The sequence below is a fragment of the Ambystoma mexicanum genome, chromosome 6q (assembly GCF_040938575.1).
Source record: "Ambystoma mexicanum isolate Mex_15411 chromosome 6q, UKY_AmexF1_1, whole genome shotgun sequence".
Taxonomy (NCBI): domain Eukaryota; kingdom Metazoa; phylum Chordata; class Amphibia; order Caudata; family Ambystomatidae; genus Ambystoma; species Ambystoma mexicanum.
Genome location: NC_090937.1, coordinates 353,222,220 through 353,366,398, shown reverse-complemented (window position 1 = coordinate 353,366,398; position 144,179 = coordinate 353,222,220).

Genomic DNA, 144,179 nt, shown 5'->3' with positions numbered 1-144,179 from the left:
AAATGGGTATTTGCTGATTTATAAAACTAGGAGTGTGTATTTGTGTGTTGCTTTATATTGCTCCCTTCTGAAGAAGCCGTATTCAAACTGACTGTTAAATAAATTAATAATTGTTTAAGCAAGAAACTGTGTGTGTAAGAGTTATTTTGAATACTTGTCACTGTGAATCTCTGTGTAACTCCCCTACAGCTCACATTGACCCCTCTTGAGATAAGCCTGGCTGCTCAGCCACACTACCAACCTGTGTAGTACAGACTTATACCAAAGGTTGGGTTCCTATTGCCAGGAGGGCAGTGTTGTTGTAGTGCACCCAATGGGTACTGCATGCAATCTTGCCTAACAGAAACTTTACAAAATCTTTTTATTGAATATCTGAAATTGGTTGCTATTAGATGTTCTTACTTTTTAAGATGTGTATATAGCTATGAGTCTACTTATTTGTTACATTTTTGGAAGCAGATTTTAAATGGTAATTATACATTGTTGACTACTGCTGCTCTAAAGTTTATAGCTGACATTTTAGATATGTAGATATTATGCTATTTATTTTTTGTTATTGGTGTCTTATCGTATTTCTTCTTCTCACATTATTGTATTCCTGACGGTTTTCTTCAATGTGAAAGGCTTTATTGATTTGTCAGATCCGCCAGAGCACCAGGGGACCAATCTGGTGGTGATAGTGCGTGGTATAAATATCCTTTAACTTTAACATTAAACCAAATCACAATAAAAGAAATAAATAAATACATTGAAAAAAACTATAGACAATTACAAACTGCTGGGGCGGAGTTGAAAGAAATATATGGGCCTCTGAAATTTCATACAAACTGTTATAGACAAAGCAGTGCTACTTTAACACCTGAAACAAAGCTTCAAGGTGCTTGGCTTATAAACTAAAATCACAAAAAGCTAAAAACTCCATTGACAAACTCCAAGATATGAGCGGTCACCTTTAAGAATCAGACACTGACAAACTCTGCATACTCACTCAATACTACATAAACCTCTTTATAGTCAACCAATTAGATGATCTATTGCAAGAGTTGTTTATTCAATTAGCCAATCTTCCGACCCTATCCTAATGGGACAGAGAATCTCTCGACACTCGAACCTCCCCAGAAGAAATTACTTCAGCAAAGAAAATCTCCCAGTCAACACAACTCCCGGGCCGATGGGGTTTTAGCCCTTTTCTACAAACAATTCTCCCACCTGTTCATACCTCACCTAACTACTCTCTTTAATAGCTTTCTAAAAACCAAAGCAACCATGCCATCAATGGGGTAATCTGTCTGCATCTTGATAGCCAAACCAAGTAAGAAAGTGACACAGTGTGAATCCTACAGGCCCATAGCAGTGTTAAATTAGGAAACCTTCCACCCATCACTTTTTTGGTTTCAGTTTGTCTCCCTATGTGAGAGAGGGTATGCCCAGACATGGGTCCCTTGCTCGCTGTGCCATAGAAAACCAAGCAGCACCTCACTGAGGAGGCCCAACAAGGCCGAAACATGTCTGGGGTTGCATGTGTTTCCGTGCAGAGGGGACCTGGCCTGGGAGTTCAGGCAGGGCTGCTCCCATTGGTGGCAGTAGCGGACTGATTTGCATATGGCTGGACCCCTTTTGCATTGGCGCAGACGGGCTAAAAAACGGTGGTATGGAAGGTTGCCCTGAGCAATGCCAGTGGTTTAGATTCATTCAAAACTTTCCATCCATCACTTTTTTGGTTTCAGTTTGTCTCCCTATGTGAGAGAGGGTATGCCCAGACATGGGTCCTTCGCTCGCTGCGCCATAGAAAACCAAGCTGCACCTCACTGAGGAGGCCCAACAAGGCCGAAACATGTCTGGGGTTGCTTGTGTTTCCGTGCAGAGGGGACCTGGCCTGGCAGTTCGGGCAGGGCTGCTCCCATTGGTGGCAGTACCTGACTGGTTTGCATATGGCTGGACTCCTTTTGCAATGGCGCAGACAGGCTAAAAAACTGTGGTATGGAAGGTTGCCCAGAGCAATGCCAGTGGCTTAGATTCATTCAAAACCTTCCACCCATCACTTTTTTGGTTTCAGTGTGTCTCCCTTTGTGAGAGAGGGTATGCCCAGACGTGGGTCCCTTGCTCGCTGTGCCATAGAAAACCAAGCTGCACCTCACTGAGGAGGCCCAACAAGGCCGAAACATGTCTGGGGTTGCTTGTGTTTCCGTGCAGAGGGGACCTGGCCTGGCAGTTCGGACAGGGCTGCTCCCATTGGTGGCAGTACCTGACTGATTTGCATATGGCTGGACCCCTTTTGCAATGGCGCAGACGGGCTAAAATACGGTGGTATGGAAGGTTGCCCAGAGCAATGCCAGTGGTTTAGATTCATTCAAAACCTTCCACCCATCACTTTTTTGGTTTCAGTTTGTCTCTCTATGTGAGAGAGGGTATGCCCAGACGTAGGTCCCTTGCTCGCTGCGCCATAGAAAACCAAGATGCACCTCACTGAGGAGGCCCAACAAGGCCGAAACATGTCTGGGGTTGCCAGAGGGGACCTGGCCTGGCAGTTCGGGCAGGGCTGCTCCCATTGGTGGCAGTACCTGACTGATTTGCATATGGCTGGACCCCTTTTGCAATGGCGCAGACGGGCTAAAAAACGGTGGTATGGAAGGTTGCCCAGAGCAATGCCTGTGGTTTAGATTCATTCAAAACCTTCCACCCATCACTTTTTTGGTTTCAGCGTGATAAATTAGGAAGCCAGGATATACTGTAACATACTGGCCAATCGACTGGCAACTGTCCTCTCCGTCTTTAACCACTCAGATCAAATGGGTTTTATCCCAGGCTACTAAGCCCATGATAATATCCGTAGGGCAACTGATATCATAGACTATAAGAATCAAAGCAGTAACCCTCTTGCAGTACTTTCGATCGATACTGAACAATCATTTGATCGCATTCATTGGTGATATTTACGGAGGGTTTAATAACACTTTGGCTTTGGTGGCAACTTCATCACATTAGCATTTGATAATTTTGCCCATCCCTTCACTAAAATTTAAATGAATGGATCTATATCTCACTTAATAACTCTATCACCTGGCACCTGTCAAGGTTGCCCCCTATCCCTGCTACAATATCTATTTCTATGCAACGTTTAGCCCAATGAGTCTGTTCAGATGGGTCCATTCAGGGAATAGGAAATCGCAACCTAATGTGGCCCTCCATGTTGATGATTTACTATTTTCTTTTTTTGTATAACTCTATTTCTATATTGCCTAATATAGTATCTCTCCTAGAATTATTCCGACTGGTTTCCGGTTTCAAGTTAAATTACACGAGTCATTTATCCACCTTAAAATCGAAATATAATTTCTTGTGGAGCCAAGAGATGCTTAAATAGGTCACCATTTACTTTACAGATCTAATGTTCCCCAAACATTATCAAACCTTAAATATGACCTTTTGCCTTGGGCTGCATCCAAAGTTTCCTTGCTGAGTAAAATTACAGCAGAAAAAATGAGCTGCTCCCTAAAATCTACATAAATCTACATATTTAGAAGTCAAAATGTGTTTGTGTGTTTATGACGAAGAGTTGTTCCTTATGCAATTCCACACTGTTCCACCAATCTGCACCAAAGTTACCTGTTAGGACCCTTTACTACATTACTGGCTACATGACATTTGGACACCCCACACCTTTCCCCTGTTTTCAACAAAAGTCAAAATGTGTTTGTGGGTTTGTGGCTTGGTGAAGTGTTGTTCCTTATTCAATTCCACACTGTTTCACCGATCTACACCAAATGTTGCATGGTTGCCTGTTTGACCCTCCGGACAGTACTGGCTACATGACATATGGACACCCCATCCTTTTCCCCTGATTTCATGAAAACTCCAAATCTATTGGTGGGTTTGTGGATTGGCGAAGCATTGTTCCTTATACAATTTCACACTATTTCACCAAATTGCACCACATTTTGCATAGTTACCTGTTAGGACCCTCCAGATATTACTTGCTACGTGACATTTGGACACCCCACCCCTTTCCCAAGATTTCAGCACTTTCACAGATGAGACGGTTGCCTGAAATCGGCAAAACATCAATGTGGTTGTAGAAGGCCCGGTCCCGACACGAGGAACAAAGCTCGAGGTTCAGGCCCTAGGATGCATGGTTTCCAAGATATTTGCAGCACAATGCACCCCAACGAACTGCACCACACCAGGGTGTGGCGACAGGTGGGGAGAGAGCACAGAAGGTCCCAGTATGCTGCAGCACACAACTTTCGCACCCCACCCAACATCTCCTCCGGGGTATGTCAGCCAGCTAGCTATACGTGCCCATTCTCAATGCCGTTTACTTCAGGTTGCAAAGCACTTCAAGCGATAAGCAAATCTAAATAGCGACTTACAGGATCATTGTTATCATGTCTGTCTACAGAACCCGCTTGGAGAATGGGTACTCCTGCTAGTATTATATACATTTCAAGCCTTTCTAATTGTGTTTCCGAAAGCAGCCCTTCAAGATATTCAATGTCACATGTTTAAATTTGTTTTGGCCAAAAAAAACACCCAGGATCTTTTGACACATTTATTTTGTTTATTTATTTGCATTTATAGAGCGCGCAGGCAGCCCTCAGGCATTGATGCTGTTACATAGGAGCTTAGTAACATTACATAAAAGCTTAGTTACATTTACCGATCGGTGCACATATAGGGTACATGGCTATGTGTTACATAGGGGCTATACAGTGACACAAGGTTACATAGTGTGTGGCCAATCGCATCAGAGCATGTCACAACAGTTGTTAAAATATGTATACACATAGTAGTTATGGAATCAGGGCAGTGCTAGGTTCAATGAGTAATTTAGGAGAATAGCCTGATTTTGATGGCATTGCAGAATACAAGGTGGGAGGTTTCAGTCTGAGCGAAAGTCGAAGGGTGTTCCATTGCCTGGCAGCGATGAAGGGGAAGCTGACACCACCCCCTTTGGCGCTCTTGACTCTAGGTACAGTCAGCAGGTTGGTGTAGGGTGTTCTAGTGGGTCTAGAGGGAGGGTATGTTAACTCTCATGGAAAGGTAGGGTGGAGCAGTGTGATCGATGCACTTATGGGTGAGGGCAAGTGTCTTGAAGAGTACACGTTCGCGGACAGGCAGCCAGCGGGCTTGTCGTCTAACTACAGTGATGTGCTCCCTCTGGGGATGCCTATGGTGGCACGTAGGGCATTATTTTGGACGGTTTGGAGATTGTCCAAGTTTTTGGCGCCAGTGCCCGTGAAGAGGACATTACAGTAGTCCAATCTGGACTCGACTAAGGCTCTAGCGATGGTCAGGCAGTTAGCGGTGGTGAGAAATGGCCTAGCCGTGTTGAGAAGTTTAGTATAGTAGGCTGCAGGTGAGGGAACAGCGTTAACTTGTCTGGACATGGATAGGCTGAAGTCTAAGTAGACTCCTAGTGTTTTTACTGCCTGGGAGACTGGGATAGCTGTGTTATCAATGTTGAAGGAGGAATAACGTGTGTCCATTTTTTTCAGAATGTCAATGGATCCTAGTAGAAGAAGTTCAATTGTTTCACCATTGAGGCATAGCCATTTTTCAGCCATCCAGGTGTGAATGGTGGTGTAGGTAGTGTCAAGTGTCATGGCATCCTCTTCATAATCGCCGGACGGAGGGAGGAGGATTTGAGTATCGTCGGCATAGTTAGTGTACATGATGCAGAGCCAGTCCAGAGTGCTTAAGAGAGACCTAGTGAAAATGTTATATAATGTGGGGGAGATGCAGGAGCCTTGTGGTACTCTGCATTGGATGATGGCTGGTTTCGCAGACGCTTGGTCAGAAAAGACACGCATAGCTCTACCTTGGAGGAAGGAAGAGATCCAAGCGATGGCAGTGGTGGAAAAAAAGTGTGCTGAGGATGCGAGGTGTTGACAGAGTAGCTTGTGGTCTACCAGATAAAATGTGGCTGATAGGTCAAGGAGGAGGAGAAGGGCAGGCTTGCCTGTGTCTCTGATGTCATCGATTTGGTTCTTAAGGTCAAGCAGGGCTATTTTGATTCCGTGACTAGGGCAGAAGCCGGATTGTCAAGAGTCTAGGACTTTGTTAGATTCTAGGAAGTGTTGGACTTGTAGGTATGCTGCTTTGTCCAAGATTCTTAGTAGGAAGGGAACAGTGGTTATGGGTCTGTAGTTATTGTGGTTGTTCGAGTCGAGGGATTTCTTTTTTAGGAGAGGGCAAACCCATGCTTCTTTAAGACAGGGTGGGACAGAACCTAAGGTGAAGGAGGCTCTAGGTTAAAGGTTCAACACCAAAAGGACCGAAAAAAAGGGTTGAATGTTTTTAAATTTTTTTTAAGGTGGGGGGTTCCTCTCCCAACCCCCTGTTTTCTCATTTAAAAAAACTTTTTTTTACATACCAAACAAAAACATATATAAATAAATAAATTTAAAAAAAATCAACCCTTTTATTTTCGATCCTTTTGGTTTCGATCAAAAGGGCATTCGACCCTTTTGATTCGAAACTTTGACCGGACACCGGTGAAGGAGGCGTTAATGAATGCCATGATGAAGGGTGCAAGTGTATTGCACATTCTTTGATAAAGGTGGCCGGGCAAACATCACCTTTACACATGGAGGGTTTGATATTCTTCATGAGCGAGAGAATGTCTGGTTTATTGATGTCCCTGAACCAGAGGCGTTGCTAGGGGGGGGCTAAGGGGGCTATAGCCCCTGATCTTTTGGTTGTAGCCCCGGATAGAATCTCAGGAGCTACAACCAAAAGTCTAGCTAGCCCCCAGTCCCAACAGTTCCGACATCAGCGTAGCCCCGGGTCTTTTCCAGACCTAGCAACACCCCTGCCCTGAACGAGAAGAGTGGTGTGGGGCGGGGGGTCCTCCAGGTTAGGTGTGGGCATGTCAGGTGGTTTGGGAGGGTTGGGGGCGTGTTGGTTGGCAATGATTATAGTGTGGCGGGTGTCTAGCTTGTTCAGCATCGCTGTTTGAATGCCTGAGCACCAGGTTTTGTCTCTGAAGATGACCTGGGGTGGGGGGGTTAGGGGGCAGGGGTTTCAAGTTCCCTGAAAATGGTGAATATTTCTTTGATGTCAGAATTGGCGTTGACAATTCTGGTATTGATAGAATTGGCTTTGGCCTGGATGATTGCTTTTTTGTATTCCTTAGAGAGTTGATTATACACCTGTTTGGCAGATTCCAAATGCTTGGATTGCCAGGTGGATAAGGCTGCCCATTTCTTGGTGCGCAGCTCTAGCAGTTCCGGGAAAGCCATGTGTTGGAGTGTTGGGTTTGGGCTTTTCGTGCAGCTAAGGGAGCGATGGCATGCAGTGCTTTAGATAAAATAGAGTTGAAAGTGAGAGCCAGTGTGTTAGGGTTGTTGGAGAACGGGGGGACATAGGGCTGGGACTCGAAGATGTGGGATGAGTCTGTCTTTGGTGAGTAGGCGTGCACTTCTGGCAAGAGAGGGGGAAGGGGCATGGTGGGCTGTTTCTGATGTTTGGAGCGGTAGAGAGTGAACTCGATAAGGTGGTGGTCAGTCCAGGGCAGGGAAGTGTTAACAATGATGACTGGCAGGCAGTTGTAGTGAGCTAGCCAATCTAGGGTCCGACCTTTGATGTGTTTAGGTTGCGAGATAGAGTGTTTGAATCCTAAAGTTTCCAGAGCCTTTGCTAGGGATTTGGATGGGGTGTCTTTGGGGTTGTGAAGCCCTATGTTCAAGTCACCTGCCAAGAGGATTTTGGTGGAGGTCTTTTAGTTGTCGGAGAGGAGGTGGGTGATAGGAGCATGGAAGTCTGCTAGAGGGCCAGGGGGGCGGTACACTATGTTGAGTGTGATAGAGCAGTTGTGGGAGATGTTTAAGGGCTAGGGCCTCACAGTTACTTAGGGTAGACTTTTTGACCTTTCTGATGGAGATGGAATCCTTGGCAATGAGTGCTACACCACCACCTTTAGATAGCGGCCGATCTTGTCGGAAGATTGTGTAGCCAGTGGGGAGAGCAAGCGCTAGGGTGGGTCCAGAAGCTTCATGCAGCCAGGTCTCCGTGATAGGAAGGAGATCGAGGTTATGGGTGGTAATTAGGTCATGGATCTCTACTGCGTGAGCTGGTAGGGAGCGTGCATTAATGAGTGCACAGCTGAGTATGGTTAGATGGGCAGAAGGAGGTTTTTGAGGTGTGTGGTGGCCTTAGGGTCATGGTGGGTGGTGGATGGAGGCTTAGTTGTGGCATCGGACAGCACTGAGGCAGTGGGGCATACATCAGCAGTTGCCTCCTCACAAGCAGGCAGGGTGGCAGCAAAGGGTACATCAGTGGTTACATTAAAAGGCATAAGCATGGTATCAGCAGCATAAAGCACAGGGGTGGTTGGGCGTACATAAGTGGGCATATCATCATTACACATATGCATGGTATTAGCCTCAAGCGACATGGTGGTAGAGTGGCATGCATTAATAAATACATCATTAGATATAGCCATGGTACCAGCAGCAGATAGCGTGGAAGCAGTGGAGCATACATTACTAGTCACAACACATGTGGGCAAGGTAGCAGCACACATCAGCTTGGAGGTATTTGGCAGTACATCCGTAGTCACATTATTAGGTACAGGCATGATAGCATGATTAGGTGACAGGGATGTAGTGGAGCATACATTATTAGTCCCATAACAGATGGGCAAGGTGGCAACAGCAAGCAGCATGGTGGTGTTAGGGCATACATTGATGTTGCTATCGTTTCATGTTGGCATGGTGGTAGGGTTAGGCGCCAAGGTTGTAGTGGGAGGAACAACAGTGGTGTCATTGTCTTGTATATTAAGGGTGGTGGCAGTGGGCGTTGAGGGACCGGTGTTGCAGGTCACTGTCCTAGCGGTGTAGTGCGTGTGCCGGAAGACAGCAGTAGTGGCCTGCACGTTGAGCATTGGAGTTACAGGCAGGTTGCGGGTGGAGGAGTTAGGTGTGCGGAGTGAGTTAGTACTGGGGGGTATTGCCCGGGCTGTAGATGATGGGGCAGAGCTGGGGCGCTGTGTTGGTTGTGCTTCTGATGGGATTGTGGGTTTCCAGTGGCGTCTGGCTTTGGGTGCCATATTGACATGGTGGGTTCTGTTACATAGCCTCTGGTTGTGGCTGGTAACAGTATTTCAGCAGCGAGTGGTGGGATGATGGGCAAGTGTGTGCGCAGAGGTGCGCAAGCCTAAGGAGGAGTTTGGGCCTGGGACTAGGCATCATTAGGCCGGTAGGGAGGAATACAGTGATAGGTCCCAGGTCACGGGTAGTCCTGGTTTGCTGGGCTCTGCCAGTGGAGCAGAGGTCTTACCTAGCGACAGGGCTAGGGGTGATGTGAGGTGATGGTCAGCAGGGAGGCGCCATTGGAGGTGGTGAGGGCCTAATCATCTCTGTTGCTGCGCTGTTTCATTAGCTGGCAATGTGTGTGCCGTAGAGTTGACATAAGAGGTGGAGCATGGGAAGGCTTGTGGGTGAGAGGGTCCTCTTGGCGTGAGGTCGATGGCTTGTGGATGGTCTGAGTGGCCCCTCTATGCTCCGACAGACTCAGACAGGAGTCTTGGATGTTGGGCCTTAGATGGGAGGGCCGGCTTTCGACTGCCGGTGCTCCTAATTGGCTGAAATGGGCTCGGGCAGCCAATCGGAAGGCAGTGGATGCAAGCAGCTGATCGGAGCTGCTAAAGATCATGCGGCGGCCAAATTTACAATAGAACAAACAAACGTGTTTGAATAACGTCTCAAAGGCAACAAGCCCTTAATCAAATCAATATTATAAATGCTCGATTTTGCAGATGCAGGGAGATTTTCACGTGTGCAGTGCCAGCGCCCGGCTAGTGTTGGGGTGAGCAGAAGATGGCCAGCAGATGAGGTTCAAATAGCCGGTCGGCTTACCTCGTGGTTGTGTGGCTATTATAAGGGTGCGCTGCTCCTGCAGCGCCCTGCAAAGTGGGGTCTTCTCCTCCTGGGTTAGATGCAGCAATTCTGCGGCAGACACACAATGCTCTCTTCTAAAATGAATGGAGGGTTGGGAGTTCCTGACTTAGAGAGTTATTTATATGCAACCCAATTAGCTCCATTCGTACACTGAAACCGAAGCTCAAAACAGAAACATTGGCTTGAACTAGAACAATCCATCTTTAAATATCCATTATTCAAATGCTTTTGGTTCCCCAAAATACCCGCCGTAAACTGGGAATCATGCTAGCACCTACAGGAACTTCCATATATTAAAGGGACTTAGCAATCAGGAAGTATAAAGCAACTTCCCTCCCCTCACCTCTCACTACAGCCCTGAGGAATCTTAACTGCCCTAGTATTGGGTTCACTAGGAACTCATCCAATACAGTTCTCAAATTGGCCCGCGGGAGGACTACCATGATTAGGGAATCTCTACAAAGAAGGAACCCACTTAGCGTTCAATAAGTGTAAACAATAATTTCTTCTTCCTAACACAGCCGGCTAAATATGCAAATATAAATCCCAAAATGAGATGCACAGCTGAGAGAGAAACAACAATATTTGAGGATTTATTCAAAGGGGACCCCTACTTCCGGGAAGATAACATTTCTATTTACAATCCTGAACACTAGTCGCTGTAAACCCGGTCATTCTTATATGGTGGATTGGGAAAAGGATTTAGGTTCTCTAATTGATGATTTAGCATGGGCAATATCTGGTCTAGTGTGGCTAAATCTTCAATTTGTGTTCAGCTTAAAGAAAATAGCTATAGGTTCACTTTGCGTTGGTACCTCATTCCCAAGATGATACACATGATGTTGCCATCACCATTCCCAATTGCTGGAGATGAGCTCAGACTCATGGGTCCTTATTTCATGTATGGTGTTCCTGTGACATAATCCAACCATTGTGGACAAAAATTCTGTCACGCATCAAAGAAATGACAAACGTAGTAATATTGTTATATCCCTTGATGGTTCTTTTGGGTAATGAAGACCCAGAAGACAATTACACCTTAAACAATAAACATTCCAAATTACTCACACACATCCTGGTAGCAGTCAGAATGATGATTTCCCACGATTGGAAATTTAGTAAAAACCCCTGACATTCGGGAATAGTGGGCTAGAATTTGGTTTACTGCAGCCGTGGTTAAAATTACTGACAGTAATGAGATGCCAAAATACCTGGACACATGGACTCTTTCATACAATTTGTACAAAGTAATAATTACCCAATGAGACATCCTTAAACGCATGATCTACATTCTTTTACAATAATATAATTCATGATCTTTCATTTTCAATATTTGTGCAGCAAAAATGTTGTTTTTTTATATCTGATTTTCTTTTTTTGTCCCGCTACAAGGACTCAGAGTGTAACATTTATGCCTCTAAAGTTTTTTCCTTACAAGCCTTATTAAGCGGCTACAGAATATCTTACAAAATACTCTATGTAATTTTTTCAACTACTTATGCACTGGAGCAATTAAGTTGTAATTTGTTATGAATTGTCTTATATTACTGTTATTGTACAATCAATAGCATATACATATGTAAAACAAACATGAAGAATGAGAAAATACTAATTCCACTGGAAATACTAGACATTTCAACAAATACTTTGAGAATGTTTTATCAAATGTTATCTTGTATGTTGATTGTCCTCAGCATTACGTTTTCATTGCCCAATAGGTGTCCAGGACATTCTTAATACACAGATTGAACCGTTCAGCATGTCATCAGGAATTCCATCTGGGGTAAAGAGGTTCATGATGTAGATCTTTGTCATCCAGCCCCTTTGTGAGATGTCACACCAAAGGAAATCTTCGATTAACTTTCTTGGTCATGTTGTTGTTATTCAGAATAAGATATTTAATTCAGATACATTTTGGTAGACATTATAAACAAATTATATGATGCACTTCTTTAGGTGAGTTGTGAGTTTTGCACAGATATCCGATCAAGTGCCAAGACCTGAAACATCGCCTTTATACCAATACTGTAGAACGATTGATAACAACTCAGAATTACTCCATGGTCGTTTTATGTTAACCAACTGTGATTAAAGTTGGTACAAATCTTCCTGCGGTTCACTGCACTGTGGTTCTACTGTAAATTAATAAAAGGCCACTTAGACCCTTCAATCTGAAAACACAGCCTTTTCATTGAAGCGTGCCCTTTGCCCCCCATGCTAATACTGTTACATGACACAGTAAATGACTGCTGAACAGTGCGCATCCGCTCAAGTCTTCCATTCCTTGAAGAGCATTTTGCCAAACCTCTAAAGTTAGGTATTTCAATGTGGTTTTCTTCGTTGTCTAAAAACCTACTTTACATATATGCCAATACAACGAAATCCCCAGATAAATCACAATGGCCTTTCTCAGCAGAGCAGGGCTCGGCTTCAGAAGAGTGGATGATAGTGTCTGAAGAGCATTCCATTATTTCCCTGTAGCTGGAATTTGATTCTGCCAGATTAAAGGAAGAAGTGGTGACATCCATGTGCGTGTCATGGTTGAATTCCCAATGGTGGAGATGATGGATATGATGACTATGATCATTGCAATGAAGGTCAAGGGGACCTGGCTCAACGTTCTCCCCATCTCCAAACCAATGGGCCAGCCTTACTCCTGGCGATGGTCTATTAAACTGAGCGTTCACTGTGGGAGCCGTGTTGCCCAAAGCAGGCTCGGTGGAGATCAATTGATGATCATCACTGCGCACCCGCAAACAGGTTTTAAAGCTAATCCAGACCACAGCTGCCAAGATCAATAGCACCACAATTACACCAACAACAACAAAAATCCAGTCATTCGGAAACATTCCAAAACCTCTTGATGACAATGATGAGACATAAAGAAAGGACGGCACGTTGATTTCAGGCACGCGGCGCGGGAAGGGTTTTAGTATATTGCCCATATTTCAAAGATCAGCTTATGGTGTTTGTCTGAAGCAGCTCTTCTTTTAAAGGTGCCCCTTCTTTCCTTGAACCTCAACGATTTTAGATTCCCATGCTATTCCTCAGACACACTAAAAAAGAAAAAAAGCACAATTAACCTTGACAGCTGTTGACATAAATGAATAACATCTTCGTCATTTTGCAAAACTATTGGGAAACTGTTTTTAATCTAACCCCGCCCTCACAGTTCATGAACCATTGCATCCTTTGAATTCGGTTAATGGTGGTAGATGCCCTGTGACCTGGCCCATTCACCTTCTTTATTAGCTGATGTTAAAACCAGGCTCGTGAGGCCTTTTGCTGAATTATTTCCCAAGCAACCACCTCATTACTGTTTCTAATATCTGATGCAAATATTTCTGTCATTTATTGGAATTCATAAGGTACATAAAAGAAGATGTCAATATTTATAACATGCAAATGTTCAACTGCATGCATTATTTGATCAATGTGTGCATTTGAGAAGAATGCCTAACATAACAATTCAACGTACAGCAGTCCTTGACTAACTACCTCAAGGTAAAACAATTCATGGTAAAATCGAACCACCCCAATTTAGATTAGTTTGAGGATCCACCAAACTTTTGTACTTATTGGCAAATCGCCTGAAAAAGTATAAGGTTTCAAACCAGCAGCAGGACCCTGCCAAAGATGGCGGGCTGCCATCCCACAGAGGGCCCTATCACATGGCAGCCCGGCTAGACACATTCTGTTTCCAGCGCATGCGGGCATGCTCAAATTGTAAAGATGATTGTTTTACATCTTCAGGCTTTCTGCCCTCCCCATGTTAGGAATAGAAAAATATATATATTTTCGGATGGTGGAACAGCCATGCACTGAAGGGTTTTTAGATGGTGGTAAGTGCCATCAGGGTGCTCAGTGGGTGTTCAAGGGAGCGAGACATGTGTTGGTTCAGCTGCTTCTTGAGTGACCAACAAATAACCCCAAACATATATGCTGATTTTGCATTTCGTGGGTCACTTGTGGGGTGTTTTGAGGCACACATATTACCATATATATGTACACTTTGGGGATGGGGGAAGGTTGAAGTGGTGAAAGGTGTAGATCTATTTTGGCAATCTACTCCTGACAAACAGATGTTCCAGATCCATAGGATCCTTTCCCAATGGTTGCAAAATAAAGTTAACTTCTCATATAATTTAAAAAATGCTTTCTAAAGTGCAGGTTATTCACTCTATAATTGCGATACTTAACATGCTATTATTTTAAAGGGACTATGTAGTGTGAGGAATTCGACCATCCGCATGAGGGGCGTGGGCTCGCCTGGGTACCCCAGAATTTGATTTGTCACATTGGTGTCAGTGTTGGGATCTAGCTGGAGCCTTGCACACAGCTTAGTCACCCAACAATAAAACAACTGTTGCAGGTATTTTGAAATAATCGTGGATTTTGGCATAGAGACTGCGAAAGGCATGAGCAAAGAGAGTTGACTTCCCCACAGCACCAGGATCAATAAACCTGACCTGCTGATCATCCTCCAAGCTTGGGTAGAAGCGAGGGCGACTGTGGAAGAGACCCCAGGGGACAGGCTAGGCCACATGTACCCGAATGGAGAAGACCTTCCAGAAGGAGTGGTGGAAAATTGGCGAGGAAGACAACCTCAGTAGGTAGTGTTTCTCAGCAGCTGTCCCTCCGGGAGGCAAGTGTGGTTTCTCAACACTCCAGAGTGTCAGCAAGGTCAGGGGCTAGTGCGGCATCCTGCAGGTCCCAGGCCATGGCACAGCCTCTAAGTGGCCCAGTAATTGTTCTAGCTGTAAGCGATGTAGCGGCTAGAGAGCTCCTGTTGGAGGAGAGCAGACTAGCGCTGGAGGAACAAAAACAGCGGGATAAGGTCAACATAGAGCTGTGCAAGCTAGCACTCGAAAGGAAGAAGGAGGGTGACGAATCCAGCTCTAGGGAGGGCAGCAGTAGTGGTTGAAACCAAGGTGTCTGGGACAAGCCCAGGCACCACATCCCAAAGATGTAGTACAGGCTTATGAAGTGGGGAAGGACATTATTGACTGGTTTGAAGTGCTCTTACTTGCTTTTCAGCTACAAGAGGTGGAGGAGGTACTGTGGGGTGCAGCCATGATGAATCGCTTACTGACACAGGGGACTGATGCTATTCTTCAGTTAACTCTAGTAGAAAGGGTCATTTATGAGAGCACAAAGGAGGCCCTTCTCATGAAGTTCTGTAAAACCCCAGAACAGTATCTCAAGTGCTTCAGAGAGCTCAGAAAGAAAAGTGGGCAGACATGTGAAATGTGCACACACTTGTGATTGAAATATCAGAGCGTGTGGTTTTCTGGTAACAAAGTTGACACATTTAAAGGGATGTGCAATTTGATTGTGTGTGAGTAGGTCTTGAAGAAGTGTGAGGTTGACCTACATCAGCATCTTGTGTACAAAACTATTACAGACCCTAGGGAGCTTTCCAAAGCTGCCAACAGGTTTATCAGTACTCGAGTTCAGAAAAAGGCTCAGGCAAGCACACCCAAACCAGAAGAGAAATCGGCAGACAAAAAAAGTAACAAGGATTGGGAGGACAAAGGTCCAACCCACTCCTCTTCAGGTCAGGTCCCCAAAAGCATGAAGGGAAATCCCAAAACTTTAGTTCAGCCGTGCACCCAGAAAAGAAGAGTGCAGGCACCCCTAACACTGGGACAGCTATGTTCTCACAACCCAAAGGTTGTTTCGTGTGTAAGGAGCTGGGCCACAGGAAAAGGCATCCTGCTTGCAGGGGCTTACCCAAGTACGCCATAGTGAATGTTGGACTCATGGAGGAGGCCATCATTAGTGTGGGTCACCTAGAGGTGGACTTCCCACTATGCCAAGGAGTGGCTGAATGTGGACTGATGGCACTGAGTAGGAGCGGTACCAGATTTTCATTAGAGGTCCCAGTTCCCAACAATACTCAACTGTTCTTAGAGCATGTGATTATCAATGGTGACAAAACTCCTGTGGTCAGAGACACCGCAGCTAGCATCACCGTTGTCACACAGCAGTGGGTACAGCCAGGACAGTATGTTGCTGGGCCTGATTGTAAAGTTAATAGGTTTGACGGATAGAGTAAGTGCCCCTTGGCGATAGTAGAGTTCATTAGGTGGGGTGAAACTATCCTGCGCCATGTAGCAGTGAAAGACTCACTCCCTGTCCCATGTCTTTTGGCTAATGATATTCCTGACCCCGGGATAGCCGCAAAAGTCACCAGATCGAAGGCCAAAGAGGCCGCCAGATTGAAGACTCTGAGAGCCTTAGGACCTGCAGTGCTTCCATAGGGCTTGTGTGATGAACCGTCGTGGCCGGTAGCACCTGGTCCAGTTTCACAGACTGCTGAGTTGCTTACTCTTGCGGGAGAGAGGCCAGTAGCCACTGAGAACCCTACCTTTGTAGCTGGGGACTCAGTGACTTCAGCATTGCCTGGCACAGCACAGGAACCTGAGGTAGAGGACCAGGTAAGCTCAGGCCTGAAGGGCCTGCCCAAGTTGGATGAGTTTACATCAGCTGGGGGCCCAGATCAGACTGAATTCTTTAAAGCCCAGAAAGGGTGTCCCAGTCTGGTGGGCCTGAAGGAGCAGGCAGAGGAGCAGACTAAGGGCGAGGCTCAGGTCTGTTCAAAGTGTCCTGGGAGGATGGAATCCTGTACAGTGGGCCAAAAGACTCTGAGGGTGAGGGCACCAGAAGGTTGGTAATTCCCCAATGCCAAAGAATGTTCCTTTTGAATTTGGCTCACCAGATTCCTTTACCGGGTCACTTGGGGGTGACTAAGACATCGGACCGGTTATCTGCACACTTTTGCTGGCCCCAGTTTGACATAAATGTTAAGGAATTTGTCCACTCCTGACTGACTTGTCAAGCTTCTGAAAAGTCAGGCGGTGCCACAAAGGCCCCGTTAATTGCCCTACACATGTTTGGGTGGCCTTTTGAGAGAATAGACATGGAAATGTTGGTTCCTTTCGATCCTCAAACCAGCTCAGGGAACAGGTATATCTTGGTGGTGGTAGACAACGCCACTTGATACCCTGAGGCAGTCCCTTCTGAGGAAAATCAAAGCCCCCGTGGTTGTGAAGGCTCTGGTTGGGATATTCTCCTGTGTTTGTTTCCCCAAAGAAGTAATTTCTGACAGTGGAACAAACTTCATATCAGCGTATATGAAGGCTATGTGGGAAGACTGTGGAGTCACCTACCAGTTCTCCATGGTATCCAGTGATTTTACCAAAATACATTACAGAGAATGCTTTTTTTTTTTTACCCAAAACAAGAACAACAAATAAATAGTGAAAAACTTGGTAAAAATGTATGCAGGGGTGGGGTAAAGGGGTAAAATGGGTACGGTTGGGGTGGGTTTAGGCTTATAGAAAAACAGGGGGCATTGAGGACCCTCCCCAAAACTGTCTTTTTTGTTGTTGTTTTGGGTTTGTTAAAAAAGCATTCTCTGTAATGGAATTAGTTAAAATCCCATAGATCTGTTCTCCACAGCTTTTCACCCACAATCCAATGGGCTTGTTGAGTGGTTCAACAAGACCCTGAAAGGCATGATAGGTGACTTGGAAGAGCACCTGAGGAGAAAATGGGATATTCTTCTGCCATGCCTGCTGTTCGCCTACAGAGAGGTGCCACAGAACGGAGTAGGGTTTAGCCCCTTTGAACTTCTGTTTGGATACCATGTAAAAGGTCCCCTCAGTCTAGTGAGAGAGGTATGGGAGGGCAACCCCTCATCCCCCACGCGTGATGTGGTGGACTTTGTATTTGGCTTTGGTCTAGAATGACAAAGTACATGGAACAGTCGACAAAGAATCTAAAGTCCAGTCAGGAGCTGATGATGTACTGGCATGACCAGGCAGCCACAGTGACAGTTTATTCTCCAGGCCAGTGGGTGTGGATTATGGAACCTGTCAAACCCAGTGCCCTTCACAAGTGAACTGACCCTTACTGCGTACTTGAAAAGGTCAGTGAGGTAAATTATCGAATTGATGTGAAAGGACCTAAACAGATGTGCAGGGTCTTTCATGTCAACTGGCTAAAACCCCATTATTGCCAAGATGACTTGGTCATGGCGTTAGTGACAGATGGAGAGACTGAGGAGGAGACAGATTCCCTCCCAGACCTCCTGCACACTGAAGCCACAGATGGGTCAGTTGAAGATGTCAACCTCTCAACTGACCTGTCAGAAAAGCAACTGACAGACTGTCACTGTTTACTCTGTTTTCGCCGACTCCAGGTTGCGCAGATTGGTGCACCCATGATGTGGACACTGGAGACAGTAAGCCGGTTAAAAGCAGAATTCACTGAATGTCTGATAAGGTAAGGGCCACCACCAAGGAGGAAGTTTCCAGGATGTTGGCCCTAGGCGTGAAAGAGCCATCCCACCGTCCCTGGGCTAGCCCAGTGGTACTGGTCCCTAAAAGCACCAGTGGCGAGAAGACTGAAGTCCACATTTTTTTTCGATTATAAGGGGCTCATTTAAGTCACAAATACAGATGCTCACCCCATCCCTCGGGCAGATGAGCTCATTGAGCATCTTGCCGCTGTCAGGTATGTGAGTACCTTTGACCGCATGGCAGGGTACTGGCAGGTCGGCTTGACCGGCAGAGCAAGTGAGAGGTCAGCATTTTCAACCCAAGAAGGACATTACCAGTTAACGGTTATGCCCTCTGGATTGAAGAATGCCCCTACCACTTTTCAGAAGATGGTCAACCAGGTTTTGTCTGGCCTGGAGAACTTCAGTGTCACTTATTTAGATGCCATTTCTGTCTTCAACCACACCTGGGAGGACCATCTATCCCACCTGAAACAAGTGCTTCAGGCACTGCAGAACGCAGGTCTACAAAGGGCCAGATAGCGAAGGGCACAGTGACTTACCTGGCCACCTGGTTGGTGGAGGTAAGAAACAACCTCTTGAAGCCAAAGAATAGGCTGTGAAGGATTGGGGTATCCCCACCACACAGACACAGGTGGGAGCCTAATGTGGTTTGCAGAAGCCAGAGAGTCTGGTCTCTCAGCACCTTCAAGGGATACTTTTTGCTTAAAAGGGAGCACACAGAGAGATCCATTAATAAGAGGGACATTTTGATCACAACAGACAGGAAAAAGGGTGGGGCTAAGTATTACAAGGGAGTGAGCTCAGTTCTCCTACTGTTGAGAGAAGGTTTCTGTCATATTGGTTCTGGGTCACCCCTTGTTCCTGTTTCACCCCTTTACCTTTTCCTGTTGCAAAGCACTCTGGCCATGCCTCACGCATTCCGAAGATTGTTGGTAGGGACCCCAGGATTGGTTCACTAAGGTAGGCTCAGGCTACATAAATCACTGTTGCCCACTTGGCTTTAAAAGGGAGCCGGAGCCCCTCTTTAGGCAGATCATCTGAAGACTTCACACGAAATAGCAAGAAGAACTCATCCTTGGACCCTGGCTGAAGGTAGAGTCTGCCTTATAGCTTCCGCCAGTGAAGGTAGACTAGGACATCCAAAGAGGGAAGCAAGATCCCTCTGCTTAACTTCTCCCAGAGAAAAGAGGGAGAAAAGAACTCAGAGGATTCTCCAGTCGCTCCAGAAATGGTACCCAGCCAGCACACAGTGGGTCCTACTAGGCTCTACAGCAAACTCCCTGGACAGGAAGTGCAAGAAGGTCTCTGAACCCGAAAACAAGGACAAGGCAGTTGCCCCCAACGCATTCCCTAGCTTTGGGCCGTCCGCCTTAAAGGATGACGGAAGCTCATTCAAGAATCTAGGAGAAGCACAACAACATGCACCTATCACTGTCTGCCTTAAAGGACACCTTTGAGCCAGTTGAGTTCCTCAATCCGCAACCGACTGCAACACTGACCGTTGTCAAGACGTAGTCGCTGAAAGAAACCCGAGATGTCTCGACCAGTGCTTCAGGAGCGCCAATTAGCACTGAGACAAAGATTCTTGACCCTGAGTCGCTGTGAAGGCCAGCCTGAATCTGTCCATCAAGCTTTGCTTGCTGAACCTTCTTGCTGCCTGATACCGGCCGCTAACTCCTGCCTCGAACTCACAGAATCCTGAAAACCACCCTGATGCTGACTCAACCCTGTCGAGTATCATGGATACCTACCGCAAAAGGTACATTGTGGTTCTGTCTGCCTGGTCCTTCCCAGAAGGCGCCTAAGATATTTTTAGACCCTTTTTCCCTTTTGTGAAGCCAAGAAACCTTTAAAAACTATTGTAGTTATTAACCATACAATCTACCATCCTGTTAGTATCTAGAGTGCATCCCTTTTCCTTCATATAAACTGTCCGTCCTCTACATACCTTTGCAGGGTGGGTTGTATTTAGTAGTGTTATTAGATTGTCTGTTATGATAATAATAAAGTAGATATTTGTATGCAACATTGCTGGACACTCCGTTTATCATTGGGTAATAATTGTATTTTTGCGGTGTTCCAAATAACCTACAATCCACAACCTTTGGAGGAGATAAGCCTGCCATTCCATCCATGTTAGCAAAATTGGACAAGGAGGTGTATTAGAGGTGTGGACTGAAACCGATATTCACCCCTGGACCACTGGTACCCCGGAATTCGATAGTGAATGATGCCACAATAACCAATCAGCTATCACTATTGCACCAATCACCCGTTCTGGGGGATTCTCCAGCTGGTAACATCCCGCGGACCACTGTGCTGTTATCGACCGGTGAAGTCCTCAGAACGGGTGATTAGTGCTAATAGCCACTCAATGCAAACCTGCAGGGTCCTAAAAACATTGACTTTGACAGAAAAAGTGGCCCGCCGCTAGTGTGGGACTGTTGTTTCTGTCAAATAAATCATCATCCAATATGGCCACCATGAAGGTGGAGAGCTGGCTTCCTGCATTGCCACTATTGCATTTCCATGGTGGCCAAGGCAGAAATCGAGGCCCTGTGTGGTGCAGGGGCACCATGACAGTGAAAGGTAAGTGGAGCGTAGGGGAGTGAGGGTGAAGGATGGAGCGGACTGGTGAAGCAGCAGGGAGAGGGAGGGAAGATGACCAGCGGGTGCATGAAGGTTGTGCCGTTCTCTGTACCTGGGCTTGGATTACGAGATTCAGCTCGGATTTGGAGCAACCTGATTGGCTGACACACCCAGCGAGGGTGCTAATAACAACATGCCATCCTTATTGTTGGTCATTGTTGATGATGTGTAAATAAAACTGAAATTGTTCCTTAAGGGAGTGAGTGAGGTGTGTGATAACACATTAAAAGGAGTTGATCTCAATCTCTGAGTGGCCTACAGAGGTGGGCCAGAGCCAGTCATACTCCTGTGGCTACTTAATAGATACCATTGCATTTGAAAATTGGCAGACTATTAACCATGGAAAGGCCGGAAAGGATGTGGTAGAACCTGTGACATCCAAGCATGTAGGATGCAGGTGCTTACCCTACTGGTGGTGCTTACATGAGCACAATTGAGGTTGGTCACATAATTTATAATGGGAATGTTCATGTCAGGCATTAACCTGTACAAAGGCCTGCTGACTGAGGCCCAACCAGTCACATGTTAAGTGTGTACGAAACAACATTTCATCATTAGGGAGAGTTCATGTCTGGCAGGCGACCAACTTGGAAAGGTCAGTACGATGGGTTTATAGTCAATAACTTGTCAGGCATTCATAATGCTGCTAGGCACCCTTCTGACGACACTTACATGAGTACCATTATATTACCAGTCACGTTATGGAATAATGTATGTGAAACATTTACCTGTACAAAGACCTGTCGGACTGAGACTTGTCTTTCACATTCCAGGCATGCACAACACAGACATTCACCCCTCTGACATCACTTAAAAGACCACCATTTCGATGTGTTATATTACAATGTTATTAGTTAATTATAGCCAGAATAAAACCAGTGAAACAACATTATCTGCAGTAGGTGTTTAAGGACTATTTATTGCTAACTGGAAACAAAAAGTAAAATTTGCTTTCTATAATAAACTGTCACGACATGCACAACCTATGGTCTCTGTAAGTGGACCCTCTACGGTACTGTTGGCATAGAGGGCTCTGACTTATTCACCCCACTGTTAACATTAATTAAAACTGTCCTGCACATTAAATAAACTTAACCCAGAAACCTTTTAAATGTTCAGGGCGCTCTTCTAACTCCAAATATTCAGATGATTCAGATTTCAGCCAAACCTTTTCGCCCACGCTTACCCAGAATAAACCGGAGGTGAAAAGTATGGAAGCGTTCAAATTGGGACAACTACAAGCCACATGAGAAGTGGGAACCATTGTCTACAAGACACGAGCAAAGCATAAAATGTACTCCCCACTGTCCATCCTGATCTTCACCAAACCCCAGGGATGAGAGGGCGAGAAGGAACAGCAAATTAACGCATTCTCTACAAACATAGAGCCGTGCCATCCAGCCCGACACATGGGCATCAGGGTCTCTTCAATATCATTGGTTACAAAAGAATTCTTGGGAGCGCAGAAATTGTCGTCATAACCTGTCTGCTGAAATTATCTCCCTGTTTTGTTTTCCCCAATAATGCTTTGGCCATTACTCATACTGTATTCCTGCGGAGCAGTAGTCATTTCATCACAGTATCTATATTCATACTTCTTCCTGGTTTAAAGCCCATTTCGGAAGATACCAGGTGATCAGATTATTCAACACATTTGTAATTTGCTTAGTTGCCGTCTGTTCAAGTTGCTTAGCTAAGAAGGGAAGATGAGAAATGGGCCGGTAACTGCAAGAATCCACTCGTTCCAGTCGCTGTTTCTTTCGGAGAGCTTGAATAATCGTGGTCCCTCTTTAACTGAGATCCCGAGAAGTCGCTCTGCCTTTTCAGAAAGTGTGACACTATAATAGCCCGCCTTTGTATCCCGGGAACATCTGTAGACTCTTTTGGGGGAGTTTGCATATGCTGACTGTTGGCCTAGGCCTCAGTTACGGTGGTATATGTTTGAATTAACACTACTCTTTGAAACATGGGAGCAAAATGTCTTAAGAGCTCTGAAGCCTCTTGCTAATTCCTTCCAATCTGGACACCGGAATGTTTTCTCCATGACTAATGCCCTGCCATTCCTGAGACTCTAGGGCTGCTCCCCATGGAATATCGATCACATCTGGAGAGACAATAATGGGACAAGGAAGATTCAAAAAGACTGCTTGCAAATATTGGAGGGGATCAGCCAAATCTGAGGATAACACCACAATATGTGAGTCACTGACAATATCACCTCAAATTTCCAAACCATTGTACCCAGCATATAGGTGAGAAATCAAAGAATGTAGTCGCAGATGAGCCCAAGGGAGCACGGAGACACAAGTTGACATGTGGCCCTGAACATGTAATGTTATGTAAACTGAAGTGATCTTGTATAGATGATCTTGGCCATTTTGGGGGCCTCAGCGCGAAAGGGGAAACCCTGTGGTTCTGATGCATACAGGCTGGAAGTACTGACGAGCTGAGTGTTGTAGGATTCTAAGTGGTTATTGGCAAAGACACGCAAGTGAGTGTTTCATCCAGAGGGAGAGTCCAGGAATGATCAGTCAGTGCTGGGAGGACTGTTTTAGCTGCTGGTATTGAGGGTGTGATAGTCTAGACAATTGAGCAGTGACATTGTGGTATGAAGGTAGGCAGTTTGCTGCCATTTGCAAGGGTTGATTGCGTGAGTAGTGTAAGGTGGTGAGAGAGGTAGTCAGTGAGGGAAGCTAGAGGGGGTTGGTTTAGTGATAATTAAACTTTTGATACAAGATTCTTGTTGAGGTCGCATTGAAATAACTAATTGCTGTCTGTGAGGATATGTGGGTATTCATATGAGTACACAGAACATTTTCCAACTGTTGATATTGCCAAGAATGGTTGAAGTTGGTCAGAGGTGGTTAGGTGGGGCCCGGAGTTCATGGGTGTCCTGCAGGTGTCACTTCTATAGCTGGATATTTAGGGATTTTTTGGAGTCTAGGTGGTTTTGCTCTGCATGCAGACCTCCGGCCATAGAATTGCAGAGGTTGTTATTGAGAATAGAAAAGGCTGATCTTCTGTGGCATTCCCTCATGGATTCCAGGCCCCTGAATAGAACACACAATGAACTATGCATAGCATTTCAAACTACATCCTTCATTTGAATATAAGCAAGTGGAGTGTTCTTAGGGCCGCAGCGATATGTTTATGTCTTTGAAGTCTCATATGAAGTCTTGCTCCTGCATTGTTTACCCTTTGTCCTCTGCAGAGTAAATAATAATGGAGGTCCAGATAGAGGCTCTTGGTGTAGTCTAGTCTTCAGACTATTAGTGCAATGACTGGTTTATCATGCAGGCACAAACTTGCTAATGCCTGCTGGGGTATACACAAAGCAGATATGTGCTTGCTGACATGATATACATGTTCTTCAAGAGTAATGATCCACTGTGGTGCAGAATGTGCCCCCCTTGTATTCATGACAAGAGGAGCAAGGGATCTGCTCCAGTTAAATAGGAACCAATTGTTTTGAAGTGATCAGCAAGCAACCTCTGGCTGGGTCATTCTCTATAATACCCCCATCTTCATGTGACTGGTTTCACATGGATATTGACCAACATGAGGTTCAGCATAGGTGGTCTATGGTGCTAGGAACAAAGTGGAATATCCTTCATTCTGTTGCTAAAGGCACAGAAAATAGGGCAGTCTAGGATTGGCGATCTTGACTACCATCCTTAAGGGGCAATTCAAAACGCTTAACCACTGAATCTCTAGGAGTGTCAACATCAACAGAAATCGCAGGGCAACCGGAAAGGCTAGAGAGCAAAGGATAAACTTGGAGTGTGTGCATATGATGGCTATTTAACCCACCTGCAGGAAAAGTTGAGCCATGAACTTGGTACATAACATCTAGAATCTTATATATATATCTCAACTCCAAGACAATTTCTTTTGTGTACATTTTGTATTAGAATTCAAAATCTTAATTCATCAAGAGATACAATACTGTATATAATCATAAAACATCAAATATATTCCATGAACACGTGCCATAAATTTGGCAACGTGTGCATTTTTTAAGAGCCATCTCAGCAAGGCAATCGCGTAGCCTAATAGTTTATGGGGACATAAACAGCAAACTCATTCAACACTCCAAGGAATTAATTGGTGGGTTCTAAGCCCACTACCCAAAACAAAGCTGTAAACTCTGATAAGCAAAAAGGCACATAGGAATATACACTATTGCATAGCGGTCTCGTTGTGATTTAAATGCTGAAACCAGAGGCTGAGAACTGAAATATCAAGAACAGGGAAATGGACCATAAACTTGTTGGAACACACAGCACGGAACCAACCATACATCGCCACAAGAGGAAAGGAAAGACAAGACAAACACATGCATCACAATATCGTGTGACCTGTTTGGGCAAAAGAACCAAGTTTCTATCTCGGCTATTGAGGTACTCATGCAACTTCAATAACTGATTCCTCACACAGATGAGCTCAGAGCTAGACAGGAATTCAGAAACATTCATTTCTTGGGGGTTTGCAAGAACCTGAATAGCCATTGGCTGATACAGTACGCGGGGCTTGGGGAGTGGCCTCAGTTAACTAGGTCTCAAAAGTCCATCATGTCACATGGGCAGGTATTCACTTTTCTTTGCTATTACATGGCCCAGCCTGTGGGCATCATATACAACATTCCAAGTGGCAAATGAAGCTTCTTCTGCTGCCTTCCATGACGTAATGATGACCTTGATTGTCTGCGTCACTGGCAAATCAAATTTTCCATCCCATATCAGTCCTCTATCTGCCAGGCCTACACCTCCGAATGACATGCTCCACTTTGAGAGGACATGAGATATCTTCAGTATATTGTTATACGTTCCCGCCCACATTCGTTTTCAGAACTGTCGTATTGGTGGACAAATCCATACCTTGTGTTTATAAGTGCCTGCACTATGTATACGTGACTAACAGCAAGCAGACTCATCCTTCCCGCAACCACACATTGAGGAAGTGGTGCGAATCACTCTTGTTTATAACATTTACAAAGTCTGTGTATCAGCCTCCTATGCAGATGTCCTTTGTACACCTCCAACCAAATCTTGTCCCAATCGTCATTAGCATGTGGAGCCTCACAGTCATCATTCCATTTGGCATGTATTTCCCTATTTACCGCCCCTCTGTGTCCTGTCAATGCTCTCATATAAAGCTAATACAGAAGACACAATCCCTTTGGAAGCCCTCTTTCACCATCACAACTTGCCTGACTAGGCCTTGGGCTGGTGTCTTAAGCCGATTGTAACCAAATGATTTCTTCCTTTTCACCCCACATTGGGCTTGTACTGCTTTAAAGGGTCAAAAGGCATTTTGTTTAAGCAATTGCTTCCTCTGGAGAATCCTCCTCCGTACCCAAGCTTTCTAGAAACAGGACGCTTCCACATGCAAATATTGTGATTCTAGCAGATTAGCCTAGTTGCCTCCTTACTATCTGTTAGACCACATTCCACTGCCCATTTTCTTTTCCCCAACATGTTTTTATTGGTTTTTATCTTTTGGAACAATTAAAATGGTACTTTACAAGTAACATCGCGTGCCAGAACATACAACATTGCTGCATTCTTCCCAGTAATCGATTTTCCCTCCCCCAAGAATATCCTATGCAATTTAACGTGTATTCTCCCATTTGTGCCATTTTTTCATAAACTTACAGGCACACCCTCGTGAGTTATAGATATGTTCCACCACTAACATGCAAACATCAACATCTGAACACCATTTTGTGGTACTCAGCCTTTCTCTGCTGCCCCATAACATAGCAATGTTACTTTAACAGTCATTATGACAGTGGATAAAAGGATTTTTTCATAGTACATAAAAGAAGGGTAAGGCCATAATTCAAGTAACAGTAGCTTGGGGTCGTGTGGTATGTCTCTACCCATAACTCTCAACTGTTTGTTGTGTTTTGATTGCCAGCATTTTTGTACAACAGGACACTGCCATAAAGTATGAAGAAAGGTGCCGTCAGCCATCTTACATTGTAAACATTGTGGATTTTGTGCGCCGCCACATCTAAACAGAAGTCTATGTGCATAATAGGTTCTATTAAGGCTTTTTAGCTGCATCAGTTTAATCGGGATGATATGCCCCCCTCATGAGGGAACATCAGCGCCTCTATCCGTTCCTTGGGGTCCAAAGGGGCTGTATCGGTTTCCCGCCTGGTTCGTAGATGTGTCAGTTCACGTGATGTAAATGACCTAATGACGTGATATAAAGTGGAGGTAACCTTACTCTCGATTTCTTTCTAGTATTAGGTTCATTTTTAACGTGAATGAGGAGGATTGTCTCGGAAGTCCCTAATGTGAGTCTGTATGGTGTGAATAAGTTGGTTATATCAGTGAAATTCGGTTGCTTATAAATTCTATTTAGTCCTGAGGTCTGGGAATGAGAGACGAGCATCTCCGCTCACCAAGTTCCCCTGTACAGCGATGTTTTTATGGCTCCAAGTTTAAAAGTGCCTAATTTTTTCAGGTAGATCCCTATTTTGCCTAATCGGACAGGTGGGTGTAATTTTCCCTGCTCAACCCACGCTCCTCGTGACTTCTCTCCTGATATCTACAACCTCTTGCGTGGCCACAGGAAGTTTGTTTTCCCTTTACCGCCATATAACACTTGTAGCGGCTTGAGATCATACTTCCATGCGCGTTCTGTCTTTATATGAGGTAAACATGGGTCGCCATGCAACCAGTTGTTTGTTGACGCCAGCTGTGTTGCCCAGTAATACTTCCTAACTTCCGGGAGCCCAATACTGCCCTCCCAGACTGAATTTTGTTACGTCTGTAGGGCAATCCAGGGTTGTGAACCTTGCCAAAGTAGGTCTCCCAAGATACTGGCAATCCTATCGAACTCCGTTCCGGTCATGGTAAACAGAGTATTTTTCAGAATATATGTGTACCTAGGGAGCATCAGCATTTCATATAGTGTGGCTCGTCCAAGCAGAGTTATCAACAGTGACTTCCATTATTTGGTATCACAGGAAAAGTGACTAGTTATCAGTTTCAGGTTATATTTAAGAAAGGAAATTCAATCTGTACAGATATTTTTTTGTTTTTGTATTTTAAATGTATTTATTTATTTTCAGTCACCCTGCAATTTGGAAAGTGCAAGTATGGGGTATTGCAAGTTTGTTTCCCTGTAATGGGAACAACGCCAACTTATGTCAGTTTACATTTAGACCGCTGATCTTCCTATATTTATCAAGTATTTGGGTCACCCTCAGCCCAGATCCCGCAGGGTTCCCCAGAAAGATTAAGAGGTTGTCTGCATAAAGTGCAACCCTGTCTTCATGACCCGTGGGCCAGCTGAAACCCATCCACTCAGGGTCGGATCTCTGCCATATTGCTAATGGATCGATGGCCAAATTGAATAGAAGCGGAAATAGAGGGCAACCTTGCCTTACCCCCTTCTCCAGCGGAAACGTTCGTGAGGACACCCTATTCAACCTGACCGATGCTACCTGTCGCTCGTAGAGCAGTTTAACCAAAATTAGGAATACTTCACTAAAGCCCATACATTTCATTACATCCCATAGGAAATGCCAAAATATGTAGTCAAAAGCTTTTTCAGAATTGACTGAGAGGACCGATAATGGGGCTAGTATGAGAGGGGCCCAGTCTATTGCAATGTGGAGCCATCTGATATTCATCCTGATTGATCTACTAGGCAGCAAGCTGTGGTTATCCGGGTAGATTATGGAGGGCGTAATCCATACCAGACAGTTGGTCAGGACTTTAGCTAGGACCTTGGCTTGGCAGTTGATGAGAAAAATGGGTTTGTATGAGGAGCAATTGGTAGGGGGTTTATCTCTCTTGGGTATAACCACTATCAATGCCCATCGCAGATCTTGAGGGCATTTACCTATATCTTTACATTTTGGCACTATATTTTTTCCAAAGATCTACGGAGGAAGCCTTTCGATTCAGGCTTTTTACCCTATTGAAAGGTCTGAGATCGCTGTGTTGATCTCTTCAGCCATGATATCTATTTCTAGCTGGTCAGTTATTTGTGGCAACGCAATATTATCTAACTTGTCGTGAGTATTCTTATCAGTGGGTGTGTGTGCGGTTAAATGGAGAGTGCCTCATCAAAAATTGCAAATTCTTTAGCTATCTCACTATCCCCAGTTATCACCCTACCTCTCCCATTCAGATACCCTTTTTCACCCCTTTGTGCATTTGTGCAAATTAGGGTGGATTTCTGCACATTTAAAAGTGCATCCCAAATTCACAAATAGTGATGTGCTTTTTAATTTTCTTTTTTTTGTTGTTTATTGGTTAAAATGTATTCAACCTTAACAATACAAATTCACACACAATAAATATTTAAAAAATCAAAACATTAACCGAATCAAAAAATAGAAATATCATATCTGACCATTTACAAATAAACAATTCTTCCAAATAATGAGAAAAATCCCAAACAATTACAGTTACAATAACTCAACCAAAATTCAAACATCTCTAAAATTCCTCAATAATTCACACATTTCATCAATAGATACCTACATAAAACTCATTTAAAACCTTTTTTTGTTTTCCTCCACTTCTAAATCTCCAATTGCAAATTAAAAAATAAAGTTTACTACCGAATTGGCCCTTGATACTGGGTGTCCAGATAAACATTTCATCCAGAAAGGATCACATTCAATATTTCCAGTTACATCAAGAAACTTTCTAAAGTGCATTAATCAATGTCATTTCAAGCTTTTGTTAATAAATGCTTAAGGGTTTCATACATTCCTCCTTGCTCACAAAATCTACATTTCGAATCTCGTGCCTGAATAAGCGTACGTTTAAGTAAGACCTCACGTGCAGGAAACTAATTCCATCTAAATAAATAAAATCCTTCTTAAACCTAGGACATGGAAACATTTTTAAACAAGAGGCTACGGTTCCCAACCATTTGTGTTCCTTTGATAAATGACTTAAGCTAACATAGCCATGGAACATGTCTACGGTTTTACATCAATCAAAGCTTAAACAACCCGTTTTGCATTAGTGGGGTCCTCCAGCAAATTCTTTTTTCGTTAGAACACATTCACTTAGTACCCTCATACACCTTTTGGTGTATGCCACACCAGAGTAGGAACAGAACCTTGTTCTAACACAATATCTATATCAGAGTATAATGTGTTGGTGGATGAACTTATAAATGTACGAAATAGGGATAATGTATACCACAATCTGATGATTTTCAAAGATCCGCTTTTAAATGTGCAGAAAACGAAGGTAACCCCATGCGCCTGTTTGGAATAGGCGAAGGGGGTGGGCATTGCATGACAGGATCTTTGCTCACCGTGTAATGCAAAACCTTTTTTAAGTGTGACTGCAGAGGTATGAACCACTGCTGTCTTACTTGCATTTCTATTCCTCAAACAGGGATAGAAATTGTTTTTTTTGTATCACTTTTTACAGTGATAGGCCCTTTAGGGGCCATCATAGTGAAATGCACTCCCAACACCTACTTGGATGCTGGAGGTCTGAGGACATTAGTGTTGGGAGAGCCCTCCTGACAGGTGTGCAGTCAAAATTTCGAAACAAAAATGTCAAAAGTCATAATATCGAGAAAAAAAAGTCAAAAAAAAGTCGAATTCCTTTTTTTAAATTATATATTTATTTTGGGGTCCGGGAATAAAAAAGAAATGGGCAAAACAAAAAAATAAATAAAAAAAGGGGGGTGGGGGGAACCCCCCATTTCGAATAATAAACGTAATTAAAAAAAAACGTCATTTTTTTTCGACATTTTTTTCTCGATATTTTGACTTTCAACCTTTTTGTTTTCGATTTTATCACTATAAACCCTCCTGACACTAATGTAGTCAAGGCGGATTGCCAGCTCATCATTTACGCTACAGCTGAGCTACCCTGGAAATACACAGGTCACCTCTGAGAAAAAGGTGACCTGCACATTTCCAAACAGGGCGCCTCTAAAAACAGCACATACTCTGCTCCATTTTTAGTTCCTCGATTTTCTGGAGGAACTGACCTAAAATAGGTAGCGATTGGCCGGAAAAAAGCAGCGAGTTGCAAATTCAGAACAAGGACGGTGGAAGAGTGCAATAGAATGGGAGAAAGGGTGCAAGATGCAGAAGGAACAAGAAAGAACAAATGACTGTAGACGGCAGGAGGAACTGGGTGGCAAGGTGTGAGTTAGGAACATGGTTGGGAGTGTGGCCGGGACTGGGGGGTGTGAGGTGTGACTTGGCCATGAGACAGATCATGTGAGTATGCACATGACTGGCAGAGTGAGAGATTTGGGAGTGTAAATTCCAATGGTGAATTGGTGAGTGTGAGGGACGTTGCGGAGTGGGTGCCTGCCAGATTGCAAAACACAGAGGAACAATAGTTTCATTACAATTGATAATGAGCAACAATGTAAATTAATGAACAGGCATTCACATTCAACGAAAAAAGTTGAGCAAACAAACACAGGGACATCTGGAACTCTTCCTATTACATTGATACAAAAGGTGCAAATAATGACAACCTGGCTCTCTTGAAGCTTCTCACAATGCCTCTTTCTTGCAACCTGTCAATCTGACACCTGGCAGTCAATAACAAATGTGCCACAAAAAATGCTGCAATAAATACAATTTAGTGCCGCAAAATGTGCTTCTTTATGCCACAAAATATTCTATTTCATGCCGCAAAATCCTGGAGGGTCTGATTAGCAACCTATGTGTTTCACTTTGTGAGAAATTCCTCTTCGAGCCTCATAACTTTAGTTTCAATTTATTCCAGGGTTTCCATTCAGATTTTGTTCCTGGTTGATAGCAAAGAAATGATTTCCCCACGCAGCACTGATTTATAGCCGTCTCATAACGTTGTTGGATCATCCATCAATTCCGAATTTAACTCACAATATTCTCCTGTTTTTGACCTTAGGTCGTCAGGAGCCGAAGTAATTTGAGTTAAGTTGTCATTCCCCCTTCAATCTAGGTTGGGAACCTCGTAGTTCGGTCAGCAGTGGTGAGTGGTCTGATATCCCCCCAGGCAGAATTTTAGCCATCACTACTCTATGCATTTCCCCTTGCAGAACAAAGAAGTAATCGAGCCCCGGCATGGAGACGTGAACCCCGAGTGAAATAAAAACCCTTGGTTTGTGGCTGTAGTGTTTGTAGTGGTGGAAATGTACTTTTTTTTACCTAGGGATCCCACCTACCATGAGGGTTAGCGGGAGGAGCTGGTACAGTGTGGCAGCGGTTATTTTAGTCACCCCATAAACATTTGCCTCTCAGCCCCTCAGAAGATGAATCATGAACACCTAGAAAATAGCCGATTTTCTTATAATGTTGTTAGCAAAAAACAAAATGTGCACACCATTAAAACCCCCTCAAAAAAGCACATCATTATTGCCTGTACAGTACAACATTGACATGGGATTTCAGAGCAACCTAACAATCATGGTTCAAATTCCTGCATCATTCAAAAGAAATGTAAAGTGCACATGGATTCCCCAGACTTTGGGAGCCAGATCTTAGATCCGGGGAGACATTTTTTGCCAGATCCGGAAAGATCCGGCCCAATGACAGCACTGAGTGCTAGCCAGTTATCCGACATTCCCATTGCTGATGTGAAGGTGCACAATTTGGTATGAGTGTCAAGGTTTCTGCCACCAAGGTGTGTACAGTCCCATGCATAGCCCCTTCAAAGTCCCCCACAAGATCCACACATCCGCCGGGTCTTGACCATTACATTTTGGACTTCATGAAGGATTTCTATGTTTAGTAGGGGGTGGAGCATGTAGGTTTACACCCAGATATCTCCTATTAACAGAAACAACTAAAGTGTCCATATTTTATGGACACTCCTGTTCCTTGCACACCTGTATTTACTGAAACAATATATCAGTCAACATTCAAAAATGTTTGTATACAATATTCATAATTTTCAGTTTAAGTTAAATGCTATTTCTCATCGAGAAGAATTCTGAGTATTCGTAATTTTTGGTTGATGGTTTAATCAGAATTTCTGATTCTAAACATCTATTTATAAAACAGTGTGTAATCAACATGCAATCATTTGGTGAGAAAACAATTTCTTACATAGTTTTGTTCAACATTTGTTCAATCGACAAAAACATTCTTAATACACATTTATTTTACAAAAGGAGCTCGACCCGTTTCGAAAATGAATTCTCTTCTTCAGGAGAAAAAAGTCTTTTGTCTTCAATCCACATATTGGAATCTCATTTCTATAACACAAATTTCCAAATTTTTTTTTTAATGTTAATCTGGACTCTCTTTATCTAATTGTTAATTGCCCATGCTCAATACTGAGTGATTGTAGTGGGTACTTCACCTCTACTGGTTCCTCTTTGGGATTGCTGACACAATTTTCGAATACTAATGATGATTGTTACTGTGGAGTAAACATATACAATGTATCACTTATTGAGATCTTGAATTCATCTATGGTTTTTGGATTTTTTATTTATGTATGTATGTACCTGTTACCTTGATACTATCCTCAGACTTTGTTGAGGGTGATGTCCCTTCTTCAGAGTATTTCCGTATTCTACAGATGGTAGAGTCTTCTATTGATAGTTTCCCGCTCCTGTGGTCTCCCATTGAGGAGGTTTGGCATTAGAGACTTGTAATATTGTAACTTTACAGTTAGAGGACTATATAAATGAAGTATATAGTTGATACTCACAAACATATTGTGGTGTCAGTATTCTCAATTACTGTGTGAATGTTGAGAGTAGAACAACCTCTTCTTCTCATTCAAATCTGTAAGTGCCTGTTAATGACATGCACGCATGGCGTTCTTAATAGTGTGTTCTGTTTTCTGTCATTGTTCCAAATTATAATTATTGTGAGTTATTAACAACTGCTATACGCTTATGGCATGTACATACTCACCCACAAGGTGGAGCGAGGATAGTAAAATTCTTCCATAGTAACCGCAACTCAGATTTCAGTCAGAGTATGTCGTGTCTCCATGGGGTAAACGCACGCGATATTTCTAGCCGAATGTTCGGCATCGTGAAATACACATATTGTAGTTGTGTTAGCCATCCTATGTGTAAGTGGTTTCTTACCTAGATTGTTGAGTGGTTGCACTGCATTCTTTGGAGCCGAAGCAGACTCGCTGCGGTAGCGTTCTGTTGTAAAACATTGCTAGGCAACGGTTTCCTTTTTTATTCGGCATGCACACGCATAGCGTTTGAACGTGCGAGTGATTAGGCCTTTTGGGATATGCAGTCTGCATATCTCTATAGCTATTCTCATCTGGGTAAAATTACTTTTACACTCTGGGCATTTTCTGCATTGGTTTTTATGCTGATCATTGTTAATGTTGGAATCCTAATTGTCCTTAGCAGTTCTATACTTCACATTTACGTTGTGTCGGTATAGTTATTTATTATAATTTTGAGTTTTCATTAATAAGATGTCTTTGGACCACAATTCAAAATGATGCTTGCAATATTGAGAACAGCGTTAGTGGGCTAGGTATCCTAGGCGGCTACATTGTTCCAAGGTATGCTGCCTGATCTTTGCAAAGAGAATCACGTTATGTATTCATATTAAACAGATATTTCTCACATTTAAATATCAAATCATTCATCAAAGCAATGTGTACAGATATTTTCAATAGGTTAAAGCATCTCACAATTATTTCAATTCTTCATGACCATCTGTTGGAGATCGATGGAATACATATCATAATTAAGACCATTCTTTCAGCTATTATTATTTCAACCATTGTTTCAACCACCTTTCAAATACCATGACATTTTACATGCTAGGCAATTCTCTTCTGAACCAGAGTACCAACAGCAACCCCAGACTGATATGTATTGGATATTTCTCATCTGCGAAAGATAGTGAGCTAAAGAATATGGGTGAGGCTCTCGTAGCCAGGACTAATTCATATGGTAGACTATGCAAATCAAAGCAGTAACCCTCTTGTAGTGCTTTCGATCGATGCTGATAAAGCATTTGATCGCATTAATTGGTGCATTGCCTATCGCTGTAAATAAGGTGTATTTGGAACAGGTCCCGTTTTTTGATTATCTGGGGGTGAAGTTTAGCAGGAATGGTGGTTGGTCTGCGCAGACCAAGAAATCATGTACTAACCTGGGGAAATACAGTGGGGCCACTAAATCCTTTTTTGCCAGGCATGGTAGTGGTGCGATTTCACCCGCTCTTGAGCTATATAAAAAAAACAGTCAATACCAGCATCAACATTTGGTGTTGAATTATGGGGTTATGATAATACACAGGCATTGGATTTCATAGAAAATACGATTTCGGAGCAGATGCTATTACTGCCCCTTAGCACACCTTCTGCCTGGGTCCAGTTGGAGCTCAACATACCTCCAGTGGGAGAGCTTGTTGCTCTGAAACTGCTTTTGTACTGGGTCTGGATGTGTCAGGCAGAGGGCCTCGATAAATATCGAGATGCCCCAAAACACCTCATGACGGTAGAAGGTGGCAACGGTGTCCAGTGGGTGAGGCCTGTAAAAGATCTTTCAACACACATTGCTTTCTTCTAAAATGAATGGAGGGTTGGGAGTTATTTATTGGATTGTACTTGTATTATACTTGTCATTTGTATAGCACAATTTTACCATTATTATAGTTTGAATGCATATGCAACCCAATTAGCTCCATTCTTAGGCTCAAAACATGTTGGCTTTAACTAGAAAAATCCATCCTTAAATATACTATATTCGAATGCTGTTGGTTACACCAAAATAGAATAGTATCAAATACAAAACCTCACAAGGAGAATATACAAATTAATGTCTGAAAGATTTAGGAAAAGAGGTTACCCTCCAGAAATCTTGGACAAAGCTATCACAAGAGTGGAGAACCAACCTGGAATGGAACTCTTACAAACCAAACCTAAGAGGGAGAACAAGAGGCTGATCCACACTTTAAAATGTTCTGCACAGATCCATCAAGTAGCACGGATCATCAAAAGGAATTGGAACTTCCTCAGATTCGATCCATTTCTCAACAGACTGTTCCCAGAACCGCCGATGTTAGTCGACAAGAGAGGGAAGAACCTTAGGGACTCACTCATAAAGGCAGAAAGGAATAAGAAACCAGCACAAATAGTATTGCATAGACAGAAATCGGGCACATTCCCGTTCATCAACTGCCAGCAATGTTCTAATATCATGAAGGATGATAACATTCATCATCCCCAAACAGGGAAACAGATCAAACTCCGACATTTTGCCACCTGCAATAATAAGAATGTGATTTACTCCCTCGAGTGTCATTGCAGCATATTCTATGTAGGGCAGACCATCAGACGAGCAATAGAACAATGGACAGAACACAAATCCAACATCAGAACAGCGAATCTCAAGTCACCTTTTTACACACATTTTAAGAAGGCCAGGCACACAGTGGTCCAGATGAAGTGCATGATCCTAAAAGTGATCCACCCCTACCAAGGGGAGGAGATCTCATGAAAAAACTTGCACAGAGGGAACTCTATTGGAACTATAATTTGGACTCCATCAATCCCCTAGGGATGAACGAGGAATATTATTTAGGTCCATACCTCTAGAATACCACCACAACCAAGTGGACCATACACTGAACGGTTACAATAAAGGCGTCAAATGTGGATTACAGGATACTCACACCTTATGACAACTGAGTACTATTTGTTGTATGTTAGACATTCACGATGTAACAGATACTGCCTAACATACTATGATATATACATACCTCCAGTAACAGTGGAATGTGAAGTTGTAAATAGGAACAGTACTGTAAGGTTTAGAGGGCATGTAAGTATATGCATTTATGTATTTTAATCATATGCAAGCTGAAATACCAATGGTCGTGTTTCACTGTGAACAGGACATGTCAGAATATGCCATAAATAGAGCATTTGAACTTCTCTGTAACATCCTAAAACGTGATCGATCCGCCTTTCACCAAAAGGACCCCATTTATTTATTCAGAGAGACTGCCCCCTGAGGTCCTTCCCATTTGGATACTTTTTTCTAATGTTTTATTCTTCATTCACAGATCCTCTACAGACAGCTTTTCCCGTAGAATAACTGTGTGGCATATCATTCACCACATCAGCTAGTTTCCACAGCATGCAGCGTAGTTCCCAGTAGCATGTCACAACGGTGTATTCCTCTAAAGACACGATATAGCATTATTAAAATACATAGTACCTATCAGCCCTAGCAACAGGCTAGCGGCTTTTACCTCATTGCCGTATCTGCACTAGACCAAGTCTCGGACTGTAAGTTATTGTTACCTTTACTGAACATTCGATACATAGCACATTCAAGTGCCATCCTAGTTAGCCTAATGCATACTCTCCTTGTATTTGACATATGCGCTACGATCACCGGCACCAGATATATGTTAGAAGCCTCTCTTCAACACACAACAGATGGCAGACAACACATACCGCGGTAAATCCCACCAGACTCTTACAGCCTTTGGTTCCTACCAAAGCCATTTCCACTACTTAAAACTCTCTTACGTATTTGTTACAGGGCAGATGCTTTTCATGATCGCGCATACAGAACACGTTTTCTACCTCACTCGATACTCTATCACCTGAATAGCAACACAAGGTTATATTATCCCCCCGGTTGGGGCTCCCATATTATGGCAGAATATTGTCATATTATTCACAGTAATGATACCCACTATTATTTACTGGGTCTTTTTCCAATTTTGTAGCTATCGTGACAAATCGGATCATGGTAATTTGACAATACAAGTTTGCATCACTCTATTACGGCACGTAGCCGACACCTCCTGATTTACAAGGTGATTTATCAGGCTTTGGATGACCAAAATTACTTTGTACATACGGCAAAACCACTGATGACTTGCAAATGTAATAATACAGTAAAATCAAGATTAACCCTATAAAATATTCATAGCCCTTTAAAACCCTTTTTCTTTTTCTGTTAAACCACAGTTCGCACTTTGTACATAAGAAAGCCTGATGAAGAGCGTTCCTGCTCAAAACGCGTTGGGTCCCTCGTTAAAAGAAAAACTGATTCGTAGAATTGATTTATAGCGCCTGGAAGCCCGTGGGCTATGGCGCTTAATAAATGAAATAACATAAGAACATAACAGAACAAAATAATGTATTGTATAAATCTGTCCATTTTTTACCTGTTTTTGTAAAATTGAAAAGTCACACCTACGATTTACCACTATATAAGCAGATTACGCTTGAGAAGTGAATTTATAACTTGATACTAAACAGTGTGGCTGGATACCGTCCAGAGACAGTGTGCAAGGGGACGGGAGTTCCCACATCTTGGGAACGTTCTTGTTTTGCTTCACCCCCAAAATATCCACCGGAATCTAGGAATCATGCTAGCACTTACAAGAACTTCAATATACTACAGGGACTTGGCAATCAGGCAGTATAAAGCAGCTTTCCTCCCCTCACCTTTCACTCCATTCCGGAGGAATCCTAACAGCCCTAGTATTGGGTTCACTAGGAATTCACCCAATACAGTTCTCAAATTGGTCCGTGGGAAGACTAGCATGGCTAGGGAAGCTCTGTAAGAGGAACCCCTTTATCGATCAATAACTGTAACAATAATTCTCCTTCCTAACCCAGCCAGTTAAATACACACATATACAACTTAGACATTGGATTAATGATACCAAAATGAGATGCACAGCTGGAAGAGAAACAATATTTGAGGTTTATTCAAAGGGGACACCCACTCCCAGAAGTTAACATTTCTAGTTCCAATTCTAAACACTAGTTGCTGTAAACCCCCTCATTCTTATATGGTGGAATGGGAAAAGGATTTGACGATTTAGCATGGACAATATCTGGTCTAGTGCGGCTAAATCTTCCATGTCTGTTCAGCTTAAAGGAAATAGCTATAGGTTTCCTTCTCGTTGCTGCCTCACTTCACTCCCAAGAGGCTACATATGCTGTTGCCATCACCATCCCCCAACTACTCGAGATGCTCTCAGGGTCATGGGTCCCTATTTCACAGATGGCGTTCCTGTGACATAAGGGAATTCTGTCACGCATCAAGGAAATGACAAATATAAGATTACTGTTAAATGGTTCCATGTAATAATTTCGCCACAAAAATCTCGCCATGCAAAAATATCGCCAAAAAATTGCCGTTTTTTGTGGCGACATTATTGCATGGAACATGCAGGGGACCCCCCCGCAACCCCCAAACTTTGTTTTTTTCTTTTATTTTATTGCCCCTGTCCCCATATATATGGTCACCCAAATAATATCGCCACAACATTTTCCTGGCGATATTATTTACGGCGACCATATATATGGCAACATTATTACCTGATAGCTGTTAAATCCCTTCATGGTTCTTTTAGGTAATGAAGACCAAGAAGACAATCAGAGCTTAAACAATAAGAATTCCAATTTACTCACACACCTTCTGGTAGCAGCCAGAATTATGATTTCCCACAACTGGAAATTTAGTAAAAACCCCTGACACTCGGGAATAGTGAGCTAGAATTTGGTTTAGAGCAGCTGTGTTTAAAATTACTGCCTGTAATGAGATGCCAAAATACTTAGACACCTGTAACTCTTTCATACAATTTGTATAAAGTAACTGATTATCCAATGAGACATCCTAAACCTCATGATCTACCTTAATTTGCAATAATATAATTAATGATCTTTCATTTTTTGCACAGATGATGCAGATCTTTATTTTTTTATATTTATTTATTGGTCATTTATGTAGCGCTTATACACTTAACAAGCATTTCAAAGCACTCCAACGCAGGGAGCGTGAGAACAAAGATGAACAGCATTGGTATATTCAGAATGGGCAAGTGCTATGCATTTGGAGGTACAACATAGGACAAGAGGAATACAAACTCTTACAACGTATGACAAAAGATATTGCACGTGACTGACGGTCATTACAATAAGGCAAGAGCTATACATGAAGAAAGGAGAGAGGGGAGGGGGTGTAGGGTAAGACGAACAGAGCAAATAAGTGCAAGAGACCCAAAGAAGGAAAAGGAAGGGGATGAGAAAGGGGACAAGGAGGAGGAACACTGTGCACAACCAAACGAAAAGTGACAGTAGATGTAAAAAAACGCCTAAATTTAGAGCCAGGTACACTAAACAGAGCAAAACCATAAGTGGCACTAGATGTAAAACACGCCTACATTCGATTTTTAAGCAGGCACACTAAACACAGCAAAGCCATAAATTTTAGTAGATATAAAAAAACGCCTAAATTCGATTTTTAGCAGGCACACTAAACACAACACAACACAACATAACCATAAATTGACAGTAGATGTAAAAAACGCCTACATTCGATTTTTAGCCAGGCACACTAAGCACAGCAAAACCATGAGTGGCAATACATGTACCGTACAGCACCCTTGTTAGTTGTCACACCAAGGTAAATCTTTGATTAACTTTCTTGGTCATGTTGTTGTTATTCAGAATAAGCCATTTAATTCAGATACATTTTGTTAGACATTCAAAACAAGTTACATGGTGCACTTCTTTAGGTAAGTTGTGATGAACACAGTGTTGCATAGACATCCTATCAAGTGCCAAGACCAGAAACATCTCCTTATACCAATACTTTAGAACGATTGATAACAACTCAGAATTACTCTATGGTCATTTTAAGTTAACCTACTGTTATTAAAGTTGGTACAAATCTTCCTGCGGTTCACCGCAATGCGGTTCTACTGTAAATTTGGCACTATAGTTTACTGCCTACCCTACTCTTATTTAGGTTTGGAGCTTGATGCTCGGACTAATTATGAGTTCATAATTACTCATGAAAAGAGGGGAGCCAAACTACCCTTCAAGCATGTTAATTTGCCTGGGGACATGCAGGCTATAGCATGGCTGGGATTGTTAAGCTTTACCAGCAATGCTTTGTCCCTGTTGTCCTATATGGCTTAAAGGCATTGGCCATTCAAGATCGAACTTGGCTGAATAAACTTGAAGGCCATTACTGGCGATGAGTGCTGGGATTGGGACCCGTTTGTTCTATGGAATTCCTTTGTTTAGAGTTCGGATTAACATCATTAACGGGCATGGCCCTGCGGGACAGGGGGTGTCTCTATTTAAAATCTTGTGCTGACCCTGTTTGTAAATTACTTGCACTGGTACGACACAGTTATGACTCTGAGAAGGTATTACGAGGTTCCAATTACAAAACCATGAATGAAATACTCTTCTCTGAGATTGATTGGTCTTTTGCTAATAAGAGAGACAGGCCGTGTGTGCACTTGAAGAAATCTTACAAATGTAATAGTTGGGACTAGTGCAAGAATTACACACATTTGGCAAAGTTAAAAGGGTATGAGGCAGTGTCGAATGCTGTGCACCAGTACCGTAAAATCCAGCCCTACTTACTTTTGTGCCCGCACCGGAAGTAAGACAGTTCCTTCTAGAATTGCGCATAAATCAACTGCCGGTAATGGCTATCTTGGGCCCTCGCTTAGGGTTGGCATTGGAAGGTAGGTTCTGCCGTATTTGTGGTATAGTAGGAGAAACAGATTTGACCAGACATGTCCTTATACAATGCGCCAGTTTGGGGCCCTCATACATATGTAGGTTAGGCAGTTTCATCTATAGCTATGAGGCAATCACTACAGATTTGTTCTGGGACTACTGTCTGAACTCTGATACCATCTCTGTACAGCTTGCTATATTTAGGATATGGCAGCATGTTAACATGACTAAGGCCCCCACCCCCTTTTCCCTGGGGTATTCTTGGTCCTTTGAATTTTGAGTCCCCTCTCCAGTCTTAAACATCATGATTTTTCCATTTGATAATCAGTCTGAGGCTGTGGATTTATAGGTATACTCCTCGCTATCTCCCCCATACTCCTCGCTATCTCCCCCATACTCCTCGCTATCTCCCCCATACTCCTCGCTATCTCCCCCATACTTATTTTATGCTGGTTTGATTATCTTATATTTTTCTGATGAATTGCCTGATGAACTCTGAATTGAATCGAAGCTATATGATCTTTTTATTATTATGTATCCTATTATCTTATGACGAATTATTGATTGTTTTAAACTATTCTGAAGAGTTGGAAATTCGAAAATTGATTTGATTCTAAACACACATAGATATTTGTAGTTAGATTAAATCCCATCAGGAAATATGTAATTAAGTAAGTATTGTACTGTACTGTATTGTATTTTATATGTTTTAATCATGTGTAAAGTCCAAATTATGGACTACATCACAATAAAATTATTATTATTAGTAAATCAAAAAAGCCACTTAGACGCTTCAATCTGAAAACAAGGCCTTTTTATTGAAGCACGCCCTTTGTCCCCCGTGCTAATACATGACACAGTAAATGACTGCTGAACTGTGGGCATCCGCTCAAGTCTTCCATTCCGTGAAGAGCATTTTGCTAAAAATCTAAAGGTAGGTTTTTAAACGTGGTGTTCTTTGTTGTAAAACAAACGACTTTACAAATATTTTAAAAACACTTAATCCCCAGACGCATCACAACAGCCAGACTCAGCAGAGCAAGGCCCAGCGGCCTCAGCAGAGCAAGGCCCGGCTTCAGAAGAGTTGATGATACTGCTTGAAGAGCTTCCCATTATTTCCCCGTAGCTGGGAGGTGCGTCTGCCAGATGAATGGAAGAAGTGGTGACATCACTTTACATGTCGCGGTTGAACTCCTGATGGTGGAGATGATGGATATGATGGCTGTTACCATCTCCAAAGCGATGGGTTGGCCTTGCTCCTAGCGATGGTCTGTTAAACTGAGGAGCATTCAGCGATGGTCTGTTAAACTGAGGAGCGTTCACGGTAGGAACTGTGTTGCCCAATGCAGGCCGGGTGTACATCAATTGATGATCATCACTGTGCACCCGCATACAGATTTTAAAGATATTCCAGAACAAAGATGCCAAGATCAATACCCCAACAATTACAAAAAGAAGAATAAACCACCCACTCGAAAACATTGCAGAACCTATTTCAGGAAAGGGAGGCTGGAAGAGTTTTATTCCATGGTCCATGTTTCGAAGATCGACGTCCGGTGTTTGTCTGAAGGAGCTATTTCTTTAAAGGTGCCCCCTCTTGACTTGAACCTTAAAGATGTTAGATTCCCATTCTATTCCTCGGACACACTAAAAAAGAAAAAAGCACAATTAACCTTGGCGGCTGTTGACATAAACTAATAATGGCTTGGTCATTTCGCAAAACTCTTGGAACACTGTTTTTAATCTAACCCCGCCCTCACGGTTCATGATCCATTGCATCCTTTGAATTCAATTTGTGGTGGTAGATGCCCTGTGACCTGGCCTGTTCACTTTGTTACTTAGCTGATGTTAAAACCTGTCTCACGAGGACTTTAGCTAAAATATTTCCCAAGCAACCACGTCATTACTGTTTCTAATGTCTGATACAAATATTTCTTTAATTTATTGGAATTTATAAGCTACATAAAAGAGGATGTCAATATTTATACATTGTAAATGTTCAAATGTTTGCATTATTTGATCAATTTGTACATTTGAGAAGAATGCGTAACAAAACAATTCACCATACAGTAGTCATTGGCTAATTACTCCAAGGTAAACTAATTCATGTTAGAATCGAACCACCCGAATTTAGATTAATGCCCGTACCCCTCAAACTTTTGTACTTCTTTGGAAAATTGCCTGAAAAAGTATAAGGTTTCAAACCAGCAGTAAAGCCATGCCGAAGATGGCAGGCTGTATCCCACAGAGGGCCCTAACACATGGCAGCCCAGCTAGACACATTCTGTTTCCACCGCATGCGGGCATGCTCAATTTGTAAAGATTATTGTTTTACATCTTCTGCCTCTCTGCCCTCCCTGCAGAGGTGTTGCTAGGTCTGGAAAAGACCCGGTGCTACGCTAATGTCGGAACTGTCGGGACTGGGGGCTAGCTAGTCTTTTGGTTGTAGCTCCTGAAATTCTATCCGGGGCTACAACCAAAAGACCAGGGGCTATAGCCCCCTTAGCCCCCCCCATAGCAACGCCTCTGCCTCCCTGGCAGACAAGGGCCGATGTTGTGAGCCAGGGGTCGTGGAAAAGGAAGTTGCTGTACCAGCTTTTGGCCACACCCCCTTGCTTTCAAGAACCCATTGCCCATTAGTAACTGTTTCCAGTGTCTTTCCTCGGGATCCCATCTGGTGGGGTGCCTGATAGATCCTTTGCTATCAGAGGGCCAGAGGGATTCGTAGAGCCCTGAAAAACAGAGAAACTTTGATATCCAAAGCTGGGAAAACCACAAGGGTTATGGGATCAGGAGAAACCCAAATAGAAACATAGCAGGCATATCAGCAGGCCAGAGGGCTTTGGAGAGTGCAGGGAATCTGAGAGACATTCATATTCAAGGCTGTAGAAGTGACAAAGCGTACAGGCGGCGGGAAAACTCGATCATGCAAGTGCTGTAGAGAAGGCCTGCTAAAACAAGCCTGATAGAGGGCCAGAGGAGGAGCCCTGAAAACAGAAAACCTAGTGAACAGCACTGGGAAGAGAGAGAACCGGGAGGGTTCAATTATTTGAAAACCAAATGAGGACACATTCAAGCCCCAAGTGGGAAATGGCGTGGTTGTGGTACGAAAACATTGTCTTTCCCGAGGAAAAGGAAACTGTATGAAATATATATCAAGACTTCAAAAAAGTGGCATACAGAACGCGGAGAGAGACTGAGAACTGTGCTACAAGAATTTGATGATTTTTGATGAACTTTTGTTTAATACCTTTGTTTGGAAAGAGAAGATGAACTTGACGAACATTACCTTCTGCTTGGAGAGAGACCCAAAACAGTGGGCTAGACAAACACCAAAGATAGAGGATATTGCTCCGCCTTCCTTCTTTCTGTTAGGTATTCCTAAGAGGTCTCCACTACCAACTGTACTTAACCCAAATTCTTTAGATACTTAGTGTGACAAGGGTGCAATCCCTTTTCTTTATAGCATTATATCTTTATATTATATTATATTATATCTTTAGCCAGAAAAAAGGCCACACTTGACCCAGCGCAACCCAACAACTACAGACCGATAATGACCGTCCCGTTCCTCCTAAAAATCCTGGACAAAGCAGCTCACATCCAGATCCAAACATACATAGAAGCTAACTCCATACTAGGCAAAAGACAATCTGGCTTCCGTGTCGGGCATGGAACAGAATCCGCCTTATTAGACCTAAAAAATCAAATCTCACAGATCATGGACAAAGGCAAACCTGCCTTGCTCCTCCTCCTCGATCTATCAGCTGCTTTTGACCTGGTAGATCATCAAACACTCACCACCCACCTCACCCATGCAGCCCATTTCTCTAATCAAGCAGCATCCTGGATCACTTCCTTCCTTGAAGGAAGAGCCTTGAAGGTCTACTCTGACACCGCTAACGCAGATCCTACCACTATAAACTGCTGTGTCCCCCAAGGATCTTGTACAGCCCCCACCCTCTATAACCTCTTCACAAAACCCCTCTTCAACCTACTCCATGGGTGTTGCATATACAAACTATGCAGACGACACTCAAGTACTTTTACCCCTATCTGGACTCCATCACCAAGATGCCACGGCCCTTCACAACATCTATGCCACTATCCAAGCTTGGATGGCAATCAGTGGCCTCTGTCTTAACGGGGAGAAGACTGAAATTCTCATCCTGGGCCAGACAAACACACTATCGAAACTAAGCCCCCAATACAACAACTTCAACATAGACTACTCAACCATCTCCGTATCATCCTCTGTCAAGACTCTAGGTGTTCACATTGATGTAAATCTATCGATGAACAAACAAGTCAGCGCCATAGCCTCTGCATCAGCGTTCAGCACCAAACTCATCAATACCATTAAACCCTACTTATCCACCCCCAACCGCTTGGCCATAGCTAGAGCAACTATAGGAGCGAAACTCGATTATTGCAACGCCCTTCTAGCTGGCACCTCCGCCAAAAACATTCACAGACTGCAAACCACACAAAATAATGCCCTCACAGCTGCCATGAGCATCCCTAGAAGAGACCACATATCCCACGCCAGACGTGAAGAACGGTGGCTCCAGGTCAAAGACCGCATTACTCTGAAAATCCTCACCATCACTCACAGGTGCATCAACAAAACTGCTCCAGCATACCTATCTGAAGCAATATCAAGGACCACATCCCCACCAGAGCTCAGTACACCAACCAGCTACAAATACCACGCATAAAGAGAGGCAAAGCGGGAGGTCTAGGCTTCTCCTATGTTGCACCGAATCTCTGGAACTCATTCCCTGCCACCCTTAGAGCTAAAACTTCCATCTCTGTCTTCCGCAACAACCTCAAGGCCACTCTCCTCAACTAGCAAGTGGAGGACTGCCTCCTCCACTTCTGCCATGTATATTGTAATATAACACAAATGTAATATGACTATATTGTAACCTGTATATATACTGCTAATGACTATGTGACTACATTGCAACCTGTATATATATTGCTAATGACCATTTAACTAAGTAACTAAGCTTTGTACTGTAACAAGTGCCACGATGTCCTCGGGCTGTTGTGCGCTATATAAATACTAATAAAACAAAACAAAAACAAAAAACAGACATGCAGTTGCGCCAGTAGTTTAGAACCTTATTATGTAGTGCACCTAATGCTTCCCGAATAAGGGCCTGCAAGTCTTTGACTGCTTTAAAAATATTTTCATATTTACTCTCTGTGTTACACTCTAAGGAAACTTACCATTCAACATAACTGAAAAATTCCTTTGAGTAATTTTCAAGGTTCTCTTTTCAATAAAACCCCTGTTCTAAAATTACATAATACAAGACCCCAACATGAGCTCTGTAGTGGATTTATTATAATGATTTACCCACACACTGCAATACCAAACCATTTAACCACCTTCACTATATGGAGTTATATTCAACAACACCATAACTACCCATGGATATTTCTCCTCTGTGAAAGATAGTGAGCTAAAGAATCTCGGTAAGTCTCTCGTAACCAAGAATAATGTCTGGCAGCTGGACTCCCAAGACCCCCCTTGTTAATTTTCACCCTTAAGTTAGTCTCTTTAAATGTACACAGCCTAAATTGTCCAGTAAAATGGTAAAGTGTTCTTAATAAGCTCATTAACCTGCAGAGGCTGCACTACTTCAGGAACTTCGTCTCAATAAGTCGGACCTGTCCCCAGTTGAAATCAAAATAGTTCCCTCCATCAATTCTTTGCTTTAACAACAGATAAGAAAGCAAGGGTAGCCATACTGTTTAATAAAACACTTTGTTTTGATGAAGGACAGCAAGGCAAGATTATTGGGTGTCCACTGAAGATATGAGGGAAGGATTTGTCTATATTTTCAATCTATGACCCTAGCCAAAAGAAAGACAATTTTTATTCAAGAATCTTTCCATGCATACCCCAAATTCGGAAGGGTGAATTGATCATAGGCGTAGACATTAATGTGATTTTTAACAAAGATTAAGATCAATCCAAGAAAATTACATCTGGTAAAGTATCCCTCCCACCCCCCACTTCCCACTCCAGGCTGCCAAGCCCATGATAATATCCAGAGGGCAATTCATATGACAGACTATGCAAATCAAAGCAGTAACCCTCTTGCAGTGCTTTCGATTGATGCTGAAAAAGCATTTGAGCGCATTACTTGGTGCATTGTCTATCGCTGTAAATAAGGCATTGGAACACATCCCGGTTTTTGATTATCTGGGGGTGAGGTTTAGCGAGAATAGTGGTTGGTCTGCGCAGACTGGGAAAACATGTACTAACTTGGGGAAATACAGTGGGGCCACTAAATATTTTTTACCAGGCATGGTAGTGGTGCAATTTTACCTGCTCTTGAGCTATACAGTCAATACCAGCATCAACGTTTGCCGCTGAATTATGGGGTTATGGTAATACGGTTCCATGTGTTAATATCCCCGCAAAAATATTGCCATACAAAAACATCACGATATTTTTGCGGCGATATTAAGCCATGGAACCTGCTGTGGACACCCTTCCAACCCCTATATGTTTTAAAAGGGAAAGGGGGACACCCCTGCAACCCTCGGTCCATTTACCCCATGAATTATCCCCACCAATAATATCGCCTATGGCCTTACCCCACCACCATATATATGGCGATATTATTGGTGGGTATAATATAATACAATCGTCCCGGGAGAATAGCTCAGCAGCAACGTGCTCGCCTTGGAAACAAGACGACACGAAGCAACACAGGTTCGAACCCCAGGTCCGCGCTTAGAAATCTCTGGGTGTTAAGCGCGTTATAAATACGCAACTAAGACGTATTCCTGTAACAATATGCAACTAAGACCTATTCCTGTAACAGTGCCTCAATGCCCCCGGGCTGTGTGAGTGCTTTAAAAATGAAATCAAATAAATAAATAAATATTACCTGATAGCGGTCATACACAGGCATTGGATTTCATAGAAAATACATTTTTGGAGCAGATATTATTACTGCTCTTTAGCACGCCTTCTGCCTTGGTTCACTTGGAGCTCGACATACCTCCAGTACGAGAGCTTGTTGATCTGAAACCGGTTTTGCACTGGGTGAAGTTGTGGCAGACGAGGGCCTGGATAAATATTGAGATGCCCCAAAATACCTCATGACACTAGAGGGTGGCAACAGTGTCCATTGGGTGAGGCATGTAAAAGAATTATTGTTGGCACTAAATGAGCCTGAGGTGTGGGAAAATCCCCACAGTGTGGACAGTGGGTAGAGCAAGGCGGGATGGGGTTGCCTTGATGCTGAAGCTGGCTTCCAACTACTTATGGTGCAAGGCCGGGGCCGGCTAAGAATCTTACCTAGACATGATTACACCGCCATATGAAAGATCGTTGAGAGGTCCAGGTTGGGGACCTTGCTATTAGCATCTTTCACGAAAACAAGAGCCTGATGGATCGGGGGCATGCCCCTAGGTGGGGCCGTTAATGAAACAGCAACACACACTGGGCCTCTTTATACGGTAGGCGGTAAGGGACTACCGGCACCGGTAAGGGTACCGGTGCCAGTAATCCGTTACTGCCCTACTACGAGGTCCCTTAGCGAGTCCCTTCCTTAATGCCAGGTCTGACCTGGTGTTAAGGATGGGACCTGTTAAGGGACTTCAGAGCTAATAACGGTACCGCAAATTGCGGTACCGTTATTAGCTACTTCCCCATTCCCATTGAGCCCTATAGGGGCTCAATGGGAATGGGGAATGGTTCCCGGAATGGGGACTTACCGGGTCCTCCAAGGTCGGAATGACCCGGTAAGTCCCTATTCTGGGAACACGGACCCGGAATGCGGTAAGGGGGTAGCCACGGCGCTAATAGCTACCGCCTACCGTGTAATGTGGCCCATTGTGTTGATCTGCAAGATACTACATTCTTTAAGGTGTTTATATTTAAGACCTGTTTTTTGCTTTCAATTTTTGATTTTACATTAGTCAAAAGATAGATGACAACAAAGTTACAGATATCCAACATAAAAGTAAAAACTAATTTAAAAAATCGGTAACCAAAGTTGAGCATAACAAAATGTATTGAACCTCAAAACTAAGGAAGAAAGGAAAGAAGAGCCAGGAAAAGAGGAGAGGAAGAAACCTAAAGACCTGTTTTTAAAGCTGTTGGGATCGCAAGTACAGGAGGTGCGTTGAAACTTTGTAAAAGCGCCCTTGAGTTCTATGTAATTTTTGCAACAGCACACTATATCCATAGTGCTTGATTACGCAGAGGGAAAATTATGAAACTGGTTGGCACAGAAGGCAATGTACTTGGATGATTATACAGCTCTTGTGGCAACCTAGCAAACGGCGTTGCTTGCTCTCCTTTTGCTGATTGGGCTTATGTTGTTTTATTATGTATTGTATTTATAGTGTATTTTAAGATGCTGTAATTATTAGGTAATCATTTTTATGCTCTGAGATTTTCTATCTCTGTATTTTTGTATGCGCTTGATGTTTTTTTTAATGCCGAATTAAAGCATGAAAAGTGAAGTGAGGTTAATTGGTGATATTTACGGAAGGTTTAACAACACTTTCGGCCTCATTATAAGTTTGCCGGTCCGGTAGGAACGGTGCCGGTACCGGCAAACTCCGAGTTGTGCTCGCAGGTGCCTTTCTGCCCGGCAGGTCTGACCTGACGGGCAGACCTGCACCCGTGAGCACAACTCATCGGATGCACCGGCACCATTCATGAATGGTGCCGGTGCATCCAACCTCCCCATTCCCATTGAGCCCTATCGGGCTGAAATGGGAATGGGGAGTAATGGGTACCGGCACCCAACCCAGAATACCCCGGTAATTGCCGGTATTTTCACGAGTTTGGCGGCCCATTGCCACCAAACTGGTAATGAGGCCCTTTGACTTTGGTGACACCTTCATCTCATTAGCATTTGCTAATTTTGCCCATCCCTCCACTAAAATTAAAATCTCACTTAATAACTCTATCACGTGGCACTTGTCACGGTTGACCCCTATACCTGCTATTATTTTCTATTTCTATGCAACCTTTAGCCCAATGAATCTGTTCAGATGGGTCCATTTAGGGAATAGGCAATCGCAACCTAAAGTGGCCCTCCATGTTGAGGATTTACTATTTTAATTTTATGTGTAACTCAATTTCTACATTGCCCAATATAGTATCTCTCCTAGAATTATTCCGACTGGGTTTCCGGTTTCAAGTTAAATTACACCACGTAATTTATCCACCTTAAAATCGAAATACAATTTCTCATGGAGCCGAGAAGCTTAAATAGCTCACCATTTACTTTATCAACATAATGTTCCCCAAACATTGTCAAACCTTTTGCGATGGGCCGCAACTTAAGTTTCCTGGCTGGATACAATTACAGCTGTAAAAATGAAGCTTCCTAAAATAGTATATATATTTCAAGTCCTTCTAATTGTGTTTTCCGAAAGCAGCCCTTCAAGATCTTCAATGTCACATATTCAAATTTATTTGGGCAAAGAAAAACACCTAGGATCTTTCGACACAGATTGCTCTCTTCTAAAAGGAATGGAGGGTTGGGAGTTTGTGACTTAGAGACTTATTTATTGTATTGTAATTGTATTGTACTTGTCATTTGTATAGCATAATTTTACCATTATTATGGTTTCAATGCTTATGCAATCCAATTAGCTCCATTCTTAGACTGAATCACAGGCTCAAAACAGAAACGTTGTCTTGAACTAGAACAATCCATATTTAAATATCCCTTATTCGAATGCTGTTGGTTACCCCAAAATACCCACCGGAATCTGGGAATCATGCTAGCACTTACAGGAACTTCCATATACTACAGGGACTTGGCAATCAGAAAGTATACAGCAGCTTCCCTGCCCTCAGGAATCCTAACTGCCCTAGTATTGGGTTCACTAGGAATTCACCCAATGCAGTTCTCAAATAGGTCCGCGGGAGGACTACCACGACTACGTAAGCTCTATAAGAGGAACCCCTTTATCGTTCAATAACTGTAAACAATCATTCTTCTTCCTAACACAGCCAGCTAAATACACACATATACAATTTAGGCATTGGATTAATGATCCCAAAATGAGATGCACAGCTGAGAGAGAAACAAGATTTGAGGATTTATTCAAAGGGGATACCCACTCCCAGAAGATACCATTTCTAATTACAATTGGAAACAACAGTTACTGTAGACACCCTCATTCTTATGTGGTGGAATGGGAAAAGGATTTATGTTCTCTAATTGATGATTTAGCATGGACAATAACTGGTCTAAATCATGGACAATATCTGGTCTAAATCGTCCATGTGTGTTCAGCTTAATGAAAATAGAGATAGGTTTCTTTCTCGTTGCTGCCTCACTTCACTCCCAAGAGGCTACATATGCTGTTGCCATCACCATCCCCCACCTACTGGAGATGCTCTAAGTGTCATGGGTCCTTATTTAATATATGGTATTCCTGTGACATAATTCAACCATTCTGGACGGGAATTCTGTCACGCATCAAAGAAATGACAAACATAGTAATACTGTTAAATCCCTTAGTGGTTCTTTTGAGTAATGAAGACCCAGAAGACATTCAGAGCTTAAACAATAGGAATTCTAATTTACTCACACACCTTCTGGTAGCAGCCAGAATTATGATTTCCCACAATTGGAAATTTGGTAAAAAGCCTTGACACTCGGGCATAGGGAGCTAGAATTTTGTTTACAGCAGCTGTGGTTAAAATTACTGCCTGTAATGAGATGCCAAAATACTTAGACACCTGGAACTCTTTCATACAATTTGTACAAAGTAATGATTCTCCAATGCGACATCCTAAACCTCATGATCTACCTTAATTTGCAATAATATAATTAATGAGCTTTCATTTTCAATATTTGCACAGATGATGCAGATCTTTATTTTTTTATATTTATTTATTGGTCATTTATGTAGCGCTTATACACTTAACAAGCATTTCAAAGCACTCCAACGCAGGGAGTGTGAGAACAAAGATGAACAGCATTGGTATATTCAGAATGGGCAAGTGCTATGCATTTGGAGGTACAACATAGGACAAGAGGAATACAAACTCTTACAACGTATGACAAAAGATATTGCACGTGACTGACGGTCGTTACATTAGGCAAGAGCTATACATGAAGAAAGGAGAGAGGGGAGGGGGTGTAGGGTAAGGCGAACAGAGCAAATAAGTGCAAGAGACCCAAAGAAGGAAAAGGAAGGGGATGAAAAGGGGGACAAGGAGGAGGAACACTGTGAACCAAACGAAAAGTGGCAGTAGATGTAAAAAAAACGCCTAAATTCGATTTAGAGCCAGGCACACTAAACAGAGCAACACCATAAGTGGCACTATATGTAAAACACGCCTACATTCGATGTTTAAGCAGGCACACTAAACACAGCAAAGCCATAAGTGGCAGTAGATGTCAAAAACGCCTAAATTAAAATAATTTTAAACAGGCACACTAAACGCAGCAAACGCATAAGTGGCAGTAGATGGAAAAAAGCCTAAATTCGATTTTTAAGCAAAGCACACTAAACGCAGCAAACCCATAAAGTGGCAGTAAATGGAAAAAACACCTACATTCGATTTATAGCCAGGCACACTAAACACAGCTAAACCATAAGTGGCAGTAGATGGAAAAAACACCTACATTCGATTTATAGCCAGACACACTAAACACAGCAAAACCATAAGTGGCAATAGATGTACTGCACAGCACCCTTGTGAGTTGTCACACCAAGGCAAATCTTTGATTAACTTTCTTGGTCATGTTGTTGTTATTCAGAATAAGCTATTTAATTCAGATACATTTTGTTAGACATTAAAAACAAGTTACATGGTGCACTTCTTTAGGTAAGACAGACATCCTAACAAGTGCCAAGACCTGAAACATCTCCTTTACACCAATACTTTAGAACAATTGATAACAACTCAGAATTACTCCATGGTCATTTTATGTTAACCTGCTGTGATTAAAGTTGGTACAAATCTTCCTGCAGTTCACTGCACTGTGGTTCTACTGTAAATAAAAAAAGGCCAAGTAGAACCTTCCATCTGAAAACAAAGCCTTTTTATTGAAGCGCGCCCTCTGTCCCCCGTGCTAATGCATGACACAGTAATTGACTGCCGAACTGTGCGCATCCGCTCAAGTCTTCCATTCCTTGAAGAGCATTTTGCCAAACATCTAAAGTTAGGTATTTAAATGTGGTGTTCTTTGTTGTCAAAAAGACGACTTTACAAATATTAAAAAAAACACTTAATCCCCAGATACATCATAACAGCCGGACTCGGAAGAGCAAGGCCCGGCTTTAGAAGAGTGAAGGATAGTGTCTGAAGAGCATCCCATTATTTCCCTGTAGCTGGGAGGTGCTTCTGCCAGATGAATGGAAGAAGTGGTGACATCACTGTGCGTGTCGCGGTTGAACTCCTGATGGTGGATATGGTGGCTGTTATCATTGAAATGAAGGTGAAGGGCACCTGGCTCAACGTTCTCACCATTTCCAAAGCGATGGGTTGGCCTTGCTCCTAGCGATGGTCTGTTAAACTGAGGAGCGCTCAGCAATGGTGTGTTTAACTGAGGAGTGTTCAGCGATGGTGTGTTTAACTGAGGAGTGTTCAGCGATGGTCTGTTAAACTGAGGAGCGTTCAGCGATGGTCTGTTAAACTGAGGAGTGTTCAGCGATGGTCTGGTAAACTGAGGAGCGTTCAGCGATGGTCTGGTAAACTGAGGAGCGTTCACTGTGGGAACTGTGTTGCCCAAAGCAGGCTGGGTGGAGATCAATTGATGATCATCACAGTGCATCCCCATACACGTTTTAAAGATCCAGACCACTGCTGCCAACATCCATGCCACCACAATTACAATAATCCACTCGTTCGGAAACGTTGCAGAAACTCTTTCAGGAAAGGGAGGCGGGAAGGGTCTTATTCCATGGTCCATATTTCAAAGATCGACTTCCAGTGTTTGTCTGAAGCAGCTATTTTTTTAAAGGTCCCTTCTTGCCTCGAACCTCAAAGATTTTAGATTGCTCTGCTATTCCTCGGACACACTAAAAAAACAAAAAGCACAATTAACCTTGGCAGCTGTTGACATAAATGAATAATGGCTTGGTCATTTCGCAAAACTGTTTTTAATCTAACGCCGCCCTCACAGTTCATGAACCATTGCATCCTTTGAATTCAATTTGTGGTGGTAGATGCCCTGTGACCTGGCCTGTTCACCATCTTACTGAGCTGATTTTAAAACCAGGCTCACAGGACTTTAGCTAAAACATTTCCCAAGCAACCACGTGTTTACTGTTTCTAATGTCTCATACAAATAGTTCCTTAATTTATTGGAATTTATAAGGTACATAAAAGAAGATGTCAATGCTTATAACATGCAAATGTTCCACTATATGCATTATTTGATCAATTTGTACATATGAGAAGATTGCGTAACAAAACAATTCACTGGACAGCAGTCATTGCCTAATAACTTCAAGGCAAACTAATTCATGGTAAAATCGAACCACCTGAATTTACATTAGTTCCTGTATGACTCAAACGTTTGTACTTCTTTGGCGAAGATGGTGGGCTGCCATCCCACAGAGGGCCCTATCACATGGCGCCCAGAAAGACACATTTTCTGTCTCCAGCGCATGCAGGCATGCTCAAATTGTAAAGATGATTGTTTTACATCTTCTGGCTCTCTGCCCTCCCTGGCAGACAAGGGGCGCTGGCAGACAAGGGGCGTGGAAGAGGAAGATTTTGTACCCGTTTTTGGCCACGCCCCCTTGCATTCAAGAACCCAGGCAGGGACCTGTAGTTCTGAAGCCCGGCAGTCAAGGGTGGCTGGTGTGAGCCCCGGGTTGTGGAAGAGGAATTTGCCATACCAGCTTTTGGCCGTGCCCCCTTACCTTCAATAACCCAGGCAGGAACCTGTAGCGGTGAAGCACGTCAGTCAAGGGTGGCTGTTTTGAGCCGTGGGCTGTTTGGAGCATCGGGCTCCCTCCTCAACTGCTGCCATACCGGTTGTGGCGCTGCCCGATGACTGGGTGCGCACGCGGCGGTGTGACGTTGCACGCCGCTGCGTGCAACATAAATAAACGGGGCGTTCCCGGCCGCGTCAGAGCGACCGGGAAGCCCGAACCGAGAGGACGTCTCCGACTGAGTCCTTTGGGGTCTGGGGGCTTACGGAAGGCACTGGGGGTCCCGACCAACCCCCAACAGTGGCGACGAGTGGGGGAAACAATGCCTGGGCCCGGCGGTGACTTGACCGGCAATTTTTTCATTATTGAAGCGAGGTCGCCTTGAGACTTCGATCCGGCCTGCAGGCCGTGCGTTACCCACGCGGCTGGTGGCCATTTTGTGAATCAGGCCGTGAAACTTCTCCGAGCTCCGGTTTGAGCTGAGAAGTGCATCCAGGCCTAATTTTTGGCAATCCTGTCAGCAGGCATTGATACCTGCATGTAACTATGCCCAGTTGGTGATTTTGCATTTTCCTGGGTCTCCTACGTCGAGTGCAAGCAAGAAGGAAGCCTACAATGGCTGGGCCTGCATAGCCCATTTTTCTTTCTTGTCCTAATTTTTGGAGCAGCTGGAAGCTGAGGCTTCTCTTCATCTCCTTCATCATCAGACTGGTGGCCCCACTGATTTTCATCCTCTTCATCATCACAGAGGTGTGGTGCAGCAGCTGTCTCTCCAATGGTGCAGGCTGGAGGTATTTGGACTTGGTGTTTGAGTTGCGGCCCCTGTCTTCCACGCTGTGCGCTCGAACTGATGAGTGATACTGAGGACCAGGACAGAGCGGCGGTGCAGCAGCCTCCACGTGCGCCAGCAGCACCTCAAGGTTTGCTGCCTCCAGTGCAGCCGGCACAGCAGCCTCCAGGTGGTCAGGGTCCTCTAGTTCCAGCACAGCCTGTGGCAGCACTTGTTGTTCAGCAGATTCCCCCCGTTATGGCTCGGGTACGTGCACAGGCGGCCCTGCAGCCCATCCCGGAGTTTGATGTATCGGGCCCCCCTTCCAGTTTGGGGCCCAGATGGAGGAGGTGGGTGGACCACCTGGACATGTACTTTCGGGCTGCCCAGGTGGTTGATGATGATACCCGGCTGGCAACTATGCTATACTTGGCAGGTCCATCTGGCCAAGAGACTTTTGAATCGCTTCCGCCAGGGGATGGATCCTATGATCAGGCGAAGGCCGCTCTGCAGGACTACTTTCTGCCTCTCGCCAATGCGGATTATGAACGCTTTGTCATGCTCTCTGCCAAACAGAAAGACGATGAGACTCTGGACACTTTCTATGGGCGCCTAAGGCGTCTCTCGCTGGCCTGTGCTTGGGGTGATGCTGAGGACATGATCAGGACGATGCTGATCCAGGCTTGTTCATCAGGCAAATTAAGGCGCCAGGTGCTAAGGGAGCCTGGAATTACGCTTCAGCGCATCCTTGAACTGGGGAGGTGCAATGAGGTGTCGGAGGCGAGGGCAGCTAGAATGGAGGCCGGGTCGCGCCCCATCAAGACCGAAGAGGTATGTGCGATGTGGCAAGGTGGCAGGGGCACCCAAAGGATCGAGCCAGGAGGGCAGGAGAAATCTGCCAAAAATGTGGGTATGACCTGCCCTACCCTACTGAATGCCCTGCGGCTGGAAAGACCTGTGGACGGTGTGGGCTACCGGATCACTTCTCGAGGGTATGCAAAGTAGCAATGCCGGTATTGGTACCGAGGGGCCCGGGGCGGTCCAGTCTTAATCACCAGGGTCGACCATCCAACGTCGCTCAAGTGGATCAGACTGAGGAGGATGCCCAGGTGGAGGAAGCGGAAGAAGAGGAGGAAGAGACCATCTTCTTTGTCTCGAGTGTGGGAATCCTGAAAAGTAAGAACAGGAGACAGCCAAGGTGCGTGGTCGAGGTGAACCGATCTCCAGTCCCCGTCCTCGTAGACACGGGGGCGTCGGTGAATGTAATGGCCCGTGGACACTATGATGCCATGGACCAGCCCCCCAAGCTGACTGCTCCCAAGGCCCGCATCTTTGCCTTCGGTGGTGTTGACCCCATCCCTCTGGACGGTGTGTTTGTGACAAAAGTAGAACATGAGGGCTCCCAAATCACAGCACGATTCTACGTGACACCAGTGAGCACCAATACATTGTTAAGTTGTGCTGCAGCAGAGGCCCTAGGCATCGTCAGCTTTGCATACTCTGTCTATTTAGAGGACATTAATGACTTGCTCGAGAAGTATGCCGCACTGTTCAAGGGGATCGGGCAGATGGCCGGTGACCCAGTGAGGTTACACATTGATGAGTCGGTGCAGCCCATTGCCCTGAAACATCAAAGGGTACCATTCCACCTCCGTGAACTGTTCGACAAGGAGCTAGACAATTTGGTCAATCTTGACATTATAGAAAAGGTTGAGGCCCCGACGCCCTGGGTGTCCCCGATAGTGGTGGCACGGAAGCCTAAACAACCTGATGCTGTTAGAATCTGCGTCGACATGAGGCTCCCGAACAAGGCCATTAAGAGAGAGAGACACCTCACCCCGACGATCAATGACATCATTGCGGAGGTACAGGGCGCTCGTTTATTTTTGAAACTGGACCTCCGAGAGAGCTATCACCAGGTTGTCCTGCACCCCGAGTCGAGGTACTTTACCACCTTCACGACACACTGAGGGCTATACCGCTATAAGAGACTGAGTTTTGGTGTGTCCTCGGCGGCGGAGGTGTTCCAGAACATTATTCGGAGCGCCCTGGCTGATCTACAAGGCGCTTTGAACATAAGAGACGACATCCTGGTGTTTGCAAGAACGGAGGTAGACCATCTGTGGCGGTTGGCGAAGACGTTCTGAAGACTACAGTCCTTGGGACTCACCCTCCACAAAGAGAAGTGTGAATTTCTCCGACCATCGATAGAATTCTTTGGTTTCGTATTCAAAGAGGGGGGGTCTCCTGATCCCCGGAAGGTGCAGGACATAAAGAGGGCGCAGCCTCCGGAGTCCATGTTTGGCCGTCCATGTTTGAGGTGCAAAGTTTCCTAGGCATGGTTACATACAGTGGACGATTCATTAAAAATCTGGCCTCCAGATCGGAACCGCTCGGGGCACTGACCAGGAAGGATGTCATCTGGAACTGGGGCCCGCTAGAACAGGCGGCTTTTGATGACATTAAGGGTGCCCTGGCAGCTGAAGACACCATGTTGTTTTTCGACCCGGCGTTACCATCACAGATCATCGTCGACGCCAGCCCATTCGGCCTGGGCGCTGTGCTAACACAGATTGACATTGGTGGGAGCGTCTGCCCGGTGGCATATGCCAGCAAGGCCCTGTCCGATGCGGAGCAGCGATACTCGCAGATCGAGCGTGAAGCGCTGGCAGTACTATGGGGATGCCGGCACTTCCGGCTTCACGTCCTTGGACGCCCGGTGACGGTGGTGAAAGATCACAAGCCGCTGTTTCCCATCCTAGCAGGGTCGTCGTCCAAGCCACCGGCACGCATCGAGAGGTGGATGCTCGCCCTTTTGGAGTATGGAGTCACCTTGGTATACCGGCCAGGGGTGAACAATACTGCAGACTATCTCTCCAGACACCCTGGGGCGTCCGCAGGTGAAGTCCAGGACGCCTGTGCTGAAGAAGCAGAAGAGCACGTCCGGGTGGTGGTGGAGGCAGCCACGACGAATTCCATGGCTCTCCAGGAGCTGGAGGCAGCTGCAGCGCAAGATGAGTGTTTCCAAATCCTAAGACACTCCATGCAACAGGGCTCCTGGAAGTCGGTGCTGGAGGCTCTGGCGGGGCGCATCCAGGAGGCCAGGACCGGACTTGAGCAACTATGGAAAGTCCGGGAGGATTTATCGTTCTCAACATCTGGCCTTCTGCTCCGCGGAGATCAGATTGTGGTGCCCCAATCGAAGGTGGACGAGGTGATCGCCTTGGCTCACCGTGGTCATTAGGGCACCGCCAAGACCAAGGCACGCCTACAGCTGAAGGTGTGGTTCCCTGAGCTGGAACGCAAGGTGGATGACTTCGTGGCAGCCTGTGTTTGGTGCCAGGCGGCATCTCCCCTGCAGCGGGAACCTGCCATAGAGACAATGCCTAGGGGGACGCGCCCTTGGGAAATTGTTCATGCGGACTTTGGGTCCACCACCATGGGCACCCACTTCCTGGTTGTGGGCGACGAGTACTCTAGGTACCCCGAGGTGGAGTTTGTGGAATCTGTGGCGTTTGAGCGCATTGTGGTGGCCATGGAAAAATTGTTTGCGGCCCATGGTTTCCCACGCAGGCTGTGCTCGGACAATGGGGCGCCCTTCCAGAGCGAACGCTTCTCGGAGCTGATGGAGAGCTATGGGGTGGTGCACAGGAAGATCATGCCCCTCTGGCCCCAGGCCAATGGTGAAGCAGAACGGCTCATGAGGACTCCAAATCAGACCTTTAGAATTGCTCAGGGGCAGGGGCAGTCGCTCCAAAGAGCCCTGTACAAGTTTCTGAGGGTGTACCGCACCATGCCACATGCATCCACTGGAGTGGCCCCGGCTGAGGCATTTTTCAAGCAGTGTCCTCAGGGTTTGCTACCGGAGGTAGGAGAGAAAGAACCTGGGGTGATCAATAACCAACAGGTCGAGATGGACCGGCGGCTGAGGATCGAACAAGAGAACGTTCGGAGGAGGCTTCGCCCGCAGCGGCTGGAGCCTGGTGATGAGGTCCTCATTCGAAATAGGCGTCCCCATGGAAAGCTCTCCCAACAGTATGAGCCGGAACCGCTGGATGTTGTGGCAGTCCGGGGATCCATGGTGACTGCATCCGACGGACGGTCTGCGGTAACTCGCAATGTGAGTTTCTTCAAGAAACTGCGGGATCCAAGAACTGATCCACCTCCTGATCCAGACCCAGGAGAGATCCCTGAGGACGAAGGGGAAACACCCTTTCTGCCTGAGTCCCCGGCCCGGGGCATGCCCGTGGACAGATGACCCGTGCCGGAGGTGAGCAGGAGGTACCCCCAGAGGGCTGGGCGAGGGAAACCTGCTCACCTCAGCGATTACGTGTTGGGTCACCTGGCTGCTTGTCCTAATGATGAGAACTGTTAAGTAAGGGGACCCGGGTGAATGTCAATAAAGGGTGGTTTTGAACATGGGGTTTCGTGAAATGTTAAGTATTCATTTTGGTTTGGTTTGCAGTGTCTAGTACTAGTATTGTTATTGTTCTCCCGGAAAAAGGAGGAGTGTGGCGCTGCCCGATGACTGGGCGCGCACGCGGCAGCGTGACGTTACACGCCGCCGCGTGCAACATAAATAAACGGGGCATTCCCGGCCGCGTCAGAGCGACCGGGAAGCCCGAACCGAGAGGACGTCTCCGACTCAGTCTTTTGGGTTCAAGGGGCTTACAGAAAGCGGTGGGGGTCCCGACCAACCCCCAACACCGGTAAGACCAATTAACAGCACGAAAATCTATGAAAAACTGTGACTAGCTGCAATCCCTCTCCGGCCTGCCATAGATGTGCTGGAGGTTTGTGTCCCAGCAAAAAACGTCTGTTGTCCATGTTGTCCTTGATGAATGCTCTGTTTGAACTATATGGAGGTGATTTATAACCTGCACGACAATGTTTGACAAACTTTGGAGTCGACGGCATCGCTCTTCCTCTAGGAGGCTATTGAATGTCCCAGGGGGGCTGTGTCGTCTGTATTTTCACACTCTCCGCTCCTTTGATTGCTGGTGTCGGGAGGGATGTATTCTGATTAAAGGGAACACATTAAGCCAGATGCTTCAAGTCTTTTGAGTCTTTTGGCACTTAGAGTTCGTATAGGATTCGTTCCCCTGCCCTACCGCGGTTGGTCATTGGAGAAGTGTCATCTGTCCCTCCCATTTATCGGACTGTATTTAAAAATGGTGAAAAGTAAGGCAGAGGGAGCAGCCCCTCCTGGGTTACCCAACGTAAAATTTCGAGTATCTTTAAGCCGATCAACGATGTAAATCTATTGATTTCCGAAATTAAGGGCCTACTGTCAGACATAGATGTGATCGGGTCAGAGGGTCATTTGGACACCCAGGAGAGCAAGTTACCCCAACCCCAAGGGAATGAATTACAGAGGATTTCTAAACCTAACTCTAATTGTGTAGCCCCGGAGGGTATTGTGTACCTGATTACATTTTGCGATGGCACTAAAGACCCAGCTGCCAACCATAACATCTCACGTAAAGGTACAAGTCCCCACATCTTGAAGGAAGACATCTTGGGGCCTTTTGAAACCGCCCAAAAACCTGGACAAATCAGTGGAAGACACTTTTCCTTTGGAAAGCCAAGCAACAGTCTGAAAAGTGGTCTGGCGGGTATAAACATTATTCAAATCCATCCACAGACTAAAGATGGCAAGGTTCAAAGTCCAGTCGTTTACCCGACTGAAGTGGCTGTGCCCCCTTCAGTTCCCTTAGCTAATGTAGTAACCACTAACGTGTCTTCTTCTTTTCAGGTTGACACCAGCCGGCTGCCCCAACCCCCTGCCGTTACCCCTCATTGTTCACCTGTGTCGCACCCTTTGCACATTAGTAACCAATTCCAATCTCTTTCCTCTGGATCCCATATGGTGGATTGCTTGATAGATCCTTTGCTTGAATTACTAGCTGAGTCCCAGTGGGAGACTGCGACACAGAAAAAAAGAGGCAAACTGGGTGGGTCACAGTTTGTGGGAAGGGGAGAACAGGCTGGAGTTCAACAAGGAGCCATTAAGTTATACCACAACGAGACTTGCATCAACGAGTACACTGATAGCAGCTTGCCCACTAAGAAGGTTGAATCGATTTTGGCCGACCTTAAAAACTCAACTGCAACGAGTATGGATAGATGGCAGAGGGATCTGATGGAAGAAATCAAATGAATACAGGAAAATGTTGACTGTTTGGCAGCCCACCCTCTATTCTCATCCTTGCCCAGTATGCATAAACCTGGCGTTGTAAGGACTAACCTGAGCTGTGCCCCCCCATAGGCCCAGGTCGACCCCTGAAAGTGTTGTTAAAAGCCCAGAGCTTATTGATAAAGGGGAAACTATAAAATCCAATTATAGACAGAATTCTGTTTCTAGTGGGCCAGTGGGGGCGAACAATTGGATAGTATACCGCCCCAAAGGTTGGGCCCCCCCTTGACAGGCCCTAACGCTCTCCCCTTATCAAGCTCTACTGCTGCCGCCAGCAGAAACATGAGCAAACTGGGCTCAGTATCAGTAGTGGTGTCCCCAGGCCATCTGTTATTATGACCAATGTACCTAGATTATTGCCCGTTCCATTGAGGAGCATGAGTCACTTGTAAATAAATGTATCCATTGAATACACCAGTCTAAACACTGCTTCTCTATAATCAGGAACGACATCATGCACTGTGTCATGGGGTCCATTCCAGGTACTGACGTCGACTATTTCAAGGTTTTTTTTGCATCTTGGTCTCCGGTGGAAGGCCTATTCAGTATTGATCGTAGGGCCTGTCCTTCAGGTTACACCAAGATCTTGATGATGTCGCCTGGCACCTTTTGTACAGCCTCAGTATCAAATGAGTTACCAGCTAACCATAGGAACTTGGCCTGCACTTTTTTGGGTCACAGGGCGAGGTTGTCGGGGGAAGGTCAACAACTGTTGGTAGAGGTTATAACTGTTCTGATCTGGAGGAAGTGGACTGACTGGATAGGGCAGCTGGCAGTATCATGGGTGCTCTCCCTGCACTTAAACTAGTATCCTGGAACATAACGAGAGTGAAAAGATTACCTGACAATCCCGATTGGTGCAATTATGTGGGTAACTTTCATAACATTGTGTTGCAAGAAACATGGGCAGTCGGTTCCCCTCACCTTCAGGGATATCAGACCTTCACCATCCCAGCCACCAAGGGCCCCAAGGGCAGGCCCAGTGGCAGTCATCTGATTTGGACCGATGTCTCCCTTGGTTGGAGGATAGAGTTGAGTCCTACAGGCCCTCTGGACCTTTTAGCACTCTTGATCTGGGTAGAGGTTAGTAAATCATTGTATCTGTACAATATCTATAATAGACCATTAGTTTCAAATGGACTAGCAACACTAGCCCTCATAGAGGAACACAGTAGCAGAACCCCACAAATGTCCTTTAATAATTGCATCCTTGTTGCTGGGTACATCAATCTTCAGATTGAACCACTTAAGGAGTTAATAAATCTATAGGATGACCAAGACCAGGCATGGGAAATCCCGCCCTCAATGGCTACTACCGCGAGGAGACCACATCGCTTGACATTAGAATCATCCTGCATTCTCTCCAACCTAACCCTGAGGGCATGTAATGGGCATTTCAGTAAAGATCAGCCGGCAAAACAAACCCTTAGGGTGCATAGTGCAAACTCCCTTATTGATTACATTTATGTCATATGGACGGACTGCGCGAAAGTTACTGACTTTGAAGTGGATGAGAGAATGGAAAGTGACCACTTCCCCCTTACCCTTAGGATGATGGGATCTAATGCGCAATTCTGGACGTCTTGTGCAAACATTAACCCCCAGTCACTGAAGGTTAGTGGCCATGTACGGAATTCGATTAATTGGTCTAACTCAATGAGGCCGACCCCAAGTCTTATCTCTACACATCTATCTTAGATAATCTGAAAGTCATTTGTGAGGGGGAAAACCAGTGCTGGTGATATCCTGGTAGAATATGTGTCGTTAACAAATAAACATATTCCCTTCATCTCAGTGCTTGTAACGGCAATTAAAGAACAACTTCTAAGTAAACCTGGCTGGCATGATCGAGAGTGACGTATGGCCAAGTATGTCAATGCACAAAATGTCCTGTGGGGGTGGACAGAGTGAAACCTCGTGACTATCGTTCACAATATACATACTTGATATCCACAAACAGAAGACAGTTTACTCAAGGGAAGTGGGATGCTCTTCAGAATGTTCTTCAATCTGGGGTCCATACACGTTTTTGGAAACTGGTTTCGGCCATGGGCTTGAATGGAGGCCAGTCATTGGTTTGTCACATTAATGAAGATTGTTGGAGGATACAAATTTCTAATTTGTATCAGTCCAATGCAGCTCACACATTGTTATCTGCTCCTGTTACTTCACCCCCCGCTGATGTTGCTCTCTCAGTATCTGTTGATGAGGTGGTGGTAGCCCTCAATTCACTTAAAAGTGGCAAAGCTGCCGACCCCGATCTGATCCCCGTTGACCTGCTAAAAGATGACGTGGATATATGGGCCCCAGTGCTTTGTAAGATATTTAATGCAATTCTGTGCAGGGGTGAAATATCGGCCTCTTGGAGGCAGGCTGTGATCTTACCAATTTATAAGAACAGCGGTAGGGACAATCCGGGAAATGACTGCCCGATTTCATCCCTAGATAGCACGGGAAAACTGTTTGGGAAAGTTATTTTAAAACACTTACAGGAATGGGTGGACAATGAATGCATAATTCACGACCTGCAGGCTGGTTTTAGGGAAAACAGAGGCACGATTGATCAGTGTTTTATGCTTTTTTTTATTAATTCACAAATATACAGTCTTTAAAAAGATGTGTTCATATGTGGCATTTGTGGATCTAAAGACCGAGTTTGATTCAGCATGTAGAGAGACTTTATGGCAGATACTCGCCTCACAGAACGTTCCTAGTGTTCTGATTCACATAATACGTCAGCTATACACTGCCAACAAGGCTAGCGTCAGTGACAGGTTGGGGGGAGAATTGACAGGACCCTTTGATGTTGATAAGGAGGTCAGACAGGGATGTGTCTTGGTCCCCCTTCTTTTTACTATCCATATACAAGAAATTATAGATGCGCTATTAAGAGAGTGCCAAGACAGTCCTAAAACCGGATCTGACAAGTACTCACCCCTGTTTTATGCAAATGACGCAATCCTAATCTCCACTACGCCCCAAGGTCTAAGGAAGTGCCTTTCCACATGTTTAAACAAATGTACTGAGTTACATCTGAGTCTGAACATTGATAAATCAGAGGTTATGGTGTTAGAAGCCCCAACCCTCAAAACGTAGATTAATTACGGTTGAAGTAGAGGGTTTTGAGCTTGAGCAGGTTGAACTGTTTGATTACCTAGGAGTGCGATTCCACGAAACTGGTAGCTGGGCGGCCCAGATCGTCCAGTCCACAACCATCTTGGAGAAAGTTAGCGGAGCAATTCTGTCATTTTACATGCAAAGATGGAAGAGGCGCAGTTTCTCCAGCTCTGGATTTATTTCAAAAGCAAGCGTTGCCAGCCGCTCTGTATGGATCTGAACTATGGGGCTACGCCAGCATTTCCAAGCTCTGTTCATTTGAGCACACATTTTTTTTGTAACTATTATTTCTGCCCCCAGTGCTCCAACTGCCCTGTTTTTTTTAGAGCTGGATTGCACCTCGGTTGCTGCCCAGATTCATTTTCTGGGCCAGACTATGGAAGCAACGCGCCCTTGAAAGTTATCGGGACGCAGCACTTCATCTTTTAGCAATGGAGGGTGGCAGAAGCTTGAAATGGTCAGTACATGTTAAATCCTCTCTCCAAGATTTGGATATGACTGATTTGTGGGTAAATCCCAATGTTTTGAACTCTGCTTTGGTAAAGAATCTCAAGAGAGCGGTCAAACTAAGAAGCAACAAATCCCTTAAGCTAGGCCTGGACTATCCTGAATGGAGGATCCACCCTAGCTCTAAATTATATCTGGATGAGATCACTCCAGCATATGAAAAGGCGTTGGACCTCATTACAACCCTGGCGGTAGCCACGGCTGCCGCCGGAGTTGCATTTTTTCCAGCGCCCAGAAATGGGCAATTACCAGATCATTACGGCCTTGCCGGACCCGGTATTTGCCCATTCCTGGGCACCGGAAAACATTCTTCCGCATTCCCATTGAGCCCCATTGGGTTCAATGGGAATGGGGAGGTCGGATGCCAGTGCATCCGACATGCTGTACTTGCGGGTGTCTTTCATTCCGCCAGGTCAGACCTGGCGGAATGAAAGGCACCCGTGAGCACAAATCAGAGTTGGTTGGTCCGGATACAACGGTACCGGCATGCTTACCAGTACCGTTGTATCCGGACCGGCAAGCTCATAATGAGGCCCATTGTATCTGCGCATTACATTGGCCATTCTTCCGTTGGGCACTTTTACACCGAACTGGCGTATCACTAATTTGAGATGGTGTCCGCTTTGTAAAGTGTGCAGCAAGACTGTTATGGACTTTCTGTTGTTTTGTGGGAGGACCATCCACCTGAGGAACATTTATTTGAAACCAATCTTGAAAGAGTCAAAGAGCTGCCAATCCATTTTGGCTGTGAGGTTTCTGAGTCAATGCTCAGATTTACATGTTGTTTGTGCATCCGCTCATTACATCCATAGCGCCTGGCTGCTTAGCGCGCAATCCCTTGCGAAATAGTGTGGTGCTAATTTTGAACAGACAAGTAGGTGAGGCTGCGAGAATTTTCTCTCCCCACCATAATACAGATATTTAATTTAATCTTTCTACTATGTACTTTTATAATTGAACAACAGGAATAAAGTTAAGTAAGAAAAGAAAACATTCATATTTTAGGATGGTGGCACAGCCATGAACTGAAGGGTTTTTATATGGTGGTAAGTGCCACGAGGTTGCTCAGTGGGTGTTCAAGGGTGCGAGATTTGTTTTGCTTCAACTGCTCCTTGAGTGACCTCCAAATAACCCCACACACATTTACTGATTGTGAATTTCGTGGGTCACTTGTGTGGTGTTTTGAGGCACACATATTACTACATATGTAGACTTTGGGGATGGGGTTGCGGGAAGGTTGTAGTTCTCAAAGGTGTAGACATATTTTGGCAATCTACTCCTTGTCTCGGGAGGATAGCTCTGGGGCAACACTCTCGACGCGGAGCAACACAGGTTCGATCCCAGGGTCCACGCTTAGAAACCTCTGGGTATTAAGCGCATCATAAATAACCAATTACAATTACTAACAGATGTTCCAGATCCACAGGATCCTTTCCCAAGTGTTGTAAAATAAAGTTAGCTGCTCAAATAATTTAAAAAATGCTTTCTTTGTGATTTTGTAAAGTCTATGTTATTTACTCTATGGTTGCGATACTCAACATTCTATCAAATTAACAAATGGAATGTCTTATAGGGACTATGTAGTGAATGATGTCACAATAACCAATCAGCTATCACTATAGCAATAATGATCCGTTCTGGGGGCTTCTCCAGCTGGTAACATCCTGGGACCCCTGCGCTGTTATCGGCCAGTGAATTCCCCATAACATGTGACTATTGCTATTAGCCGCCCGAGGCAAACATGCAGGGTGCTAAAAGCATTGAATTTGACAGAAAAGGTGGCATGTGACCCGTTGTTTCTATCAAATCCATCCTCACCCAACATGGTCACCATGAATGTGCAGTACAGGGGTAACATGACAGTAAAAGGTAAGTGGAGCTGAGTGAGGGATGGAGCAGACTGTTGAAGCAGCGGGGAGATGGAGGTAAGATGACCAGCAGGTGCATGGAGGTTGCGCCGTTCTCCGAGCCTGGGCTTGGATTACAAGATTCAGCTCGGATTTGGAGCAACCTGATTGGCTAATGCATCCACCGAGGGTGCTGATAACAAAATGGCATTCTGGAATCCTTATTGTTGCTCATTGTTGATGATGTGTAAAGAAAACGGAAATTGTTCCTTGTCGGAGTGAGTGAGGTGTGTTGATCTCCACCTCTGTACTCTATAGAGGTGGGGCAGAGTCAGTCACATGCTGAATGAGGGTGATGCAGTATTTCATTCTCCTGTTGCTGCTTAATGGACACCATTGTATTTGAAAATTGGAAGAGTGTTGACCATGGAAAGGACAGAAAGGCTGTGGCAGAATCTGTGACATCCCAAGCATGTAGGATGCAGGTGCTTATCCTTCTGGAGTAATTTACATGAACACAACTGAGGTTGGTCACATATTTTATAATGGGAATGTTTATGTCAGGCATTGACATGTCCAAAGGGCTGTCTGACTGAGGCTCAGCCAGTCACATGTTAAGTGTGCACGATTCAGGGGAGAGTTCATGTCTGGCAGGCAACCAGCTTGGAAAAGTCAGTACCCTGGGTATATAGTCAATAACCTGTCAGGCATGCATAAAGCAGCTATGCATCCTTCTGACGGCACTTACTAATGTTCCATTATATTACCAGCAACCAAAAAAGTGATGGGTGGAAGGATTTGAATCATTCTGAACCACTGGCATTACTCTGGGCAACCTTCCACACAAACATTTTTTAGCCTGTCTGCGTTATTGCAAAAGGGCTCCAGCCATATGCAAATCGGTCAGGTACTGCCATGGAAGCAGCCTTGCCCGAACTGCTAGGCCAGGTCCCCTCTGCACTGAAACACAAGCAACCCCAGATATGTTTTGGCCTTGTTGGGCCTTCTAATTGGGTGCAGCTTGGTTTCCTATAGTGCAGTGAGCAAGGGACCCACATCTGGGCATACCCTCTCTCCCATAGCAAAACAAACTGAAACCAAAAAAGTGATGGTTGGAAGGTTTTGAATCAATCTGAACCACTGGCATTACTCTGGGCAAACTTCCACATCACCGATTTTTAGCCCGTCTGTGCCATTGCAAAAGGGGTCCAGCCATATTCAAATCAGTCAGGTACTGCCACCAAGGGGAGCAGCCCTGCCTGAACTGCTAGGCCAGGTCCCCCTGCACGAAAACACAAGCAATCCCAGACAAGTTTCGGCCTTGTCGGGCCTCCTCATTGAGGTGCAGCTTGGTTTCCTATGGAGCAGCAAAGCAAGGGACCCACGTCTGGGCATACCCTCTCTCACATAGAAATGGGACCAGGCCTGATTTGCATATGGTCTTTCCCCTTCTGTAATGGCTTGGCAGGCAAAGAACGATTGTCTGGAGGGTTTTCCAGAGCAATGCCAGAGGTTAAGATTCATTCTAAACCTTCCAGTCATCATCTCTTTGTTTTTGCTTTGTCACCCCGAGTGGGACGGGTATGCCCAGATGTGGGTCCTGTGCCTGCTGGGCCAAGCTACTTCTCACTGGTGAGGCCCAACAAGGTCGAAACATGTCTGGGGATGCTTTTGGTCTCATGCCAAAGGGATGTGACCCAGCAGTTCGGGCTGGACTGCCCCTGCTGGGGTGGGGCCAAGCTTGATTTGCATATGGTATTTCCCCATCTGTACTGGCTTGGCAGGCGAAGAACGATGGTCTGGAGGGTTGCCCAGAGCAATGCCAGAGGTTCAGAGTCATTCTAAACCTTCCAGCCATCACCTCTCTGTTTTTTTCCATTGTATTACCAGTCACAATGTAGAATAATTTATGTCAAACATTTACCTGTACAAATGTTTGTTGGACTATGTCAGTCTTTCACATGTCAGGCATGCATAACACAGCCATTCTCCCTTGACATCACTTAAATGACCAGCATTTCGATGTGTAATATTACAATGTTATTAGTTAATTGTAGCCTGAATAAAACCAGTGAAGAAATAATTATCTGCAGTAAGTGTTTTAAGGACTATTTATGGCTAAATTAAAACAAAAACTTGAATTTGCTTTCTGGAAGGAAGAAAAAACTGTCCCTATAAGTGGACATTCTACGTAACTGTTGGCATAAAGGGCGTTGACTTATTCAACCCACTGTTAACATTAATTGAAACTGTCCTGCACATCAACCAAACTTAACCCAGAAAGCTTTTAAATGTCCAGGGTGCTCTTCTAACTCCAAATATTTGGATGATTCATTTTCAACCAAACCTTTTCTCCCACTCTTATTACCCCCCGAATAAACCGGGAAAAGTACAGAAGTGTTCAAATTGGGGTAACTACAACCCACATGAGGTGGGGTAACCATTGTCTGCAAGACAGAAGTGTAAGGTGTTTCTCCCTATAATTGTATCCTTCTCTGTAGGAATGAGTGAGTAGCTAACTGTAGGAGACCTGAGTATAGGAGTATAACACCTTACTGCACACATGTGCAAGAAAAATGAGTAGCCCAATGGAGGGGGAATGGGGGAGTTGGGTATAATGTCTGTGAGGCCTAGTGAGAGCTCTGCGGGGGTTTGCCCTCAAGCATGGCCACCGTTCTGGGACCTTTGACCCAATAAACAGATACAGTCTTATTCATTTTAGCGTGATTCGCTTTTGTTTTATGTAATGAAAAATGTTAAATAAATAATACATACACAGGATCCCTATTACACTTTAAACTCCTAACAGAGTTGCTCTCTGCAAGTACAAGAAATAATCCATCCTATACAGTTGTCATTGGATCCCTTCACATAGCATTGGCTTCACATTGGTTCATTAGCATATCACATGGATCCTTGGGGATCACTGAGGGAATAGTGCTTTACATGTAATTAATAAATAATACAATCCTTGCAATGGGCTCTCCTAAGAGCATAAACACTTTCACATTTGATAAATAAATAACCCTTTCTGTCACAGGTATCTCCTGAGAATGAACCTTTCACGTGTGATAAATAAATAATCATGTCTCTCACAGGGATCTCCTGAGTATGAGCACTTTCACGTTTGATAAATAACTGACCATTTCTAACACTAGTATCTCATGAGGATGAACGCTTTCACATTTGAAAAAATAAATAACCATTGCTGTCATAGGTATCTCTTGCGTATGAGCACTTTCACCTTTGATAAATAAACAACCACTCCTATCACAGGTATCTCCTTAGAATGAACACTTTCATATTTGATAAGTACATAACCATTCCTGTCACAGGTATCTCCTGAGAATGAGCGCTTTCACATTTGATAAGTACATAACCATTCCTGTCACAGGTACCTCTTGAGAATGTGCGCTTTCACATTTGATAAGTACATACACATTCCTGTTACAGGTGTCTCCTGAGAATGACCGCTTTCACGTTGATAAATAATTAACCATTCCAATCACAGGTATCTCTTGTGTATGAACGATTTTACATTAGATAAATAACTAACCACTCCTGTCACAGGTATCTCCTGAGAATGACCGCTTTCACATTTGATGAGTACATAACCATTCCTGTCACAGGTACCTCTTGAGAATGACCGCTTTCACATTTGATGAGTACATAACCATTCCTGTCAAAGGTATCTCTTGAGTAGCACAAATGCCTCACTCAACAGTGACGCAACCCGTCCTGTATGCTCCTCTACCCTGGCGGGAATCTTACTCCCTCACAGAGCCGGCTGAGTGCCAGGCTCTGATGGGATAAGTACTTGCCCCAGAGCAGGGGCAACTGAAAAAGGCAGAATGGTACTGCTCACGAGCAACAGGTCAACGCAGGCTCCAGGAGAATGGCCGGACACGGGCTACTCACCGTGGACCGACACCTACAGGGCTCCCAATGGGCCTTCACACACGGTCTTCACTGTGATTGTTCAAACCCACTTCTACTGCACTACTGTAATGAAACAGCCCGACTCCACAGAGCCACCCACCCGGAGCGGGGAATATTACTTCAAGTATTCTCATAAAAACAATTGCTCACATTTTAACCAGGGTTGGCACACGCTGGGTGCGGTATCCCTGATTCACTTCTTACCTCGCCTACCTGACAGGACTAGGCAGTGCCACACAGGACCCCGCTCTCCCTCGCTTTTAGTAGCCGGGGTGGGCCAGAGCAGCGCCCACCAAGTGCTTTGTTTGATCTCACTCGGATTACTCTCTCTTGACCCCGGATGGGGTAGAGAGAACTGCCAACCCCCCGATAGGCGGACAGCCTTTGGATCAGGCGGATGTCCCCTGACTTCGGCAGAGGGCCTCTGTGCCCTCTGTGAAAGACAGGAGCTTCTGCCACCTCTCATCTCTTATGCCCCACCATCAGTTCCCATTAGCGCTCGCCAACAGGGGAGCCCGTGCAACCCCTGAGGTGAAATCACCTCATGGGCAGCCTCGCTCCACCTGCTGGTGGAGCCAACCATCTACTGGCTTTCAAAACCTTTTGCACGTTCAAAACACACCCTTTTAAGAGGAATGGACAACAAGGAAAGACTACAAACAACCAAGAATGTCAACAGAACGGGACACACAGCCCATGCATATTGAACCCCACATGATATGGGGTTTTACACAAGCAAAGCATTAATGTACTCCCCACTGTCAATCCTGATCTTCACCAAACCCCAGGGATGAGAGAGGGAGAAGGAACAGTGAATTAATGTATACTCTGCAAACATAGAGCTGTACCATCCAGCCCGACACATGGGCATCAGGGTATCTTCAATATCATTGGTCACAAAGAATATCCTTGGGAGCATAGAAATAGTCGTCATAACCTGTTTGCTAAAATTATCTCGCTGTTTTGTTTTCCCCATAATGCAGCTGCACGGCTTATTCTGACAACACTTGTGCAGTTCCACCCCGGCCTGTTGACTAGGGCTGGGCGAGCGAGTTCTAGAAAAACTCGAACAAGTTATGTGAACATGTAGAACTTTGCCAGATGTTTGCATGGGAACGTTTGAAGTCATCCAGGGATTTAAAATGGGTGCTCTGCGAGGGAGAACAGGCTACTGCCATTCCCCACAGTGCCCTATGACATGTCCTAATGGGGCCTCTCAGGCTACGGCACAGCATTGCAACATCTTAAACATTTTTTCTATTTCCTGCGCTCCGGCAATAGAACTGGCCCCCACGGAACACCAACAATAATGTATCTATTGTTTTCTCAGGAAGCTCTTTTGTCCTTGCAGGGACACCATACGAAGATAGGGAGGCACCAATAGGGAAGGGGCCAGTAAACAGGAAGTGACATGTGGGGAAGGGAACAGACTGTAAGGAAAAGAATAAAGGAAAGAGGTTTCCCACCTAACTTCCCTAGCAAAAATGAAATCCGCGTTTTGGATTGTTTTTTGATTGCTTCTGTCTTGTTTTCAAGCTTCAGATTTTTTTTGCCTTTATTTAGGATTTATTTGGGATTTTTTCCAAGCAAAGATTTATTTGTCTTGGGTTGGAGGATTTGTTTTGGATTTTTACTGACTTTTTAAAAAGTAAAAGCAATCCAGTGACACTAATTGCCAGGCACACATTTTTACTGGATTTATTTTGGATATTTTTACAACCAACGATTGTTTGGTTTTAAATTGGAGGATTTATTTGGGATTTTAAACTTGTTTCTCAATGAAAACAATCCAGTAACACCATACATTTTTTGTGGATTTATTTTGAATTGTTTTACAATGAAGGATTGTTTTGTTTCACACTGGAAGACTTATTTTGGATTTTTTGCAACTTGTTTTTTAGTAAAAAACAATCCAGTAACACTTGGCACACATTTTTACTGAATGTAAATGTTGTCAACATAATGTCAACCTAGCTTCAACGATTTGGTTGCAGGTATTTTATTTTTTTATTTATTTTTATTTTCAATAAAACCAAACAAAATAACACACATTACAACTGTTTAGGACGTGCATAATCAGCATCAAACCATCACATTATACAGTATAATTCTCCGTCCTCCCCCCTCCCACACCACAAACTAGAGCCGGCTCACTCATGTCATCTATGGGAGCATTATCAGGTATCGCAGTGCTTGTGCACTCATCAGAGTCCTCTGATTCGCTATTGTCTTGGTGAGGGTTTGCCATAGAGGTCACCAATTGCCGCCAGGCCAACAAGGGCCCTACTTCCTGCTCTCCCCTCCTAGTAACCGCTTCAAACCAAACTACGGATTCCGCCTCCACCCATCTGAGGAGGTCCGTCCACCATAGCTCCACCTTGGGTCTGTGGGCCGCCTTCCAACCCATTGCGATCCTGCGCTTGGCCAGGATGTAGGCTAAGTCCTTCATTTTGCTTATGTGCTTTAAATCCCGTGGCCTGGGAAAAATCCCGAGCATTCATGGCCAAGCTGATCCCACGTCCAGCTCCACCCCCCCACCAGCCAATTTAGTTTTAATCTCGTCACCTCCGGGCAAGTCCAGAACATGAGTAGCAGCCCCGCTTCCACCTCCCCACACCTGGGGCATTTCTGCGTAGCCGAGCCTCCAAACCTTGCAATTTTCCCGGGAGTCAAATAAGCCCTGTGAGTGACATACAATTGGAGTTGTTGGAGTCTCGCATTCCGGGATACCTTTTTATGGTACCTTTGGGCTCTCTCCCATTGCCCATCTGTCATGGGTCCTCCTACTTCCTCCTCCCAGTCCTGCCTCAATTGAAGCAGCTCCTTCCCTACCTTTGCTCTTAGAAGCTCGTATATTCTAGATATCTCGTGCCCGCCCTCCGAAACATCATGCCAGGGAGGCATCAGGGTCATCCGCTAGCACTGTCTCCGGCCATCTCTCCCTTACCCGTTTCATGAGCCTAGCGTAGGTTTTATACTGGCCTCTATGCACCCCTGTCCCTTCTTGCAACCTCTGAAATTCCAATGCCTCCCCTTCCTCTCATATGTCCCCAAGGGTGGCCAGGCCCACCGGTTCCCAATATCTACGGACCGCTTCGAACAGTTGTGAGTCGTTCCCGCATAGTGCCACTAGCGGGGCCTGCTGAGAGAACGGCTCTATGTCACCCATCATTCTCCACATTCTGCGCCAAAACTCCCAGCCCAGCCTCAACAGCCGCCCTCTTCCCACCAGTTTGTTCTTTTGTAACCACACCACCTCATTCAAAAAGTATGGGGACGAGTCTTCCCGCAGAAGCCTGGCTTCCACCGAGTCTTCAGTCGACAAGCAACCTGGCCACATACAGCAGCTGCCCCGCCAGGTAATAAAGCTCAAAAATTGGCAGGCCTATGCCCCCCATGTCACATGGGTTCTGGAGTTTCCACAGGGCCACTCTGTTCCTGGAGTTACCCCATATGAAGCCCCTGCACACGCTATGAAGTCTCACAAATAGGCTCCTGGGAATCAAAAACGGGACATTCACAAAGAAGTGCAGGAGTCTGGGCAGGACCACCATCTTAAGCAAGGCCGCTCTCCCCATCATGGTCAGGGGCAATCTGGACCAAAACACCATGCTGTTCTTGACCCCCTCTATTGCTTTCTCTGTATTATGTTGGTGCTCCGCCTCGATCCTGTGGTAAATATTTACTCCCAAATACCTAACTGTCTCAGTCTGCCATGGTATCGGCAGGCTAGGCAACCTCTGTAATGGGACATTCTTGTATCTACCCAAGGGGAACAGACTATACTTCCTAGGGTTCACTGATATGCCCGAGACGGTGGCATATCGGTCCATCACCTCTAGCACATACTGCAAGTTCTCCTCTGGATAGCGCAGATAAAGGAGCATTTCATCTGCGTACAGCGATACCAGGTGTCTACCACTTACTGTACTAATCCCCACCTCCCCGTATTGTTGCCTCAGACATATTGCCAGCGGCTCTAATGCCAGAATGTATAGCATGGGCGACCAGGGGCATCCGTGTCTGGTCCCCCTGCTGAGTTGCCAAGTATCTGAGATTATGGATCCTGTTTTAACTCTCGCCACCGGGGTGCTGTATAACAACTGAACCCACCTGATATACCCAGGTCCCATTACGTATCCCCTCAGGGCTGCTTTCAACCACGGCCATCGCACCGAGTCAAAGGCTTTGACTGCGTCTAGCGACACGATGGCCAGCTCACCCGTATCTTCCTCAGTGTGGTCAATGATGTGGTGTAGCCTCCTCTGGTTATCTGTGATGTTCCTGCCGGGGACATATCCCGTCTGGTCTGGGTGTATCAGCTTACCGATCACCCTCTTCGGCCTATTGGCCAGCACTGCCGTAAGTATTTTGCTGTCCTGATTCAGCATAGACAAGGGTCTGTAAGTCCCACACTCCGTGGCCGGCTTGCCTGGTTTTAGGAGTGGGATGATCATCGCCTCGCAAAGGGACAATGGCAGTTCCCCCTGCTCATAGGCCTCGTTGAACATAGCAAGCAGTGGCTGAAGCAGCTCCTGTTTGTATGTCTTGTAAAACTCGCTAGGCAACCCGTCCGTCCTGGGTGCCTTACACGTGCGCAAATGTTGGATCGCTACCTCCAGCTCTTCCGAGGTGATAGGGGCGTCCAATTCCGCACGTTCTAGGTCGTCCAGGATGGGCAGCTCTATGTCCTCTAACGTGTCCAGTATGTCTTGGCTCCTATCCTCCCCTGCATCCTCATATAAGTGTCTGTAAAACTTGAGGAACTCCTCGTTCACCCCCTCCTGGGTATTACAGATGCGACCTTCCTCATCCCTTATCTCACTGATCACTGTGCGGGGGGTCTCACTCTTATACAGCCAGGCCAGCAAACTGCCCGGCTTATCGCCCCCTGCGTGTAGCCTCGCCGTGTATTTCTTGTAATTTAGTCTACATAGCCTATCCCAGAGTCCACTGCAGGTTAACTGTAGGTCTTTTATCTTATCGCTATTCTTCCGGGCGGTATCCTCTTGTCGCGTGAGGCCCTCCAGCTCCCTTTCCGTTTCCTGAAGTTCCCTTTCAATGCCCCCCTGGAGCCCTTTAGATTTCGAAATGGCTACTCCACGCACCACCACCTTGAACGCCTCCCATACTGTTCCAACTGAGCGCACACTGCCCATGTTTATATCAAAATATTCCTCGATGGCTTCCCTCAAATCCTCCCGGAACCCCTCATCTTGTAATGCCTCAGTCCTAAGTCTCCATGTCGGGATCCGCGCTCTGGGGGGTTGGTCTCGCCACTCTACCACCAACGGCGAGTGGTTAGATAGTACCCGGGCCTTGTATTCCGCTCCCACCATTTCTCCCGCTATCTCAGCCACTACGAACACATAATCTAGCCTTGTGTGCAGGTCATGTGGTACTGCATAGTGCAAGTATTGCCTATCCATTGGATGCAACCTTCTCCACACGTCTTCTAGGCCTAGATCTTTTAACAATGTCCCCAGTGCTTTGGCCGCCGGCGCCGGCTTCCCCGCTTTGTCGACTGACCTATCCATTTTGGGATTCAGGGTGCAATTAAAGTCCCCTCCCTACACCACCGCACCCCCAACCAGGGGGCTAATTTTGCTGTAAAGGGATCTAAAATAAGCCGCTGTATCATGGTTGGGGGCATACAGATTTATGATATGCACTTCCCTGTTCTCCAGGAGTCCTGCCACCGCCACCATTCTGCCCTCTGGGTCTACCGTTGAGCTAAGCACCTGGAGCGGCACGTGCGGTGCCACCCAAGTGATAACCCCTCTAGCGTACGCAGAATACGTAGCCCCCACAACATGTCCCCTCCATTTTCGCCTGACAACCTCCAACTTCTCCCTTGTGAGATGAGTCTCCTGCAGCAGGGCCACATCAATGTGCATCCTTTTTAGATACAGCATCACTTTGTTACGTTTCAGATAGCTATTAAGGCCCCGTACATTCCAGGTCACAATTCTGGGGTTACCCGATGCCATCTACTTGGTTTGTTCCCAACCCACCTCTCCCTTCAATGCTTCCCTTGATGGTTTGTTTTCCGGCTCTCTCCGTTCCCCCCCTCAACTGTTTCCCCCCTGCCTGTTCCCCAACTCCCATTCACTGCACACAACCCAGCCCCTCCCCCCACTCTGCCCTACCTCAACAAATGCCCAGCTCCATCCCTGGATCTCAGGCCCACCCGCGTCTGGTCCTGTCCCATCGCCGAGGACTAGGACCACGCGGGGCGTCACCGATCTAACAGTGACCTAACTAAGTATATTACTATTGGGTACAAGGGATGCCTCCCAGGAGCTCCCAGTCGTCTATTTTAGGATTGGTGCGTCCAGCGGGTCCAGCCAGTTGATACTACAACACACCCCCCTCAAGCTTAATACAACTCTATAATCAAGTCCCAATGTCTTGGCCATGTCACCCCAGGTGCCACAGCCGTCCGCTACTTATCTCCTGCAGCTCCCATCTGGACATCCGGTTCCTGAGGTCGGCCCTGCATGTCCAGCCAGTCCATTGCCTCGGTCGGCGTCTCGAAAAAAAGGGACCTGTTCTTATAAAACACTTTCAACTTGGCTGGGTAGAGCAATATGTAGTGATGGCCTGCGTCCTTCAGCCTCCTTTTCACCGATCCGAAGTTCATCCTACTACGCTGTACAAGCAGCGTATAGTCCGTGTAGGCCGTGATTTTTGGGGAACCCTTTTCAATCGTTCCTCCCCTCTGGAAAAATTTGAGGATCTTCTCCCGATCCCGATAGTTCAGGATCTTTGCGATCAGCGGCCGCGGGGGGGCTCCAGGAGGCGGTCTTCTTGTCGAGGCCCTGTGCGCCCTTTCAACCGCGAACCCCTGGGTCAGCACCCCGCCTGTTATCTCCTGTAATAGCATGGATTCCACTTATTCTGTGGGGTTTGATCCTTCCATACCTTCCGGCAGGCCCACTATACGGATGTTATTGCTTCTGGTGTGCCCTTCTGCTTGCTCAGCTCTGTCCTCCAGATTGCCCACCCGTTGAACGAGGGCATGGAGCTCCTTTCCATGTGCGGCGCACGCCTCCGTGTTCGGGGCCATCTCCTTCTCCAAGGCCCCAGTGCGCTTCGCAATCGTTCGCACCTCCTGTCTCAGCAGGTTCACCTCCTCCTGGACCGCTCCGATCTTGAGGTCCAGGCCCTCCTGCAGCTCTTTCATTGCCTGGCCCAACTTAGTCTCCCAGGCCACCTTTAAGTCTGCGATTGCTGCCAGCACCTCCTGGATCATGCCCGGTGTTTCCGCCGCTGCCGTGGGGGTCTCCTTGCTCTTGCCCCCCTCCGCTTCTGGGGGCGACCTGGCGTAGGTCTCCATCGTGGACTGTCGGATCCTGGGTCTAACCACTTTAGAGGACATCCTGCTGTGTTAGCTGGGCAAGGGCCTGCCGTGCCTCCCTCCACACAAAGGTCCATGTGGTCATGGACCACTCTCAGCAGGCCAAGCATGTACTTGTATGTACTTGTCTCTTCTCTCGCGCTCAAAGTGGGCCGTCTCCTCCCATGTGCTCGTACCCTCTTGGTGTCGTGGCCCGGTCTCTGTCGTGTTCCTTCCGTGGCCAGTGCTCGAGTACGCTCACCTATTCGCCGCACTCCCTTTGCTCCCCCTCTTCCGCGATCACAAGGCCATCCGGCATAAAATGCCCAGGTCCAGAGGGGCCGCTCTAAGTGCAGGGGATCAGCAATTGTCGCGCATCGACCTCAACCACTGGCCTGCGCCAATGTTTCGTCTGACTCTATGGGATTTCTCCCATCTTCCCGTGTATACAGAGTTGATCCGCTGCGCTGTGGAAAACTGCAGCCACCACCGCCCGCTCGTTCGCGTCGGCCCCAGGATCCACGGCCACCTAATTGGTGAGCTGCCACAATGAATCCTCCTGGGTTCCACCGGCGTTCGATCCGATTACGCCGCGGGCCCAGCGTCGGTTACCAATGTGCTCGATGAGTCTCAGCAATGTACAGTCCGTAGGTTGTACCAGCTCCGGGTACGTGTGCCCAAAGATGTGCGCCGCCTCAGTGAAGCAACAGCGCATTCCGGTCAAGTGCCGCGGTCTGCTTCTAATCGCTGGTCTTGGAGTTCGATGCAGGGGCTTTACAGGTCTCACATCTCGTGACCCCTGTTGTCCTCTTTGTTTCTGCCGCCATCTTGTTCCACTCGCCGATCCTGGGCCCGCGGCCCGTAGACGAGTATAAATCAGTGTCCTCACCCTCCACTCGCATCAAAGTTTCAGCGAGTATAGCCATCATCTTCACACGCATGGGCATTATTTTCCAGTGCCGGCCGGTTCCCGTGCACGCACTTCTCCTCCAGGATCATTGTAGGATCAGCGGAGCTCCACGAGAGCACGTCCCTTTACATGGCCGTCCAAGCCACGCCCCCCTTGGTTGCAGGTATTTAGGATATTAATGTGGTAAAACATTTTGCAGAGTTGAGGTTTTATTTATTTTGGATTTCATTAGCAAAATAAAAGTTCAACTGCACTTAACTATTTCTTTAGCAAATAATGCTAAGCTTTATCTTCAGGGTATACCAATTTGCAGCAATAGGAATAGCACTCTATCCATTGTCTTCAGTGGTTTTGCCAATGCTTGTTTTAAACAGGTCTTCAGTGGCTTTGACAATGCTTGTTTTAAACAGAACTTCAGTGGCTTTGCCAATGCTTGTTTGAAACAGGACTTCAGTGTCTTTGTCAATGCTTGTTTTAAACAGGACTTCAGTGGCTTTGCCAATGCTTGTTGGAAACAGGACTTAATTGGCTACAGTGGCTTTAGCAATGTTTGTTTTAAACAGGACTTCAGTGATTCAGTGGCTTCAATGGTTAGTCCACACCCTCAACCCCCAAAACGAGTCAGGAATCTGAACACAAGGGACACAGCTCATGCTAATGTAAAGAGAAACTTAGGACAAGCAGCCAGAACAGAGAATGATAAGATGCACCACTCCGTGATCAATGCACACTCTTTTCCAAGAGAACAGACCTCCCATTCCCCTGGCAAGTCTTGCAACCACTTTAAAACCTCTTCCAGGCCGGCTTTGTCTTCACAGCTCCAGCGTCATCGGCGCTTTGTTTGGCCTTCCCCTCCCCTGTCTGCCTCTGGTCCACCCGCTAAACCCTGCCCCCATCTCCCCACCCACGCACACGCCCACCCCTTCCCTGATTGGCTAGGACATCCAGGAATCCCTTCAGGCTACCCTAGTTGCACAGACAGCTATTTCCCCTTTTCAGCATGTAACGCAGAGAATACAGACCTCCTGCTCCACTGGTAAGACTCGCAACCACTTTAAAGCCGACTTCCAGGCGGGCTTTGTCTTCAAAGCTCTGTTGCCAAGGGCACTTAGTTTGGCCTTTCCCTACCCTTTCTCCCTCTGGTCCAGCCCTGCCCCCTTCTCCCCACACATGCTCTGGTTCTATCAATATTCAACTATGTTATCAGGCTAAACCTCTCTATGTCACTTACTAAAGAAACTACAACACATCCAGAACACAGCTGCAAGACTCGTGCCGAAGCCAGACAGGAGAGGTCACATCACACCAGCTCTAAGAACCATCGACTGACTAGCAGTAAAGTAAAAAATACATTTTAAAAGCACTCCAACACCCACAGGCTCTTCCGGGCCGTGGTGTTTGGTTTATCCGCGAGAAGATCATCTCATACCACTAGAGCAGACCTTTGAGATAGAGTAACTATGTATTCCTAACAATCATGTGAACACAGCAGAAAGGTGTGGCCGTCTCCAAAATCACAGCCAAACTATGGATCTAACTACTAAGGTAAAGTTCACACAATTCAAGGTCAGCTTGTGTTCATTAATATACAAAAGACCTGGCTGTTCAACAATCTTTAACCAGCCACTGCACGGTCACTAAGATCCAACTCAAATGATGACAATGAACCTAAGGCCACTACATACTACATACTAATGCAGGATGTCAAACACATGAAGGCACCTCACACCACACTAAATTTCCATTTAAGAATTGCATATCAAGGTGCAGCCTTTATGGAAACATCCCCATAGAAACATAGCATGAAATTGCGGGGTGTCACCCAAGGGGGTCTACTTTGGTACAACATGCTGGAGGAGTCCCACTGAAATACTGATGTTTTGAATTTGGCCCTAGTTGCATACTGAGATTTAATTACCAGGTGTTACCACCAGGACATCACCCTGACCACTCCAGATCGTAACGACAAATGCTACACTCTGCTACACACTATGCTCTTAGACAAGACACATCTTTGGTTATTGCAGATGCAAGTTCAATGATGCAGGCAGCTTTTCAATAGATCTCCTTCCTGATCTCAATGTAATACTTTTGTGGAAGCACTGGCTGAGGTAGGGTGCTGGGGGGGGTGTTGGTGGTGGGGTAATAGGGTGAGGTGCTGGGTGAGGTTGGGTAATGGGGTGCTGCAGTGGTAGGGACAGTGTGCTGATGTTTGGGTGAACTGGGCTGAGAGGATAGGTTGAAGTTTATTGGTGAGGTTGGTGGTAAGTTTGTGTGCTGCAGTGAGTTTGGATGTCATGGGGGTGCTTGGGTGCGGTTAGTTGCTGGGATGGTATTGGTTGGTGGAGCACTGGGGTTAGGTGCTGAGAAGTTTGTGTGGTGTAGCACTGGAGTGAGGTTCTTGGGGAGGTTGGTGGTGAGGCTCTGGGGTGATTGGAAGGTTTCGGAGCCTGGCCCATGTGGATGGGATTTAATCTTACTAGACATAAAGCAACCCCCTCTGACAAATGACCAAAAGGGGTCACCGGTTTCAATGGAGGATATGGAGGGGTACTGGAAGGTCCCCACGAACTGAAAAAGAAGGCAAAGACACAGGTTATACAGGATATGCAAATACCTATCTCTTAACCAGTTCAATGGATCACTCAAATGGAATACCTGAGGTGATGTGTGTTCACAAAGTCACCAGCAGGTCAGGTGAACCACAGGCGAAATCCTGGCCAGTCCAAAATCCAATGCAGCAGTTCAGATCAATACCAAAAGACAAAGTAAACCAAGCAACAATCCAATGGGAATCATGGCCAGTCCAAAATTTATTGCAGCAGGTCAATCCCAGAAGACAAATAGATCCAAAGGGAATCTAGGCCAGTCCAAAATCTAATGCAGCAGTTCAGTACCAGAAATCAAGCGATCCAAGTAATAATCGAAAGGAAATCAAGGAGCCAGATGAGGTCAGAGGAACCAGAAATCAAGAGCAGGTAGAATGGGGAACAAGCAACACCAAGCAACAGCTGGAGCTTTGTTGAGAAACTGGAACCTTTATTTTCTGGGTTGCCACGTTGTTCTGTGCTTCTGTATGGCATGCCTTAGCTCTGCCATATGGTCACTGGATAGTGAAGCCCCAGTCCCATGATGTTCTGCGGGGCGCAACCACAACCATCAGCGCTGCACAGTCATGCAGCGATGCGGCAGACACAGACAGGCTGCAACAGTGATGTTGGTTGGGGGTGTTTTGGGCAGAGGGGCCGCAGTTAGGTCTGGTGCTGGGGAGCTCAGCAAGTCTGGGAACTGGAGTGACATGCAGAGGTGATGGTGGGGTGTGAAATTGGCTGCATGGTCCTCTAAGATTATGTTGAGTGGTGAGGGTGCTTGGGTAAGGTTGAGTGATGGGGCACTTTGGTGAGATTGGATAGTGAGGTAAAGGGTGTGGTTCTTGAATGAGGTTGGGTAGTGGGTGAGTTTTGGTGGATTTGGTGGTGGGTGCGTTGGCCATAGCTCTAAATTCACACGTTTTGAGCAGTGTCAGCCGCCATGGAAATTATTAAATCACCCAACACGCCTCTTACCCATCCATATAATTCAATGGGCTCTCACCCGTCCAAAATAAAATCATCTGCTTTCACCTGCCTTGGGACCCTGAAAGGTTGAGAGGCATATGGCTGGGATGGCGGAGCTGCTTTTGGCAAGCTGGGTGGTGGGGGTCCTGCGGAGCAATGAAGGGGTGATGTTGGGAAGTACGGTTGGGTGATGTATTTTCTGCAGATCTTCCTACATTTGAAACCTGCCTACATTTGAGACCTTGAGAAGAGCTTGAAAACCCAGGGGCTGGGGCAGGGGGCACCCGCAGTTCTCTGCGGTTAGGCAGATCTGATTTTACTGGCGTAGCTACTTGGATAATGTGGTCAGATTCTGCAGTGAGGTAGGGTGTTTGGGTTGCCCGAGTGAGCTGCTGTGGTTAGATTGGTGGTGGTGGCATAATGTTATAACACGCTTAACACCGAAGAGCCAGTTTCTAAGCACGGACCCGGGATTCAAACCTGTGTTGCGTTGTCTTGCTTTCAAGGCAAGCGCTTCACCCCTGAACTATCCTCCCGGCCCATGAGGTTGTGTGGTGGGTCTGGGTGATTGACTTGCTGAAGTTAAATTGGACGTTGTGGTTCTGTGTTGCTGAGTAGAAGGGGTTCTAAATAAAGTTAGTAGCAGAGGTGCTGGATAGCAAGCATTCCTGGGTAAATTGTTTTCACTAAAATATATATATGTATATATATTATAAAAGATAACAATAATAGTAATAATAATAATAATAAATACTAATAATTGGGATTAGCAACTCATTTTATAGCAGTTCCCAGAAGAAAAAATAAAAAGATGAAAAAATCATAGGAGATACACGCTTAAACTGAGATCTTAGCAACAGTAACACAACCTACTGAACTACATTTCTAGCTTTCAGCTTCTGACATTCCTGTTGAAAGTACAATTCAACTTGATGTTTTCACTTTACATGCATAAATACATTTTCTTCTGAGTCTGTGCACATGTCCGTAGCTATTCCCAGGATGAACATTTTGTACTGTGCTATCGGAAAATTAAGCTTTAAAAGCATTTCCAAAATGACACGGCTGCACCAGAAATTCAGTGATTGCAGAACGACCTACAGCCCCCAGCATTCCTTTGGGCTTACTGCACAAAACACCCAGGCTCGCTTGTAGTGGAAAAGGTTGCTTTAATGTGACAGGCCAAAGATCACAAATAACCGCTAACCTGGCACACTGGCTTTACAGACTAACACATCTGTTTTAACAACTTGCCAAACAAATGTGATAATTAAACACTTTCAATTCCGGCAATAATTAAATAATTAAATCAGTTCAATTTCCTCCCTACCTATCCCTCGCTCTTTACCATCTCCTTACCATCTTCTCAAGGCTTCCCGCTTTCTCCCCGGGGCCATGCCCCTCCATCTTCCATACCTATTCTCCCGGGGTAGCCAGTTTGTGCAAACAGCACCACCCCCATCATTTCCCGCGCTATTCCCCCATTGTCCTTCAATCCCCCCTCATCTAAAGAGGCCATGCTCCCGGCAACAGAAAAACCCTCCCCTGAGGGGTTCTTTCTGCCCCACCTAACCTAAAATGACATCTACTTCAAATTTTGTATTCTGTCCAGGACCGCCCACGTAACTCCTTGACTCACTAATATTCACATAAACCGAAAAATGCACTCCCTCCTCTTAAAATGAAAATCCTCAAAAGCTGTGTCCCTGAGCACCAGCACTTGTGGCCCCCACGCCTTAACAACATCCCCAACTACCGTTAAACTTCTTCCTAGACCTATCCACTGCCCCGTCAATCACCGACCCCTTGCAAAACCATCCTCAACGGCAGCTTTGTCCTACCACCTTACCTAGTGCCCCATCTCCCGAACCAGCTAGGTCCCCTGTTATTTCAAGTAGCAAAGCTACTCCTCCTTAATATACTAAGCCATAGCCCCTGCGTGTACTATTAAAGCCTACAAAAGAAACATGCCGCTCCCTCTCTCCCGCTAACATCGGCAGCAAATAGACCCACCTAAACCCATTATCTCAATAAACACAGATGTGACTGCGTCCTCAGTTGTATACAAACAATCCAAACTCTCCCCACATTCCCTGCCCAATAGGAATTCGCTGGCCGCAATTCCATGTCTGTGGTAACTCACCTCTCCTCTATGCCCCCATCTGCAAAAGAAAATAGAATGAGACTCTCTTCGCCACTGCCAAACCTGCCCCCCTGTTCCTGCCCTCGTTCCCCATCTGCCACAAATCCAGGAAATCTGAATTTATAACCCCCGCTCTTCCCTTGTCCCAGTGCCCCCCCGTTTCCCTTTTCTGCCAAACATCCTTCACTTCCCCAATTCCTCCAAACCGTCCTCCTGACCCCCAATACATGTGCTGACAGCTCTGACGACCCGCCCTATCCCTTTAACCACCCCTTTTTTCCCCCATCCGCCTCCCCAAATACAACCCATCCTCACCTGGCCAAATCCTTACTCCCACTATGGAAAAACCCCCCAGCCCTTCCCTTCCTGGCCCACCTTTAATTTGTGCTTTTGACCCCCCTTCTTCCAACTAATGCACCTACCCCCACTTAGACCTCCTGCCTCCGCTATCCTATTACCCTCCTGCTCCCACTTGCCCCCCAACTTCCATCACCTTACTACTATTGCACCATGTTTCCCTCACTGCACCAGGGGTCCATGTGCACCCCCGTCCATGCAGGTCCATCTCCTCATTTCTCCTCGCCATCACTGCACCAGGGGCCAAACCTGCACCCCGTCCATGCAGTCTGAACCACATAGACTGCCCCTCCAGCACCTTGCGTCATCATGTTTCCCAACTGCACCAGGGGTCCTTGTGCACCCCCGTCCATGCAGTCATCTCTCATCACTTCCTCTCCACTGCACTAGGGGCCCTTGTGCACCCCCGTCCATGCAGTCTGCTTCTCCTAACCTTCCCCCCTCATGTAGCTTCCGGCACCCTTATCCTCTTGATTGCCTATCACCTTCTGCCCCAACTTGAGCACCAACTCTGATATAATCCCTTTTTTGACGCCCAGCAATACTTCCACTAACCCATCCGACCTTGTAACTCCCTTGCCTTCACCTGCCAAGTTCATCCTGTGATGTGCGTACTGAAATCCCCCCCCTAGCTCGCGCCCTGTCACCAGCCCACATGCGAACCAGGGCTACTACCGTACACTTGAAATTGTGATAACCACTTAACCTCTGTGAGTCTCTCCGTATTGACTCTGTGCCGCTATCACCCTCTCAAGTTCCCCAAGCCTGCTCACCTCGTCGTGCGGCAAGCATGAGGGCCCTGCACAAGCTTCTACACAACCTTCCCTATGACAGCCACACCCCCTATTGGTTTTAAATCTATACCCCCCCACGGCCCTCCCCACCGTACCTTAACGTCTTCCTCCTCTCCCGCCTCCTAATCCTGTTCCCCCATCCCTTCATGACTTGCTTAGAACCCCTGCAAAACTTTCCCCAACCTTTGCACCCCCACACCCTATCCGATAAACTGAGGCTCACCTCCAGAAACCCCTACTTAGCTGGCATGCGGCCCTTCCCACCTACCTCCTTGCCCCCCTCCTCTCCCTTTTTCTCTGTCCCCTGCCTGAAAACAATGCGTAATCAGATGCGGCCCCGCACATCTGCTGCACTCGTGTTTAAATTTGCACATCGTTTTTGTACAGCCTTCTTTATTGAAAGCCCAACACGCTCCAGATTGCTGACCCCTGCCTCCTCCCACAAGCGGGGGGAGCGGGGCGATCAAGAAAGGGCCGGTAAGGCACAGGTAAGCCACTCGCAGTGTGTATCGTAGGAGCAGGCTTCATCGGCGCCATCCATTGCAACCAGAGATCCATGTCTATCTCCACCCAGACCGCCTGGCTGTTCTCCGCCAACCTTTCTCTAAACTCCTCGTCGTATCGTACCCACGCAAAACCTCCAAAACTCATGAAAGCCTTCCTAATCACGTCCATATACTTCAAAAGAGCCACACACCTCTCCGGGAATTTCTCGCAATAAACACTTGCATAGATGATAAAAGCCGACGACCAATTCTCGATTGTCACTGGTACCTTTGGACGCCAGCCAACTCCCTCTCTTCCTCCTTAGAACCCTCCTTGGCTCTGACCTCCCTATGTAATAGCTTGAACACATCCACAAAATCCCCAGCCCAAATCTTATCCTTTGTTAATGCCATCAAGTGCGCTCCCAATGGTTTCGTGATGCCCATATATGGCAACTTATTCTCCTTTCCCTTACCCTCTGCATCCTTCTCTTTTGGCCCCTGTACCTCGGTTGCCCCAGGCTCAATTGCCCTGTCTGTCTGCACCTCCAACAAAGAAACCTTCTTCTCTGTCTCCGAAGTCCCCACAGCCTGCAGGCCAATTTCTCTCCTCCCCACTTGCACCCCTACCCCGTCTCTTCTTGCCCCCAACCTCATGTCTCCCCTATGCCATGCAGCTGACCATTCCCCTTCCTGCTCACCTCTCTCTGCCCTGCTGTCCACCATATGCATCCTGGCCTCCACTCCAATGCTCCTCATCTCCTTCCTCAGTGGGCTCCTCCTGCGGGGAATAAACATGTCAACAGACTCACCTAACCAGTCTCCCCCCGACCTCTTGCACCCCGTCCCCTTTGCTCCCGGCTCATGCCTTCCCACCTTTACCCCCTTCTCACCCTATCACTTCTCCTTGACACACTGTACCCCTCGTCCTCCCACTGCCCCACATACTCTTCCATCCCTTCATCATCCCCAATGCAATACCATGTCTGTTACGAGCACATGCTCGGGCTGGGCAACTCCTCTTCCGGTGAACTCGGGGCGTCTGCCCCGCCACTCTGTCGCCGTCTTCTCGGCGGGGCCGTGGAAACCCCTGCCTGCTCCTCTCTTCCCAGGTGAGGGGTCCTCACCTCCACCCTTTGGTCCTCAATGCTAGGGGCCATGCAGCGCCCTCTAGTCTGCTCACGAAAATCCTGAAGAGGGGCTGTTCTTAAGCCCTCTCCTGTCCGCTCCACCGAACCATGGGGGCTGCCCCATGTCCTCCACCTGAAGCCCTCCTAACTGGGGAGGCTGTTCCATACCTTTCCCTCTCCTCAAACGCTTGTCCTAACCGTCGCCTGCTCCCAAACCTTCCCTGCCCCCTTAAGTACCCGAGGGGGCGCGCTATGCGCAGGACAGCTCTCTGGCCTGTGCAGTGCCCAAAATAACCCCGGGGGAAACACTTTGTGTTCCCCTCTGGGTACCCCATGCGCTGCCTGCAGCCCTGCAAGCAAGCAGTTTCGCCGGAAGTGTGTTTTCTTTGTTTTGCCGTGACCATGCTAATGCGGCCATCCAGCTGCCCGCACTTACGCACAGATGGCCTTGAAGGAAACATTTTGGTTTTACATTGTTGGATTCATACTCCAGACCCAACGCAGCAGCAGTTAAGTGATCTGCAGAGATGGAATGTGCTCAACAAGATATGGGCACTCGATGGGTGTGGGGGAGGGGATTGGTATGAAGATTTGCAGTGTGGGAGCAATGAGCGTCCCTTTTATGGGGCAGAGCAAAATCGTACTGATAAGAGAGAGGGTCTTGCTTGGCTGAGTGTGAAGAGAATCATGACCTGGGTTTGGAAGTGAGACATCTGTGGGGTGGTCCTATGCTGATGCCCTTGGTGCTGTGGGGTGGATGTATTGCGGTAGGGTGGCCAACTTTTTGATATCCTTTTGCGGGACACTTGCCCACAAGGCGTTGATGACATCACAGCGTCATTCACATTTGACCCACCCCATTTGTAATTTAAATGTGTTAATGGCTCTTAACACCTGGCTTAATTACAAGGCAAATTGTTTGTCCTTGGGAGGTGATGGTCATGTTTTTTAACTGCAAACATGACCATCAAAACCACAGGAACATAGAATTAGCATTGGAATGAAGATAGGTGACTGAGCGTTAGCAGCTCAACCTGCAGGCTCAAAAGGAGCCAGGGCCACGGAGCCGCCCAGAGAAAGAAAGCAGCAGGTGGCAGCACCATGGTGTGTAGATGGCCACTTCAGTTTGCAGAGCGGCTCTGCTGGACACAGGTTGTCCCGACTTGCTGTCTCCCCAGATTCACACTCCAGGGAACAAAGCAAGTCGGGACAACTTGCGTCCTGCACAGCCACTCTGCAAACTGCGGGACAGAGTCCCCAATTACAGGACAATCACGCAAAATACGGGACAGTTGGCTACCCTAATTGTGGGTACAGATTGTCGGAGAATGGGCGGTCCCTGGAGCTGATGCCGGAGTCCCTGGGTGTGAATGCAGTAGTGTTCTCCACGGGGCTAAGTGTGGCGATGAGGGTGGTGTCCTTGTGGGCTGAGTAGTGATAGGGAAATATCCGTGGGGCAAAGTGTGGTGATGGGATGGTGTCCCTGGTGATGTGTAGTGATGGGGGGGCCGTCCTTTGGGTTGAGCGTAATGATAGGGGGCGTCCTTGGGCTGAGTGTAGTGATGGGGGGGCGTCCTTGGGGATTGGTGTGGTGGTGTTTGGAGGTGCACTTGTGGCTGAGTTTGGCGAGGCAGACCTTGGGTATGGGGTTAAGGTGGTAAGTCCAGGGGGGATCTATTTGACTGAGGGTTAATTGCAGTCAAAGTCTTTTGAGAGAAGAGACCGGGCAGAGTCTTTGGGGGAAGGAGGGCTAAGGGCGGGGGAAGTCCTTGATGGGGGGGCAGTGGGTTAATGGGGGTTCTGGAGGTTAGGAGTGGAGTGCAGTTGGAGGAGAAGAAAGATGAGAGCAATTTCAGGAAGAAATGGGACAGTTGGAGAAGAATAGTGGAGAATAGTTGAGGGACAGAGGTGGGTACAGTTGAGAGAGAAGAGGGCTGTGACAGTTGGGGAGGGAGTTGGGAGGATAAGGAGGCAGTTGGGAGAGATGAGGGTGGGTTGCTGTTGGGGAAGAGCAGGGATGGGGCAGTTGGTGGGGTCATAAGTGGGGCAGTTTGGGAAGTGGATGGGTGGGGCGAAAGGTGGGCAGTTGGAGAGAAGAGGGGTGGGGGTAGAAGGGAGTGGAGGGGCTGAGCGAGGCATTTTGGGGAGAAGAGGGGTGGTGGAGAAGGGGGCATAGAGGGCAGGCATAATGGTGGGAGCAGTTGATGGAGAAATGTTTAAATCTTTTTTTCACACGCTTAATACTGGAGACCAGTCTCTAAGCACGGGAGTAGGGAGCAATTGAGGCAGTTACGGAGAAGGAGGGCAGTTGGTTGGGAGGAGGGCAGTTGGGGGAGTAGAGGGGTGGAAGCAGTTTTTCAGTTGAAGGCCATAGAGGTACAATGGGTGCAGTTGGGCGTGTGGTGGGGGTGGAAGCTGTGTGTGTGGGGGGCTGGTGCTGAGTATGTGGGGGACTGAGTCTGTGTGGCAGGGGTGTTGGGAGATTATAGGTGCTGTGTGTTTGTGCGTGAGAGGGAGAGAGGGAGGCTGGGTGCAAAAGGGTGCTGAGTGTGGGTCTGCAGAGTGTGAGTGGGGAGGGCTTTGTGTGGGAGGTGAGTGTGTCTTTGGGGCAAAGTGCTGAGAGTGTGTGGCAGGGCTCTGTGTCAGTGTTGGGGATTCTAGGTGCTTTTTGTGGAGGGGGCTGGATGTGTGTGGGTTCTGAGTGTGTTTGTGTGGAAGGGCTGTGCGTATGGTGTGCTGGGAGCATGTGTGGAGGGGAGGCTTGAGTGCAATGTGTGTGGGCGGGGCAGGTTGGGTGCAGAGTGTGGGTGGTTCCTGGGTGCTGAGTGTAAGTGGTGGGACTGGGTGTGGGGGGAATACTGCTGTGTGTGTAGGGGGTGCTGTGAGGGTGAAGTGGTGCTGTGTTTGTGGGGACTGGTGACAAGTGTGTGGAGATGTTTGAGGGGGCTGGGTGCGTATCTGGGTAGGTCATAATGTGTGGGTATGGAAGGGTGAGTGTATGTGTGTGTTCTGACTTGAGTGTCGTGTAGACCGATGAGACCTCCGTCCCCAAGTGACGCACAGGGGAACAATATAGAAACCCGCTGTGCGACCCTTGAGGCCACAGGTGAGAGATGTCTTCCCAGATCCACGGAGCCTCTGGAACACCGATGCTGCTGTCAAGAAGGAATGAGGTTAAGCACCAGGCAATCACAATACAGGCAGGTAAACAAAAGAATCTAAAGTGTCTTGCCTATCTGGTGTAAGGGAGACCCAGGAAACCTAGTAGGGAGGTTCGAGGCTCAACAAGATACAGCGGTCCCTGGAGAGGTTGAACCGCAGGTAAGCGTGGATCCAGGTGGGCCACCTGTAAGATAGGGCTTGACTTGGGCGTAGAAGTACAGCAAGGTATTCAGGGATGATCCAAAGACAAGTCGATGTGCAGTCCAAATATCCGGCAACAGGTAAACAGTTCCAGGCAAAGGTACAAAGGGTGTCCAAGAGAGTCCAAGATAGAGTTCCGTGGTCGAGGTAGCAAGGAGCAGGTATAAACGCCAAACAGGGTCCGAAGCCAGCTGAGAAGCAATGATCGTCCTGCCTCTCAGATCTTTATACTGTGTGCCCCTGGGTCATGTGACGTCTCTGGGCCATGTGACGTCCACCAAGATCACGTGAGGAACGCCACACTGTATCACGTGACCGACGTGATGACGTAACGCCGTCCTTTCTGCGATACATCCTCCAAGGCAGTTGCCAATGCAGGAAAGGTTGTAAACGAGCCCGTACACCAAAGAAGGTACAGTGTTTTCGGTTCTGTGGGTTCACCGAATCCCTTGAGCCTCGAAGCTGGGGTGGAGATGTTTGGGGGATGTGAGCAGTGTTCTGATGTGGGGAGGCCTGATGTGCTGAGGATCGCCTAACAGTGTGTAGGGGTGTTTCTTGATGCTGTTTGTGTTTGTTCAGGGGGGCCTGGATGCTAAACTAGTAGGACTTTTCTGAGGTAGTGTTGCAGTTTGCAGAGTTCATGCCTTAGTGCCCAAGTGGTGGGTCGGGGGACCTCTACATAAGGCCTGGGGTTGGTCATTGTCTTGCCGGAGAGCATTTATGGCTGAGTGTGAGGTGACTTTGGGTGATTACAAAGGTATGTGTAGGTTTTCTTATTTGAAGAAAAAACATGGGTTAGTAGGAGGCTGAAGTAGAAGGGATTATCAGAAAATAGGGGTAGGTGTATGCCAAAGGTTTGTCAAAGTAGAAGAGTGGGTTGGCAGAGTGGGATTTCACTCATTAAATATTTAAAGTGTGAATTTTTCTTTACTGGATATAAAATAAAGTTTTTTTAAAAACAAAAATCGTTTTTATTGTATATGTCAGTGTCAATTATTACAGTGTTCTGCAGGGTACATTTACAGTATATTTTGGATTATCCCATTTCAGAAGTCCTAGAATCATCCTGGAGTGATTGCATCCCATCATGAAGTTGTCGTGGAGTCATCCTGGAGTAATCACAACCTATCCTATAGTTGTTGCGGAGTCATCCTGGTGTAATCGAAACCCATCCTGTAGTTGTCGGGGAGTCATCCTGAAGTAGTATAAAATCATCACAATTTCCAGTCAAGTAATCAGGATTTCATCTCGGGGTAGTTATTGTGATTACTCTAGAGTCATCTCATTTAAATAATTCAGTCTATATACATACGTCAGGATGACTTTGGATGATCTCCCCGAATTAGCTATGTATGCAGGGACGTCATTTAGCAGTCACCAGAGGTCGCAACTGCGACCCCTGAGGTCTCCCTTGCTACCCCTGTGGTCTCCCTTGCTACCTCAAATTCAATTCAGGCTGCTGCGCTGTGGCCAGCAGCATGTGGCTCCATGTGGCTCTTTGTTTCTGGAGGGGCTGGTTTTCTGATAGCTATAGCTGGTAAGATAGCTCAGTGGGTTGAGTGAATGCTGCTGCAATTTGTGTGTGATCTGCAGGTTGCAGGTGCGACTCCCGGCAAGGCCAACTCAGCCTTTCTTCCTGCTGAGGTTGATAAATGTGTACCAACACAGGTTGGGTGATATTGCATGAATATTTGTTCTATATGAAGCATTTAAGCGTAAGTGCTATATAATAACACACCATTATTGTTTGGCATTGGATTTCTGCTATCATTCAGTGATATGGTAATATGTGCCTATACGCACTGATGTTAACCATACATATGTTAATCCATTCTTGTGTGAAATGTATATCACTTTACAGTGATGTAGTAAGCATATATTTCGTAGTGTACTTCGAAACAATGCTATGTGATGCAACTTCCTGTTTTGTCAAGGAGTGAAAGGTTGTTTTCAATTGCTTCCTTGTGGATGGGGTCAAATGAGATCACTTCCTGTGATGTCATCAGAGGTCAGGGGCTGTGTGATGTCCCTTCTGCTACCCCTGGCATTTTGGGGAAATGACGTTCCTGTATATATGACTCCAGTATGGAGTCATAGATGACGTCAGAATGATTTCAGGGAGATCTTCCTTTTTGACTTGGGAGTAGAAGACAGGGCTGAAATATATGGAAAAAACACAGCCATCTCGGCAGAGCGCCTCTTCCAATGGCTAATAGGAGAAGTGTTACAAATTTTTGATAAACAATTAGGGCGCTACGGTTTTATTATGAAACCATGGTTGCCAGACTGGTGGAATATGAGGAGTGTAATCTCCTGCATCTCGTTTGGGAAGGGGCCTAATTTGGGATTTAAGACTACAGTTTGGTGAGCTATCAGAATATCTGGCTTTTATTTTAGTCAGTGATGCTTTGAGAATGTATCTGTTAAAGCAACGTAAATGAGTTTTTCAGAACTCTCTGCTGTTGCGTACTGAAAAGCACTGCCAAATAAAATTGGAATATAGTTGCTGAAGCGGAAGGCACCCAACTTGTCTTTTTATACGCAAGTCTAGTCGCAATTTAAGGAATGCAATATGTTTCTTATTTTCAGTTTTTGCATTATTAAATGCTTCCTTGCTGCCTGGGCTTATTCCGCCCCCTGCCCTGACCCCCAGGCACTCTTGCTCCCTGCGTTCTGACTGGGGTACCTCCTCCCCCTTCCCCCTTACTCCCACGCATGGCTTTGTGGTCTCCCCTCTCTGACTCTCTTGCTCCATGGGCCGGTATCCCCGCCCTTGCGCCTGGGACTGGGTCTGCGTCTTCCCTCTCCTCTGCTCCCTAGGTTAATCCTGGGTCACCCCCTCACTCTCTTGCTCCCTGGGATGGGTCTGCGTCACCCTCTCATTTACTCTCTTTGCTGGGTCTGTGTCACCACCTCCCCCTTGCTCCCTGGGATGGGTCATGCCCCCCTGCCCAGCTCCTTGGGCTGGGTCTGTGCCGCCCTCTCCCTTGCTCCCTTGGCTGGATCTGGGTCCCCACCTGACTCCCTGATCCCTCGGCTAGATATGGTTACCCATCAGGCTGCCTGGACTGGTTCCGGGTCCCTCCTACACCTTTGCCCTGGGTCTCCATTTGACTCTTTGGCTGGTTCTGTGTCTGCTCAAGACTTCCTTGGTAGCTAGGTACCTCCTTCACAATTGCTCCCTGAGCTGGGTCCCCAGCTGACTCACTTGCTCCCTGAGCTGGGTTCCCCACCTGACTTCCTTGCTCTCTGAGCCCAACCTGGGTCCACATTTGACTCCCTAGCTGGTATTCATTCTTTTTATTTTTAATCCATGCATGTCCACAAATTGTAAAGCATCCAGTTCTGGGACTGTACAGACATCCGTGTGTGCTATGTACACAGTTTCAGGTTGAACCTTATTGTGTCCCTTAATAAATACAATTGAATAAAAACCAGGTGTTGATAATATAATATAATATCCCATTCACATTGCTCGGCTTTCATGACATTGGGGGTCATTCCGAGTAGGGCGGTAAGGGTTAACGGTCACCGCCCTATTCCGAGTTCCCTTTGCGGGTTAGTACTTAACGCCTGCTTTTTGCAGGCGTTAAAAAACCAACCCGCAAAGGGACCTAGGAGCTAATTACGGCACCGTAAGTTACGGTGCCGTAATTAGCGCCTTCCCCATTCCCATTGAGCCCTATGGGGCAAAAATGGGAATGGGGAAGGGCCCATGGTGAATGGGGAATTACCGCCCCCGCCAACCTTGGAATGGGGCGATAATTCCACCATTCACCATGGCGGAGTCGGAAAAATAACGGCGTCAACCAAGGTGCTAATAGCGCTTTGGTTAACGCCAGGGTCGGAATGAGGCCCATTGTACCCAAATGACTACTAAGAACCAATCAGTGTAATCACTGGTTTCTTTTCAGTTATAGTTGACATTGTTTGAATTTTTATAGGATTATTTGGTGACTGCATTGCTTTTGCATTTGTAAATTATTATTTGGGTATTGTATTGCTTTGGGATTTTTATAGAATTATTTTGGGATTTCATCGCTTTACCAGGAACTATTTCTAATTAACATATTCCGGTGCATTTAGCCAAAAGGAAGCCAAATGGAATCGATTGCTTTTGGATTTATTTGGGGTTTGCATTGCTTTTGGATTTTTAGTGGATTGTTTGGGGATTGCATTGTTTTTGGATGTTTAGTTGATTGTGTGGGGATTGGAGTGCTTTTGGATTTTTACTGGATTGTTTGTGGATTGGATTGTTTGGATTGTTTAGGGATTGCATTCCACTGAGGATTGCTAATTAACATATTTCAGGTGCATTAAGCCAAAAGAAAGCCAAACGCAATCCATGGAGTACAATTGGATTTTCGGCATTTAAAGAGGATTTTTGGGAAAATCCAGTAGTAATGCACTTTCAATCCAGAGTCTCCTGGTAGGGATTGTGTCTGCTTTATCCATCCAGTGTTACAGAAGGCACAACAGATGTTGTGGAGAAAAGTTGATGGGGCGGCAGAGGGAAGTGCAGGAAACTGGTTTGCAATTCCTAAGATGCCCGTGAAAACATGTAAACAGACCAAACTCTGAAGGCTAAAATACAAAGGTCAAAAGTCCACGTAGACATTGACTGCTAGTTCTTCAGGTTTTTCTGGGTCAAACTTTAGAAAGTTGTCATACTGAATGAGGTATATGCCACCCAACTTAACTAATATTTATGCTTCATCAAAATAATTCAACAGCATCAGGCCACTTTGGCAGATAATATCCACCAAGGGAAGGATATATGAATTGAAAAACAAGAACGACAAGTCTGAGCCCTGGCAAGCACAACAGCTAATGTCTGGGGGTGATAAAAAAGGGCAGAGTTCTGCGTTTTGTATGTGATCAATAAGAAAAGATGTAGTTGTTCACCTTGATGACACACAGGACAAAAGGGTTAGGTGGTTGATGGAATGAAAGTTAGTGGAGAGATGAAAAGGATGGAAGCTTCTGTACCTACACAATCGACCTCCCTTTTAATCTCATCCAAAATGGAAGAAGTAAACTTTTTCAAAATGGCATCTTGTGAGGGACAGGAAAGTGGGATAACCTGACATTTTTTTATTGAAATAAATGATGCAGGTAATTCTGTTTCTGAAAGTGAGATGCGATAATCAGATCACTCTTTCATAATGCTCCATGCCAAAAAGCATAAAGCACACATGTACCTTGGAGTGACCGTCTCCTGACCTCCTCAGCAACTGACCTGCAATGGCAGCAGGGCAGGTTCAAAGGTCACACTTACATTTCTGAACACAGCTGGTGGAACTCAAAGTTCCAATAGGCAGAGGTGGCTTTTCATCGCCTGCAACTCTGGTTCAAGATATTATAGTTGTGTAGACCAGCAGTCTGGTGGGACTTACTAACATCAAAATATAAGCCATGTCTGGTTTCAACAAGGCAACTACTAAGATTACAAAATTATACAGGCACAAGCATTGAGCAGTGACACATGCATGACTGTGCATTGTGTGCATTAGCCGTCTAGCCTGGGTGTACCCGAAACAACCAGGTAGGGTCAAACCCAGGAAGCCTCTCTTTGAGCCCCCTGAAAAGGGTCAATGCATTCTTACAGGGACCAGCAACCTTCCACAGAAGTCTTTAGGGAACTGGTGCTTCAAAGACAGTCCTGCCATGATACCGGGCATCTGATACCAGGTTGCTCATTACCGGAGGCCGAGGAAATGCTGGGGAGGTAGAGTAGCCCAGAGGAGATGTTCAGACCACAGAGGGGTCCCACCATCTTGGTTTCTGCTAGTGCTCCCTAACATTCTGTCCTCTCTCCCCACTTCCTGCAGACAACCAACTAAGGGTATGACATCAGCAAGCAAAGGACACTTGTTACAGCCTCGAGTGTATGCTTCACAACGGGCTTGCTCTGGACCAATCCACTGTAGCATTTTTTCAGTATAAGGGGGGAACGCTCCCCTTAGTTGCTTCAGTCTTAGACACTGGTTGGGAAGGATTCATTGGAAATCTGTTGGGTGTAACATGTTAAGAGTGCATTTTCTAGGCTATGCGCTTTTCCTTGAATTCACCCTACACACAAATTACATATCCTTGTTTAAAACAAAAGGTTTTTATTATTATTGTTTAGACTGCTTTCTGCCGACATGTGTTTCGACCCCTCTTCGTTTCCAAGGCATATCATTCTTTCTTGTCAAATTCCAAGATTTGTATGTTCCCATTATATCTTCAATGTATTGTCAAGCCTGATTAGATGAAAAATTCCCATATTCGGTTCTCAATGAATCAATTATTCAATCAGCATCTATATGAGGTTAAATCCTCCCAAAACTGATTATTATCCTTTTCTAATTACAGTGTCCCGCGTGGCATACTCTCCTGCCATAGAGGAATAGACAGAGCGCTACAAGGAATAGGAATTCTAGACTACCCAACCCTCTCAAGGGCTTAGTTAGAATGACCAGATGGCTGGACAGGGCCTACTGCTACTGAAACATCTGTACCCAGGACCCTGTTCATTTGAGGTGAAAGAAACTTGCAAATATTCTCTGGAAAACCTTCTGGTTGGAAAGGGCAGACAGTCTGGACTGGGTCTACTAGCAGTCACAGAAACAAGAAAGCAACCGCTGGCTATCCCTGCATCTCTGAATCTCAACAGCGGTCTGGGTACCTTTGATGCCATTCAATCTGCTGGAAAGAAACCAATAGATTAATCTTCTACCACAATCTTTAACTGCCTCCTAATGTCTGAGTTTAGCTTGATGCTGAAGCTCCACCGTCTCCGCATCTGAGACCAACTGAGTTTTCTAGCATCCCTAACTTGACACCCCTTGCCTGGTTACCAGCTTCTTCGAGCTCCAAGCTGCTGCAGAACTCCAACACTATGTTGAGCCAGTTTAGCCTGTTTGCAATAGAAGGCAAGTACCCTCTTCTCTGCGCCTGAGGTCTCAGAGACTTCCAGCACTACTCCGTCTTTGTCCTGCAAACTGTTGGCACTGCATTGTTGAAACCTGGTGAAAGCCACTCCCTGACTCGATCCCGGCCCACTGCTGAAAGCTCCAAGACCTCTGATTTGAATACAAACACTTGACACTGTTGTGCCCTGAAAGACAAGAACTGAAGGTACTTTTCAGTTGCTTTGTACCCAAGTCTGCCATAAAGGACCCTAGTGACAATCAATCCCCTGTCTCTACCTTTTGAAAGACATATTCTGTAACTTTGACATTTTCCTGTTGAGATCTTTGGCTGAACACCACTGTCTACGAACCTAGAGTTCCATTTTATTTTAATGTCTGCTTTCTCTCTGTTTTCCCTCACAAGGTTGGGCCATTCCTGCTTTCATCAGTTGGTTCAGTTTTTGTTGGTTTCATTAAAGATCCTATTGTCTATAGACACTTGGCTGGACATTCTTTAATTGTAGTGTCACTGTACTTTTGGTGTCACTGTACTTTTGTCATTTGGCTTGCCTTTGTATCAGCTCACGTCCCTCTTGAAGAGTCTAGTCAGCCCTCGACCTGCAATCCTTTTGGGCTGGGGCAACTTCATACTTATGACTGGTATCACTGCTGGTTTAGTAATAGTGTGGGGCTGAGTATGTGCTTTGGCCAGTACTCATACCTGTATTCCTGCAGAACAGTAGTCATTTCATCACATTATCTATATACATACTTATTCCTGGTTTAAAGCCCATCTGGGCTGATACCAGGTGATCAGATTCTTCAACAAATCTTTGAATTTGCTTAGTTGCCTTCTGTTCAAGTTGCTTAGCTAAGAACGGAATATGAGAAATGGGCCGGTAACTACAAGAATTAACTCGGTCCAGTTCATCATTCTTTAGGAGAGCTTGAATGATCACAGTCACTCTTTTACTGAGATCCATAGAAGTCTCTCCGTCTTCTCAGAAAGTGTGGCACTATAATACCCTGCCTTTGTGTCCGGTGAACATTCGTGGACTCTTTTGGAAGAGATTGCACATGCTGACTGTTGACCTAAGCCACAGTTACAGTGAATTATGATTGAATTAATAGAACCCTTTGAAAAATGGGAGGAAAAGGTCTTAAGAGCTCTGAAGCTTCTTGCTAATTCCTTCCAATCTGGACACCTGAATGTTTTCTCTATGACCAATATCCTGCAATTCCTGAGACTCTAGGGCTGCTGCGTATGGAAAATCGATCACATCTGGAGAGACAATAATGGTAGAAGGAAGATTCAAAAGGATTCCTTGCACAGATTGGAGGGGATCAGCCAAAGCTGAGGATCACTCCACAATGTGTGAGTCACTGACAATATCACCTCAAATGTCAGAACCATTGTACCCAGCATATACGTGAGAAATCAAAGAATGTAGGTGCAGATGAGCTCAAGCCAGCATGAAGACACAGGTTTACACATGGCCCTGAAAATGTAATGCAATGTAAATTGAAATGGTCTTGTATAGATGATCGTGGTCATTTTGTGGGCCTCAGCGTGTAGCTCTACAAGAAAAAGAAATGGGTGCTTGTTATTGGGAGGGAGCGGAAGGAAAAGGCAAACCCTGTGGTTCTGATGCATACAGACTGGAAGTACTGAAGCTCTGAGTGTTGTAGGATTCTAAGTGGTTATTGGCAAAGACATGCAAGTGAGTGTTTCATCCAGAGGGAGAGTCCAGGAATGATCAGTCAGTGCTGTGAGGACTGGTTTAGCTGCTGGTATGGGGGGTATGATAGGTCCAGAAAATTGAGCAGTGACATTGTGGTATGAATGTAGGCAGTTTATGCCATGTGCAAGGGTTGATTGCGTGAGTAGTGTAAGGTGGCTTGAGAGGAAGAAATGAGTCAGTTAGTGAGGGAAGCTAGAGGGTGTTGGTTTAGTGAGAAGGAAACTTTTGATACAATATTTTTGTTCAGGTCGCATCGAAATAACTAATTGCTGTCTGTGAGGATATGTGAGTATTCATATGAGTACACAGAACATTTTCCATCTGTTGATATTGCCAAGAATGGTTGAAGTTGGTCAGAGGTGGTTAGGTTGGGCAGGGTGTCCTGCTGGTGTCACTTTTATAGCCAGATTTTCAGGGATTTTTTGGAGTCTAGGTGGTTTTGCTCTGCATGCAGACCTCTGGCCATAGAATTGCAGAGGTTGTTAGTGAGAATAGAAAAGGCTGATCTTCTGTGGCATTCCCTCGTGGATTCCAGGCCCCTGAATGGAACACACAATGAACTATGCATAGCATTTCAAAGTACATCCTTCATTTGAATATAAGCAAGTGGAGTGTTCTTAGGGCCGCAGCGATATGTTTATGTCTTTGAAGTCTCATATGAAGTCTTGCTGCTGCATTGTTAACCCTTTGTCCTCTGCAGAGTAAATAATCATGGAGGCCCAGATAGAGGCTCTTGGTGTAGTCTAGTCTTCAGACTATTAGTGCAATGACTGATTTATCATGCAGGGACAAACTTGTTAATGCCTTCTGGGGTATACACAAAGCCGATATGTGCTTGCTGACATGATATGCATGTTCCTCAAGAGTAATGATCCACTGTGGTGCAGAATGTGCCCCCCTTGTATTCATGACAAGGGGAGCAAGGGATCTGGTCCAGTTAAATAGGAACCAATTGTTTTGAAGTTTGAAGAGATCACGAAGCAACCTCTGACTGGGTCATTCTCTAAGCCTTATTCACAACGCCTAAAACTGGAGCAAATCTGGAGTTACTGCCAACAAATCGGAGATGCCCTTGAGCAAATCTTTGTGAGCTACATTTGCATGTGAAAGTTTTTCATTTTCACCTGCTACCTCATCTCTTATTCACAATCCCTAAAATTGGAGCAAATCTGGAGTTGCCTGGAACCAATCTGTGATGCCCTGGAGCAGATCTTTGTGAGCTTCCTTTGCATGAGAGTGTCTCTGATTTACACCTTCTACCATATGCCTTATTCACAAAGGTTAAACCTGGAACACATATGGAGATCCCTGCAGCTTCTCTGAGATGCTCATGTCAAAATGTGGTTCATAAAGATGTGCTCCTCAGAGATGCTCCGGCCATCTACAGATGAGATCCAGTTTTCCATTTTGTAAATCAGGTATGAGCTAGCTGGTGCAAATCAGAGATGCTCAGCAGCATATCTCCTTTGCTCCAGTGCAAACATTTATTTTTTGTATACTTTATGTATTAGGTTCGCATCTTACACAGGTAAAAACATTGCAAAAAAAGAAAATACTGGCTGTGGAACACAATGAGCATTTACAGGCCGGCCTCCACCTGAGGCAGCACATTCCAAAACCGGCACACTGCAGTCACAATTCCAATGTAGCATTCCATTGCTGTACCCTCAAACTCTCTCCACCTCTCTTGGGCTGCAAGGCCTCTGTCCTGTGTTATCCGTCCCACCCAACTTCAAAAGTGTGCATGTTTTAAACTCCAAGAACCAATACAAATGTTTTCCCTGGGACTTGCAGTTCCGAAATGGGACATTTCAATTTTAGTTGTTTGTTATTTTTTTATCAGGTAAATAGTGCAGTGGTCAAGTCTGCGGCCTACAAATCTGTGACTGCGGTTTGATCCCCGAGGTCGGCTTTAATTCATAAATTTAAAGAGGGCATTCAATGTTTCTCATTTTAGATAGGAGGGGACTAAATCCACCCTTTGAATAAAGTCGCCCCCGTGTGTACCCCTGTTTTGAGCCCTGCCCTCCGTCCGCAAGCTGTTTAGCACCCAGATATGCATCTAGAGGACTCCAGATATCTTTATGCCTGTTTTGTGCTGCACAGAGTACGCCATGGCCCTGGTCCACCTCCCAGAACCAAGTCATATCCCTCAGCCAGGAGCGTGAGAAAGGAGCTACAGAACTGGTCCATTTTTACCAAAATACACCTTCTCGCCAGGATTATACCTGTAGACAACAATTTCCGATATTGCTTAGTTAAGCTCGGGAGCCACCCGAACATACAACATAACACCTCACATGGAATCTCATGGCCCAGCATTCTAGTGAACATTGCGACTACCTCCCCCCAGAATACCTGGACATGGGGACAGGAGCATAGCATATGAAGAAAATTAATCGCTGCCCCACCGAAACCTAGGGCACCTACCATTCCCAGCAGGGCCGAACAATTGAAGACCAGATGGGGCCAAGTAAACCCTACGCAGAGTCTTAAATTTGATAAGTTTGAGTCTCGTCCTTACCGCGCCCCTTTGGGTGAATTCACATAGCACACCGCACTGCTTCTCTCAGAAAGAAGCACCAACATCCTCCTGCCATTTCTCTTTACATCTGAGTGCCATCCTCGGGGTGTCCCGCTGGATCATCCCATATATTAAAGAGACTACATACTTAGCAGACGCTGAATTTGGGAGATACTTCAGCAACGGCAGAGATGCAGGTTCCTCTGGAAAAGAAGGAGACCAAGCTCTAGAAAGCTGCCCGCATTCAAAAATATTGAAAACAACTGCGGAAATCTCCCCCAACCTTCACCTGAAACTGGTCCTGAGATACAAAGACCCCTTCAGGATATAAGTCAAACATGTGCTCAATACCCAGTATCCCTCAATCCGCAACTATGACACCATCACATGTCGGTTGCAGGGCCTCTATATTCCATAAATGGAGCATCGGAGCATAGGGAGTCCTTACCTGCAACCTTTCAGAACCCTCTGCCACGCATGTGTGGTGCATGCCACCGGGTCGAATTTACACTTATAATTAATCTTCATAGAAAGCAAAGTGCCCTGCAATGAAAAAAGGTGTACCGAGCACCACTCAATATGCACATGAGGGAAAAGAGCTGAGCCCGGCATCCAGTAAGACACAAAGTGGAGCTGAGCCTCCAAAAACTACGGCTCCAGGTCCGGAGCTCCGACCCCTCCCCATTCCATGGCAAGTCTAACGTGTCCCAGCGAACCCGAGGGGACTTTGAGTGCCATGCCAATTTAACCATCAAGGACCTTAGTTCTGAAGGAAAGGCTACTCCCCGCCAAATATGAACATTCTGAAAGTAGTATAGCAGTTTAGGGACCACTGCGATCTTAGCCAATACTATACACAAACCCTTCAATAAAACCTTAAAGGCCTCCCATACAATGCCCATGGAATCAACTGACCCAAGGTTAATCTCACAGTATGTTGAAATCATATCAAGCGCCTTGCTTCGGAACACTACATCGTCAAGGCTAAAGCCTTGAAGCACCAGAAGGGTCTTGCCAAAGCCTCCCGCCCAGGATCTATAGCCCATAAAATTGGGGAGTGGTCCGATATAATAAATCTGTGACGCTACACCATAGACCGATGAATAGAATGAGTATTCCTTTCCCTCAGAATGCAGCGTTCTCCACACATCTAGTAGACGCAGGTCAGTCATACAATTCCAAATCGCCCAGGCTGCCCGCAACAGAGGTTGGGCACCACCCGTAGATCTGTCCAGGGACCCGTCCAATGCTGTATTAAAATCGCCATCCCAAATTATGTTAGTAGACGTATATTTGTAGCATTTATATAGAAGTGCCTTGAAGAACTCGGGGTCATCCAAATTAGGGCCATAGACATTTACAATCGTAACTGGGTTCCAGGCCACAATACCCAATACTATCACAAACCTGCCCATTGGATCATTGGATCTATTACTTGATCCACCAACAAAAACCTAAGTGACCTATGGACCGATATAATGATCCCCCTGGAATAAGTGGAAAAGGAAGTGTAATATCTGCAGCTCCACCACAGTCGAGCCACAACATAAATCACTGCTCCTACCAGATGGGTCTCCTGCAACAGGACTATCTTAGCACCATGTCTATCACAGTAATTGGCGTACCCTTTGCAGGTTGTTAAGCCTGCAAACATTCCAATTTATGATGTTACAGACCGCCGCACATACCGAATGTAAAAACAAAAAACACAGCGTGGCAACCTCTGCCGATAAGCCCTGTTTGCTCGTGCCCACAGCCGCTAATGAACCACCTGTTCTCGCTTTAGAAGTGAACCAATTTTCAACATTAACTCCTGCCACCCATCACCAACATTGTTCTCCCCTCCCACACTGCACACCCCCAACTTGCAGTGAATAACCAATCCTCATCAGTACAATTCAACCCCCAGCAACAACATGGGTATTTACCTAGGGGCGTTGGACTCAATGACTTTTGTTGACCCAGCCTATAAGAGTGACACTCTGGAGAAGGAGGCCATTAAGTTTCAGGATTTGTAGCAACTGACCTGTACTGTTACATGTACAAAAGAAAACAAAAACAGTGATCTATATCAGTGCAGAAACCAAAGCCATAGTCCCACAAAAGGTCCAACAACATCATCCAAAAAACATACAAACAGGCCACAAATAGTCACAAAATGTCAACCTAATATTACACCCACGACCACCATTATATCAGCCCTTGGGTAGAGTCCCCAAAACGTTTTACACTTCTGCCGGGTCTGAAAAGAAATGAGTCTTATTGCAGCGTATGACTCTAAACGTAGGGGGGTACAGCATGGCATATTGCAAACCACGCTCCATAAACAGACGATTGACTGCTAGGAAAGTTAGCCAGGCCAACTGAACTGTTGGAGTAAAATCCAGGTAAAACAATACTCTAGCTTCCTTGTACTGCAAGTCACCCAGCTCACGAGAATGGCATCTTGGTCACAGTAATTAAGAAGGCACGCAATAACTGGGCAGGTATTCTGTCCTAGCGTGGGCTTCTGCAGCGGCAGTCGGTGGGCCCTCTCAATCAAAAACTGGTATGAAAGCGGGGGGTCCCCCAGGACTTCTCTAATACAGGTTTCCATATTCTGTGACGGGATGGACTTTGCGATCACCACCACCCGTATATTGTTGCAGCGGGATCTCGCCTCCAAATCTTCATTCTTCTCTCACACATCTTTCACATCTCGTTGCAGTGTGAGAAGGGCCTGGCTCATCTCAGTGCTTGTGTCCTCCAGTACACCCACTCTTTGTTCAGTCTCCCGAATCCGCCTGCTCTCCTTCTCTATACGCTATTGCATACAGTCCATCTTGTACTCCATGCCATCCAACTTGGTGTTAATGGAAGCAAAGCCCTTTTTCATCTCCACTAGTACAATGCTCACTTCCGAGGCGGGCCATTAGCAGAAGACGACGTGCTTGGGTCCCTGACAGATGATGCCACCTCCTACTCCACAATAGGGTAGGGCGATGACATAGTGCCCTTATTCAGCTCCAAGCCTTCCTTCTGGGTGAATTGCAGGTAAATCTGCTTTTTGTTGCCCTTTTCCATTAAACAGCCGCCCTTCCCCACCAGCCCAGGGCATGCACCACCCCAAAGTGGACAGCAAGATAGCGAGTAGTCGTCATCCAGACTGCACCCAGAGGCAGTGCAGAGTTCCAGGAGCACCCCACCGTCCCACTGGCACAGATCAGCAATATCCGTGCCTAACTCTCCCCCTGCCAATCGGTGTTCAAAGCAGGGCTAAAACGTATATATACTTTGCAAAGTGTCTTGCAGAACGCTCACTCACACTTCAGGACTGACTCCTGCAAATACAAAAGCCCCAGTTCACTGGTATCAATCAGGAGTAGCTGAGGCATTCTGGTGCATCCTGACGTAAGGACATGGGAACAGGCCTCAATTCAGAGTCACAAAGTCACCCCTTTAGCTGTGATTCAATAAGGAGGGGTACAGCCTAAGGCCCAACACTGCTTGCAGAGCCCGCAAAAAGCGTTGTTGCCTGTACTCTTGCATCATCCAGAAGTGTCCACGTCTTAACCTGGTTAAGACCGAAGGCCGGGACCACTACTTATCGGCAAAGCCATGGCTAGTGACCTGTTTAGGAAACCTATTGGAGCAATATGCAGTGTGGCCACAGCCGAATGGTCATGGGAAAAGGCCATGGCTATTGAGCGGGATAGAAAGGTAGTGTTTTAAAAGATACATTGGGCACGGCCGAAGGACGTGCTCACTGGCCATGCCCGAAAAACATGAATAGCGGGCCACGGCCAAAGGTCGCGGCTGCCTGGTCGGTCCAATAGAAAGACATTGGGGGAACATGCACAGAAGGCCATGGCTAGTGGCCTGTAAAACAACTATGGGTTAACAAAATCCTTGAAATTCACGAAAACAACCTTAGTTAACTTTCAGTTAAGTTGCGCAGATTTAACAAAAAAAAAAAAAACTTTAATTCAGCGGATGCAGGAAGTTATGACCAGTTTAACCCAGGGCATTCCCATTGCAAAGCCCATGAGCGCATGTATATTATAAGAGAAGGGATTCACAATGACATACAAAATGGCAGAATTGTGAAAGGGCAGTAAATTGAGCAATCACCTGCGCTGGGTCCCCAGTAGCTCTTGTTGTGACTATGCCTCCTGCGGCACATGTTTGGGTAAAGGACCTGTGCCCTGCCGTCCCGAGCAAAACTATGTAGAGTAACCAGATACCCAAGACAATGCACGTGAAGCAGATTTTCTTTTTAATAAAATGGTGTGATTTAATACGTTATACAAGCTGGATGAAACATAAATGCAGGTTGAGCCTGCAAGACAAAGGTATTGTGTAACAAAAGACAGCCGACACGTGTTTCGACCTGATTGCAGGCTGTTAACAACATTAAATTAAAAAACTATTAACACACATTGTAAATCACCCCAAATGTGAGTCCTATGAATGACATGTAAGTCTCTGGGTTTCACAAAATAAATGCATTGCAAAATAGCCAAAATCCTTGGAGACAAACATGTTTAGACATGTTGAGACATACAATCAGTTTATACAAGATTGGTCAACATCACGTACAAGGGGGGAGAGAAAAACAGAGGAACAAGCAATTAGGTACTGTTTGTAATAAAGGTCTACTATTATTAACTCAACCTCAGTGACCACCACGAGAATCCACCTGGGGTTAAACTCCCATGCCCCGTGACTAAGACGCAGAGAAGATCAATGCGCTGGTATGCTAGGGTAGAAGGTAAACATTTGCACATAGCTTGGCATGTTAAGATGTCTTGTGAGACACCTGTATACTCACTCCCACACCCCCTCCCACCCTGATACATTGTACACGATGTGCAGCAAGGGTCTGGCAACGTCAAACGTTTTTGTCAACCTTCTGCATCAGTGTATTGGCCCCAATTCACAATGACTTGTGTGGGCAAAATGCGTGGGAACTTTGCCACTCATAACTTCCCTGGCAATTCTCTCCTTTCAAGTACTTATTTGAAGAGACTTGCGCCGAGGATGAAGGACAAGCTGTGGCTTCCTCATGCATATTTAAGTGCTATGCGTGCTTCCAACATTTCAACATGCATTGGGCAACTGGACCGATATGAATAGGTGGCTGGTTACAGCATCCTGTGACATGCTTTTCTCTGAGTGCATTTTTTATTTTATTTGTAAATTACAAGTTTTTTCACAGCACGTACAGGTAAAAACAAGAGGGGGATAAAGGCTTGGCGGGAAAAGGTAGTGCAATTGGCAATTGATGGTAGCGTACAAGGTAACACAGGTTCCTGCAAACCATAGCAGATTATTACAGCAACAGCAAAGGGAACAGGGCAAACGTTCTTAAAACAAGTGCAAGTGTGTGAAGGGCGACTTGGAAAGGAATAAGTAAATTGAGTAGTGATTGAATGTATAAATACTTAGCCTGAATCATTCTTAATGGTCTAAAGGGGGAGGGGTGGGAGATTTGACCTCAATGAAGATAAAGATCACTTAAATGGCAGGAATACCCTACAGTAGCGAAAGCTTCTTTGGACATGTGCCCTTTTAGGGCCCCGATTCATGGAAATGTGCACAGAAATCCTGCAGGGGTCGCGCACTGAGAAGGCCACTGCGCGAGCCTGCGTGCATTTATAAAAACATTTATTCATGAATTATTTGCGCAAAGTAACCGTATCCACAAGTCGCACTCGGAATGCCCTTGACATGCCCCATGCAAAGCTACCGTTGCATGCTCCCTGGGCGCGAATACATGCACCCTTTAAACAGTGTGTAGGGTCCCCAGCAAGCACGCCTGCATATAGGGGACCCTGCGCACAGTCCATCGTAACTGTATCCGGCACCCCGACAACATGCGTATGAAAAATTGTAACTCGGTTGAAATCACGAAAAATCTGCATGTGGACCGCCGTAAGCTACTCCTGCACCCAGTTACACTAGGTACATGCACCCCTAAGTTTGATCAGCACCACGGTTGCGTACACACACCCCGAAAATCTGACATGCCTGCCAGATAGAATGAAGGACTTGCATGGCCATTTATTTCCCGGCTGAGAGGTTGCGTTATCGAATACATGAATATGATTTGTGCTGCCCAATTGTGGGTGTGCGAGGGACAGCCTGCAGGCCAGCCCCCAGAACGGCCACTTTTTAGCAAGTTCTTCCCCATTTTTGGTGTTCCGCCCCCTTTCCTGTGCAAGCCACGCCCACGCTCTGCGTGGAGTCTCGTGCAAGTCCCTCAATGGCTCACAGAGACATACTGAGCCTACGCAAACTCCACGGAAGTACAGGACAAGTACCGCACATTTGAATCCATGAATTGACAAAGTTTGGCGCGCAAGTACTATTTTCCATGCAAATAATTCCATGAATCGGGCCCTTACTGTGTGTTTCAACCTGAAATGCTGAAAGGGCCCATCGCTGTAAATACGGTGTAACATATCCCCCTCCATTGGGGATGTTGAAATATAAAAAGGAAATAGAAATGATCCTGCCAGCCATGAAAACATGCAATATGAGGTTCTGAAATGATGGTAGGGTTCTCCTAACAGACTCATGCCTGTATTGCGCTTTCCCCCGTGCCTGGTTTTCGACAGGAGAACCTAGGCAGAAGATAAAGAGCCACAGATATGGTGCAGATCAAGGTCCATCCCTTTGTAAAAGTGGTGTGCTTCCTGCAGCATGGCCCCTACGCACATTCTGTTGGTGGGCTGCTTCACAGGATCGAATCTGAGCATGGACAGCCATTTGTGTATGCATATTCACTTCTGCCAATCTGCCCACTCTCTGCATGTGTGTGCCACGTGCACACAAGGGAAGAAACCCTTTTTTGAGAATCAGGCCCCGTGTGCATTCGCACAAGTCCTCCATTTTGTCAGGTGAATTATGACAACAATGTAACCTGTGAAACATTCAACTCAGTGTGTTTTTCTGTGTCGAACAAAATGGCCTCAGAAATATTAATCGCCCGATACGTTACAGGTGTAGTCCGTAGTAGTATCAGAAGAAAAGGCCATGGATTCAGAGGAGCAGGGCCCAGCATCAGAATAATTGATCATTGCATCTGACGAGCATTCAGTGACGTGAGCGTAGCTGGGAGGGACGTCTAGAGGTTCGCAAAACGCTGCAACATCATTGCCTGCGTCATAGCAGAAATCCTGAGTGTGATGATGGAAGGGATGACTGTCATGGGTACAATGGTAGTGCAAGGGATCTGTATGGAAGCTCTCCTCAACTCCAAATGCTTGGCTTGTTTCTGCCCATGACGTATTAAACTGAGTGTTACCCCTGGAGACAGTGTGGCCTACACCAAGTCGAGTAACGTTGAATTGTTGAGGAGGGCCCCCAAAACTGCTCCTGTTCATGCTCGTCCCACACCTCCTACTTACAATACAGAGACAAATGAACAAGAAAATCATACCAAAAGCAGCACCCAGAAAAATAAACAAAGGCTCAGAGGACATTCCAGGAGTTCTAAAAGGTGCAGATCACCAAACGTGAAAGAGCAGCAGAGGTATCTCAGGCCAGGGGCGAGTGGAGGGTTTTGTATCCTGTGATATTTCAAGAATCCGGTGTTGTGACCAACAGCAGCTCTTTTCTGACGGTGCACCTGTTTGCGTTTGTCTTCAATAACAGCAGCTTAGATTCCCAGTCTATTCCTCGAAAACACTAAAAAAACAAAAACAAAAAAAGCATGATTAAACTTGGCAGTCCTTAACATAAATGAATAATGGCTGAGTTGTTACATAAAAAGATTGGAGAAGGCACATGTCTGTTTCTGGTTTTTAATCACCGCCCCACCCCTCCTCCGTGTATGGCTCATGTCCTACTTTTCATTCCATCCGTCGGTGTAGGTGATTCTTGGATTAGCACATTCTCCATCTTAGTTCCCTAACGTTGGGTTAAGACTTATACTGCGTATTACAAAAATCTTTCCACACAAAAATGTCACGGTTGTTTCTTACCCCAAACAAATCTATTTTTCTTTTTTTCTGGAAATTTTAGGACACAGAAAAAAATCTAAATAGTTTCAGCGACCATATATTCATAGCTATGTGTTATTTGAAGCTACTTTTAAGAATAATCTAAAAACATGTTTTGCGTCCGTATAACTATGTGTCTATTATTTTTAGTTTTAGCTATTAGGCGGTGCCTATGTGCCACTTTGGGATGTATTAACCCACTCCACTATGCTATGCGGCATCACCCTGATAGTATGGTGCAAGGAACTGCAACAATGGCAGCAAAACTCTTGTGCGCGCCAAAAACCTACAAAAAAACCTACAAAAACCACATCCTGCAACACACAAAAAAATGGATGTACAACCTGCCACCCATGGTGCATGTGTGGTGGAATAGAGCACACACTGCAGAAAATGTGCCAGTGGGCTCCATGACCAGCCAACAGAGGCCAGAGAAAGAAGCAGCGCTTTGCAAGTGAAACTTCAAAAGGTGCCTGTAAATGACATTTGCTTTGTGCTAAAAACTCCAAAATGCCTATTACACAACACTTCTCAACATTCAAAATCTTGCTTGGCGCTAAAATTCATGTAATCTAATGAAGCATTGTGAACCTACAAAGTCCTAATGTGAAGAGCAAAACATTCATCAGACAAACTGGATTGTCTGTAAACTGACAGCCCCTGTCAAAATCTGGGTGCAGTACCTTGGGCTACCTGAATGACAGCTGTCAGATGAGTTACTGATGAAACTTCAAAGTGATCTAAACTAAAAAGTCGGCCGGATTAGTAAACATAAAAAGGATTGTGGCTAAAAAGAATACAGATCTGAGTTGCTTTTTATCCCACAGACGAAAGCTAAGAAAGTAATGTATTTATGTTTGATGCAACAAGTTTGGTTTTTCCTGGATCTTTAATTAAGAATAAATTAGTTTGGCTGAGCTGCAACCCTTTGGAAATGGACAAACAGGATTCTCCCAGGGAGAGGGATATCCTCTCAGCTGAAACTCACGGGGAGATGATAATTGTGGGTTAACCCAGACTTTCGTCTGGGTTAACCCACAATAGCAGGCCCTTCAGCCCGGGAAACAGAGGTTTGAGAGGGTCGTAAATGGCTCCTGGAAGGAACAAACAAGGAGGGGGATGCTCCTGGATTCTAGGGTGAGAAAAAGGGGTGTGCCATTTTATTGTTAAACATGAACAAAGAACACTTTTTAAAGACTCATAACTTGTGATTCAAAGTGGTGAAAAATATACCAAGGATATATCTGTTAGTCTAATTTATGGCTGCACGTTTAAGAGGTGGCAGAACTGTGTGACATGTTCTGGACAGGAATGGCAATATATGTGGTTTTATGTGAAATGTATTAATCCTAGAATTGTGGAAATTTACACACACATTCCTATGTTAAACACACACATTTGTGGAAATTTGCATAAAGTCTGGAAATTGTGTTCATAGCGAAAAGGACAACATTCTGTAGAAAGTTGAAACAAGACCCCACAGCTGCAGGATTTTGAGGAACAGATGCTACATAAAATATGGAATCATTGTGTGTGATTTGTAAAATATGGAATCATTGTGTGTGATTTGGGTAAAGGTGATCAATGTAGAATTATGTATTTGGATGAAATCCGATTTTGAGACCAGTAGCTAAAGGGAGGTTTCTAAGAACTGTAAGCAAACCATAAAATGTGACATCATCCGGCCTTGATCCAATCACTCAAATGCAAGGCGGAGATGAAGTTTTGATCCAATCCCAGCTCACAGGGACAAGCTTAGCTAAGCCGGCCCATACACCGATTTTGTGATGTCATTTGAAAGGATAAATAGAGACAGCTGTCAAAACATAGAGACTCACTGATCCACTCACTTTCCTGATTCCGGCGAAGCACTCTGATCCAGCATTCTACATCCAGCTTTAACAAACTTCGAGATCCAGATGCCAAGACTCTTGCAAGCAGTAGAGAACTATTGACTTTCTGCAAGGCCTAATCCTCAAACTTATTCTTGCAACCCAGTGAAGCGCTGTGGTGTGAGAAGGCCTTTTGAACGAGTATCCTGAAAGTCTCTGGCTTGCTACCACCAGGAACTCACTATCCAGCTGATTGAAATAGCCACAAATAAGAAGGATGGATCCTGTGCAAATCTGGAGACCGACATAGCTGATCCAATCCTGTGCCTGATTTGCTGTTCTTCCTAGACCAGATCCAATCCATGACCAGAACTGACGGTCTAATTTAATAACTTATTCTGTGAGTATTAATATCTCTTCATTGTCTGATCCCAATCTCAAATCCATCCCATTTTTAATTCAGGACCATAGTGTTGCTAGAACTATCTTTGCGCTGACTCTTTCCTCGTCTGAAGAAGTAGAGTATCCACAACAGGTGGGTTACGCTGATCACGTGACTGTAAGATCCATCTGTGGCATTTGCTTTTTCATAGTCATAATCTATTGTAATAAACCCATCTGTCATTTACAAAAGTGCATTTCTGTTTTCCATTCCCGCGCCTATTTGCAAAAAACGACTCTCACTAAAACCTTTATAACTCCCTCAGTTTTTATGATAGAAACGAAATTTCAACTCCTGCTTATACCTAACATCCTTAGCTATCCATAGAACACAAACATTCGTTATAGCGAATATAGCGTAAGGAAAAGTTTGCCGCGATTTTACATTCTGAGAAATTTTACACGTGTGAAATAGCTTTAATTTATTTCCCACTTGGACTTTGAGATTTCAAATGTTTTCTTTTGACTAAATCATTGCTTGTGCTTGTTTGCAACGGTTCGAAGCGGCTCCCATAGGAATTTATAATAATGTAAGTATTTTTGACCACATTTGGTGTTTTTGCTCAGTCAATTCCAAAGACAATTTCAAGCCATTCTGACAGTGAAAAGTCAATTCCGTGGGAGGGACATTCTGTTTGATTTGTGTTATTCCTGAATATCTGCTCTCTCCTCCCATATCTTTACATTGTCGATTGGTGGGTTGAGGGGTGTTGCAGGGGCAACCTCTAACCATAGTGCCATCTGTTATAAACCAACACAACAGTATTCTTTTCTGTGCTGCATTTGCTTTTGTGCTCATTATTTGATTCCTAGTGTATGAAACTTATTAGTCAGTGTTCTGTCACCCTATTGGTGATTGTTGTTTACCTATTGAAATATATTGTGATTAAATTCTAAATACATAAATAAATATTTACCTTTGCAAACTAGCCTTATTCCTGGTTCAGTGTGACTCAGGGGCGGGGGGGATTCCAGGAGAAACGTATGATGTAAGTGGTATTGAACTTATAGGTAAAAATAAATAAGGCTTTCAATTGCGCACTACATGCTGGGCTTGACTTGGGTGTGTGCTGGATTGAAATCACTTACACCACCTATACTCTGAAACTATTGCATTGCAGTACAGATAGGAAGTAGATGGCTTGTGAGGAGAGACACATCGCTTGTGGGTGTTGTTTGGCTATTTACCCTTCAATGCCCATGGTCATGCTAAACACTATGGACATTGACGTCCACTACCCGCCCCTCCCCGCCCAAGACACATCTACTTAGTAGCTAAATAAGGGTTTCAATTGCGCACTACATGCTGCGCGGGACTTAGGTGTGTGCCGGATTGAAATCACTTTCAGCTTGGGGACTCGTTTGGGATACTGATTTTGACATACCATTCGTGACAGTCTAACACAGCATGCTAGCTGAGGGGATACATACACCTTGTTGGGGTACCATACTATGCTACACTGTACAAGCACCCCCCCAAAGAAATACTCAAAGGAATTGGGCCTGTTTGCAAAAGTAAAAGAACCCTGAGAAAGTCAGAACGAAATTAATATTTCCAGAATGGTGACACCAGTGGAAATCAATATTGCGAGGGAACATCTACTGCACAAATTGTTTGTCAGGGGTGAATGGCCAGAACAGGACGAACAGGTATGGCTGCAGGGAATAAAACAGCAAATCACTGAAATCAACCTTCATACCTGGCAGGATAAGTGTCCATTACATCAAGCACTTAGTGAATTGTATATGACCCCTAAAATAAAAGAGGAACAATGCAAAATTGCCAGAATAGTGGCCTACCTGTACCTCCACATAGGAGTCATACAGGAAAAGTACGCAGACCGTGTAGATTTTACAAAGAGGCAAGGGGAAGCACTGCAGAAAATCCAGAGCAATCTGGACTCTGCAGAGCAAAAGCTCCAAGAAAGCCAAGAATCTGAAACAGAGGCTAGGCAGTATGACACCAAACTCCAAGAAGATCTGGCTCTCTTACTGCAAAAGAATGCAGAGCAAGATGCCCAGGTACAGACACTGCAAAAAGAGTGTCAGGAAAGATTGGACTCTCTACAACAGAGTCAACAAAAGCTGGAGCAGCAATTACATTTTAACCCCCCTTCCCCTTGTGCCTCCTCCGTGGGAACTTGTGGGTTGTCGGGGTCACCTACCAAGAGATCAGTCAGTTAAATTTTGTGGGGAATTCCATGAGACTAGACCCACACAGAGAATGTTAAAAACCAACTCCCAGCTAGGACAGTGGGAGGGGGGATATTCAGCCAATCCTGGGAGCAAGGGAGAGTCAGAAGACTCTTCTGAGCGCTGCAGGTTTCAAGAGACTAGGCCCCCACCTTCTGCCAGCCATTCCCAAGCCTGCAGAATCAGGGAGAGCTTAGAAGATCAGACAGCCACCTCTGGTAGCAGTGCCTCTGAGTCAGAGGATGAGTAGACAAGGGTGACCAGAACTAAAAAGGGCAACAAAATTAAGAGGGCCCTACTGAAAGATCCCCTGAAGCAAATCAAGGCTATTAGGAGCGTCATAACGCCCCACCATAAAAATGCAAAATATTCAGTTTGGCAGCACCTCGATTTGTTTGAGCAAATGATGGAGACTTTCCACCTGAAGGACAGCCAAAGCTGTGTTCAGTATGTCAAGTGGACATTTTCATCTGAATACTCCAGCTTCTTTGCGGGGCTGGAGGATCAGAACCATTCAAGATGGTCCAACTACAGGGAGGCCATTTTAAAGCATTTCTCAATACAGAGAAACCCTCAAGAGGCCTGCAAGGTAGCCTACAATCTGCAATATGGGGAAGACGAGGCCCCACAAGAATTTGTCCAAGAGCTGAAACGTGCCTTTGCACAGACCACCAGGAGGGTGCGCACCGACAGTAGGGAATTTATCAAAACCTTCTTTCACGCCCTCCCTAAATACAATATGACCCAGCTGGTGAGGGACTTTCATGAGAAAAGATCACTAGACTGGGTCATTAAACAAGCAACTCGCATCTACGAAGTGCAGAAGCCAGTAGAAAATAAAAGTGCCAATAAAATCCTGAAACCCACCAACACCCCCGCTGCTGCTAAGGTGGCAGAGGTGAAGATTGCCCCCATTTTAGATCTGGAGATGGGGGGGCCTAAAAACATTCCTGCGCAAAATCCCACTAACCAAAGACCCAGAAGGCCCTCGGGCCAATCCCAAACAGGGAATCAGGGAGGTAACCCCACAAATGGAACCCCTAATTCCCCTGACTACATCAGCCCCTGTTACAAGGGCAACAGACCCATCCTGGGCTATGTGTGGACTCCCCCAGCCCAAGGGGGGATCCAACCAGGCAGTTGACAACCCAGGAAACCTCCCTCCTCACTTTCCCCAGTACGACAGTAATCCCCCAAACGCCAGGTTGAGTTTCTTTCCCCAGTACCTGCCAAACACCAACCCCTAAAACAACCCTTCTTTCTTTCCCCACTTTCCTGAGCCCAGACAGCCCAATCTGGGAGAGCAGAGGCCAAGGGTGGAGGGGTACCAAAACTATCCCAACCAAAGGTATTATGGGAGAAGGGACAGTTACCCTTCCCATGATCAACCAAGGGTAGACCAGAGGATCCCGTACCAGCCAGAGCAGGTGTCACAACTGGAGCGCCAGGTCCAGAACTTGGCCCAGGATCTGGGTCGCATGTTGACGATGCAGGAAAACCCTCAAATGCACATGGCGACTCAGAACTGTTCAAATCAAGGATCTGGTGCTCCATAGCAATGACTGGGAGAGAACCCCGACAACCCACCAGTTCCCAGGTAGGAGGCACAGGGGGACGGGGGGTGTAAAGCCTTAGAGGAAGATTCCTTCCCCACTTGTGAAAAGCCCCTGAAAACCTAGGAACCAGAACCAAAATCTCCTGCCCCCGAAAATCTGCAACCTAGGAACCAGAGGGCGAGTAGGAGAAATAGGAAACTTCCCTCCTCACTTTCCCCAGGAGGGCAGTAATCCCCCATATGCCGGGTTGAGTTTCTTTCCCCAGTACCCGCCAAACACCAACCCCCAAAACAACCCTTCTTTCTTTCCCCACTTACCTGAGCCCAGACAGCCCAATCCGGGAGAGGTAGGCCAAGGGTCGAGGGGTCCCAAAACGATCCCAATCAAGGGTATTATGGAAGAAGGGACAGTTACCCTTCCCGTGATCAACCAAGGGTAGACCAGAGGACCCTGTACCAGACAGAGCGGGTGTCCCAACTGGAGCGCCAGGCCCAGAACTTGGCACAGGATCTGGGTCGCATGCTGAGGGCTCAACAGAACCCTCAGATGACCATGGCGAATCAGAACTCTGCAAATCAAGGGTCTGGTGCTCCAGAGCAATGACAGGGAGAGACCCCGACAACCCACAAGTTCCCACGGAGGAGGCACAAGGGCAAGGGGGGTGTAAAGCCTTAGAGGAAGCTTCCTTCCTCACTGGTGAAAAGCCCCTGGAAACCCAGGAACCGGAACCAGAATCTCCTGCCCCCGAAAATCTGCCACCTAAGGAGCAGAGGGCGGGTAGGAGAAATAAAGAGCCTAAAAAGACCCATATTGTGGAGGAGGTTAGAATCTTTCAATTTGAAGGAGAGGGGTCCTCAGAGGATTCTCGGAAAAGGATCTTCTCCTTCAGGGATGGGGGAACTCCTCCCAAAGAAAAATAGGTCCCAAGAAATCCTGATCAAGACTGGGTAGATGTGGGGAACAAGTTGTCAGAACTTGCCCTGCCATTCCCCTGCTCCTCACCTGATCCTTCTGGTTCACTGTCCTTGGAAGAGGATGATGACTTCTTCTTGGTTCTTGGAGCCTCTCTTGATGGTTTCTCTTTTGATCTCCTATCGTGCAAATAGGGTCTGGCTCCCTCCTAGGCCACCTTGACAGGGATTGGGACCTGTCTTTGGGGGACTCTGAGGAGCCAAACCCCAACGTTCAGGGAAAAAGCCGGATGGTGCCAAAAAATTCTGATGTATTGTCCTTCTGTGGTCAGGTCAGACTTGCCAAGGGGATGCACACAACTGGCGGAAAAAGTTCAGATGAGAATTATATTCCGGTTCTTCAATTGGACAAGAAGAATTACTCCGGGATGCAGGTCTTGAAGATGAAGCAGGTGCTGAGGAGTACGGCTGCAGAGTGATTTCAAGGAATAGGTCTGGTAATTGGCAAGAAGCAACGAAACGCTGCAACTGGGATACAGAAGGGTTTGGAACCGCAGAATGAAGGAAGGTAGGTTAGGAGTATCGAGGACGGGAAGCAGAGAAAGCAAAGATGGGTAAGGAAGAAATAAAGAAAGAGCCCACTTACCAGAAATAGATTGATCCCACAAAAGAAACCAGGACAGAGCACGTAGGACCTTAGGAGGAGGCGGATCTGAATAGAGCGGAACCGAAAGCTAGAATGGCATAGACGCCGACAGGGTAAGCAAAGAGAGGAGAAAGTAGCAAGCAGGCACCGAAACGGAAAGGAAACAAAAAATCTTCAAGTAGGAAGCCCGGCTAAAGAGCCGGTCGAGACGGAAAGAGAGAGAAATAGCAAAACTCTCTAGAAAGGCAAAGGAGGGTTGCTAAGCGAGGTTAGCTGCGGAGCGCTGAGTATCAAGGAACAGAAACAACGCACCGGGCGGTGGGTGGGGCTTGGTAATATACACACGGCGGCCATGATAGGTGAGGGCTAGATCGCCTCACTGGAACTCTAAACGGCAATACGTTTCCAGTAATACCAGGGTTTCCATGGTCGAATCCTGACACAAGTTAAAACCACCCACCATTGAACCCCAGAATGACCAGCAAGAAAATCACCCTGTTCAAACCAATTCTGATGACTGCCTCCAAAAAGGGAAGGGGGGAAAGCCCAGAATCAGAGGCAGGGGAGTCCTAAACTCCCCCCATATCCAACTCTGCTATTTTTTTCGCAGATGCCCAAGCTCACACCCCGGATCATGCCCAAACCTGTTATGGGGACTGCCTCCAAAAGGGGGGGGGGGTGGCCCAGAACCAGAGGAAGAAGAGTCCCTAGCTCCCCAAAGCCCTTCTGAGGACTGTCTCCAAAAAGGGGGACAGCCCTGAATCAGAAAAGGGGGAGCCCGAGACTCCCCAAATAGCGGTGTGTCAAAATTCTGTGCTAGATTCTTCAACTCCGACACTGTCTCTTGACCCAACTATCCCGGAGTCAGAGTCATAAATAAACAAATTGACCATCAAGCTTACCCAGAGCACCCATTACCCTTGCCTCTTGGAGGAGAAGGAACGTAGATTCTACACCTCCATCCAGGTGCAAGGGCAATGTGCAATTCCAGCACTGGTGGACACTGGATCCCAAGCAACTTTGCTGTCAAAGAGAGTCTTTGAGCAGCTAAATTCGGGAAGGGGGGAGAAATACCAAATTCCTCTCAACCCTCTTCCTGGACAGCTCCAGAACTTTGACTGGAAGGAAATTCCTGTTGAAGGGTCTGCAGAGCTGGAAATTAAAATTGGGCGACACAAAATGAAGCACCTGGTCCTAGTTGTGGTGCCAGGTTGAACCCCCTGTCGATTAGGGAATGACATCCTCCGCAGGCTGCCTCCCCTTATAGATTGTGTAAACAAGGTCCTCTGGACCCAGACCCACGGGCCAATTAAATTAAAGCAAAGCATCAACCATGTGAGTTTAAATGGCACATGCCACATGGTTGAACAAAAACCGGACCTAATTGGGTTCTACTTTCAAAACAATGACACACCCAACATCACCGTCATAGCTGTGGGACCACCAAACTGTGATGAGAACTCTTCTCCATTTCTGCAAATCAGCCTCCCTTCCAGTCTCAAGTGGCATTGCACCCTGTAGGGAGATACATTGAATTTTTTACTGATGTACAATCCGAAAATCCCAAGTCCATAGCCAAAATTGATATCAAACTGCACAGAACTTAGCTGGCATTCTAAAAAAGGGTGAACAGCTCTACCTCCCGATTCAGTTAAATGACGTGAAGGAGTCCGTCCTTGTCCGAGTTGACTTGAATAGCGAAGAAAGCTTCATCAGCGAAGCATTATTAAACAAACTCCCAAAAGAGCAAACCCTACCCGCCGTAGAGTCAGTGCAGTAATGGGTACGGGACCTGGAAGCACCCCGCTCCCAACATCCTCTGCTTAGCAGTTGTATGATCAAAATTTCTAGAGATGACAAAAGCATAATAGATACTTGTTGGGTTGTGCGAGGTGTTCCTTCTGCCTTTTATATGAGCCGTGACCTCCTCAACCGACTTCAGATTAATTTGGGCCCTAGTTATTGATGGAATTTCAGAAATGGAGGAGAGGGGACCATCCCAGGACTCACCTGCAGAATCCACCTTTTAAGACCATTAGTGAACATAGAGGGGGAATATTGCCAATTGTAACCAATGAAAGTGTCTTTCCAACTGCTGACATCCCCAGATGAGGTGTGGACACAATAGTGGGAACATTTCCATAACCATGCTATGTTTAATTTTCTAGCATTTGAGAATCATCCCAAGAATCACCAAGGAGGACCACTTGGGTACCGGGAGCAAAGACCCAAGGAGCCCGGAGTGCCGCTCCATACTCCCAACCAGAACCAGAAATACTCCCAACCAGAACCAGCAATACTCCCCATCAGAACCGGCGAGGAGAGGGTGTCGCTTTAATCACTGACGGGAGAAGCCACTGAGGTTCTCCACACAGACAGAAAAAAAACATCACAATATTCTGACTTCCCCTTGACGGGAGGTCAAAACCAAATCAGGAGGGGGGGGGGCTGTGGGATGTATTGACCCACTGCACTATGCTATGCGGCATCACCCTGATAGTATGGTGCAAGGAACTGCAACAATGGTGGCAAAACTATTGTGCGCACCAAAACCTACAAAAAACCTACAAAAACCGCGTCCTGCAACACACAAAAGAATGGATGCACAACCTGCATGTGTGGTGGAATAGAGCACAGACAACAGAAAATGTGCCAGTGGGATCCATGACCAGCCAACAGAGGGCAGAGAAAGAAGCAGCGCTTTGCAAATGAAACTTCAAAAGGTGCCTATAAATGACATTAGCTTTGTGCTAAAAACTCCAAACTGCCTATAACACAACACTTCTCAAATTCAAAATCTTGCTTGGAGCTAAAATTAATGTAATCTAATGAAGCATTGCGAACATACAAAGTTCTAATGTGAAGAGCAAAACATTCATCAGACAAACTGGATTGTCGGTAAACTGACAGCCCCTATCAAAATCTGGGTGCAGTACCTTGGGCTACCTGAATGACAGCTGTCAGATGAGTTACTGATGAAACTTCAAAGTGATCTAAACTAAAAAATCTGCTGGATAAGCAAACATAAAAAGGATTGTGGCTAAAAAGAATACAGATCTCAGTTGCTTTTTATCCCATAGAGGAAAGCTAAGAAAGTAATGTATTTATGTTTGATGCAACAAGTTTGGTTTTTCCTGGATCTTTAATTAAGAATAAATTAGCTTGGCTGAGCTGCAACCCTTTGGAAGTGGACAAACAGGTTTCTCACAGAGGGAGGGATATCCTCTCAGCTGAAACTCACGGGGAGATGATAAATGTGGGTTAACCCAGACTTTCGTCTACAGAAAGAGAATGAACAATAGCAGTCCCTTCAGCCCAGGAAACAGAAGTGTGAGAGGGTCGTAAAAGAGAGAAAAAGGGGCGTGCCATTTGCTGTTAAACATGAACAAAGAAAATGTTTTAAAGATTCATAACTTGTGATTCAAAGTGGTGAAAAATATACCAAGGACATATCTGTTAGTCTAATTTCTGGCTGCAAGTTATAAGAGGTGGCAGAACTGTGTGACATGTTCTGGGCAGGAATGGCAATATATGTGGTTTTATGTGACATGTATTAATCCTAGAATTGTGAAAATGCACACACACATTCCTATGTTAAACAAGCACATTTGTGGAAATTTGCATAAAGTCTGGAAATTGTGTTCATAGCGAAAAGGACAACATTCTGTAGAAAGTTGAAACAAGACCCCACAGCTGCAGGATTTTGAGGAACAGATGCTACATAAAATATGGAATCATTGTGTGTGATTTGGGTGAAGGTGACCAATGTAGAAATATGTATTTAGGATGAAATCTGATTTTGAGACCAGTAGCTAAAGGGAGGATTCTAAGAACTGTAAAGCAAACCATAAAATGTGACATCATCCCGCCTTGATCCAATCAATCAAATGCAAGGTGGAGATGAAGTTTTGATCCAATCCCAGCTCACAGGGGCATGTTTAGCTAAGCCGGCCCATACACCCATTTTGTGATGTCATTTGAAAGGATAAATAGAGACAGCTGACAACACATAGAGACTCACTGATCCACCCACTTTCCTGATTCCGGTGAAGCACTCTGATCCAGCATTTCACATCCAGCTTTAACATACTTCCAGATCCAGATGCCAAGACTCTTGCAAGCAGTAGAGAACTATTGACTTTCTGCAAGGCCTAATCCTGAAACCTATTCTTGCAACCCAGTGAAGCGCTGTGGTGTGAGAAGGCCTTTTGAACTAGTATCCTGAAACTCTCTAGCTTTCTACCACCAGGCTTGCTGGAGGAACTCGCTATCCAGCTGATTGAAATATCCACAAATAAGAAGGATAGATCCTGTGCAAATCTGGAGGCCGGCCTAGCTGATCCAATCCCGTGCCTGATGTGCTGTTCTTCCTACACCAGATCCAATCCATGACCAGAAATGACGGTCTAATTTAATAACTTATTCTGTGAGTATTAATAGGAAGAAAAGTGACCCTAATATCTCTGCATTGTCTGATCCAAATCTCAAACCCATCCCATTTTTAATTCAGAACCATAGTGTTGCTAGAACTATCATTGTGCTGACTCTTTCCTTATCTGAAGAAGTAGAGTATCCACAACAGGCGTGTTACGCTGATCGCGTGACTGTAAAATCCATCTGTGGCATTCGCTTTTTCATAGTCATAATCTATTGTAATCAACCCATCTGTCATTTTCAAAAGTGCATTTCTGTTTTCCATTCCTGCGCCTATTTGCAAAAACGACTCTCACTAAAACCTTTATAACTTCCTCAGTTTGTATGATAGAAATGAAATTTCAACTCCTGCTTGTACCTAACATCCTTAGCTAGCCATAGAACCCAAAACATTCTCCCATTATAGCGAATATCGCATAAGGAAAAATTTGCTGCGTTTTTACATTCTGAGAAATTTTACATGTGTGAAATAGCTTTAATTTATTTACCACTTGGACTTTGAGATTTCTAATGTTTTCTTTTGACTAAATCATTGCTTCTGTTTGTTCGCAACTGTTCAAAGCACCTCCCATAGGAATTTATAATAATTTAAGTATTTTTTACCACATTTGGTGTTTTTGCTCAGTCAATTCCAAAGACAATTTCAAGCCATTCTGACAGTGAAAAGTCAATTCTGTTTTTTTCTTGTGTTTGAAGGGGGAAGGTGGGAGTGACATTCTGTTTGATTTGTGTTATTCCTGAATACCTGCTCTCTCCTCCCATATATTTACATTGTCGATTGGTGGGTTGAGGGGTGTTGCAGGGGGAATCTTTAACCATACTGACATCTGTTATAAACCAACACAACAGTATTCTTTTCTGTGCTACATTTGCTTTTGTGCTCATTAATTGATTCCTAGTGTATTAAAGATATTAGTCAGTGTTCTGTCACCCCATTGGTGATTGTTGTTTACCTATTAAAATATATTGTGATTAAATTCTAAATACAATAATAAATATTTACCTTTGCAAACTAGCCTGATTCCGGAGATGAGCAGGGGGGTTCCAGGAGAAGGGTGTGATGTGTGTGGTACATCGTTCAGAATATTGAACTTATAGGTAAAAATAAATAAGGGTTTCAATTGCGCACTACATGCTGGGCTTGACTTGGGTGTGTGCTGGATTGAAATCACTTACACCACCTATACTCCGAAACTATTGCATTGCAGTACAGATAGGAAGTAGATGGCTTATGAGGAGAGACACATCGCTTGTGGGTGTTGTTTGGCTATTTACCCAACCCTTCAATGCCCATGGTCATGCTAATCACTATGGGCATTGACGTCCACTACCCGCCCAAGACACATCTACTTATTAGCTGTTTGTGCTAGCTCTATCGAGAAGTAACATGAAACCTTTGCCTGCCAGTGTTATTTCTAAGCTTTCCTTTCAGGGTTAATGGCTTCAATACAGGCTCGGGCTAGCTTATAGGGCAATAGTCCCATGGCCGAACCAAAAAGGCAAAATGCTTGTGTGGGCCAGTTTTTTGGGTCAAAGTCAGGCACTTTTTGGCCAATGTGGGCCAGTTTGATGAGTTACTTCGCTATGTGGCTAATAGTTTTGACCGGTGTTGCTGAATAAATATTCTTTAAAATGGACAATTTGCATCACATTGTATCAAAAACCTCCCCCCTGGGTACTATTCAAACAGCGTCACAAAAAGAATGAATTCCCATTTACAACCGTGGGCAACTTTTTCGTTTGTGCCCGAGACAATGTTATGCCCCAGTCCGACCCTGCTTCTATGCAGCTTCAAATGGTCCACTGGTGCTCTAAACATGTTTTAACGAAGTGTGCCTTCAGTCACTTGCTTGTATATTTGCTCCCTGCACTGAATTAAAAATATACACAGTCAGTGTGGAAAGCAAACATTTTGGGTAGATGGTTTCCAGAGTGGTAGAATCTATATATGTTCTTCTGGTTCACCTTTCCAAAGCAGGAACTCCCAGTCACTACAACAACAATCCAAAGTCACGTGATCAAAGGTTCTATGCCAGAATTGTGTTGCTCGGCATTGAAACACAATGGCATTGAAACACAATTTACTTGATGTAGAAGTGCCTTACTAATGCACAATAAATAAATACATAAATGGAGCCCCCATGTCTAGCGTGATACCCAGACATGCTGCTTCATTCGCATGCCTATAAAATGCAGGGGTGAAGTGTTAAATGATACAACACTGCTACTGTGGATGCCACGTGAAATGCTAAACGCCACCTAAATCACCTAACAAGTCCTGAACACTCCCCATGCAAGCAGAGCTGGGATCCGACCGCAAGTAAAACCGTCTGTGAAATGCAAAGTATACAAAAGACTTGACCCCTCTAGCGATCACTCGCCGACCACGACCACGCTTCAATCAGCCAGAGATTGCAGCCAACAATTTCGGCCATGAAAGTGCTGCGAACAGGGTCGAACAAGTGCTGACCATGAAGGTGTCGGAATTTCAGAAGGTCTCCTTTAAACACTCCGAATTTCAGAAGGTCTCCTTTAATTATACGTTGCTTTATGCTGAACAGCTGGACTGCAGAGGCTGGCAAACTGCCAATGCCATGCCAACATGCAGACACTTTAGCTTTAAACAACAGGGCAGGTGCTGCAGATGAGCAGTAGAAAGGCGAAAGAGGCAATACAAGACCCTCAGAATAATATGACAGCCCTGGGGACACTCCCTCATGACCCGCCTTTGGAATTCTATGCGGATGGTCTATGGATATGTTATTTATTGTATGTAGACCAGAATTGCACAACATGGCAAAAACAGACACATGAACCAGTAGTTTCAAATTATTGACATTAAGCAGTGCAAAAGAACGAAACTTTCAATACCAAAATAAGCTGAATTCCAGCGGTTCGATTTACCTTCTGTTTTGTGTGATCTTTTTATGTGCGGGAGAGCCCAAACTATACCGCTCCCCCCATCTTTGCTATGTTTTGAGTTACTTGCATTGCAATGGTGGAACTCACCCCTCACATCCGTTATCTGATCCCCCACACTTTCTGATATTCAAATTCCCGCCCCCGGCTCATCAATTACTGTGTCTCTGTGCCTTGCTCAAAACAACCCTTGCCCCCACCCACCTTGCCTGTCCCCATCTTCCTAATTGTCGATCTTGTCAGATGTAGCCAAGACAGAGTAACAACTCCCTATTTCAACCTTTCCCCACTTAACTCGATGAGATTTTGGAGATAAAAAAGGAGGTGGGAGCGGAGTGAGGCTCAATGAGGCGCAATGAGGCTCAGGGACCTGCAGTGGCTAATGCCATAAAAAAGGCCGAGGCGGGAGTTGGCCACATACTGCGTCTAGGTGCAGAGACTGAAAATAAATAGAACACAAGGACAAGACTGGGAAACAAACAGAAATGTCTTTAACGCCTTCTGGAATGGGCTGAGCTGGTTAATCCTGCAAAGCTCAGTAGGGAGGGCATTCCATGAGCAGTGACCTACTACTGAGAGCCGTGTGTCTCCTCTGGTTACGTAACACGACGTATGGATCATAAAAAGAAGAACCTTTTCTGAGCGGGGCCTGTGAGAGGGCGCATAGGGAATCAACTTTTCTTCCATATAGGAAGGGGTGGAGCCATGCACACACCTGCATATAGATAGGGGGGAAGTCATGCACACACCTGCATATAGATAGGGGGGAAGTCATGCACACACCTGCATATAGATAGGGGTGAAGCCATGCACACACCTGCATATAGATAGGGGGGAAGTCATGCACACACCTGCATATATAAAGGGGTTGAGCCATGCACACACCTGCATATAGATAGGGGTGAAGCCATGCACACACCTGCATATAGATATGGGGGAAGTCATGCACACACCTGCATATAGATAGGGGGGAAGTCATGCACACACCTGCATATATAAAGGGGTTGAGCCATGCACACACCTGCATATAGATAGGGGTGAAGCCATGCACACATCTGCATATAGATAGGGGGGAAGTCATGCACACACCTGCATATATAAAGGGGTGAAGCCATGCACTCACCTGCATATAGAAAGGGGTGAAGCCATGCACACACCCGCATATAGATAGGGGGAAGTCATGCACACACCTGCATATAGATAGGGGGGAAGTCATGCACACACCTGCATATATAAAGGGGTTGAGCCATGCTCACACCTGCATATAGGTAGGGGTGAAGCCATGCACACACCTGCATATAGATAGGGGTGAAGCCATGCACACACCTGCATATAGAAAGTGGTGAAGCCATGCACACACCTGCATATAGATAGGGGTGAAGCCATGCACACACCTGCATATAGATAGGGGTGAAGCCATGCACACACCTGCATATATAAAGGGGTTGAGCCATGCACACACCTGCATATAGAAAGGGGTGAAGCCATGCACACACCTGCATATATGAAGGTGTGGAGCCAAGCACCACCTGCATATATGAAGGGGTGAAGCCATATGCACACACCTGCATATATGAAGATGTGCAGCTATGCACCCACCTGCATATTGAAAAGGGGTGAAGCCACATGCACACACCTGCATATAGAAAGGGGTGAAGCCATGCACATACCTGCATATATGAAGGTGTGGAGTCATGCACACACCTGCATATAGAAAAGGGTGAAGCCATGCACACACCTGCATATAGAAAGGGGTGAAGCCATGCAAACACCTGCATATATGAAGGGGTGGAGCCAGGCACACACCTGCATATGGAAAGGGGTGAAGCCATGCACACACCTGCATATAAAAAGGGGGTGAAGCCATGCACACATTTGCATATTTGAAGGGGTGGAGCCAGGCACACACATGCATATCGAAAGGGGTGAAGTCAGGCAAACACCTACATATATGAAGGTGTGGAGCCATGCGAACACCTGCATATGGAAAGGGGTGGAGCCAGGCGCACACCTGCATATAGAAAGGGGTGGAGTCATGCACACACCTGACAACCATGGACAGGTAAGCATTGTAAGGCTTTTCTAAGCATATGTGCTCTCTCTAGGAGGCTCTAAAGATGTAGCTGCTGGAGCTGTTAGACAAGAAGTTCTGTGCACAAGGAATTTGCGTAAACAAGCTTTGAATAATCAAAGCCCCCTTCTCATGCATGCTATCCTGGGGGGATAGTATGTCGCAATAACTGAAGTTGGAAGACATTGCTTCTGACTGTATTATTAATGTGTGCTTTTAAGGTCTAGTCTGAGTGTCAAATGCCTTGCAAAAGATTAGTGTACCTCAAAAAGGGTAGGAGAAGACAACAAGCAGCAGGGAAGTTGGCACGTGCTAAGAAGCATAGCGATGGTCTATTGTAACCTGCTCTGATGCATCCAATACATAGGCTCATTTACAGCATCTAAAATTGTGAGAATGTATTCTCCAGGTCATTAAAACGAAGGAACGCCTGAGTCGTTTCAGCATAGTAGTGGTATAATAGGTTATTTTTAGTAATACATATTCATCAAAGGTCTTATATGATATTTAAAAAGTAAGGGAGCAAATGGTGAGCCCTGTTGAACTCCAGAGGTCCTCTCAATCGGGTAAATAGAAAGGGTCCAGTTTTGACCCCATGCCATATATTTTCCAAGAATGGGCGAAACTGGGGAGCTGCCTGTTTTGAGACCCAATTTGTAGATTGCAATCAGGTGACTAGTGTTTTTTGATCCACCATATCAAAAGCAGCTGAGGGTTCAAGCGTTTCTAAAAGTGAAACTTTTTTGTCAGTGGCATATGACAAAATACTCTCTCAGAAAGGGAACAGTGCAAACTCAGTACCATAGCTGGCTTGAAACGCAGACACAGTGCTGTCAAAGATAACCCGGCTCTCAATAAAGGCTCTGAACAAGACATTTGCTGGCCAAATTAGCCCGGCAATCAGTTGATAATGTTTTAGTATATCTGGCACCCAGAATTATTTTGAAGTAACGCAGTGATCACTGACTCTTTCATTAGGGAATGATTGGCAAAATTTGTGACAAGGGAGACGATGTTATCAGTATGTTCTTTTGGTGTCAGGGCAGGAAGATTGCCGTACTCTCTAAATGTTGGCGGAAGAGCTTTTAGAATACAAAGGATATCCTTGGTTCATATCGTATGAAAATTACATGTACAAATTCCGAGAGTGGGTCATCAATAACAGATAGAAATATTAATGCTTGACAATTTGCAACATCTTTCCTGATATCAAATTTGGTGTTGTATACATTTTATTGCATCTCACAGCGTTCTTGAGATGGGGCAATGCTGTTGTGGGCAGAAGTGTATCTTAAAATATTGACAACAACTTGATGCAATTCTCTTGGTTTATTTTCAATTTAAAAGGACTTGTGTTTGAAGGAAAGATCTTGTTGTCTCTAAAATAGGCATTTACATGCACCAGGTTTGCTAGCTAGGCCAACTTTCTCGATTTCGTTTTTTTCATCCAATAATCTGATTTAGCCAATTACAGCTCAGGTGCATTTCGTGACGTGCATGGTTTGGTTGCTGTTTTATCTATAAAAGGGGTGTGGATATTTACAAAATTGATGAAAGTCTTTTTGTCAATAAATAAAATATTCTGTACATAATCTCATAGGTTCAGAACAATAAGAGATTTAAGCTAAATCCTTTGTAGGTTTGTCAGAAGGAAGAGAGTGTTGCCTCCTGAATGGGGCGCGTGCCGACCCGCCTCATGAGTTAACTATACAGTGAATGGGTCTTAGAATGTGAAAGAGCCTAAGAAATGACCCAGTCCAACTGAGAGGTAACGTGTCTGAGTATCTAAGTGTTAGATACCCGGTCACTATTTGTGCTAGAGAGTGATCGTTGACACGTGAGGATGTATTGGTAAGGGAAGCAATCTCATGGGCATACAGCACCTCATTCCTTTTAATGCACGCACATTATGAAGAGAGTCGCCCCAGATGTTAAAATTTCCTAGGAATATAAGATGTTAGTTGGCTAGATTCTGAGCTGTGAGAAAGTAGCCCAGCTCTTACATAAATTGGGCTGGCAGGGTGGTAACGTAAGAGGATCCCCGCGACCATCCATTTTTTTTACTGACTTTCACATTAAGCGCCATGCCTCTTGATTTCCAATTCCATCTACAGAGAGAAGTACTGAAATTGCAAAATCTTGCTTGAGAGTTATTGCAACCCCGCTCCCCCATTCCTTTTGGCAATCAACTATTTTTATCTGATCATTTTCAGCGAGTAAAGCAGTACAAACTGGAGTCCTCATGTAGCCAGGTTTCTGTGATTAAGAGGAAAAGACTGAGAGTGTCTTAAAGGATAGTTCCGGGACTTTTTTTTTATTGTTCCTATGGTTCGGCCATGTGTTTTTAAGCATAAATCGGTAGATCGTAGAAAACTTTCCTATGGACCTTACCCGACTTTTCGTCCATTAACGCACTCGAAAACATCCACCATTTTATGATAATCCTATCATTTCCCCCCATCGCCCTGGCTCACCTGCTTTTGCGGCACTAAATCAAATCCCCCGCCCCTGAGCCTGACATCAGCAGACGCGTACCGCCCATTTCCCGTTTCGTGTCAACAATTGCTGCGCCTCAGCTAATGAAGTGTCGCCATGGAAATGGCAGGACGCCTCTTTTCTCAATAAGTATAAACAGACCGTTTCACAACACACAGCAGCAGATTTTCGAATCCATTCCTCTCTCTGTGTTACTTTGAGTATTCTGTGACTCGTTTCTGTGCTCTGGTCAGCTACCTTCGTTGATTGTAGCCCGTGTGAACAGATACCAGTACCACCGCTATAAATTATTTTACTTTCTTTACCACACAATGGCTACAATAATGCCGTATATGTACGAGCCCGAGTACACCGAGGAAGAACTACTGGAAAGGCAAGCACGCGTAAACGATGGGGATTCGGACGGCAGTTGGGAGGACCAGTCAACGGATTAAGAGCCTGGACCATGTAGCATGGACGGCGTCTCCACCTGGTGCACGTGCAATCGGTGCGAGCTAATGCCAACTGAGGAGGAGAACTGCTGCTGCCGAGAAAACTCGGGATGCCTGGCCTACATTTCGGAAGGCGAGCCAAGTCAGCAATGCATCACTGAGCTGCCAGAGTTCAGGGAAGCCTGCCTCTCACGGACCGTGTTGAGGATGATGATGGTGCTTATGCACGAACTTCGCGGCACTGTTCGTCCGCGTAATCCGAGTAACGAGTAAGTATACTCTGGTTGTGATGTCAGTGATGCCACTACTATGTCATGGTCGTCTCCCACATATAAAATTACATCTACATATCATTCGAATGCATGTAAATTGGTTCCATATTGTGCATTTTCTAGATAGAATTTTTTTCAAAGCAGAATGACATTTTTTACCTGAATCGACAGTGATAAGAAAGTTTTGTCATTTTAATACAGTTTGCATCTTTCATTTTCACAGGTGGTACAGGCTGGTGGCCTATCGTTGCTTCACTTGGTGGCTTCACGGGAGGCTCGGACACCGCGTTCGGAGAGTAATACCTGCCTGTGCGGTACTTGCCATTAGACAACATTTCCCCAGCGACAGTGGACAATACCGCGGATTTTCCCTGGATGTGCTGCAACCGCAAATTTACAATGTGTAATGTTTATTATTTATGTTCAATTGAAATTAAGATCCAAAATAAAACCCAATATATATTTTAACAATGGTTGTTTTGATTTGTTCAAGCGTTGGCAATAAAAGGAAGGCCGTTGTATTTTATTGATACAAAACATGGTTATAGGTCTGCACGACCACCGCCCCAATCCACCCCCCGCCCTATCAAAGGCAGTTCGCACCGGGGTACTTGTGCTGGCAACTGGAGCAGTCAGGGAGCGATAAAGGCCAAGAGGTGCCAAAGACCATGTACACTTCAAAGTGGTCTATAGAGCATGGGTTGTTGTTCCCATGTCTACCTCCAGACCCTGTGTCTCCTGCCAAGCATCCCCCCTCACGCTGGACGGCCCCCTGCAATCCACATAAGTGTGTCTCCATTCACGAGTCTTCCTGTGTCTTGTCTGCACGACCACTGCCCCAATCCACCCCCCGCCCTATCAAAGGCAGTTCGCACCGGGGTACTTGTGCTGGCAACTGGAGCAGTCAGGGAGCGATAAAGGCCAAGAGGTGCCAAAGACCATGTACACTTCAAAGTGGTCTATAGAGCATGGGTTGTTGTTCCCATGTCTACCTCCAGACCCCGTGTCTCCTGCCAAGCATCCCCCCTCACGCTGGACGGCCCCCTGCAATCCACATAATGCCACGACATATACACGTCATTCATTCACAAACACACCCCTGTTTCGAATTCTTTATAACCCTCTTCATATTTCTAATGAGCACTTCTTTGCGCTTTGCTAGTCAACCCATGAAGGTGCTGGTTATCTGCTCTTGGTCTCTGTGAACTTCCGTGACTACTTCGAGGAAACTCGTCAGTTTGCAACCTGTGAACTGCTCCCTGTTCTACGACAAGAAACTACTCTGATCCCTGCATCTAACTGTTTGTTCGTCAAGGTAAGGCCATGTACCATAATCATTTTGCGTCCAATTTCTTTTCGTTCAAGACAGTACATGCAAGGAACTAGTCACATGTTCTGAGTTTACATTGGTATTCATAGAGAATTGTTGATCTTTACTTTTCAGAACTTTCCACAATGCCTGCCTGTTCCATTGGCGGTTGCCCTTCGAAGACCCATAATAAATCTGAAGGTACTATAATGCATGTTTTCCCTAAGACAATAGATCAGATAAGAGAATGGGTCCGATATTGCGGATATCCACCGTCTGAGCTTGAAAGTAGAGGCCTAGAGGGGTGATCGATACCGCATCTGCAGCAGGCACTTTACCTCTGACATGTACTCCACATCATTGCTAATAAAGAAGAACACACCGCGAGCGAGGCGAAAATTGCTCTCAACCGCTATTCCCACTCTATTCGTCCACATCCCTACACTGGTGAGTCAAGTTTACGTATTTATCTCTCGGCCTTGCGGTAGTGTGTAGCATTAGCTAACAATAATTTCCCATTTATGTATCCACTCAATATGAAGGCGGAAGATTCTCCATCCGTGTCGTTATTGCAGTCATCAGCCACTTCAAGCGCCTATCGGGTAATCTTACTTAGCTATTCTGCCACTGACTTGTTTTAGGCATGTAAATCAATAGTTTTAATTTATCGTGTGATTATTTTACCTAATGGTATACCCTTGTACTCGTCCTCTAGTCTTTGTTTTCAGTTAAAATTATTGTTATCCAAAATAATGCAAGTACTGTCTTTCAGGGAGATGCTGAGGAGTCCAACGTATTGACGACTACCGTTGATGTCACTCAGATGCTCGAGGTACGTTTCCGGACAGTTCCATGGATGGAGATCACCAGATCTTGCATTCTTGTAGCGTGATTGTTACACACAATGTTTCTTTCGTTTTTAGCCATTGATATGTCCGTCTGTCGTCGCCCTCCTATGTGTCTTCTTTTTTCAATATTGTGTTCATTACTAATGAAAGTCCTATGCTTCAGGGAGTCGATGGAGCATTAGTCCAAGAAGAAGGGGGAGCATGCAGTTACGGGTCGGCGCAACAGCTTGCAGAAGTGTGCACCGCAGTTACATCGTCCCTTGATGTTCTTATGCATTTCGAGGTATGGATACTGACAGTTCGATCAAGCGAAATCATATGACGTGATTACATCCGCTATACTTCCTTCTTTATTAACGCAAGTACTATGTTTCAGGGAGATGACGGAGCTTCTTCTACAAGAACATCACCCCTAGTAGTTGATGCAGATCTCTGGGTGGTGACACTTCCAACGATCGAGCAAATCGAATCATATTTACATATCCATTATTTATTTTAGACAACTGATCATTTGTGCAGGTCTATTTAGATGAGCCGTTCACGCCTGCACAAAGTTTCTGTTCTTTTTATCAAAATAGAAAACCATACTAATGCAATTACTGTGTTTCAGGGAGTCACTGAAGCATCATCTTCAATAATATCATCAATGGAAGTCTATGAGGAGCCCGAGGTATGGATCTTGACAGTTCCATCCAACTAGATCAACTATGCGTGAATAATTGTCGTTTGAATGTTCTACACAAAGCGTTCATTCGTGTTTTGCTATTGAGGTGTACGTGGGTATTGGTCCCCAAGTACATTTTGTGTTTTCGATATTATTATACATACTAATGAAAGTTCTATGTTTCAGGGAGTCGATGGAGCGTTAGTGCGTGATGGATGTGCTTATCATGAAAATGTAGTCGTTGCAGCGCAAGAGGAAGTGGAGACATGCACACACGAGTCGGAGAAACAGCGTCCTGATGTTGAAGTTCGAGGCAAGAAAGTTTCAAAGAAAAGAAAGCAAAAGAAGGTTAGTGTCCTGATCACTATATTATGTTGTTTTTCACTGTTAATAGTTCAATACTGTAAGTTGTGTTTAAACTGAACATCCCTTTTCCAATCTGTCCTCTAGTTGCGAGTGGGTGTACGAACTAGATCTACACAGACAGTGAAGCGAACGAGAGATGTTGCTTGTCAAAACTTTTGGCAGGGACTTGAGACTGGAGATGCATCGTGCCAATGGGAAGAATATGAAGTGATTGACAACGGAGCTATACCACCACCAGCCATTGATAGTGAATGTCCTCCTGGTAGTTCGGATGCAGTTGGAGATAAATTCACAGAATCCACACCCGCAAAAACTAAGACCGCGAGAAAGTTGAAGAAATTGTCCTATTCACCCATTGCCGGAGAAGGAACAGATGTTGCAATGGAAGAGAATGAAGTGGACTACAATGAAACACCTTCAATATCACTGAACATAGCGGAAGACGATATCAGAGATTCTACCTTTCATGTGAGTGACATGTCCTCAACGTTACAGGCCGAACCAGCTGGGATGCAGAGTGACAGTATAAGGAAAGAGGCCAAATTCATTGTATTCGATAGTTGTTTGATTGATATTATTATTCGGTTGAAATGTGGGCATTCGGTAGGTGGGGAAGTATGTGGGGAGCCATTGATTAATGTGACTCGTGCAATTCGAGGCACTAACCTTAAAATACATGCCACCTGTACAAAATATCATCCTTTCTCATGGACTGCACAACCCACGCTGGGACAACTGCCAGCAGGCAATCTACTTTGTGCAGCGGCTGCACTTTTTAGTGGTTCAAGTTTTAAAAAATTAGAGTCTTTCTTTCAGTTTGTCGGAATCCGTTTCATTGCGAAAACTCAGTTCTACAAATACCAAACCGATTATCTATTTCCAGCCATTAGCGAAGCTTGGAGAATGGAAAAAATGTCTATTGATAGTACATTCGCGGGCAAACGGTTCAGGCTAGCCGGTGATGGACAGTGCGACAGCCCAGGATTTTCAGCCAAGTACTGCACCTACCACTTTCAGGACATGGAAAGTAAGAAAATTGTGAGTTCGGTGGTTGTGCAGGTGTCACAAAGTACATCCTCAGTGGCCATGGAGAAAGTTGGCTTTGTAGCATCATTGCAAGAACTACAATCGCGGGGAATGGTGATCGACCTGATAGCCACGGACAGACACGTTTCAATTGCCAAGACAATGAGAGAAGAGTACAAAAATATAAATCACCAATTTGACGTTTGGCATCTTGCAAAAACAATCAATAAAAAATTGTCGGCTGCAGGTAAAAAAAAAGATATGCAAGGTATTTCACAGTGGTCCAAGTCAATCAGCAACCATCTTTGGTGGAGCTCAAAAACATGTGGAGGGTCGTTGGAAATTCTACTGGAAAAATGGCGGTCAGTAATGCTACACTGTACAAACGTGCACAGCTGGAACACGAACCAACATTTCCACAATTGTGAACATGGCCATTTGTCCACAGAGGAGGCACGGAAGAAGAAGTGGTTGATTCCTTCATCACCCACTCACAAAGCCATTGAAAAGATTGTATTTGATAAAACTATAACAAAAGCTTTGAGGGGACTCACGGAATTCTGCCACACAGGAGATTTGGAGGTGTTCCACAATATGTGCCTAAAGTACAGGCCAAAACGATTGCATTTTGGCATGGAGGGCATGATAAATCGGACTCTTTTAGCGGTCTTGGCACATAACCATAATGTCGGCCGTCAACAAAGTAGGACGACCGGAACTTTAGGGACGCTTCGCTACAATAAGGCCTTCACTAAAAGAAGTAAACAATGGGTGATCAAACCAGTGTTTGAGGACATGCAATATGAGTTTATTGAGAGACTTATTGTTGACGTCCTAGATAGGCACATAAATGGAGTTGTGAACGAACCTGTGCAGGTGACAACTGCATTGCCACCCAACATTGCCTCTGTTCCATGTCCACCTAAAGAAGAGCTCATTGAGAAATACACATCACGGTTTAAAAGATTGTAATTTGATTGTCTGTTCTCTCGAGTCTCCTCATGTCGCAGGCCCATTGAATATGTTTATCTATCCAACCTTGTTCATTTGCGCATTAAATTAAACCAAACAGTAATATAAATGATTTTTCCAAAAATATAGAATGTCTCCGTATTTATGGTTCTGTGGGGCAGCAAAGCACGCAGACAAAATGCAAAGATGGAGTGTAAATTTCAAGTCCTGTAAGACGGCCTTACACTGAATGTAGCTAACTAGGAATGTGTGTTCGTTCAAAGTGAAGGTCAGCTGCTTTGATTTTTTCTCGGGTGCCAGAATGGCCCACGACTCAGTATAAGGTTCTATTGTTATTTGACCTTGACAGGCCGGGACCACGTAAGAAACGATAATGAATATAATTTCAGAAACGAAAGCCATTTCATGTTCGTTCATTAGAAGAAATAAAACGTCGGCATAGAAGGAGTGGTATTTCGGGGCTGCCCTACGCACAGACACAATGGAAAATGCAAATATAATGTAAGTAACTCTTTAGATGAGTTTATACCGCAATTTAATTACTATACAGTAGCTTTAAAGACGGGTTAAGTTGTACTTGTTCATTCTATGTGGCATATTGTTTTGTACCGCGCACTATCTTGGGGAGAACCGTCTCCTTTTACGGAAGCACCTCCAAACCTTCCTCTTTGCTTCTGCTTTCTCTCTCCCTCTCCCCTGCTACAACTTGTCCACTGTCTGCGACCTCGGTCCTGGGCCCTTGCACTCTCCACCTGCACTCCCTGTCAACCCCTGCACTGGGGGACTGTCTCAGTATCCTACAGCCCCCCTTGACGTATAAAACCCAGTTGCACTGTCCTAGCTATGAAATAATTTCCAGACCTAATATATAAAATGAATAATTTTAATAAAGATCTGATGGTGAGACTAATTTCCTTTTTTTATGTTTTTCAAATAGATACATCGTCCATTATTGTCTGTGTCACGAGTACCCGACACCGGCGGATGGCTTCTATAATCGCCAGTTGCTTCTCTGCGTGAACAACGTTAGCACCCTGACCATTTTGTGGGACGATCGCCAAGTACAAGTATGCCCTTACGCGGTACTAACGGCTAGATGCAACATAAAGACCGTTGTGGTGCCCTAGTGCCTCGTTGTTGGAATAGCCATGCGATTATCAGTGCGACCGAAGAGCTTATTTTATCGTAAACCAACACCCTGTCTACTGCCCACGAACATCGCTTGCCTCAAGACGAAATATTTTGGATCGAGAGCAAATAAAAATTCATTTATCTAAGACCCTGTGTACAGCAAAGGAACATCGTGTGCCTCGAAACGAACTTTTCGGAACGTGAACAAATAAAAATGCAAATCGCTGAATATTCTCAAAACATTTGATGTCAAATAAATGTACTTTGCCAAATGTACAATCTTGCCGTTTGATTTTAAACCACTGTTTCATATTCCGAATTGTGGCGCTGTATTGTGAGATGATCTAAGACCCTGTGTACAGCAAAGGAACATCGTGTGCCTCGAAACGAACTTTTTGGAACGTGAGCAAATAAAAATGCTAATCGCTGAATATTCTCAAAACATTTGATGTCAAATAAATGTACTTTACCAAATTTACAATCTTGCGGTTTAATTTAAAAGTACAGTTTCATATTCCCAATTGTGGCGCGCTGTGTTGTTTGAGCTCATCTGTGTTGATTTCCTTGTTCTGTGTGGAGTCGCGTAGAAGACGCCTGGGCGCGTTTGCCTACGCAGCTCAGTCACGCCACGGATAGAGGCGGGGAATATGAATGTTTTGATCAAGTCTGTTTCAGGGGCGGGGGATTTGATTTAGTGCCGCAAAAGCAGGTGAGCCAGGGCGATGCGGCAAGTGAGAGGATTATCGTAAAATGGCGGATGTTTTCGAGTGCGTTAATGGACGAAAAGTCGGGTAAGGTCCATAGGAAAGTTTTCTACGATCTACCGATTTATGCTTAAAAACACATGGCCGAACCATAGGAACAATAAAAAAAAAGTCCCGGAACTATCCTTTAAAGTAATGAACTCTGCAGGGGAAGCAGCATTAGAAGTTGCTGACCGCGCGTCAAGTACAACGCAGAGCAAGTATGAGAAACATGATGAGCTTTGTTTTCTTAGTTGCAGGTCAAAGGTCAGTTATAAAGTTTATACTGAAATCCTGTAAGACAATTTTCTCTGCAGTTCTGCTAAAGATTTCTCCTTTCCCACTGTTGTCAGAAAGAAGTCACCCTGTTGAATAACAGAACAGTAGATTAAAAAAAAAAAAGCGGTTAGTCTAAAAATAATCTCTAGAACAAATTAAAGTCACCGGAGTCATCGGAAAAGAGCAACGGTTACCAGGGCTTTCCTGGGATGAGAAGTATGTGTAGAAATGAGAAGCCAGTACGGCCAAATGACTAAAACTAGACATAAACAGGCCCCAACAGGCTTTGTAAATCCTTGTAGGTCCTGCAGTACCGTCGGACGCCGTCAGCGGCACTGTGCCAGTGATGAATCCAAGGAAATGTCCATCAATTTAAGATCAGTTAAAAGCGGTGGCACTGTCTTATGCGGGATAAGAAGAAAGACTGCCAGATCTCACTGAAGCTGGGGTCGGGTCTCAGATAATACAGAATCGTTCATGCCACCGGAGCCAGTATTTTTGATAAAATCAGCACTGCGCAGGAGTGTTGGAAATGCCGGGAACTATGATTTTAGTGTGTAAAACAGGTATGTGTTTAATTTGTACGTTTCCATTTTTGTTCCAACTCCAACTGGGGCTTTACTCTTGGTTGTGGCAGATGTGCTGACCACGCTATGGAATGTACCGATTACAATATTTGAGATGCTGGGTATGAGACAATATGGCAGATTCACCATGTGTCTCGCATAATTTCAAAACATTACAGTCTGTGACACGCACGCGGACACACACACTCTCAAAATAATGTTTTGGACGAATTTGTAGCTTTCACTATTAATTATAATGCACTCTAGATAGATTTAAAAAAAACATATTACGTGTGCATGGTTTGTTACAGACCTTTCACTATAAACAGTTTTAAAATAAGCAACTTAAAACGACAAAAAAACATAACAGACAAAGTAAATGAGAATAACAGATGAAGAGACTGCTTAGAGCGCGATGCGCCGATTACAATTTCTTTTGCTTATGATAATATGTGCTCCTAAGAGATTAGAGAGAACTTTTAAAACCTGTTTGCTGTCTTTCTTTCTAATACTGGTGTCTCTTATTCCTTCAATTACAGCTCTTCTTCATCCTTCTATCATTTTCCTCGAGTATTTTGAATGTTTTCTCCAAAAATATTGTTGTGGCATAGTTTATTCTCGGGTTTCTGCAAGCGTATGTCATATGCCACAATTTTTCTGCATTGAGACCACACAAGTCTACAATGTTCCTCTTGAGGTAGATATTTCTTGCTTCTCTCAATTCAGGGCAAAACAAAGTCAGATGGCTTAATGTTTCTTGTTTCTGCTTGCACAGCCTACATTTTGTGCATATCCATACCTTAATGTATCTTGCCATAGTTGTCCTACTATATAGGACATTCAGTCTAAAACGTAACAGTAAGTCTCTTTGTTTATAATGAGGAAACTTTGTTAGATATTCTGGTGTGATGGTTAGTACACCCCAATTAGTTTTTAACAATGTGTGTGTTCTCGAGGACGCTCTTCTTAATTCACTTTTTGACCAATCTTCAGCCCAAATCATTCTTTTAACCAATTTTGGATTTTCTACTAAGATGTTTACGTCTAGGCCTAGGTCACTGAGCAACCGCTCGCACTCTTTTTTACAGTCTTCTACAACCTTTGGTCTGAAATTTTCAGTATTCTCTCTCAACACTTCAAATTGAGGTGGTACATTGCCACTCACAATCTTTCTATATAAGATAAGCTTGTTGGATGTGACGTTGGCATATAAGGTCGACAAACCTAGTTCATGTCGGATGACGGCCATTGGTATAGCTCTTGGTACTGGTAAAATTGTTTTCCAGAACAGCCCTTGTAGGGTGTTCCAGGTCTCTTCTCCAATGTTCATGCAAGTTTCTCCGCCAAAAGTGAAGGTATCACTTTTTATCTGTAGAATATAATCACAGCGGGAGTGAAAATTTGCCAAATCTTTTTTTGATAGTTTTAGCTTGGGCGGCTAATCGTTTTACTTTGATTTTCTGCATATATTTCCATGGTTCTTCGTTCCTTCCTGAGCTCAACTGTACACCTAAGTACCTTATTTCGCTGCTCAATTCAATTTGTTCGTCGTTCACTTTCCATTTTTCGCCTTTATTCCCTTTCCATCTTCTGTGGCCAAATAGCATAATTTCTGATTTGGCTGCATTTATTTCTAGATCTTTTTCCGCTACATATTTCTCCACAAGATTTAGAGATCTTTGCAGGCCCAGTTTTGCATGATCTAGTATAATCAGGTCATCCTTATATAAAAGTCGTCCAACTGAAGAACCATTTATTTTTGGCGGGAAGGATCTTTTGGTGTCAGGAATATGTTGTAGATCTTCTATGTAGAAGCAAAAGAGAGTAGCTGCCAGTGGTCAGCCCTGTTTCAAACCTTTTGTTGTTACAATTTGTTCAGATAAATTACCACATTGATCTAGTTTGATTCTAATTGAAGTGTTTGAACACAAATCTTTAATAGCTTTTAAAAGGTCCTTCGGGCAGCTCTTCGCTTCTAATTTCTTCCACAGCTGGTTTCGATGTATACTGTCGAAAGCCTGACGGAGATCAATGCTTGCTCGATTCCATTTTTGTTTGTTGTTGAAGGCCCTTTTTTCATCAATGCCTGCAACAGGAGATTTATACTGCAGGCTACATGTTCGACAAAGCCGCATTTGCAGTTACCTTATTTGGTTTCTCCCATGATTTTGTTTGGGGGTCGCTGGGAAGGCTGGGCTGTGCTGACTCCAGCTCTGCGACAGCTGCGCAGCACGTCAGAGGGGAGGAGAGGTCCTCCAGTAAACACTCAGCTACCTCGGCTGCACAGCGGACCCCTCAGCCCTCACGGCCTGCCCCCTGCACTGGGAGCACACCGCATCCGACTCCGGGACCCGCAGCAGTCATGCCGCCCGCACCAGCAACCACGCCCCACACAGGCAAACACTCAGCAAACTCTCTGAGACACTCCACGTCTGGAAGTGTTTTTTTTAAAGTTTTGACTTCACTGCCACCGAAGACAGACTGCCACAGTCATTTTTCTTGGGGAAAAGCAGGTCCTGCAGAAAAGTAGAGAGTGTCCTTCCTCCTTCAAACACTCGGCAAACACTCCGTGACGCTCTGCGTCTGGAAGTGTTTTTTTAAAGGTTTGACTTCACTGCCACTGAACACAGACTGCCACAGTCTTTTTTCTTGGGGAAAAGCAGGTCCTTGCTGCAGAAAAGTAGAGAGTCTCCTTCCTCCTCCAAACACTCGTCAGTTTTGACTTCACTGCCACTAGATAGATTTCAAACTATAGTTACTTCAACCAGAAGCCAATACTTTTTCAACAGAAAGATATACATTTTTGGAATAGGAAAAGAATACGTCCATCAAATTTTCCTGAGCACATGCATATCACAAAACGTTGTGTGTTGACCCTAACTGAAAAATATAGAATCCGTTTCATAAATAAATAAAAATGTGTTCTTTGGATGGCGCTGAACCCCTATTCAGTCATTTAGGATGTGCCTTGTAAAGGTTGGCCCAATTTAACTCTTCTGTTTTTCTTGTGCCAGAATACTGCTATCTATAGATATTCTCATGCTTCTTTGCGCAATATGAATTGTGCGGTAGAAGAAGGGTTTATATTGCTTAATCTTGAGATCATGCCAAAGCATCTTTTTTTGAAGAAGTATAAGAACAGTTTGCCTTGTTCCTCATATTGGCCAATTTAATTGCTGAACAGAAATGATGGAAGCTTTGCGAAAGATTTAGCAAATTAGCTACGCCCTTCCAACAGTGCCGTAATCTCCTTTATGCACCATAGGTTGTCACAATGTAAAACAACCTGCACCGCCCGCAACGCAGCAGGGGAAAATACATTCTTAGCGTCGTTCTCAAAGATACACACCTGCCAAAATCCAAACGTAAAACGCCTCATTCTGAGTAGTGCAGTAAAGGTAAAACCGCTAGTATTTTATAATACCACCATTTTTCTGCTCAACACTATTATGTTTTTTGGTATCAAAAATCCAGAAAAAACATCTGTATTTGAGGGGAGGTAATTACCTCCACAACAATGTGGTGATACTGCATATTCCCAATGCTGTCCAACGAGACTCCCAATTTGGGAATAACGATTGAGTCAGTAGGATTCTAAATCATTCAGTAAATTACTGTTACGGCATGAGGCAACAGGAATGGATTTTGCTGTGTTATCTAAATATCGCCAACATCTTAATGAGGACAAAAGACAAAGTCCGTTTCATTCTTCTTTGTTTTTAGTATTTCATGTATTTTTTCTATATATGTTCAATCAAGAATGCTTGCTTATTATGTAGCCCTCTGGTTGTTTAGGACTGTAACTTCCACCATCATGATCCAGCATAGTCAATGGTGAAGGATAATGGGAGTTGTAGTCCAAAACATCTGGAGGAGGGCCACATAATGAGTAACCATGCGGGAGCAGATGTGTTCATCATCCGTCCGTTGATAGATTTTCAACTCTGTGATCAATAAATGGTCTGTACAACTGAGATTCTACTTGTAGACATTCCTCAGGGAAATAGGTTCTGCTAAAAGTTTGAAAAACAAATCACAAAGGTTTATATTTTGTGCATGATATGATATGATTGGTTATTTATAATGCACTTAATACCCAGAGATTTCTAAGCACAGACCAGGGATCGAACCTGTGCTGCTCCATGTAGGTTTGCTTCCAAGGCAAGCATGTTGCCCCTGAGCTATCCTCCCGAGACATCAATATAAGAATGATTGAAAGGGCATCAATTCAATAGTTCATATCAGTCAAAAAGGTGATCAATGCATGCGTGCAATTGTATAACTAGCTAAGACCACAAGGCCCCGATTCAAAAACATTTGCAATGCCTGGGAATCTGTGAGATGTTCTTATGGAAACGTGATTCACGCATATGCCCTCAAGGGCATCTTAGAGATGCCTTACTTGTAGTCTTTAGGAATTAAGCACCAGGAAGGTGGTGCAAATGTGTGCTGTTCAACGTCAGATTAACACTGCTGCAAACATTTGTGAACCAGACCCCAAGTGCCACACTTTCAGGATTTTGTTTCCTCTCTTGCAGATCCTTTCTCTTTTGGATCTAAATTGTACGTCTGCATAAAGGGCCGGTTCTCAATAATTGCGCATAATTCACAAAGGGCTTCACAAGGGCGCTCCTTGCGCTAATGTATATATGGGGGCAGACCGGCGCTAGCAGAGCCCCCTGGAAATGCTCAGGTCGCCTTTGTGGATAAGGTGATCCCCACATTTCCAAAAATTGGGCACCTAATAAAAGCCCATTCGTCTAGATGTCTAGAGTTTTGGGCCAAAGTATTCTTGAAGCGGATAGGTGCACATTCTGGGTCTGATCCCACGTCTTTGTTCTTAAATTTGTCTAAGTTTCCTGTTGTTCCTAAAATGGAAAGTACACACGTACCCAATGTACATATTGGGCAGTAGGCACAGTTGAAAAACACAAACACAATGGGCCTCATTACGAGAGTGGCGTTAAGGCACCAACGGCGCCGGTATCGCTACCGGCACAGTTGCTACCGTACCGCTATACTAGGAGATCTGCTCGCAGCTGCCCTTGCAGCCACCAGGTCTGACCTGGTGGCCGTACCGGAACCCGCGAGCAGAACAGGATGGTAGCACCGGTACTGTTATTAACGGTACCGGTGCTACCGCCCACCCCATTCCCATTCAGCCCTATAGGAACGAATGGGGAGTCCCTTATTACCGGCACCCGCGAATGGGCAATTACCGGGTCCGCCCAACTCGGCATGACCCGGTAATTGCCCATTCGAGGGTGCAGGAAAAAATGGATA